At 41.5% G+C, this 115,933-nt stretch overlaps 3 protein-coding genes across 3 annotated transcripts; all 3 read left to right on the forward strand.

Moving 5' to 3' along the window:
• The first annotated feature begins 11,835 nt into the window (after positions 1-11,835).
• Positions 11,836-12,825, forward strand: MAS1 (MAS1 proto-oncogene, G protein-coupled receptor). Its single transcript, XM_005518382.2, has one exon. The coding sequence runs from the start codon at positions 11,836-11,838 to the stop codon at positions 12,823-12,825; it is 990 nt and encodes a 329-aa protein (XP_005518439.1).
• Positions 12,826-24,883: 12,058 nt separating this feature from the next.
• Positions 24,884-83,066, forward strand: IGF2R (insulin like growth factor 2 receptor). Its single transcript, XM_005518638.3, has 48 exons — positions 24,884-25,021; positions 32,665-32,798; positions 38,050-38,174; positions 39,831-39,929; positions 40,312-40,441; positions 41,459-41,579; positions 43,532-43,649; positions 45,155-45,317; positions 45,471-45,651; positions 46,366-46,469; positions 46,836-47,000; positions 47,692-47,832; positions 48,180-48,332; positions 49,232-49,363; positions 49,780-49,927; positions 51,312-51,489; positions 52,017-52,132; positions 52,519-52,681; positions 54,202-54,381; positions 55,418-55,519; positions 56,377-56,478; positions 57,149-57,323; positions 58,620-58,787; positions 59,348-59,491; positions 60,754-60,932; positions 61,293-61,380; positions 62,833-63,039; positions 63,384-63,514; positions 64,211-64,308; positions 65,127-65,263; positions 65,879-66,069; positions 66,633-66,759; positions 67,118-67,240; positions 68,240-68,502; positions 70,138-70,350; positions 71,256-71,405; positions 72,424-72,585; positions 73,070-73,271; positions 73,661-73,807; positions 73,924-74,158; positions 75,117-75,253; positions 76,211-76,325; positions 77,675-77,821; positions 78,295-78,479; positions 78,881-79,067; positions 80,086-80,250; positions 80,851-80,920; positions 81,390-83,066. Exons 1-48 carry the CDS (start codon positions 24,918-24,920, stop codon positions 81,789-81,791), a joined length of 7,407 nt encoding a protein of 2,468 aa, XP_005518695.3. The 5' UTR covers positions 24,884-24,917; the 3' UTR covers positions 81,792-83,066.
• A 1,974-nt stretch (positions 83,067-85,040) lies between these two features.
• Positions 85,041-95,984, forward strand: LOC102104504 (solute carrier family 22 member 2-like). Its single transcript, XM_005518381.3, has 11 exons — positions 85,041-86,016; positions 88,209-88,312; positions 89,307-89,461; positions 91,528-91,696; positions 92,660-92,774; positions 92,879-92,985; positions 93,102-93,316; positions 93,580-93,688; positions 94,055-94,167; positions 95,225-95,324; positions 95,836-95,984. The coding sequence occupies exons 1-11, from the start codon at positions 85,606-85,608 to the stop codon at positions 95,900-95,902; spliced, it is 1,665 nt and encodes a 554-aa protein (XP_005518438.2). The 5' UTR covers positions 85,041-85,605; the 3' UTR covers positions 95,903-95,984.
• Positions 95,985-115,933: the final 19,949 nt, after the last annotated feature.

The raw sequence follows: 115,933 nt of genomic DNA on the forward strand, positions 1-115,933 counted from the left end.
AAAAGAGCAGGGCAGGTGCCCAAAAATGAAATGCTTTCCCTCCTTTCCCCAGAAGTGTTTCCAAATCCTCATCTGAGCTTGGCTTTGGTATATGAGAAATAAATTATCCTAGAAGAGAGGAGCCACCTGTGCCTATTCCAGAAGAATTTTGACTCTTACGCAATACTTTCTATGTATTTTTGAAGTGCACAAACACATAATATGCCTTGAGGTGCTACAACAGCCATGTCCGAGAGCGATACAAGGGGGTGATGTGCTTGTGACATAATGGTGTATTTGGGATGTGTGAGGAACAAGCGAGAATATGAGTGTTGCCAGTTACAGATCGTGCCAGTTACTGCAGTGGGGAAGTGCTCTTGGCTGTGAATTAGGGCAGAGACTGTATCTCCTCTTGCATTAACACAAAGCCTGTTCTTGGAAGCCAGAAGGGATAATTAAGCTTAACCAATTGCGTTTCCCACCAGGGGAGTCTGTTTCACCACTGACACAAGGAGATGAATGCTTGAAAAGCTTGGCCTTGTTTTGCCTGGCACGATGTTCCTTCAGGAATCACACACCTACAGTTTAATGATCGTTCCGAGAAACATTTATATTTGCAGTTATGGAACAGGCAGTACCACCCCTCAGCTGTTTCTTCCCAGCTGATGAAAATGTGAAGACTGAAGAATTTAAGCCTTGGTTGAATAAAGTGCCTGAACACAAGCTGGAATTCAGGTGGCATTTAAGACATGTTGTCATGCCATCCTGACATAAGCTTGACCTTCAGAACAGTTTGTGGTTTATGTACCGTACAAAGCCTTTGTATTCAGAGCCTGCACCCATATCCCATCCTGAGGTGCAGATAGCAGCTTGCTTAAGTAGCTGAGAGGATGCAAGAAACCCCTGTAAAATGAGTTAGCTGGGATCAGGAAGCAGCTGGGCTCTTTCCCTGGTTTTGGGCCCACATAGTCTGTATTGTAGTTTAACTCTGCCAAAACAGAATTAGTAGATGCCCACTGAGACTATCACAGGTGACAGGAAAAAAAAATGCCCCATGTTAACAGATTGTAGCCAGCATCTACTCGTATTGCCTCCCCTGACCCAGCAGAGTCATCAAACCAACAGCCATGGTGCAAGAGACATGGACTCCAGTGACTCATCTGCCACGTGAGGGATGAGCCCCACTGCCGTGCCATCCTCACGTGGTGCTGCATGAGGCTCTGCTACAGCACTCTGACACTGGAGTTACCTTCCAGGTCTGAATGCTGGCACTCCATCTCTGTTCAGTGTCAAAAGACAGCTCTGATTCTGGTCTTCAGTCTCCATAACTTTCCAGTGAAAAAAAGAGATAGAGATCATCAGGTTATTTCACAAATCTCTTAATCTTCTTTTTCCCTTCTGACTCATATGGCTTCTACACAACCAACTGTATTCTAGTCTCTTGCTGATTCTTCCTTCCCCCATCTCTGTCCCTCAAAAAAATACCCCAATGCCAGAAACCAAGCCTTTCCTCCCCTGGAAGAGCAACAAGTTTAATTTTGGTAAGATATGTGAATAAATATTATGCATATTATATGCCATACAGTCATCTGGGTGGTTGGTACACTTGGCCTGATGAGGAGGAGCTGTATAGCTCTGTGACTGACACTTCTATATTTCCTTCCATTGATCCATAGTTGGAGGATGACTAAGAAATAGCTTTGCTGAGACTATGTCTCAGATTAGAGTCTGATCTCTTTGTACTACAGCAGAACAGTCCACATAACAACACAGTTGCAGAAAACTTATTAAGTGTATTTAAGTGTGCCCTGAGTCATGCTTGTAAACTCTGCTCCTCCACCTCACTGAAAATGTGTATTTGTCAGTGGGAAAGTGGGTGCATGTAAACCACAACAAGGTATTAAAAGATTAAGCCAGGATCAGGGAGAGAAAAAATAAGATAATGAGAGAGAGAAATAGGATAGATGATACACAGCCACCAGCCTTCAGTCTTTTGCACGTAGGTGCCTTGTGAGCAGTGAAAGAACTGTGTTGCCAAGGCTACATCCTGTGGGACTGTGTTGGCCTGGGGGCTGGAGGTAACCTGAACATTTCTGCTCTGCACAGCCATCTCAGGCCCACTCCATCCCACCATGGGTGCACAAGCTGCCCACCTGGGACATGCCCTGGAGCCCTACCTGCATCAGCCTCTGCTGTGATCAGCAGCACTTACGGCATGGCCGAGAGCCACACAGAGATGCTGCTGTGTTGCTCATAGGGCAAGGAAAATCATGTGTCCTTATCATCAAAAGATAAAGGCAAAGTATGACAGGTAATAAAAAATGTAGTCCTGGGAAATGTGTTCAGCAGGAAATAGAGGCAGTAGTAGTCCCTGGAACATATAAATTCAAGGAAAATATTTTCTATTAAATAAAGACTGAATCTTCAATTGTCTCTGAACATATTTTAGTCCTTGGAAGTCCCTGTTAAGGAGAGGGAGAAAGCAATGGTGTCTTTAACCTCTCCAGCTTGGAGGAAGAAGGAAACTTACATTTTGATCCAGGAAGAAGAAGTGGAATTCCTAAAAACCACAGAATTGCAGGTTCTTTATCTCCAGCTGCAATTTGGTTGGTTGTTGTCCACTACACAGCTTATTTAGTGTTATCTCAACTCTGCAGGGCACATACTTCGTTACCAAATCAAACCATGAACAGAAGAGGACAAGTCAATACTGTTTCTGAAAGCAAACTGATGACGCAGCCAATACAGATGTTTATGCTGGAGCTTTGGCAAGATGTACCACTGCATCACTGTAGAAGACAGAAATCCTGAACTTGAAATCCTCAAGAACAGCCAAGATGTGCAGGGACTGAATTATTACCTGGTTTAATGACATGGATTTCCATGTGACGATTACCACAGCTTAGCATCTTGTCCCATTTCTGTTGAAGACATAAAGGAAAACCTGAAAAAGGTGGAAATATATAAATAAAAAGCCAAGACACACTGTTTTTCCTGTCATAGAATCAAACTAATTTCTTATTGTTTTTGTGAGGTTGAAGCAGTAGGTAAATTCCTTGTATTTTTAGTATTTACATTACTATATTAGATAAGTGTCTCACAGATTTGAAGTTGGCCTCCCAGTGCTCCCATGCTACATCCATTTTGCAGAGGAGGAATTTTGATGATGTTGAGGCAGTCTGAAACAGAAAACCCAGGCCTCATGACTTATACCCTCAGAGTCATTGTCCTGTACTCTTGCTACACTTTAACAATTCAATTTTTCAGAAAAATATAATGGCCTTTTTTATATTTTAGGACTCTAGATCCACTCCATATATATATATATATATATATATATATATATACATCTGACAGAAGAGTTCAGTGTTTTCACTCAGTGACCTTCTGACTTCATGCAGTAAACCCACTGCATGAGCTTGTTTTGCACTTGTGTTCAAGATGCATCACCTTGAAAAATAAAAATTATCTCTGAGTCTATGTTTTGTCTTTGGAAAGAGACGGGGATTAGAAGCAATTTGGAAATAACAGAAGAATCTTACTCAAAGGAAAATGTTTAGCCACTTGAGAATCTTCATGTAAAATTTCAGCATTTGGGAAAAATCCTAAAGCAGGAGGAAGGATTTCCCTTCTGCAATGATATTTTGATGCACTGTGCTCTGGTTCTCCTCTATCAGTCATGCTCGCAGCTGGACAACAAGAGAAAAGAAGATTGTAATACAAAGTCATATTCCATGGTGCACTGTGGGAGGTTCTGCTCAAAAAGGAGAACTGAGACATGAGAAAACTGGGCTACAGTTTCCCTGCAGAACCACAGTGTGATATACACAGACCCATCACAACACTGAAATTTCGATTTTTAAAATATTGAATTAATTCATGGACCTTCAGACCACTTTTAAGTTCTGATGGAAATTCCTTCTTTAAACCCCAGCAACACATCATAATACACATCTCATTCAGGCGAAGCATTATAAAGCTCTTGTTGTTTACTGCTTATTATCTAACCACAGTCATACACAGTAGTTCCATTTTCAGCATGTCATTAGATGACTTGTAAAGATGTTGCCCTAAGGAGTCACAGACCTATCCTGGCTGATTCCAAAGAGTGTCCAGAAAGGGCTGTTAACAATTCCTGTGTCATCTGTATCAATTTTTTTAAAAAACTCCTGGTGCCTCCATATACCAGTTATCATATTTTTAAACAAAGTTCCAGAAAAGGAATCCTCAGCAGTATAGCTATTTCTCTTGTGCAGAGGATGGAGAGACAGGTGAGCCACCAGACTTTGGGTGAAAAATCCTGAGTGTTCAGTGAACTGGACGAAAGAGATTCAGGTTTCACAGTAACATGCATCACTTACTTAACCACCTATTCCTGCAGTACAGAGGGCAAATAAAGAATAACGGCTAATTTATGTGATAGGTTGGAAACGCATGCAAAAGATAAATATGTGATACAGATTAAAAGTAAACAGGGGTAAAATACAGATTAGTACAATCAAGAGTAAAAATTACTTCAGGGCCATCTTTCTTACTAGGGCAGGCACTTGACAGACATATCTTAGTCTGACGAGCAGCACTGTTTCAAGAAGGATTTGGACATATGTTGATGGAAACATCCAGGAATAACGTGGGTTGAAAGAGAGAGCACCATGGTATCAGACTCTTCTTTCATTATCAGTAATACAGAATGTCTTACTCTATGTGCACTGCTGGCTAATCGGCATTCAGAGCTTTCCTTCCAACATTTCATCATGGGAAGCTCTGACTCATCTCTATCATGCCTCAGTCACATTTCCTGATGTGCAACTTCTGCTTTGCACAACTCAAGCTAAAGTGGTTTAAACCGCCTGTACTAATCAAATATGCCAAGTTATTGCTGCCATTCTTACCCCATTGTCTCCCCAGTGGTTTCCTGTATTGTTTTATACATATAAATTGAAAAGGTAGAGAGAAAACACTGTTTCCTGTATTGTCTGACATTACATAACAGTGGTGGCCCTAACGCTTGGCTGCTGTTGGGGCTCACAGCAGACAGGTGCAGTCTACTTTCTCTTTTGATGTGTGACAATGCTGGGTTTGGTGCAAACATTTGTGCCATCACTAATCAGACCAAGAGGGAAATAAGACTGAGAATGGTTTTAGCAAGGATAGATTTCTACTGGGGACAGACTCCACTGTCCTCAGGGTAAGAACAACCACCTGCTGTGTATGTTGTGACTGAAGGTAGGTCTGCAGACAGCTGGGGAGTCTCTGAAACCCAAGGATATGAGGGATGAAGATGGGCATTAGGAAACCTTGTTATTTTATATTCATTTTCCCCAGCTCACAGCAACACTAAGAGCTCCTCACTTGCTGATACTCTCTCTGATTTGGGAAACTCCCTGCATTTTACTCTGGCTGCTTCTTCACCAGCTGTGGCGTGACACAGAGGTATGAGCTCAGACCCAGAACACAACCTATGCTGCCACCCAGGTGGGTAAACACGGACATCTGGTATTGTGTGAATATTGTGTGAAGTCTGTACAGCTTCTATAGACAAACTGGCCGATTTCCCCTCTGGCTGTGGGGAGTGGAGCCAGCTGTGTCCCCCCAAAACCCAGCAGACACCTGGGTGAGCAGCACACGCCCCGAGGCTGCTGAGCTGGAGCTCTGCTCTGGCTGCTGCTGGCATCACCCCCAACTGCTGAGCCCTGGCTTGCCATGAAGAGCTGTGCAGGTCAGAAAAATGAAGGTGTGACTCAAGTCAGCAGCAGGAACATCTCCAAATCCTCCCTTGCTCACTAGACAGTCAGTCAATAAAGTTAACACGTAACCAAATCCTCTAACCTTCCACCAGCTTGGGCAATACCATCAGAGTAATGGACCAGACACCTCACTGCTTCCAGAGATCTGTACACTTGCTTGGGGCTCACCTGGCCCTATCTTTTATCTGCTATTAATTACCCTTTTCTCATTAGTATTTTCAGAGCAGAAACTAAAATTCATGAATCATTCAAAAATATCTCTGACAAAGAATAGAAAAGTAATCAGAAAACAGCTGTGCCAAACTATTTTAGGAGCCTGTATGGTCCCAACACCAACCATAAACTGCCCTCTCTCTCACTATATGCCTTATTCTTTCCTCAGGTAAGGTTTTTCCATGTTTCCTGCAGTACATTTGGCTCCCAGGCTCTAAATCCACTTTCATAAACAAAATGTGGTGGGTCTTAACCACCCACAAAATAATATGATTAATTCACCTCTACCAACTTTAGCTGTCAAAATTTCTCAGTAGGATTACAGGATTAAGCAGTAATCCTTGATTTAGAGCCTACTATTCCATACTGTTCTCATGAAAACACAATCCTACGATTGCCACTAATAGGATTTTACAACTGGCCTTAGAGCAACTGAGCAGCCACCAAGGAGTTTTCAGCCTTACACCAATTATCTTTATTTTATCTTATGTTTTCTAGGATTTTAACTCCTACTATAACCTTACTTTTGGCTATTAACAGATGACCCATGCTGGCTTCAAAACTTGCTGGTGGCATATATTTTCACTTTGTTTTGCAGAAACCAGCAATAAAGCCAGCTTTCACGCCTTTTGCCTATAAAACACAATCCATCAGCTACCACCTTTTAGGGAACTGGTATGTGCTAGGATCATGGCTGGTACAAGTAGGATAAAAGATGTCGAGCAACTTCTGTGGTGAGTTTTGGGTTAGGGTAACCTTAATTTGCCTCACACCTAGCTCCTACTTTAATGACACACTCATATCACCTACTGAGGAGTATCCATAAGTCATCATGGCTCTTCCAGTCCCTGTGAGGGTAAGGGGTCTTAAGACCCTTAGGATTCATGCATTTTGTAGAGTCACAGGATGGTTTGTGTTGGAAGGGATCTTAAACATCATCCAGTTACAACCTCTCTGCCATGGGCAGGGACACCTTCCACTAGATCAGGTTGCTCAGAGCCCCAACCAACCTGACTTGGAGCAGTTCCAGGCATGATGCATCCATGGCTTCTCTGGGAAACTCATTCCAGTGCCTCACCATCATCACAGCAAAGAACGTTTTCCTAATGTCTGATCTAAACCCACTCTCTTCCAGTTCAAAGCCATTTCCCTTTGTCCTACCACTACATGCCCTTGTAAGGAGTCCCTCTCCAGCTCATTCTCTGTGTGTCCCACACACACCCTAAAGCTTTCTGTTTAGTCTGGTCCTCTTACGACCTCTGTTTCTCAGTGTGTCCTTCAGCCCTCTGTTTGTGGTTTGCACCCAGATCTTCAGTTCATACTCTGAAACCTAAGCCCAACTCCCAACCTTTGTTAGAGCTGAATAATTAAGGAATTAATTTCAGCTGGAAAGTGGTAATGACTGAATGACCATCAGGAAAAATTGCACTTCCTGAAAGTTTTACCAATAGCTCATCCCTGAGGGGTTTTGGTTATGGCTCGTGTAAGTATTTAGTGGGAGATCTGGGTACACCGAGGCTATTTTATACACTGGCACCTGTATTAACCACATAAACCCCTATATTATATTTAATAATTAATATTATTTAATATTAATATTATAACATCAATATAATATTATAATATTAATATTCATCGTATGATATTATTTAATATTAATATATAATATTAATATTATATTGTAGTATTAATTTTAATATTATTTTAATTTGTAAATCCTGGCTTGTTGGGTTGTGTTTAATGAATGAATCGGAAGTTCTTTACAGGTTGCCTTCTGCTTCCAGATTTGGAATTTGAGATGGGAGAACATGAAATTAGTCAAATACTCTAAAAAAAATGATATGAGGTAATGCTACTAGGTTCCTACATACAGGATACTTGCAAGTGTTAGTCCATTCAGTTTACATCTACTGCAAAGCTGCTCTGTCCCACCAAGTTGGAGTTAGAGAGAAATATTTTAGGATAAATTATCATTCATGTGACATCTTGCTGTATATTCAGTTTAAATAAAAATTAAAAGAGTTTCCATATTACCCATCATGTCTTTACTGTCAGTACTAATTTCTAGTCCCAAGATCTGCTCCACAAGTCTGTTCTGTTCAAGTTCCACATTTTGCTACTGTAGCAAATTATGTAGTTCATATCTGAACCCTTAAACTGATTCAGAAATAACTCCAACTCTTGGTAGCATCTGATATAAAGACCACTATTCAACCTTCCTCTTAATCCCCAGATCAGCAAGGGTAAGGTGTATTTGTGATCTATTCCCCTCAAGACCAGGTTTCACTCTGGTGCCCTGGCTGCGTAGATGGTGATTGATAGAGGTGCTGCGGGGATCAGTCATGAAGGAGGTGCTGTGTGCCTGAGGTAGGCCTCACAAACCAATTGCCTCTTCGAGACTGGGAAGCTAGGGCATTTCCAATTCTGGATTGCAGTGGGCTGCAAACACAAGTACCTGGTCAATCTTGACATGTTAACATACTCCTATAATGACTCTCTCATGGCTTGTATGCATATTTCCTTTTTGGGGAAAGGAGTGTGTTGTTTCCTTTTCCAGAGGTAGCTTGAAATTTTTGGTCCCATAGGTGTTGAATGTAAGGTAGATTACAACTTAAACTAAAAAAAACAGTTAGAAGTTGTTTTATTTCACTCTGTTCCTTTCCTAATTTTATTCTGACCCTCCCTTCGGGGTCATTTATTTCTCACATTAGTTAGTTGCTCTTCCCGTTTGGGGATTTGGTAGTTTTAGTGAAACATTTACAGGAGAAGACCAAGCAAACTCTCTCCTTATTTGGCTAAGAATGTTTGTTCTGCTAATATCTGAATATAAAAACAACCTAATACTTGGGGTAAAAGCAGGGGGCATCCTCAGGAGACTTTTCAAGCTCCTAGTCTTGTTTGAACTTTCCAGGGGAGATTGTTTGAATCTCATTAAAAGGTTTTTGGGTTTGGGATTTTTGGGGGTTTTTCTTTTTGGGTTTTTTTGGTAGAATAATCTCAAGATACAGATTTTACCTAGAGGAATGGATGTATGAGACTAACACAGTGATGGGCTACTTTCTTTGCTCTGTGACTTCTTTTTCTTTCTTTCTTTTTCTTTCTTTCTCTTTCTTTCTTTCTTTCTTTCTTTCTTTCTTTCTTTCTTTCTTTCTTTCTTTCTTTCTTTCTTTCTTTCTTTCTTTCTTTCTTTCTTTCTTTCTTTCTTTCTTTCTTTCTTTCTTTCTTTCTTTCTTTCTTTCTTTCTTTCTTTCTCTCTTTCTCTCTTTCTCTCTTTCTCTCTTTCTCTCTTTCTCTCTTTCTCTCTTTCTCTTTCTCTCTTTCTCTCTTTCTCTCTTTCTCTCTTTCTCTCTCTCTCTCTCTTTCTCTCTTTCTCTCTCTCTCTCTCTCTCTCTCTCTCTTTCTCTCTTTCTCTCTTTCTCTCTTTCTCTCTTTCTCTCTTTCTCTCTTTCTCTCTTTCTCTCTTTCTTTTTCTTCTCACCTTCTATCTTTTTTCTATTTCTTTTTCATTCTCTCTTTGTCCTTCTCTCTTTCTTGTTTTCTCATATCAAAAAATATAAAACAAATTTGTGAATTGACTTTCTTTTAAGATGGCATGTGGTGGCACAGCTCTAAATTGAGATTTTTTTCTTTGGATCTTAATATCCCCAAATAGATTTTTCTACTCCCTTCATGTTTGTTTGTTTAAACTAGGTCTCTTGGTATTGTAGCAGCTCAGGATAACTTTCCATATACTGCCCTTCAGTTCCCACAAGAGTTAAATCCCAGGCTTTCAACTAGATGAGTTGCCAGCTACTGAGTGATGCCATTTGAAGCTCAGTCTCAAATGATGAGCCTGGGACCCTTTATTTAACATGCCTCAGACTTTTGAAGCAATGAGAAGACTGCACACTTCTTTTTGAGTCATGGTCAGAGTCACTGTTTGCTTCCCCTCTTATCAAAGGCAAATGGTTGGAGAAGGTAAACTTCAGCTTCTTCAAGACAGTTCTTCAACAGCCTCAGGAAAATCTGAACAAACCATGGATGTATCTGGAAGAAGAGGATTCTTTCCATCCTCATCTCTGAATGCTGTCATGTGGGAATGACCTTTGTAAGTCGACAACTTTTTCTTCTTTGTTTTACTCTCCAGAGAGAAAGCTCCTTTCCTACAGTGATACAAATCAAGAACTTTCTTCAATATTTTCATACTCTTTCTTTTTTTCTTCATACCTTCATACTTGAGTCTTTTTATGCTCTTTTTCATTTCCTATTTGTTTTAACTCTTGAAGTAGATCGTTTCTCCTCTCTTTTTTTTTCTGTGAACCTTTACTGTACTTCCAGCAGCACACTGAACACCTTCCCTCTGCAGTTTTTGCAGAACACTGCTTTTGGGAGGCTTGCCACTCGTACTGGTCACTGCATTTACTTGTTGCATTCACACTCCCCTACCACATCTCCAGCTATGTTGTTTGCTGCCTTCAACTGTCTCAGATGCTGGCATGGTCAGCACACAGGTGGGAACATCATTAACATTTTTGCACAGGTTTAAATGCCAGCAAGGCCTGAGGCTTCCCAGGTTGTAAGAATGCTCATTCTTAGACTGTGATATCCTGTCTTAAGGAGCTGTTTTGAAACGAGGAAATGCAAGGCTCATGAGAGAAAATCTGTGACTGGAGTGAATGGCTCTCTATAAATACTCATTGCAGAAGTTGCCCCAGTAAAACTTCTTTACCTTGCATTTGATGTTCTTAACTATTTGACAGTACGGGTAAAATCTCATTATGACATGTTAATGAACAAGGTAACTTATGTGGATGAACCAAGTCAGCTAGGTAAGCTTATTGTCAACAATTAGTCCTTGTTAACATCAATAAATCCAAAAGTGTCCTGAATGTGACTGTGTATCATCACAGGGCAGCTGGGAAGTTAACAAGGAATGGGGTATGAAATATATGTATGAAAATCAGAAGAAGCCAATGCTACTAATTCTAATACTAATGAGATAAAAGGAGACAATCAAAAGGAAAAGTTACCCCATAACTCAGCAAAACAACAGTTAAAACTATTATAACAATGGCAGGGAACCTGTAGAGCTTGTGGTGATGATGATGATGATGAACATGATGTAATGAACAACATCTCCTTGTGATGGGTTAGATTTATAATGTTTGCAAGATACCTGCAGTCATCTTAAGTGCTCAGAGTGTGTGAACATGTTTAAATTATGTTATGCTGTGATAAATGGCCCTTAAAGCAGGTAAGAAATTGCTCTCTCAAAACAGTGCCATTTTGCCTTCCCTCCACCTCTGTACTTGGAGGGAATACAATGATGAGTAACTACTTATTATTTTTACTTAATTAAACCCCTTTCTGGAAAACTGATGTTGGTATCAATGTTTTTTTTAAGCCAAAAAACCTATGAGCCAAGTTCACTTGAAATGCATATGTTTAACTTAAAATTAATGCCATTAACTTCAATAGGAACTGAAGAGACCTGTCTGGGAACAATCTAGGGCTCTTACAAGAGCTACCAATGCCATTTGTCACAACTATATAATGAAACTGTGCAATGTGATGGAGACATTGTTTGTCCAAGAGCTCTTTAAGAGAATCTCTTTAGCTGTGGTTTAGCACCCACAGGCTGAGCCCCTTAGAGAAGCCAGCTCAGGATTTCTGCTAGCATGATGGGCTTAGTGATCTTTAACATTGCCAAGAGCAGCTCCAACTGGGTTTTAGTTAGCATCAGTATATCAAAGCTGATGTTCCTTTTGCCAAGGATGTATGGTCTGTATGACCAGAAATTGAGGGTCCACAAAACAGAAGGAAAAGGGGGGAGGGGAGGAGCACACAATGCTCACAGTATATTTTTATACATATTTACAGAAGGAAGAGCTGTGCTATCCAAACTTGAGCTTTCCCCATGGATGAGTCAAACTTAACGTTTCATCCCAGCGAAGGCACAGAGAACATCTCAATGCACAGAAACATTTCTACACAGGAAAGGGTCTGGGAGATATTGACCCCACTTTGGGTAATTATGATCATCTCCTTCCTGGGTTTTTGTGAAAATGGAATTGTCCTCTGGTGCCTCTGCTTCCAGATCAAAAGAAACCCATTCACTGCGTACATCACACACTTGTCCATTGCTGATATCTCCTTACTGCTTTGTACGTTTATTCTGTCAATTGAGTACATTGCTGGTTTTGGATTTGCATATGGTTTTTACTATTATGTAACCACCACACTATCTATTGTCTTCCTTCTTGGCTATAATACTGGTCTCTATCTCCTGACAGCCATCAGTATTGAGAGGTGTCTGTCTATTGTTTACCCCATCTGGTACCGATGCCACCGGTCACAGCACCAATCAGCAATTGTGTGTGCAGTTCTGTGGACTCTGTCTTTTTTCATGACAGTAGCCGAATATTTAACATGCAAAGATGATTCAACCAAGGAACAATTCGACGATGGCAACCATTGCCAAGCACTGCTCATCTTCACATGGATCCTGACTTTCATGATCTTCATTCCTCTAATGATTCTGTCCAGCCTGATCTTGGTTATCAGGATTCACCGTAACTCCCTGAGACCTCATTCGTCAAAGCTCTACATCATCATTGTGGCCACAGTCATTGTCTTCCTCATCTTTGCCATGCCTATGAGGCTGTTGTATCTTCTGAATTACCACCACTGGTCATCTTTGCTCAGCCAGCAGAACCACGTCACCATTGTTCTCTCCACCGTTAACAGTAGCATCAACCCCCTGGTTTACTTCTTTGTAGGAAGCAGCAAGAACAAGAGGTTCAAGGAGAGCCTCAAAGTGGTTCTTAGCAGAGCTCTCACTGATGGCTTGCGGCCAAGAAGCCAGGAAGTTGGCATGAGTTTGGATATAGCCGAAACAATTTTCTAAAGCTTAGTGGGGAAACTCTGGGGGCAAATAATTGGATGTGGAACATTTGATAAACCACTGCAAAACTAAAAGTGTTTGTCATAGAATGTAAAAAGCAGTGGTGAAATGGTATTGCTATCTTTGTGGTTGAGCAATGGAAAAACATGGACTAGAATAAAGATAACTTTTATTTTTTTTTTTAATTTGTATTTTCTTGATTATTCAAACACATGCTACATCCTGATGTGACTATGCCAATCAAAGATACCACAGTGAAAAAGAGATAGACCAACAGAGAATATAAAAAAAGGACACAGACATATGTTATAAATAGTGTGACATTTATAAAAGCACCGAGCACCCATAAATGCTATTGAAGTCATCAGGGCCTGTGTGCGTTCGCATTTTTAGAAGTCGAACCCACTAAATGCAGGATTCACATTACATACTGGGATTTAGTTTCAACTGTTTCCAGCTCATTTAAGTGCGTAAAAGAGCTGCTCCCTGGGGGAAACAGAGGAAGAAATCCACGTATGACAGTAAGTCGTCATACATAGCCAAGCACATACAGTGTCACTTTGATCTAGCAAGACATTTAAGTATATATTAAATGGCCTAATTCATCTGTTGCTAAACTTCAAATTTTGTTTTCAAAGTATATGTTGCATAATTTCCACAGACATCGACATGTCTCTGATCCTTGGATAATTCGGTATTTGACACATAGGAGTGAGTATCTGGCAACACAGGGATGTTGCCAACTCACAGCAGGCTTTTTGCACTAATTATCAAGGGTGGGGCTGGCTTATCCCCAAAATGTCAGCATTCCTGTAGGTTTAGATATTCAAGGAGTCTATGAGAAAGTCAGTCCCAACACTTGCTGTCCCTGCCACATACTTAGTATTTATCTCTTCTTTGGAGAATATATATTCCCTGTGTGGCCTCCCTGTTTTATAACAACCAGTTTTGGAAAAACAGAAAAAAGGAAGGTGCCTCACACAATGAATGACTGAAGCTACACACCAGCCACACTGTTCCAGGTGCCTGCCTCCCTCTGTCGTATGCCAGGGTACTGGGGCTGGTATTTTGTGGCGCTTAATTCCCAGGGCCATTTGCCCAATGACAGCTAAGCTGCAGAGTGCAGAGTACAACAGGAAAGAGAGGATGGGGCCAGATGAGCTTTATCATACAGAGCATGGGAGATCTTGGCAGTCAGAGCACTGTGGCACTTACAGAAACATGCATTTGCTTCTGGCCTCCATGGAGCTCCAAATTCAGCAGGAACTGAGACCTCCCCTCACAAGCAAGAGCAGCATCTTCAGCTTCCCGCCAAGTTTCCATTGGCACACTTAATAACTAACTGGGAAAAGAAAAATACAACCCACCCCTCCTTTATTGCCAGTCCTGGAATAAGGAAGACTGTAGGTTTAGACAGAGGATTGGATGGGAATTCATGGAGAGAAGAGATCTCAGAAAGATAAATGTTTTCTATCCTTCCTCCTTATGTTAAAGCGTTGCAATGTGCCATTGTAGAAAAGACTTGGGAGAAGGAAGAGGTTATTCCTACATCTTCCTGAGTCCCTCACTCCATCTATGACAGGCCGTCCACTAGTCCCAGTTTTTTAATTTGAAACCCTAGTTGCAGGCTTGTCACCTCTACTGGTTCGGGCGGTAGATGAGCGGAGTTCTCTCTTAAGACACAGATCTACTGTGCTGCTGGAATGACACACCAGTTGAGCTACACCCCATTGTCAATGGGAAGTGCAGGATAGGACAGTAGGTCTGTGGACACCTTGTGAGGGAGGGCCAGGGGGAAAAGCGAGTGTGATGTCCACATACACGTGTTGAGTGTGTGTGCAGCTGCTGAGGGCTGAGGGACTGTCGGGAAATTTGTCAACCCTGATGAATGCCATAAACTTAAATACTAGTGTAGATCTAGCCCCCACCAAAACTCCCCCAGGCTTTCCTTTAAAGCTGTTCCCTACCCTTACCTCAAGACCCTTTACAATAATCACTCAGAGAACCAGAGAGAGGGGCAACACTGCAGGAAGCCTCTTCAAGACATGCTGCTGCTGTAACCATACATGTAACCCAGCTCTCTCAGAGTGATTCAGGTGGGGTAAGGCATATGAATTACAGTGCTTAAACATATCCAGGTTATTACAACAGGCTTGGGTTAAGGATCACTATGCATGCAGCCAGGGCAGTAGATCTGAAGAGGCAATAAATATGCAGCAGGGTAATTGGGATGCTTGTGAGCTGAATAGGTGTTCTAGGACTTTTAGCTTTTTACCCCTTTTCACCTGGCCATGCCTTTGAATGTTTTGGATTTTGGACAATGGTCCATAGATCAGTTCAGAGAGCAACAAAAATTAACACTCAGCATGAGATGAACATCCAGAAGGACAAATAAGAATAAACACCTAAGAGTTGAAAAATTATTTATGTTTCCCTGTGGATAGATAAAAACAACTTAGGGATGTTCTGTCCTCTATCATAGCACCTGGTGACTGTTCTCCATGCAGACAGGCTGCAGTACATGGGGAACTGATAAGCACATGATTCCATGTTGAAAAGAAACAAAAACAAAAACAAAAACCAAAACAAGACAGGAAAAATGTGACAATTTGTTGCACAACAAGGATGTGATTCTCTACCAGGTTGCATCTTTAAAAATTATTTGCAACTGTGGGACAGATTGAAATACCACTTTGTAGAACATGTGCAGAACAGGAAACGTTGTCTTGTGGGTCAAGTACTAGCTATGGAGTTTAGAGATGTGGGTTCTGTTTTAATGCAGTATTGGCATCTAATTTTTCTGTGCCACTCTTTCCTGCCTATAAAATGAGAGTTATATTATTTTGCCTTTGGTGTTGTGCTTTCACATTTGCACTATAGGCACTTCAGAACAGCAACTATCTCTTGGTTATCTCTTGTAATGTCTGAGGCAATAAGGATGTAATTTTGCTGTGCAGTCAAGACAAGGAATTATTCAGGAAAGTAACGACCTGTATAGAGCTTGCTTTGTTAAAACTCTCTTTACCAGGCTTTTGATCAACTGGATACTAAGAAATGTTGTGGGATGTAAAAGTATGACTAGAAAGGAGAGAAGTCACTTCCCTAGGCACAGAAGAGTTTTTGCTCTTGTAGCTACATCCTGGGCGGAGAGCATGATATGGGGCAGGCTGCTGTTTCAGGCCCAAAATGATGTGATGAGTTTATGTAGCAGCTTTCCTCTATAACTCACATTTTGTGAGCAGTTCTTGTGACAACAAGGGCAGAGAGGTAAGGAACAAGATACTGCCCAATTTACTTCTAGCCTGGAGCATACCCTGGGAAATCCTCTAAGGGAAGCTGAAATGCTTCCCACTTGTACTGGTTGCCGCAAACAACAAACCTCCCTTTCCTAGCATGAGAAGTATCCACAAGTCCACAGCATTCCCTGGCAAAATGCCTGAGGTCACTTTGTGGAGTGAGGGTAAGAGGAACAGTTCATTTGCAGGGTCCTCCAAAAAGCCCTAGATAGATTGTCTGGCTCCATATGCACCTCAGAGAGATTCTTCCTCAAGCCTTCCTGCTGTGCCAGTCTCAGGGAGAGCATGATCCACATAATGGGTTTTATGAGCAGATGCTGTTGCAGTGATGATACTGGCCAGAAGAAGATATTCTCAGATGGTACCAGGTCAAGGGAAAGCAGAAAATCAGCTTGTGTCTAGCTCACACCATACAATGCTGCCTGCCATTTGGTACCTGCTGCTTCTCTTCCCAACCCTATGCAGAAATGATTCATTGAAATCCACTACACAGGGCTTCTAGCTACCCATCCAACCAGAAAACCAGTTTCTTTGCTTTCTACTCAGTTGCCCAGGCACTTGTGTGATGTCCATGTGGAATTATTTTCTTTTCCATTTGGCTCACACAAGCCTAAAAGATGAAGCATCAGGATCCACATTCAAACAGAAGTATTATAGGTGCAAAATTTTGAATTCAAAGAAGAGATACTGAGAAAGCCTGCTTGATTCTATACTTGCATATAACCATTCCATTTTTAATTATATGATTGTAACCTATTTTTCTTTCTCCAAACTGAACTCTCACCTCATTACATACTGCTGCTGGACCTGCTGCTGGTTTAGTTAAGTATTTCTAGACTCCTTGCTTCAGTTGTTTCAGAAATATGAAGGGTAGGGAAAGGGGAGTGGCTGTAACCATCTGGTTCCAAATCCTGTCTCCAGCACTGTTCACAAGCAGATGCCTACAGAGGAGAAGGAACAGAGCAAATACATATCATGCTTCTTTCTCATCCTCTCCAAGCCTTCAACAGTGATCAGCTCAGAAACACTTTGGTCTAGAAACCTTTACACTCGGTAACTTTCAATGGATTTCTCTTCAACAAAAACATCTGACCTCCATAGAAGGCGTACGAGTGTTTTACTTCCTCAACCCTTTCACAGAAGTATTTCGTGGTTATTCTGAAGGACTGTCCTCAGGAATAGAAGAACAAAATTCTTACTTGGATTCCATTATTCAAACACCACTAAGCAAGATGCAATACAAAGCAACTATTTTTTTTCTCTTAGAGCTAGACACAAAGCACATCTGGAATTGGACTAACTTTTAATTATTTATTTCTCCTGTTAAGAATTTGCTTTATAAAAAATGTGGCTCTTGAAAATTGGACTTTATAGCAAATAAATAGCAATATTAAAAATAAAAGTTCACAGATTTTTGAGGTAAAGAATAAATTAAAATATTTATAGAATCGGTATTTCTAGGTATAGTCTACAAAGAGATGTAAAATTTAGCAGCTGCGTGTAGAGTATGGAACAAACACCTGGGTGTCACTGTTCTATCTTAGAACAAAAACCCCATTTGATTAAACGCATGCTTTATGTTTTATATTGTCTTTGGTCTATCTGGATTTATTTTTTAACTCAAAGAGTGACATATGTGTTTCAGATATAACTTTTTAATATTATTTATAGGGAAAAAAGTTCTCTTTCTTACAAGTCAAGTATTTCAGATGAACACATACGCTAAGCTCAATGACTGTACTCAATTATATACTACAGCAAAATGTAATTTTTTGTGAAAATAAATGTATACAACCAGTAATTTTTGTTTTGGGTAATTTTGACTTTTTTTTTTCTTTTTTTTTTTTTTTCCTGGGCTTGGCCTGGAATGGATCTGCCCTTAGCCAGGGGACAGGCTGAGCCTGTCAGACCAGTGTCTGAACAGTAAACATCTCCACTGTTAACCTTGGCCTGGCTGAGGTCCTCTGTAAATATAGCTCTGCTCACTAACTATATTCTTTATATTATCACCTCTGTTTTGGTTCATTTATCTGTTAGCATATATAACATGTCAGTACAACACTAGCCTCTGTTTCTTAGCAGCATTCAGTGTGGAGAACCTTTTCTCTGTACTTTTCTGTGTCTGGATTTGATGTCACCTCCCAAAGCACCATTCAGCCACTGCATGTGCCATCCTGTGGGTTCTCCCTTGTTTAATCCCTGTGGGCAGAAGACTTCAAGCCAAGAGCATGGCTATTTTAACTCCTTGGGCAGACACAGTGAAATATTTGCCATGCATCTCTCAGCTTTCTATGCATCCTGAGTTTCCTACTGTATATTCCACTCATACTTCTCTTCAGTTTCATCATTTGCATAAGGCTTGTAAAATTGTGCAGAGATTTGATGCCTCCTGTCCTGTCTACTCAGAGTCACTGCAGCCATCATGTTCTTCTCTTGGCCATGCTCATGACATCATGTCCCCCCTGTAGCACTGGGATAACAAAACACTGCCAAAAGGACTGAGCAAGCTTTCAGCACCACTGCCCATCATCAAACACTGTCAGTCTCCTCATTATTGCTTTGTGTGGAGCGGCAAGAAAAAAAAGACTGAAAATCCCTCCAAGTAGTTTTATTGAAGGCTTCAAAAACAAATTACTGCTGGCTCATGAGAAAGTTCCAACACCTGTTTCAGAGAACATTAGAACATTGAGAAGGTAAAAGTAAAGACAAATAATATGCAGAGAAAGCCGTTTTCTCTCTTGTGTGGGACAAATCTTCTATCCTATTTTGGATGAGAAAATACATGTTCTCATCCAAATATTACTTTATTTATAATCCTAATATTACTTTATTTCAGCTGCTAAGGCAGTAACTGTCTGATAATATCAGTATTTTTTACTAGCAGCTTTTCCACCAGTGTTTATTCACTTCAGCAAGGGTGAACTGTAAGATTTTATTCCCCACTATAACATCCATCATATTTTTAAATGTCATGTCAGTACATGAAAAAATGCCAGAAAACTCTTCAAGACAGTTGTCATTCCATGTCTTTCTGATGCATATTTCTTAGCACATTCACTATCATATTTATACACTTTCTGCTCATTTTACTCTGGCTCTGACTGAAAAGAGGCAAGGAAAAATCTGGATTACTGCACTGATTCAGATGGCAATATTACAGATCCAAAACTGTGGAGTATGGAGATCTCTTTCTTGTCTTGTGATCCACATGTGCAACTGGTTTTTATGATTTAATGTAAATCTCTAATTGAACCATTTATTCAATACTGTAATGACTTACCTTCCATTAAGGTAAGCCTTCATGTACACACTGATACTTACTTTTCTCTACCCTATCTCCTTCTGCAACTTGTGAATATAAAACAGCCAGGGCAATGTGGTATCTATTATTAAAAAAAACCAGACTGTTACTTTTCTTCTAAGTAATTTACTATGTAAACTTCTTTCTTTTACTTTAGATATCTTAAAACGTTTTAAAGACAAATGTAATGGAAATAAAATGCATGTCTAGAAGAAGTTTAATACTGGCCTAAACATATTTATGAATGTGGCTATAAAAACAAATATATATGCATGGACAGAATATATAAATGTATCATCAGAATATATCAATAAATTCTGGCAAGGCAGGGTGACAGAAGAATCACCTGAATAAAGTGTATCACATATTTTAATCCTTCACAAATAGCACATTATGCAAGAAATTTCTTGCTCAGTTGCTTTCCCCTGAGAGGACTAGGAAGAAAGAAAATGTAGATTGAGTCTTGATGCTTTAAACAAAACAAATCTGGTCATTTCTTTGCAGTGTATGAAGTTTGTTAATTTTTAAGTGTGATGCTGAAAATAGCATTTTGATTTTAGTGCCCTTCAGCTACATGGGAAAGAAGAAATTCTTTTTGTCTGTGATTTCTCATTACAAAGGACCAAGAAAAATACAGCAAACCAGAAATTTATTAGTTACCTTGCAACAATCAAGAAGGAACAGATGACAGTGTATTTCCTTACACAATACTACTGAATTAGGTGAAATAACTAGTGAATTAGAAAAAGCAATGTTGCTTATTGTCTTACAATAAAAATACAACATGAGCAGTAAGACCTCCAGATGATTCATTTTTTCACTTTAGCTCTGCACGAGGGACCTGGAGGTTTTTGCCATTGTGAAAAAGTGATCTTTACATATCTTGTACCAGCATGTACTTCTTCCAGCCAAGGATCCACAGCTGTTTTCAGCTACTCTAGGTTAGTGTTGTAGTTTAGACCCAGCTGGCAGCCAAGCCCCATAAGCTACTTGCTCACTTCCCTCCAGGGGGATGCAGGAGAGAACTGGAAGGGTAAAAGTGAGAAAACTTGTAGGCTGAGATAAAGACAATTTAATAGGAAAAGCACAAGCCAGCCACAAGCAAAGCAAACAAGGCATGCATTCACTGCTGCCCATAGGCAGGCAGAGGTTCAGCCATTCCCGGGAAAGCTGGGCTTCATCATGAGCAACAGTGACTTGGGAAGACAAACACTGTCACCCCAAACATCCCCCCCTTCCTCCTCCTTCTCCCAGCTCTACACATGAGCATGATGCTGTATGGTGTGGGATATCCCTGTGGTCAGTTGGGGTTGGCTGTTCCAGCTGTGTCCCCTCCCTTGGGCACCCCCACCCTCTCAGTGGTGAAGGGGTGAGAGGCAGAAAAGACCTTGATGCTGTGTAAGCTCGGCTCAGCAACAACCAAAACATCTCTTTATTATCAACAGTAACCTTCTAAGCCACAGCACTAAACAGTGCCCTTTTCAGTGCAAACACTGAGTACAGCACGTAAGGACTTGACCAACAAGACAAAGATTTCACATAAAGTCAAAGTGTTCAGACAAAGTTGATGTTCTTTTACAGTATCATTGAACAGTACCATCTAGATTAGGAAATGTCATTCATTATCTCCCTAACTGCATTGGGAAGCCTAAACCTAAGTCTGCAAAACAAGGTCATCAGGGACTGTTTTCCTCAACAGAAACTGTTATAAAGCAGGATAACTCATCACAACACATCAGACGGTAGCTCCTATCAAGAGTTTGCCCCTACAAATGCTAAGGAGAGTAGAAGTAGAACAGAGAGAAGTAGAAAGCATTAGAGAAAAGGTGAAAGACTGAGCATGCAGCAAAAATAAAGAGCATTCAGAAGTAATGGCAATGGGAGTAATGTTAGGAAGACTGAAGTATAGTACAGCAAACAAGAGAACAGGAAAGAAAAAGAAATTACCCAGTGAGTGCCACATCTGTGCCTTCTGAAAAACTGCGCAGCTCCATGGAAGAGCCTTATGAAGTTTCCATGAAATATAAGAGTAATTACTTTAACATAATGTAGCTTACAGACAAATAGAAATCAACTATCCAGACCTCACTGGAGAAGGAATTACCCACAATCAAATGTAAAAACAACTCTGGATGCTGAAAATATTTTTGTTACTATCACTGAAAAAAATACAGAGCTCAGATGTTACTGTTAAAGGGAACTGAGACAGTAACAGTAAAAGAGGCTGCCTCTCAGGGAGCCTGACCTGCACAGCTGATGGTGACCACATGAAGCAAGACTCTGAGCCAGAAGAAAAAGAAATTATGCGACATTTGACACCTGGCAAGATGAAAAGAAGAATCCTGGAGGACCTGTGTATCCATCACTTATTCACAACACTGTGCCTACTGAAAACCACCCATAACACGGAAATTGCAGCATGACTTTCAGGTACACTGGGATTTACTCCATATAACTAGCAGCCATTGTGCTGAACTTCTCCCAAGGGAAAGGAAAAGGTAAGATTAAGACAATTACATAATTTCAGAATATTTCAACACTCTGACATGGTACATGGTTAGCTGAGATGCTAGTATGATTAAGCATGGGAGGTAAATATTTATTTATTATTTATAAATGATACTCAGAATGGCATATTCCTATGGGCTATGTGAAAAACGTAATTTAGGATACAAAATTGACTGACACATAGCTCCTGACAATTTCTGTTGCATGTAGCTAGCTTTAAGCATGGCAGAAAATCCATGAATCTTGAGAGAACTGCTGCATCCACCAGATTATAAAGGTTAAGGAAAATACGTAGTAACAGGAAACAGTCACATGATTTGAATTTGCAAAATTTTACTTCATTTTAAAGGCATTTGCACTTACATTGTGTATTTCAGTGTTTCTGCAGCACCCTTACTGTGTTGCAACATTGGTTCATTGTCATGTATTATTAGCACAGAGAATTTCTGGTCTGTTCCTTTTCCTTTCTAACTGGGATTTTTCCCCCAATTTCTTTCCTCCTTGCTAGGTAGCTGTTCACATACTTTTCTCTGTATGCAAAGAAACTGCTCTGAAGCCTTGTGCAAATACAGAGGCCTAAGCATTCACAGCAGTACAAAGAGCGAAAAATGCCACTCTAAACTTCTTCATTCTTTTGTCAGCAAATAACTTTGAGTTAGCTCTTACCAGATAACTGAAATTAACTGTTTCTGCACTGCCAGGCCCTGACGCTGCAATATTTGTATGTATTCTTAACATTACCAAGGTGAGCTGTCACATTGCCTTCAGTGGAGTCACCCAGGTACTTAAAGCTACACAAAGAAAATTTCAGGGATAAAGCCTTATTTGCAGAAACCTGTGTAGCTGATAAGATCAGCAGCTGCAGAATGTCTGCCTGCTCTGCTGTTTGCAGTGAATTTCCTGGTTGATACATTTTTAATTCAAGTTGGTAAGCAGAGACAGGATTTCCACCACGTCTTTTCTATTTGCACTGCTCTGTGTAGAGTGATGCCAGTCCTGCCAGCAGAGCAGCAGTTTTAGAAACATAACCACAGAAATAACAGACTTGGTATTCTTTTTGTCAACTGCTTTTGTTGCTTTGAGCCTTTGAGTTGGTGTCATCGAGCTTCTCTTTAAACTATACAGGCTGGAGTCTTAAAAGCAGACAACAGGGATTCTTGGGTAATCAGATTTGAAACTCCCAGGAATCCACTGAAGTTTAAAACAGAAGACAAAGAATTTACAATAATCCATTATATTGTAGTAGAAAACTGAGGACAATAGCATTTACTCAGTCCCTTTCATTAATTCTTTTTCGGAAGTTCCTCTCCCCCTTCTGGAGCTGGTGGTGGCGTTTGTGCAGACATGCAGTGAGCCTAGTAAGTCAGGTGACAGGTACAGCTGCAAACCTGCACAAAACAGTCAGAACAGAATGTCAGCTTTCAGCCAGAGCAGCATCTTTAGCCAGCTGACTGCCCTGCTGCAGAACTAATGCTACACCATAAAGGTGGGTTGTATCTGAGAGAAAAGAGTGGAAAAGGAGATCATGACAGCCTGGAATCAGGCTGAACTGCCAGAGAGGCAGGACTTCAGTGCTGTCTCATTCTCATGGATGCTAGGGAATGGGGCAAGAAAAACTATTTCAGTCTATTTCAGTTGTAGGCCTTTTTTGGGGCAAATGGTTTTTGGAAAGCATAATTAGAGAACAGGATTTCTTCACACAAGACTGCTGTCTGTTTAATGAGTGTAATTTTCAGTTTTCTTTCTCTCTCCCACCCTTATGCCTCTTACCACTCTTAAAGGTGCTTTTCTTCTTCACTACTTTCATAAAAACTTATTGCTAATTAATCTTTTGAATCTTTACGTTGCAGTTAAAATTTGCTAAATCCTGGAAATAATTATGCAAGCGCCAGGCTGGATCACTTTTCTCTGTAGGCCAGGAGGCAGTGGAGGTAGGACAGCGTGTGTTCCACATCCTCCTGACAATGCTGCTACCTTGTGCAAGCCTCCCCTCCTGCACTCTGTTTCAAGTGGGGGTAATTTCTACACCACACCAGCTTCCCTGCTGCAGTAATAATTCTTGCAGCCAGACAACCAACCATGCCACTGTCATTGCTTCCTTAAGTCTTCATCCCTAATGGGTTTAGTTTCCTGATCTCTCACAAGATTTCACTGCACATTTCAAATAACTTTTTTTAAACCCCACTTAATGTTTTCCAAACAGCATTTCTTTGACTCAACCACGAAGCCACACAATCACAGAATCGGTCAGGTCGGAAGGGACCTCAAGTGGGTGATCTGGTCCGACCTCCCTGCTCAGGCAGGGTCCTCCCACAGCACATGGCACAGGATTGTGTCCAGATCATTCCTGAGTATCTCCAGTGAAGGACACTCCACATCCTCTCTGGACAACCTGTTCCAATGCTCTGTCACCCACACAGTAAATAAGTTCTTCCTCATGTTCAGCTGGAACTTCCTGTGCATCAGTTTCTGCCCACTGCCTCTTGTCCCACTGCTGGGCACCACCAAGAAGAGCCTGGAAACATCCTCTTGGCACTCCCCATTAAGATACTTGTACAAGTTGACGAGATCTCTTCTGCAGGCCCAGCTCCCTCAACCTGTCCTAGTTAAGAGCTGCTCCGCTCCCTTAATCTTTGTTGCCCTCCGCAGGACACGCTCCAGGACTCTCCAACCCACTGGCAGTGCGCCCCACGGCCCGAGCCCCCGCGCACCTCAACCGGCCGGACAGCAGCCGCGGGGCAGGGGCGCGGCGGGTGCCCGGGTGGCGGTGTGGAAGGCGCCCGGGTGGCGGTGTGGCGGGTGCCCGGGTGGCGGTGGCGATGTGCCGGTGTCGCGGCGGTGCCACCGCCCGGGCCGCGGGGGGATGTGAGGCGGCGATCACGTGGCCGCGGTGCCCGCGCATGGCGGAGGTCACGTGACCGGGGCGGGGGCGCGCGGCGGTCACATGACGCGTCGCCGGCGCCGCCTGACGTCCCGGGGCAGCCCGGCCCATGGCGCCCATGGCCTCGCTGCTCCTCGGCGCCCTCCTGGCGCTCCTCCCGCCCTCCGGGGCGGCTGCCGCGGCGCTCCCCGACTCCTACCAGGACTTGTGCAGGTGGGCGGCCGCTAGGACGCGATGGGGCGGCTGGAGAAGGGCTGTACCGGGGGGTACGGGGAAGGGAGGGGGGGTGTCTCTTGGTGCCCGTGCCGCTCCTGCCCTCCGCGGAGCGCAGCACCGGGACTCGGCAGCGCGGGCCCGGTCGCCCGTTCCGGGAAGGGTCAGGCCGGGCATCTCCGGGGGAAGCGGCGGCCGTGTCCCCGGGCGTAAGGCCGGGGCTGGTCCATGGCGATCCTGCAGCGGGACTGGGAGCCTGGAGGGGTGGCTGAGGGACCGGTGCCCTCCGGGACCTCTCTGCAGATACAGGAAAGCTGCGGGTGACAGGATGGGTATGCTCGCTCTGTGCAAGCCGCCTGTGGTCGGTCTAGTCCGAAAGACACCAAGTGGTGTTGGTTTGGAAGGGCTGTCACTTGAGAGTTGGCTTCTTGCTAAGGATATCACCGTGTGCCATTCAGTTACTTACAGGTGAGTTAAGAAAGCTTTGGGAAACTTAGCACCATTATTCATGTCTTGACATTTTTCTACTCCAATTTCAGCTGTGAATTTAATCCAGCACCAATATCTTGCCAGTCTTAATTTCTTAATTATGTAGTGAGAATATTCAGGGTACATACAAGAACACTTTATTTTAATAAATGTCACTGTGAAGGCACCAGTGTAGCAGTGTGAATGTAGCACTAAGAGCAGAGGTTTGATCCCTGGAGGGAATGGGCTGTTCACCTGGCAGAATCTGGGATGTGATACTGTTAAATGATGAAAAAGGGGAAAAAAAAATCGGTTGGCTTTCAAGAATAACCCATGAGGGAGGCAAAAATTGGTTTTGTGGATTTATCAGATGACCACCCTCATGGCAGAAATGAGAAGCTATCTTGTAGCTTCTGGAGGGAATTTAGGTACTCTGATGAGTGATTTTTGTTGGTGGTGTGTTTCTTTTGTTTTTTGGTTTTTTTATTATTTTTTTTAAAAAAAACCCCTCACCCTAAATTATTTGACTGTCAAGCAGTTCCTACTCTGTGAGTAATGTTAAGTCCTGTCCTGGTAAGTCTGTCTTGGCTTTGTTGTGTGTCTGTGATTAGAGGAATATTTGAGAGTGCTGTGGAAAGACATGCAGTCTCATTTTGGATGCAAATTACTTAAGCTGGTTTCATTTTGTTACTGGCAAGTGAAAATAATTTGCATGTAGATAGCACAATCAGCAGGTTTCCTTTTAAGACAGACTGCTTCAAAAACATGTATTTGATGTTGTGCCATAGTGGGGGAAAAACTGCCTTTAAGAACTTGTGTCCAGTAATCCATAATGGGTTAAAAAAAAAGGACTTGTGTCTGATAGGTGGGAAATCCTCATGGTGTTCAGTGGTGAAGTTTATTCTTGGGTATAGTTGCCAAAAACTGTACCAAGTGAGGAATGATGCAGGCAGTGCAAACACACTGCTGGTGGATTTCTCAGCCAAAAGTTACAATATCGGTGTGCAGGATAAGTCTCTGACCAGTCTGTATTTCTACTGGCTTAAATCAAGGTTTTTATTTGTTTTACAGCTGTTAAGAGAACGTCCTGGGTTTTGTGTGCTATAATAGAGCTGGTGAAGCTGTAGCAGCTGTTGTGTCTGGTGTGTGAATGTCAAAAGGTGGGCAAAGAAGGAAATTGCTGGGGATTAGAAGAGGCACTGGCTCTCCTTTGAGTAAGAGTAGGAAAGCTGTTTCGCAAGGAGGAGGAAAGGTGTCAAAACCATTTTGCGCAAGAACTGTGGCATGAGGCTACTTAAATTTCAGTTGGAGGTTTTCATTATTTTGTGTAGCCTTACTGCTAGTATGCTTGGATGGTCTGGGGAAAGAAGAAAAGCTTTCATTCTCTGAAACTTTGTCTAATGGCATGGCTTCAGTCAGTGATTTTGTTATGCTTTCTCCTTTGTTCTTGTGTGCTCCAACAGCTGACTGTGGCTGTCATGTGACTTGCACTTGGAATTCTTTTTTTATCTTCTGTGTAGAGGTTTCTCCGGGATTGCTGCAGTATGAGTACCAGGGAAAGAATACAGGGAACTGGTTGGATATAGGAAGTTACTGACCAGTTTGATCTTTCCCAGTTTTTCTTCTTCTCCTTATATCTTTTATGTTATGATGCAGGAAAAATTCTGGAATTGCAGTTAATTTTGTGACACGTTATTTAAGTCCATCTACTTACAAAGAAATCTTGACAGGTTGTATTCACCTTCCACATAACCCTGCAAAAGTTGCTGTGTAACTTTCCTTTCTTTCTAAAAAAATGCAGAATATATTTTGAGTGTGATGGTAGAGCAGCAAATACAAACTGCCTCCTCTATGGACTGCTTTGCCTGAAAATCTGTACTGGATAAGAGGTAATTTAATGACTGGTGATATTCTTGCCCCCCTGCAAGGATAGGTGCTGGTACATAACTTCAACAATTTTTAGACTGGTGGAAATAAGGGAATCTCAAACTGCTGTACAACACAGGCTTGCTAATAGACAGACTTCAAGTTTTGGGGTTGTAAGTCAATTCTCTTTTATGTTAAATGTGTAGTTTTTAATAACACAACTCCTACAGCTGGCTGTACCTAAACTTCTGTTCATTCAAAATACCATCTTTTCAGCTTTTGTTGTGAAACCACAACTGTGCTCATCTGTGCTGCTTGAAACCCTTGAAACCCCAAGCGTTCTGCTTGGCCTTGGTGAAGAGGCACATGCTGAGTACAGAGAGGTGACCTATGGGTGCACTCAGTCAGCTCTATTAAGTGCTTTGACATATTTAAATGGGAGATGTCATAAATAAGATATTACTGGACTTCTTATACTGATGTGAATTGTTGTGACACGTGCCTGGGAAGTTGCCATTGTAATGTCTGAATGTGATTTCTCAGCATATGAGCCACCTTGCGTACTTAAACTTGAGATTGCTACCCCTTTTCTTAAGCATTCTGTAAAATGGCATAGTAGATATGGTTTAGAGTGCAGCATGAAAGATCAAATGTCTTCTGGATGCAAAAAGCAGAAGAGCTTGTGGTGTAGCTGTAAGGCTGTCATGCATGATGCACAGACATGAAAACTTGCCTGAAGATACACAGTGTGCGTGGTTGTTGGAAAAGGGGATGGGTGAGCTAGAGCAGAATTAAGCATGGGTAGGGATGCATTAGAAAGCTCTTGAGGCGTAGTGATGGCTGTACTTTGTGCTGTTCAAGCTCTCATTTTCTGTACGGAGAGCCTGTTTTGACATAGAGATTTCTTTCCCATACACATTAGTATGCAAATGGTAGACTCATCTAATAGTGATTTCAGTGGCAAGTGATGTGCAAGCTTCAAATTTACAATGGCCATCCTGGAAGTTGTTTCTGATTTTGTCTGCTTGAGATTGTGCTGGCTGAAACTGCTGGTAAAGAGGTTTGGATGCTCGTTTAATCTCTGCAGTGTTCTGATAGCTGAGAAGCATCTGGGCACAAAATCGTGTGGATGCATAATCACATGTGGATCTGCTTTCCAACTCTGCTGCTGTAGGCTGCCTTGTCTCTCTGCCAGGTCGTCTGTATAACACCCCCTCATCAAAATAAGCTATTTCAGTGCATTCCCTGGAGAGGAAACACATGATTCTTTGCGACTCTGCTTTACAGCTGTTTGGAGCAGGGTGCACTGTTCTTCCCAGCAGTCATTCTTTGGGTAACAGTTTGAGAAAAAAGCTTGAACTATTGTTGGAGACTGGTGGCAGTAGTCTCTGGTGCTCTGCTGATGTGAAGTGGTTCCCTAGTGCTCAGACCTCAAAGTGGCTTTGGTGTTGGGATCCACTTGCTGTGACAGGAGTTAGCCTTTTGCACCTTGCTTGACTTCAGCGCCTTAGCTTCTCAACACAAAGTAAACTAGGCTTGCTTTTCCCTTTCTCATGCTATTTTTTTCGTATTGCTTCTTAGATTTGTTAAAAAAAGCAGAACTTTCATTTGATGTTGCAGCTTGCTGAAAAGTAGATTAACTTTTTTTTTCATGTGATTGCTTCAGTGTCTCAAAAACAATGTTAGGTAGCTGGAAAGGCTGACCTGCAGGCAGGGTTATTCCCAATGACCCGTTTGGACCTTGCTTGCACAGCTGCTTTTGACAGTGGTCTGAGCTGGCCCTACCTCCTTCTGTACCTCCCACTGCTGGTGCTTGGCCAGAAAACACCATAGGCCAGACAGGGAACTGGCCAGGCTCAGTCCCCCCTCCATGCACATGCACCTGTTGTTTTTGCTGAGTTAATTTTGAGAGAGGACAGTCCCTGGACTCAGCTTGTGTCAGGTGCTTGGGCCAGCAACACCAGCAGGAGACAGGAGAGCCTGCCCTGGGGGGATTGGTGTAGGTATGTTTCATCCCTCTAATTGTGGGGTAGTTCACAGTTGGGTTTGTCAGAAAACAAGTGCCATGTTGTGGTTTCAGCAAAAATAACTGTTTGACAGTTTTATTCAGGGCAGGTGGCGTGTTTGAGCCCTGACTTTGAACTGCTCCAGAAATGGCTGTTTGCATGGTTGAATCTGTGAGGCAGCATCTGTACTGAGCCCCCTGGATCAGAGGATGCATCACACCCCACCCCACGATCATGGCTGTTGCTTTTTAAAGGTGCTGATATAATAGCTCCCTAAACTAGTTCAACTGCATTGAAGCAGGATAGCTTAAGCCCTTCAAACAAGATAACTTCGTCTGGCCCTGGCAAAGAGGTGATTACATTAGGCATCACCAGTGGTGGAGGTGAGTGCTGAGCAAGCTGGAGGAAGCCTGTCCATGTGACTCACATGATCAGCATGGGCAATGTGATTGCCAACAGATTGTTTCCATTATGGATTGCAGCAGAGAGGTCAGTTTGTATTTTACTGGAAAGTAGAGCACATAGAGCACATGCAACTTGACACTATTCCCAGGTACTGATTTAATGTCAGGAATCTAACTTGTGTAAGAAATAATTCTTGCTTTTGCTTTGAAAATACTTTTGCATCTCTCTGAGGCCAGCTGCTTAGGCTGCATCCAGGTTGCTGGTACTCACAGTGAATAAATCCCACCTTGCTCCTTTCACACGTTATAAAAAAAAGAAGGTTTTGTAACATCCATGAAAGTAATACTATTCTGAAACTGCACTAGATTTTCACTTCTCTGTGCCCCTGAAGTTGTGGTTTGGAACATGATTGAACATTAGATTTCATATTTCTTTTGTGCAGACTGTTTTGAAGGATTCTTCAACCTTCCCTGTCCCGGGGCCTATGACAGGGCAGAGGGAAGGTCTGGCCTCAGTGGGTGCTTTGTTTCTGTTCTGTAAGCTGCTCATCTTGTTTCTCCTGTGCATTTGGCCTGTGGGTAAACTGACTTGAAGATGCCGATTTCCTCTATTTTGTAACACAGAACTGGGAAAGCAAAACCTTATCTCTGAGTGATAATTCTGCTGTGTGAAGGACGTAAATTCTTGTTCCATTCACAAACAGATTTCAAGTTGCAAGGTCTCTATAAAAACCAACAGCACACTGAAGAACACCCAATCAAAAGCTTTGTGCCTTAGTATTATATGTTACCTTTTTGTCATCTTCCAAAACCAGTCAAAAAAAAAGCCTTTGAGAAATTTTCAGTTCTCAATTTGAGAAATGCTAACTTTTTGGGGCTTCATTTTGAAGAAATTTGGTTTGGATTGAAATGCATTTTCTCCTTGATGTAAAGCCAGCTTTGGTTTTAATCTCTTACTCTTTTCAGAGCCCCTTAAAGATAGGTTCTTCTAATTTATTTTTTTTTGTGTATTGAGAAGCTTTATTCCATTGCTGAACTCTGGTTAATCTGTATTGTCATGAAAATCTTATCTTATCTTGTCCTGCATCAATATTGCCTTTATCCACTTCAGAAATGCAACAGACTAGCTGAGAGAACTAATCAGTGTGATTGTAAAAGGTCAGGTCTGCCTGCTTATGAGGAAGCAGTAATGGCAAGTGTTTGTCTAAGATAGAGACACAGTCCTTGAATACATACTTTTATGGTGTATTTTTTGGTGTTTTGTGTATGACTCAATACCTGGCAAATTGTTTGCACTCTTATAATAGGATATAAAGCCTCAAATATAGTAATATACTAATTTATAAAGATTTTCTTTGCTTTTTCAGTTCACAGAGAATGCTCTTCTAATTGTCCCTAACTTGTTCCAGCCATTAGCAATCTGAAATGAACACAGCTGTGGTAGTACAGGGAATCAAAGCGCCCTGTTGTCAGTAATTAAAATGGAAAAGTATGTGATATCTTAATTATTGCTCTTTGATTAGATATGGGATGCACTGGGTTTGAGAGGGTTTCTCAGAAGATTTAAAATTTAAGATAAAGTAGCTGAATTGTTATTGACCCTTTCTCATCCAAGGAGTGGAGTTCAGAGCTGAACAGGAATGGTTTCTACTCCTGGGGGGATCTGGAGTATGATAATGCTGAGTGATGCAACACATATGACCTAGAGATTAAGGCAAACAAACCTGATGGGTGAAGCTTCTTATCAACTGAGATTTGTACATTAAGACACATGCTTCTGTGGGTGAGATAGGTGCACTAAATTTTGTGTCAATTCTAAATAAGAGGAATGCCTAATAAGTCACTGTGGCATCCTCAGTTTTCTGATCTGTTGATGAGTCTGTATTAATCCTACTAAAGTTTCCGCTTAGAATAGAAAGGAAGCTGGGGAATCTGTTACGTTGCAGAAGTGTCCAGAGGATGTGGGCTGCTGCCAGTGCCAGAAGAGGGGTAGCTGAGCCAAGGTGACAGCAAACATTTATTGAGTTAATGCTTTTTTTGAAAGAGCTTGGCCAGGGCACCCTGATAGTAAGCCAGGCTGTCTGAAGAGCTCCTGGCTCTAAACTAAGTGACCTGGCCCTGCCTCAAAACTGAGCAGTGCTGTGTCATGCAACTGACCACATTTCACTGCAGTCATACTGCCTGCTCTGGGGGGAAGGAATCCTTGTTCTACTTCTGAACTGTGCTGCATTTGATTTTTTTCAGCTGTTACTTGGATTTATTTCCTGGTTATATTTAACCTGAGCTTCATGTTCCTTTTCCAGGTTTTAGACAGCTGGCTTTCTGATATGCCTGTAGCTAGGTAGTGTGATCTCTCACTGAGTGTCTTGAGTATAGCTATGCTTGGTTTCCAGCTTTTGACATATATATAATGCTTAAAGGTGCACCTAGGCCCCAAAAAGCACTGTTAGCATCTTTGGTCTGAATACTGTAAGACTCTCAACCCCAGTTTTGACCCTGAAGTTGAGTGGCTCTACTGGTCTAGTCCACTTGGTCTTAGCACTTCTGTCACTGTTATTGGGCAGAACACTAAGGTGCAGTAGTGTCCAGCCTGCCAAGATATCTGAATTTATCAGGCTGTCAAGGATAACATATCACAGGTGATGATCCTTAGTCAGTGTGGCCTTCACAGAGGTTTGATGGGGAAGAATGTTACATTCCACAAGTAGTTAAATCTGTTTTGCTCTTATTCTCAACAAAATAACAATTATTTCTGGTATTTACAAATATAGAACATGAATAGGAATTTAAGTTAATGGTGCTCTTAGCCTTAAACTTGGTTATTTCAGGGTCTGGTATCCAGATGATACGCAATTCAGACAACTTGAATATCAACTGACAGGCATTTTTGTCTTTTCAGTTACACTTGGGAAGCAATTGATGCAGACAAAGAGGTACTTTATAAAATAAATTTCTGTTCTGGTGTTGAAGACTGTGGAAGGACAAGTGCAGTCTGTGCATATAACATCAAGAAGAATGCCCATCAGTCTGTAGGTAAGTAAACAAGTGTCTTGTAGGTAGTTCAGAGCCATGTGAATGGATGGTCTTATAACTATTGCAAAGTTTGATGTGTAAGCAGAGATTCCCCCCTTCCCCCTTGGAACTGTGTAAAACTTTGTTTTGTTGCAGATCTACTGGGGAGATTTGGTAAAACATGATCTGATTGTAGATAATGACTTTATGGGACAGTGAAATGTATCTTATGCTCTAGTTAACTGTAATTTGGTGTGAAAGCATGCAAGGCTACCTCTGGTAGAGTAAGTGCATCTGCCTGTAGCAGGATATGGGCTGTGCACAGCTTTGTAAATACTGAACACAGGATAGAGCTTGAGTTACAGCTCTAAAGTATACTCAACTTAGGCTGATATAATGTCAGGTCTTTGCTCAGAGGCAGGTTACTTTCTGTAATGCAGCCTTGGGAGCATTGCTAAGTGTCTGGGGTGTTGTCTTCAAGTTGTTCCACACAGAAAGGAAGTTAATTACTTGCAGCTCTCTGATTGTGGTTACGCTTGTCAAATCTGGTGATGGCTTCAGTAGTTCACAGATGTAGTTCACAGATGTCCTTGGTATTCTGAGGAGAGGCAGGCTTGTGCATGCTGATCTAAATATTAAACTGGTGTATTCCTTTACACATACATGTGCTTTCATCAGTTAGAAGCACTTTATGCTCTGAACAGTATTTTTTCATGAGTTCATATTATTTATTTTCATGGATGTTTGTCACTTTCAAGGTTGCTTTTGTGTATTGGCTGACAAAACAATAATATATAAGTACTGTTCAAGAGGCTTTCTCATAGCTGACTGTAACTTCTAATAGAATAAAGTAACAGCATTCAAAGAGCAGTATCTCTTCAGACTGCTTCATAGTATCTGCAGAACTGAAGTCTGATTTAGCATGCTTGCCAGTCTTGCCAGCCATTGGCAGACAGCTCTTGAGAGAAGCTATGAGTCTTCATTGAATTGCTTGAGCTTGAACTGCCAGAATATGGTGAGGAGGAAGGTATTTCTCATCTGTATGCCAATGGATGGCAGCTAGTCAGCTTCCTTTCTCCGCACACCTCTCTATTAAAGATAGAGAAACCAAAGTAGGTATACTTTGGTTTCAGTCTATGGTCAATCAGTGATTTTCAAACAAATTGTTAATGTTGTGACCCAGGCTTACATAATCACTGAATGCATGAATAAAGGCATATTCAGGCTCCAGAGTTCTCTGGGATGACTGGTTAGGTTGCATTTGTATTCAAACTGCAACTGCATGAAGTGTAGAATCTTCTCTGAGGAGTGTGAGCACGTGATGCTATTATTCTTGTTGAACATTTTAGGAATGAAACACATTTTTACTTCCTGCTGATGGGGGTCTCAGCTCATATGCTGTTGAGGCTTCAGTTGCCTGTGGATTAGAAAAGAAAGCAGCATCTGAGTGTCTGTTTTAACACGCTGCTTTGGTTGAGACTGGAATGTGGCAGGTGGAGTGAGATTGAGGAAGTCTGTTCTCCCCCAGGAAGTGTGAGAACTAAAGGCTTGTGTAGGTTTTGTTCCACACTTCTTGTGGAGAGAGGAAGGGAGAACAGAGCTGGGTGATGACTGAGCAGTATCAAATATTCCTCTGTATGCAAACCTTGAGTTCCTGAGTGCCTCAGTGCTACTGAGTGGAAGAGGGCTTAGCAACAGATATACTGTGGTCTTGCCGAGGCAGTTTGAAATGACTTTCAAAGGTTAGTTCATGAATCTTGTTCAAGTGGGATACATTTTTAACTGCCCTGCAATAAAATGAGAAATCAAGGTGAGCAGTTAATATGGTCATTGTCATTTGCTTTGTTCTATTGGTCAAATTGTCCAAGTTTTGTTCTTGCTCATTCCTCTAGATGCCTTGGAGCTTCATCACCATCACACTTAGTTTAGATCATGCCAGTGGGTTATCAAGCTTCTTTGTTAAAAAATGAAAAAAATCACCGCTAGTGAGAAAAGAGAAATATTTCTGATCCAGGTCTAGGCAGGTGTAGACTCCCAGTTATGTAAACCAGCTAAACCACATACTCGTCTTCAAGCAATCCAGATGACATGAGGTTACCTGTATGCGGGAAGATGAAGGACTTTTGTCTGGGAGAAGGGCAATTTGTCAACTGACAAATTTTGATAAGTTGTAAACTTTCTTCAAATATGGGCTTAATCAGTTCTCTTCTTCATTCCTTCAGAGAAAAAAAAATAAAAATCAGTGCAATTGTTTTGATTTTTAAATATTAGCTGTGCAAGGGATGACAGCTGTAGGACTGTTTGTTGCTCCCAGCTTTGTGGAGTGTTAAGGCCGTATGCTCTGTGGCAGTAATCAGTCTGTATCCCAGAGAAGACTTATGGCTAATCTTAACTGTGTGTCAGTGATGTACCAGGGTTTGCATGGAGACCCCAAAGGCCTCTCCTTTGCACTTTTATTGATTAATCTTAGAAGTTTTCCAAGGTAGGCAAACGTTTAGTTCATGAACATCAGTGCGAATGGAAATGACACGGTAGTTATTTAACTTTTTAACTTTACCATGATAGCTGGTGACTCATGTGCCACGTACTTGAAGTGCTCCTAGAAAATGGAGATATTACTTGAAGTATCTGTTAATGTGAAATGTGCAGTTTGTCCAGCTGCTGTAGGATAAGTGGACATGAAATGATAGCTTCCACCTAAATGCCACTTTCTTCTGGACTACTGATTTGATATCTTCCATGACTGCCTTTTTCCTGCTAAGTAGCTAAACAGATGGAGTCAAGGAGCAGAAGGTGTTGTGTGCAGTGCCTTTGATACTGATTTAGCATAACTGTGTATTATCAAGTATTAGGTGCTAATTTTTATGAACAGTACTAGCTGATTTGTAGTGTGTTGTTTTGTGGAAGCAACATCTCTGAAGTTGTTCATGAAGAAACATGAGTGATGATTGTAGAGGGAGCTTGATGTTACAGTAAAAGTGGTTGCAACTCTGGAAGGAAGCTAATCATGTGAGGGGTTGATATTCCTTGCTCCATGAGCAAGGGTGCAATGAGGCATGTGCCACTGAAGAGACTCTTCCTAAAACTTCTAGCAAGTTCCCAAACTAATTGTAAGCATGCAAGGGAGAAGAGAGCATATGTGTTGTGTGGGCCTGTAGTGAACAAGATATACTGGCTGAGCTTGTTTTTTCTTGAATATTACTTTAACTGAGAAGACTGGAATCAGCTTGGATTGGAATCAAGTACCTTTAGTGCAGTGTACTATGTTTTTAGTGCAGAGAGAAGCTAGTGCTTACAGAGCACTAAGTCCTCAGATGGTGCTGCCGTAAGTTCCCTGCTAAATGGGGGCTTGTAGCTGTATACATTTATAACTAGAGGTTTTAAATCATGTGTATATTGTTACTATGTACATCTCTTGCCTAGAAAGTTGTGTTGGCTTCCTTCTGCTGATCTCTGGAAGAAAAGAGGACACCTTGACGGTATCTTCTAAGCAGTCATATCATAAGTAACATTCTTGCTTCCAAAACAGTGTGTAGCCCTTATGTTCAAGAGAGCTGCTTGGCATTTTGGCTAGCATCAGTGCTGGTAGCTCTAGAACCTGAAGAGGGTCTTTTGATAACACAGGGAATGAAAAAGGCACAAACCACATGTATCAGTTTTTTTGACTTCTGCTCCTCTTCTGTTCTCTAGGCTATATTACATGGGTGCAGTTTTGCTTGCCTTGAGTAAGGAGGTAACAGGCTGGGCAAAGTTCCTACAAGTGTGTTTTTTAAAATGAAGCGACATTTGGCCTAGGTACAAAGCTGCTATCTGCAATGATTCCAGATTTGCCTTGCTTTCTCCCTAGTGTAGACATAAACTGAAATGGAAAGGGGGAAGCTGATCCATGCTCACAGTTGATAGCATTTTCTGTAGTTCAATCCTAACTCGTTGCAGAATTAAAATCTACTTCTCAAAAAAACCCCCCAAAAAAACCAGGCTGGAGTTAGCTTGTAAGATCTAAAACCAGTTGGTGTTTAATATTAACCAAAATGGGTTTGAGCAGGAGCATTTCAGTGGCCTGAGCTGGAGCTCATCATGACTTGAAATATGCTCCACCTTTCACCTTCACATCAAGTGCTGGGGAGAACAGCATAGTGACAAAGCACTGACCCTACTCTTCATGTAGCATGTGAGCTGTGCTAAAGGGGATGGGACATGCTGGCAGTGGGTCTGTGCTGGGTTTGTCTGCAGACAGTGCCAGTGCACGGGCACCAGTGTGTTCTTCATTAAGTAGATTAAAGATTAAGTGGATCCAGCAATGTGCACCTGCAGCCCAGAAAGCCAGCTGTATCAAAAGCAATGTGGCCAGCAGTTTGAGGAAGGTGCTTCTGCCCCTCCTTTTCCCTCTGGTGAGACCACACCTGGATTACTGTATCCGGTTTTGGGGTCCTCAGCACGGGAAGGACATGGACCTGTTGGAGCAATTCCAGAGGAGGGTCACAAAAATACTCACAGGGCTGAAGCACCTCTCCTATTAAGGCAGAGTGAGAGAGTTGAAGTTGGTTAGCTTGGGGAAGACTCCAGGGAGACCTCATTGCAGCATTCCAGTGCTTATAGGAAGCTTGTAAGAAAAAGGAGGACAGACTTAGCAGGGCCTGTAGATATAAGAGGGTAGATTCAGACTAGATATAAGGAATAAACTTCTTTATGGTGATGGTGGTGGTGCACTGGAACGAGTTGTTCAGAGAGGTTGCAGATGCCCCATCCTGAAAATGTTCAAGGTCAGGCTGATCAGGGCTCTGAACAGCTGATCTAGTTGAAGATGTCCCTGCTTATTGCAGAGGAGTTCGTTGTAAGCAAAACCATTTTGTGATAAACTCTCTCTCATCTTGTGCTGATGCTATTATTATAAATGGTATAAAGGCTGAGAAACTAATAAATAGAAGCTAGTAGGAGGAAGGAGTGAATTGAGATTGAAACTAGTTGGTAACAGCTTTCCTTCTTAAGGAGGTGACTAGTTTGTAGTAGCACCTGCTGTTGTACTTTTATTTTAAAAACTGTTTGCTAAAAACCTTTAAGAAAGTAGAAGTGTGATTAGAGATGTCAAACACTATGTTAATTTGGATCTGATCTTCCAGATCAGAAAATCCACAAAGATCTTCAGTTGTACTGTCTTCAGATGGACTGGTGTGTCTTGTGCTGCTCTGCGGTTGAAACTAGACCCTATCAAGCTTCTATGCAGATGTTGTATTATAACACCCTTCCCCCTGCCTCTTATTTTAAACCCTAGGTGACTTATCCTTGCGAAAAGTTTCTGAAAGTCTTCTGGAGCTAAACACTACACATAGCTGCTTGCAGCAAGGCAGTAAACACCAAATTCAAAGCAGTATTAACTTCCTGTGTGGGAAAACACTGGTAAGTCTAAATAATTTGCTATTATCGTCAGTGGAAATGACAAGTAGTTCTGACTTGCTTTTTAAGGAGACTTGTACTTCTGGATGTACTGATTACTGTGCTTTATAGCTTAAAGAAGAGGCAGTTACGTTTTACTGTTAAGGTCAGGATTTATTGTGGCTTTCAAAATTCAGTCCTGGTAGAAAGTTGTTGCAGGTCTGCAGCTTAGCTCTGGTTATGTGCTCTTCTTTGTCTTTAATGTTTTTACATGGTTGGCACTGTGGTATTTTATTAGCTTAATACGGAGGAATGAGTCAACAAAGCACAGGGTGCCATAACAGTGTGAGCTCTTGTTTAATTGTTGGCTGTGCCTTAGCTGTGGACCTGGCATGACTGTTTAATAGAACAGTATTGAAGAAAATGACTGACCTCTGTTAAGGGGCAGCATAGTTGACAACAGTAAGCCTTAGGCTTGGTCTGCACATTACTGAGCTAACAGTGCTTATACAGCCAGCAGGGCTTCTGAGGAAATAGTTGTTTGTGAGAATGTGTTTGAAGTGGGATTGGAGATCCTCAAAAAGTTTCTAGGGGCCTGTGTGCATGCAGTTCACTTCAAAGTGCTTTTGGAGTTACACCCTCCGCACACTTCACAGATATGAGAGCTCAATGCAGACTGTGATTGGTTCACACATTTTTGTATCTGGGAGAAATATTTATTGGTGCTGCTGTTGGCACTGACAATGCTATTGCACATTAGAAATCCCTCTTAGAAATCCAGCCAATTCAAACAAAGTGCCAGAGCAGCAGAGACTTAAATGCTTCTTGTTCTGTTTCAGCAGATGACTCTTTAAACCAAATTAAAAATTATTGCTCAATTTCAACTGTAGCACCAGATCATACTGATCAGGCAACTTCTGGTTAGCTCAGTTCTAGTACCTGTTTGTCTCATGACATAGTAAAAGGATTTTGTAATAGTGTCTGGAACAACTTGTTTTGTCCCCTTTTATGGCAGGGTTAAATGAGAGAGGGAGTCAGTTTAAGTATGCTAAACTACTTCTAGCTGAGGTGATGGAGGGCAAAGAGAAAAATTGTGTTTTCACTGGGAGGCATTGAGTTGAACATCCAGTTCTGAACCATGGTAGAACCCCCATTTTTAAATATATACAAATGTGTATAATATGAGCCCATAAAAAGAGGCAGCTGAGGTCAGGGATTTTCTTTTTGTGTAGCAGAAAAGGCTGCTAATCAGTTGTTTCTGTAGGATAAAAAGGAACTGATAAACCATGCATTGCCTCACTGCGTTAACCTATTTATACGCATTTCTATTGGTATCTTCCTTTCTAGTAAGTAGATATCACTGGTGTTTCTGTCATTGTCAGTTGGCGTAGTGAGCACTTCTAAAAGATGGAATACAGTTACTACATATTAGACTGGCACATTTTGAATATTGGTGCATATGCAGACTAAAGATTTGGCATCCTGCATCTTCCCAAGTTGCCCAACAAGCTGTTATATAACAATCCTGCAGTTAACAAGTGCCATTAAGAAACTGTATGCCCTTGTTCTGTGATGTGCTGTATTCTGTTTTTCTTACTCTCTGGAATAAACTTCTTAATGTCTACAGATATAAAATAAAACCAGTCTGTTTTTCAAAACATTGTTTTCTTTCTTAAATAGGGTACCCCTGAATTTGTAACAGCAACAGAATGTGTGCACTATTTTGAATGGAGGACCTTTGTGGCTTGCAAGAAAGACTTGTTTAAACCTGTGAAAGAGGTACTCTATATACTATCCATGCAGCAGTTACTCTTCACATACATGACAATTTTACTCTAATTACCTGCCCCCACCGCAAATTAATCTGAACAATCTCCATGAACCTATGTTTTTCATAGGTATGTAAAGCATAAATGTTGGAGGTTGGTGGAGCTGAGAATTTTAAACAACTCTTGAAACTTTTCTGTGCATTAGCTATTTGTAGTAAAACCCTTCTAAAAGCTGGAGCAAGAGTGTAACTTCAGATGCCTCATTTTAATCAGCATGTCTAGCTTTGAGCTTCCAGAAGTAAAAAATCTTTTCCACATACTAACATATGCTTGTTGATAGCTTCCCCCTACTTGTGTAGCATGGTTTGCATGTAATTTTTGTGTTGTTCTAGGTCCCTTGCTATGTGTTTGATGGAGATCTGAAGAAATATGACTTGAATCCTCTCATCCAAGTTTCGGGACATTACTTGGTGGATGATTCTGATGATGATTCCTTGTTCATAAATGTCTGCAGAGACATAGGTTTGAATGATTGCTTGTGTCATCCGTCAGTGTGTGAATTTCTTGTAGTGTGGGTCTTTGCTACTGTCTCCATTAAAGTTGTCCTATGTCCGAAGATCAGTATTTCAAGACTTGGATAATTATTTCAAACTCCCTACCCACCAAGCATTGAGGTGTTCAAAGATATGCTCTTCTGGATGTGCAAGTACTGTTAGTACAGTTTGTCGCTTTTTCTAGGTGGGAGAGTGCAGCGTGTCTTGTATCTGTCCTATTTGTTTGCTGCCAAATAGGACCAACATTGTTCACAGGCCTTCATGTGCTCTAAATTTATTCCTTTGGACTCCAGGTTGTTTCCCAGTTCCTGATGAATATCCTGAGGTGCATCTAAAATACTGTTTAGGTGCTTTCCTAAGTACTGGTGCATAGCTAGCACTTTCCTCTCAGCTGAGACCTATATGTATAAAGAATTAAACCATCAAAAACATGTATTTGAAGCTTGCTGAAAAGGTTAGTTTAGCTGTATACTTGCACTGCAATTTTTACTTTGCAGTTAAATAGGTATTTTGTGCCCCTGTTACAGGTTTAATACTTCTAGTTTTAGTGAGAGGTCTGTTCTTTTAGACATCTCACTAGTATGAATTTTTTTGCTGACAGCTTTGAATTAGATGGTTAGTAAGAAAATAAGAAGGGGATAAAGCCTTCCCTATAAGAAGGAGTTACCTTTTACTTGGTTGTGGGGGAAAAAAAGGAAATACTTGGCACACTTTGGGAAGTTTTCAAAGCCCTGTATATCCAGCAGCTCTACTAGCAACTAGCTGCAGCTACTTTGTCAGGAAGGATGAATTTGCTGTCCCCAACCAGGGCAGCACAAATTACCACAAGCACTCCAGGTTTTGTCTTATCAGTTTCACATTTTAATGTAGCTTGTTCTTTAGAGCTAGTTTTAGAAGAACCCACAGATAAAATGGCAAGATACTTCAGGTGGAGCAGGGCTTCAAAGCACAGTCCTATAACTTCTTTTCTATGTGCTATAACCAGGAAGTTCAAGGGGAGAGACCAGAAAGTGCCCTGCTGGCAGTGCTGCTTGCTTGTTACACGATGGTGTGGCATATGATGTTGGCCGTCCAAAGGAGCAGCTGAAGCTTCAAGACAAAGACAGGTATGCAATTTTTGTGGTAATACTTCTGTGGACACTTCAGTCTTCTGCCCTGGAAACAACACACTTGGTAACAGATGAGTCTCCTAAAGCTTAATGTTAAAACCTCTTCAGTGTTGAAGCATTAGCAAAGACTATTAAAAAATACCGTCAGAGCAGTCTCTCAGGTGTTCTGTGGTACTGCCATAACAGATCAAATTTTCTCCTTTGTTGTGAGAGACTCCTTTTTACAGAATTGCACTCGGCCCACAAGCAGTAGAGTAAGTTTTGGTCCTGTCTGCCTACTGTCTGAGGGCCCACAGGGTAAGTGTTCACTGGGAGTTTGTGCACTGCTTTTGGCTCACTCTATTCCCCAGAAGTACTTTAAAAGTTGAGAATAGGACCAGATGTTGCCTCTGTGGGTTTTTTTTTTCTTTTTCAATAATGAACTCCTAACAGAAGAAATAGATAAGCAATGCAAGACGTAGTGTTCCTTGTGGTGGTTAGAGCTGGAATTACAATAAATGCTTCTTGATGATGCTCCTGTTTACTGCCTTTTGTGTTGTAAGTGTAGCTTGACATAAAAATACCCAAACCAACAAAAAAGAAAAAAAACCTTAAAATAAATTTAAAAAAAATGAACCAGCCAAAAGCCCCCTAAAAACCACCCCACCACAAAAAAACTCCACCAACAACCAAAGAAAACTGTAAACAAACGAGCATGATAAAACACCACCTAAATGAAGTTATGTAGCTCAGGGAACTTAACATGCTGGTATTTCTGAGCTTCAGATCATCTGAGCCTGCTTGCCTTGTCTGTAGCATCATTAGTACCCATGTTGATTTCTGCAGTACTCTATTTAAGACGCCTGCTGAAGAAAACAAGCAGAATAAATTAATAACAGGGAGAATATCACCTGTCTGTGGTGAAGTTGAGGGTTTTATTTTGGTTTGCAAATGAAATTGTTAGTCCTTTTTCCAGGAAGAGAGGACTTTTCCTCCAGCAGGGCTTTTTTGCAGCATGAAACAAGTGACTGAGGTGTTCTGTGCCAAGGCAGTAGCTTACATTTCAGGAAGCACAAGCTTATTCTCATACTGAAGTGCAATTAGTGCTCTAGAACAGTACTAGCAAGCTTACTCCTGCTAAGATTGAAGAGCTGTTTGGTGCTTCAGGAATATTCACTGTATGTGTTCTATCAGACTAGGGTGGCCTGGGAAGGAGTAAGGTGATTGGAAATCTGTGTCCGGAGGGGCCAGCTGGAGGTGTGGCTTATATGAAGCCAGAGTGTCACTGCTCTGGGAGCTGTTGTCTTCTGCCTGTTAAACTGCATAGAATAATAATGCATAGCTGGGAAGTTGTGGTAATCTTCCTTTTCTCTCATCCAAGTCATCTTGCTATTTGTCTCTCCCTGTCAGATAATTACTGTGTTTTATTCTCCCATTCCTGCTTCATCTGATCTGACCTGGTTGCCTTGCTCCTGTCAATTTGCTGATGAGTTCATTTTGCTGTTAATTCTGGGGGCAGAATGGAAAGAATTTATATGTAGAAAGATGATAAAGTACAGGAATGTGGCAAAACACTAAGTGGGTATTGCTTTCAAAAATTGCAAGAACATTTGCCGTATCTGCTCTCCAGCAGTAGTTTTGAGAGGAAAACTGCGATTATTCTGTGTTCCTGTGATTATCAGCTAAATTCTTGCTACAATGTGAATCGCAAGGCATTCAGTGTAGTCTTAAATAGGGCACCAGAAGATACTGTATTAAGTAATTTTGCTGGGACTATTTTAATTTTTATTTTTAATTAACTCTTATGATTAAAGGAATGAGGATCTCTGTAAAAGTTGTTTCCAGGAGCAGGGCTACGTTGGTATATTGTGCCTGTATGTCTAGCGAAGACTGAGTGTTTCAAGAATATCCTTATTCTGTACAGTGTGGTATCTTAATTGTCTTTTTGGTTTGTTGTTTTCTATTTCTAGGCTTGTATTGAGTTACGAGAGACAATACCAGGATGATGAAGAAAGGCCAGGCTTCTGCCTAGGCCACAATCCAGCAGTGACAATCACTTTTGTTTGCCCATCAAAGAGGGGAGAAGAGGTAACTTCAATGTTTTACTTTGTGTTAACTGGTTGGTCTTTAAGTTTTGTGTGCATTATCTTTCATTTTTATTCAGAGCTGAAGAGAGCTTAAGTATTCCTGGCTTGTAGCTTGTGGAGAGTGTGAGATTCTAGATATACTCTTAAAGTCTTCTAGAACTTAAGAAATAGCAAGAACTTGAATAAAATTTCCCCAGGAGTGTGTTGTCTCTTGTGTCAGTGAATTTGGTTGTCCCTTTACAGGTTCCAGGCTTTCCTGTAAGCATTGGGATGGGCTTAGTGTAGAGTTAATCCCGGGTACATTGTGACACAAAGCTTTGCTTACTAATAATGAGAGCTCTTCCTCTTCAGTCAGGCTGGGTATGCTTATAGCTGTTGCCTGTTTCTTGGTTTCTTTATTAATCTCTTATTCCTCAGGGAAAAGAAGGTAGCTAGCAAGTGTCATTGCATGGCTAGAGTCTGTCACTTACTAAGTAGGCTCATGAGTTCTTTTTAAGTAAAATCAGTAGCTTTCAGCAGCAATTCAGTTTATGCTGGACAGCGTTTCAGCCTAACTTGAATGCAGTGTGACAGTCACTTCAGTATGATGCTGGGTAATGTGAGCAGCCTGCACTCCTTGAATTGGGCAATTGCTAATGCTCTGCCATTTCAAATAGTGATGCTTTTTGTTGAAGGTTATTGAAGAGGGAATCCTCGTCTGGCTAATGGTTTAATGTTTAGTCCTGCATCTGATAGGTACCGCACTTCACTCTTGTTGCTGCAGAAATAAACACAGCTCGTCTACTGTCACTTATGCACTGTTGTAGTATGAGTAATATTACTGATGATACTTGTGCCTGTAACTTACCTGATACCTGTGTATCTATCAGTTGTTCCACTGGATGGCAGAAATGCAGATTTGTGAAACAATTTGAATTTCTAATGTTTCATTTGAAAGTGAGGAAAAGCGAGACTACTGCTTCATTCAAAAATGTATCACTACAGAAAACTCATCTGACAGAAGTGTTGGCTAAAGAGTTCTCAAATGTCTATATGATGATTTGGACCGAGGGAACCAACGTTGCTAAAACACCAGTGTCTGAAAGTCTGCTTTGCCTTCGGACAATGTTTGACTTCTATTCCCTGCACTGAGGACTTCTCTGAGGCAAACACAATCCAAGCTTAGGCCATTTGGGCTCACATCTCTGCTTTTTCTGACACATTAAGGAAAAGTACTTTTAGAAGTACTGTTACTTCTGCTGTCCTTCTGCCGATGTCTGGTCCTGCTAATGTCTGATGCTTTACTTCTGCTTAGATTTGTAATAGTTCACCACATAATTTATAAGAGCTGTTTTATTTCTTTTCAACACCTATTTCTGAGAGGCTAGAAACAATGTTTGCACATTTTAAGTAATTTAGAGGTGAAGTAGTTGTTACTGATCTTAAAGGAATGTGATACTATTGCTTTAAAGATTACATTTCAAGTAAGTCAACTTATAATTTAAATTCTCTTCACTTCTGTTTTAGAGTGCAGGTCCCAAACTTACAGCAAAAACAAATTGCCGGTATGAAATTGAGTGGGTTACTGAATATGCCTGTCACAGGGATTATCTGGAGAGTAAGAGCTGTCGTCTGACTAATGAGCAACATGATATCTCCATTGATTTAAGTCCACTTAATCTATTTTCAGGTAAGCTCAATATTTTTATTTTGTTTTTGTGGTTTTTACTAGCCAGTTTTGCATTCTTATTTACGGGCAGAAAAAATGTCTTCTGTTGATATTTGGAGTTTCATGTCTGTCCTGATGTGTGCTAAAAACACATTTTGTCTTTTATTCATTCAGAATATGTCACACCATATACAGCCAAAGATGACAAAGAGGAGTATTACTACTACTTGAATGTATGTGGGAAAACCGCTGCAGGTAACTGCAAGGATGATACAGGATACGTTTCGTCTTGCCAAGTAAAACTTTCAAATTACCAGCAAAAAGTGGCAGGAAGATTTGCGAACCAAACCCTAAGGTGTGTAAATGCTCCTTAGCCCTGCTAACTGGTCTGATTGGTCTTTGTTGCCTGCTTTGATGCTTACTTGTCACATAATCAACAATTGATGCAAAATGCAAGCGTTTTTGCTCACTTATTTGTTAGAAAAATGCAGGATAGCATTAGCAAGCAGAGGAGCCAGTGAGGTTGGCAGAGGCCATTGTCTAGACAGGAAGACATCCACTGACTTGGTTGTCCCAATTGCAGATTGTGCTGCACTGTCTGTTGTCCTTCTTCTTACATGTAAAGCAGTATCAGAAGAAGCTGGTTCCCAAGTGGCATTTAGGGACAATAGTTTGCATGAGATTGTGAAGCAGAGATTAATTAATGTATCTATGATCTTCCATTTTGTTTGTGACAGGTTTGTTGCAGTGATCTTCCAGGAAGCATGACTTCCTTCTCTTGCAGAAACAGACACACAATAAACTAGTGGGACTAGATATCCCACCATACCTAGAAGAGATTTAGAGCATTTTTTAATCTCTACAGAAATTAATGAAAAGTGATCAGAAAAATCAGTGGATGCTGTAGAACTGTCAGTAATGATGTTGAACTAGCATTTGTTTTCCCTTGGAGTGAGACAATTAATAAATGAACAAGAATGTGACTTCTGTTATTTGAAGAACACTGATTTCTGTGATTGTGGTGATTGTCTGACCCCTCATTTCTATCTAAAACTGACTTCTTACTCAGATACTCTGATGGGGATCTCACTTTAATTTATCCGAATGGGGATGCATGTAGTTCCGGCTTTCAGAGAATGACTGTCATAAACTTCGAGTGCAATGAAACAGCAGGTGAGTTTAGCAAGCTGTGATAGCTCTGCTCAAAGTTTGCTCCCATGCTTGCAAGCAGACCTTATGTTCAAATGAATGCTTGCTTTGAGCCACAAGAAATAAATATTATTACATTAAGCAATAATTTTGATGACTGGCAGGATGTGCTGTGTAGTAGCACTGCTAGTCTAAATTTACACTGATGATTGAGAAGATGGAAGTAAAAAAGAGCCTTTTTTCTTACGCAGTGTTAAACAGAAATGCAAGTTCTCTGCAGCAAAAGGACTTTTTGTCTTCCTTGCTCATTGCTAGTCCTCAAGTCTCCTTGCTTTTCTCCCCTTCCCCCACTAGAAACCTTATATCTGTTCATCTGTTTTCTGTGTTAAGGTAATGATGGTAGAGGAACTCCAGTATTCACCGGTGAAGTTGACTGCACCTATTTTTTTACTTGGGATACAAAATATGCATGTGTTAAAGAGAAAAAAGATATCCTTTGCAGAGTTACTGATCAGAGAAAACACTATGACTTGTCACCTCTTATCCGCAGTTCAGGTATGGCAGTAAAAACTAGCTTTCAGTTACTTTTACAGTCCTGAGTTTACATGACATCTCCAGTGCAATTCTTCAGCTGAATATTAGTCAGCTTTTGTTGTTCTTAGTGAATTTCTGGGATGCTAGTGTTTGCTTTCCTCTTTCCAAACAGACTGAGAGACTTATGAAAGTAGCCATGTCCATAACCTTGGCAGCCTTGGTTGCTGCCATCGTAAGTGGTTTTAAGTCACAGAATCACAGTTTGACTTGGAAGGGACCATTAAAGATCGTGTGGCCCGACTCCTCTGTCGGGGGCAGTCACACCTTCCACTAGACTAGGGTTCAAAGCCCCATCCAGCCTGGCTTTGAACACTTCCAGGGAGGGGGCATCCACCATCTGTCTGGGCAACCTGTACCAGTCAGGAACCACATGGGTCAGCAGCTTCCACCCAGTGTCTTGTGCAAAGGGGATACCTTTGGGCTCATCCAGAAATGGTAGGATTTGGCAGCTGTGGCTTCATGAGACTGATGCAGGTGATAATCTGAGCTGGTGGAGGAATAGAGCTAAAATCAGGGCTTCTGTATGCTGGGGGATGCTCCGAAGGAGAGGTCATCACACAATGGGGTACTTTATAATAAAAGGCATTTTGGCATGGAGATGCTGGAATAATTTAGCCAGATGACTTGCTCTTAACGACCCTCTATATTTCAGAGTCAGCCCAGAACTGGGAAGCTGTGGACAGTAGCTTTTCAGAGGTAGGAAGGAAACATTACTACATCAATATCTGCCATAAAGTGTGGAAGAAAGGAGGGGCTTTCAGCTGTTCAGATGGTGCTGCTGTTTGCTCTGTAGGTGAGTCAGGGGCTTTTGTTGGTGGTGTTTATGGAATTTTTTTGGTTCATTGTTTTTTTAAGCCTCTGAAGGCTTGGCACCTCCTGTCCAAATGGGGTTGGTTGTTCTGAGTGCCTTCGTTTATTTGAGGAAACAGAAGTTAGGAGCATGTTTCCCTTGCTGAAGAAGGAATGTAAGCAGCTCTTTCTAACTAAAGAGCCATAGGCTTTGTAGCATGGTTTGACAAGGTAAAATCAAATTCCTAATGATGTCTTCTTGTTAACTTGACAAGTGGAAAGTCTTAGTATCTAACAGAAGCTTCGCTTCTTTTCAGAGAAACAAAAGTTCTGTATTTACTGTCTTTACAGATAAGCAAAACAACAGTAAGAATCTTGGAACATTTGTATCTTCTCCAAAAAAGGTTGGAGAAAATATTCAACTTATCTATTCAAATGGAGACAGCTGTCCTTCTAAAGAAAAAGAAAAAATCCAAACGGTCATCACTCTAATATGCAGACCAGGTGAGATTATCCACATCCTGTTCATTGATCCAGTTAAAAACTGAAGGTCATCTAATAAGCCCAGACATGAGTGCTAAGTGTTAGTATGTGCTCTTATCTTCTATCTCTTTCTATGCAAAACCTTGAACCATCGGCTTCAAGGATGATGAAAATGTAACTGCAGGTATTTAGTTCTGTTTACCTTTTATGCAAGCAGTCTTTAAAAACTCCTGAAATAAGTCTCTTGAAATAAGAATCTTCGTGATTAAAACATGATTAAAGTATGCTTAAGTGTTTAAAAGTCCACAAATATCTGGAAGCTATATGAAACACTTTATTTCTCTAGATTGTCTTGATGGGAAGGAGTAATTCTGAACTGAGATCAGATACTTTAGCCATCTTTTCCAAAAAATATGGATTGTATCTAAACTGCTGGTAGTTTATGAAAGGCAGAAACATTTGCAGAAGTTAATATTGTTAGTGTTGATTATAATAGCCCACTAGTTAACTGTCTCTCAGGAAAATAGAAAACCTGTGTTCCTCTACCTCAGCCTGAGGAAGTTGAAACTTGCAAGTGTGCTGGCTATGAGGATAAGATTTTGCACTGTTTACTAATACAGCTATTGCTTTGTAGTAAACATCAGTTTTGTTTATCAAAGTAGACATTTTTTCAAATACTGTGATAGTTCTCAGGAGCAGATTGAGCCCTCCACCTTTACTTCTGGGGTAAGCTTTTATTTTGGGGAGGATGGATGTAAAGACTTAGTGAAAAATAATTTTGGTTCCATTTCCAAAGAGCAGGTACTTTGACAGTTCTTTGTCTGCTTTTGAAGATAAATTAGCTTCTTAGGGGTAGATTCCTAGTTCCTGTTGGCAGCCTGGCTGGCTGTATGTGTAACACGTTGCTCTTGTGATACCAGGTGATCTAGAAAGTGCTCCAATCTTGATGGCCGAGCGTGAGTGTTCATATGCATTTGACTGGTATACTGCTGCTGCATGTGTCCTGTCTAAAGCTGAAGGAGATGACTGTCAGGTGTCTGATCCTCAGGCAGGTATGTATTTCTGTTCAGCAAATCAAAAGGTCATTAGTGATAGAACTTAGACCACAACAAGTAAGTCCTTATGATACTCAAAAGCAAAGTGATTAGCAGCCCTAATGCTTAGCACCCCCATGTTTTAAGTACATGCATATGGAAGATCAGAACAACATGAACTTAATACTCCCCTAGTGAATGTAGGAAAATAGATGTATTTTACTAAAGTAAATCTCTCTATAAGAAGAATAATAAGAAACAATGTATAAGAAACAATGCTTTTAGTTTGTCCATTTTGTTTCTGGAATAGCAATTACATAGAAGGAGACTTATTCAGGGGGAGATGAACTAGCCTGACTAGACTGACTGAAACAAAACTTGTGAGAGATATCAGGACAAAATTGAACTGATAAAGTTTATTCCTTCCTGATTAGGCTTCTCTTTTGATTTATCACCTCTGGCCAAGGCAAAACCTTTCTATACAGTTAATACTGTGGAGTACTTTTTTCACATAAGCGTCTGTGGCAGTCTGCCTGATGACCTTTGTCACACAAAATCAGCAGCTTGCCAAGTAACACAAAGGTGAGTAACTAATTCTGTCATCTGTAGGAGAAGATCCCTTGTTGCATGATGTGTTGTTGATGTGCAACAATGAACAATTTGTATGTAAAGTAATTACTGGGTTACCTGTAATAGATTCAGGTAATTAGCATATAATTTGCAGTAATTACACTGCCAGCTGTTTCAAGCTGAGTGCACATATATGTAATCTTGCTTACAGCTAACTTGTGAGATGGAATGTGCCTGTTGCTCTCCCTTTTGTTATCCATAGGGACTGTAAACTCTAGATTAACTGCTGCAGCTGTATTAAGGCAACCTGCAATCCAGAGTTGGAGGGTCAGCTGTGTTCTAAGAGCTTGCCTAAACAATGTGAGCTTGCTTTGCCTGGGATAAGTAGGGGCTGCCTTAGGTAGAGGTGAAGCCCAGAGCTTGGATGTTGTACCATATGGCCTCTGGCTGTTCCAGTGGAGGTTTAGATTAGATAGTAGGAAAAGTTGCTTCATGGAAAGGCCTGCAATGGAGCAGGTTGCCCAAGGGAATGGTGGAATTGCCATCCCTGGAAGTGTTCAAAAAATGTGTGGACTTGAGGACATGGTTCAGTGGTAAAAATATGGTGGTGGTGCTAAGTTGATGATTGGACTTGATGATCTGGGAGGTCTTTTCCAACCTTAACAATTTTGTGGTCTCCCTCACTAAATGGGCTGTTGCAGACATGGTCCCAGTGTGTACTGCTGCTCTGACAGCATCATTGCTTTTGCCTCCTACAGACTATGTCTGAGGCAGTATCTGTTAATTTCAGGTTCCAGGTCAGCCTGCTGCCAGAGATGGGGTACAGTGCAAACGCCTGCAGCTGTACTTGAGCTGGCTCCGAGTTACTCTCCAGCCAAGGACAGTTCACTGCAGACCCTAAAAATGTTCTTCAGAGCAAGATAATCAATCTAGGTCTGATAGAGTCAAAGTTAAGTCAGAGTGAAGAAACACTCCTGAACCAAAGCCGATACCTAGCAGAGAGCTGTTGTGCAGTGCTAGGTCTTCACTGCCTATATGTAATCGGATGAGGCCAGTTTGACCCCAAGATGACTCCAAGTCTGCAGTTTGACTTCTGCTTTGGAGAATGAGAACTTGATGTTATTGTCACCCTTTTAGAGAAGGGGGTATTAAAGTTTTCTAGGTATCTAAGCAATATGTAACTTCCTTTCCTTTTCAAGGGAGAACATCTGTTAAGTTTCCTTTTGGCTGTGTTCTTTTTATTCCAGCTCACTGAGGTCTAATCAACCTTATTTAATTATTATACCATCTTATGGTGTCTTGTATAAATGTACATGGTTACTATTTGTAAGACTTCTCTTAGAGACAATTAATTTTGTACTCTGTTCACTCTCAAAACTCAATTTTTCTTCTCTAGTAAGGATCAGTTTTGGAGTCTTGGACTGCCCAGTTCCAAACTTTCCTATTACGATGGCCTGATTCAGTTGACCTACAAAAATGGTACAGCATACAACAATGAGAATAAAACACAGCGCTCTACCCTTATAACTTTCCTGTGTGACCGTGATGCTGGAATAGGTCAGCCTGAGTATCAGGTAAGAAGTTCTGCATAAAGAAAGGAAGGATCTCCATCCTAAAATATTGACAATAGCTATTAGGTCAATATAAGCAAAGTGTTATGTGTGGAAATATCCAGTATCTATAAAGTAGACTAAAAGAGATAGTTCTCTTGGTATACTTGACTCTTGTTGTAACCATAAAGCTTTCCTTCACCAGTGAACAGTAAGCCTCCTTTAATCCCTGGACCCTGTAATTATTAGTGCTTTTGACCATCTTGTGTTTCTAGCTGGCAAAACTCAAACTGGCTGACAAGTAACAAATGGTAGAACTGTGTAAACAGCTGACAGCAGTTTGACAGAACCAGAGGAGGTTTTGTTGGCAAGAGCATTTTTGGTGACACAGGGAATGACAAGATCTATAACAGGACAGACCAACACAAGTCAGTCTGAGAAGGTATATCCCAAAACCAAGGGGAGATAGCAAGCTTGACATATAAAGAAGTAGCTGTGAGTCACAAAATTATCAGTGTGGAAAGCCTCTGACCTATTCTGCTCATTTGTAGAAAGAAGATAACTATACCTACAACTTCAGGTGGTACACTGAGCATGCTTGTCCAGATATTCCGCTGGAATGTGTTGTGACAGATCGCAACACCATGGACCAATATGACTTGTCAAGGTAGGAAAGTGACACATGCATTGTAACTTAGCTATTCTAGTTTGGTGTTCTGGCTGAGGTTGGTTTGCTGTGCAGACAGCACCAGAAGTTTTAACTGTTGTGACGGTCTTGACTGCAAGTATGTTGAAATCCCTCTAATATGTTGACTTGCCTCCTCCCAGGATGTAAATTGACTTTTTGGGATGGTTTTGCTTATAAAAGCATGTTACCTTGTTAGCTGTGCTCTGTATCCCAGGAGTATTCTTTCTAATTGTAGCACTTAAAAATGAAGGGGAAAAGTTAGTGGGGAATGCCTTAGGGTTGCTTTGTTTCTCAAGACTGAGAAAGCTAGAGGAAGTCTATGAAGAATGTGTGTTCTTAGAGCAGAACTTTCTCTTTCTGCTCAGATTAGCAAAATCTGAGAAGAGAGGTGAAAACTGGTATGCCATGGATAATTCAAGACCAAGTGAGTACAAGAAGTACTACATAAATGTCTGTCGACCCCTGATTGCTGTCCCAGGATGTGACCGGCGAGCGTCTGTCTGTCAGATGGCGTATAGGCATACTTCTGTAAGTACCCTTTCCATCCCAACTCAGAGCTGGGTTGCCACATGAGTGAGATTGAAACAGACATGGGTGAGATTAAGACAGCCATGTGAATTCTGACTCCTTGTGCAAAGGGATATTCTGTGTACCGTAATGGTTGCATAACTATAGCAAAATGGTAGAGCTCCTGTCAGCCTCTTCAAAGAACAAGGCTTTAATTTTTACAAGTGTAGCAATGTCATGTTTGAAACTCATGATTTTTTGCCCTGTATTTCAGAGGCAGACAAACTGCATCTCGTCTGTATGAATTGCTGGAGTTTCAGATACTAGGAATACACATTTCTTTTGGAACAGGCAATCCTCCTGGATACTTTGTCATGCTTCTGGCTTGTTTTTGATTGAGCTGTGGAAAAATTTGTTTCAAGATTCTCTGTTGTGCTTCTGCCCTCCCTGAGCTTTCTTTGGATCTGAGGGTTAGATCAGGCAGATGTTTCCAAGTAAATTAAAAAAAAAAAAAAAGGGCTGGTGGGTGTTCTGGGCTTCTACTTCTGTATTGCTCCGAAGTATAACAATGTATCATAGAAGTGATAACAGCTGACAGGCTGAATCAACCCAATTGCCCACTGCCTGACTTCATTGCTACTCAGAGCTGGAAAGAGGGGAAGCTGAACTAGAGACTCACCAAGCCATCCTAATTCCTTCTATAAAACAGAGAGAACACCTTCCCTCCTTACTGTTAAAGGGGGTGTGTTAGAGACTGAAGCCAGTCACGTACTGCACTTGAGAGATGATTATTACTCCTTCCCTATGCTTGCAATAGTCCTTGTTGTGCAAGGCTGCTTACTTTACATGTAGATACACTTTAGGGCTTTGTTACTTTACTGCTTGTGATGGTGGAGTGAAAAGTGAGCACATTGTGTCAATCTAAATGCAAAGTTGTTACAAAAAATTTAAAAGGGCAGAAGTCTGTGGACAGCAGTTTTGGAGGTATATTCTTCAGTTTGTTGCTGCTATAAAGTAGTTTCTTAAAATTTGGAACCAGCAGTTATGTTGAAGTGATAATGACTGTATACTTTGGTATACCTACTGTCTTCCTGGTTTCAGTTTCTGTTAGTGATTTTTAGCCTTCGCTAAGCATGGCAGATCCCTAAAATTGATGCTGAGAGCATCTGGAGGCTTCCACACATGGTTTTAAAGAGCTCTACAATAAATTCTGCCTGCTGCAGAAGACCTAGGCCTTACTAAATTGCTAAGCTACGTAGCCCAGGAGCTGCAGATAGGTGTTCTAAGGTACTATAAGCACCCTATTGTATTAAAAATAAAAACAACAAAAATGAAACCATACCTGGTTGTGGAAGCTGTCCGTTAAATATGTGAAACTTGAATACAGAATGGGAGAGAGTTGTAGAGGTATCTCTATACCTTTGTTATAGTCAAAACTCTCAACCCTGTGTACAAAAGTATTGTAGTATGTATCTTCTTTTTGGTTGTATCTGTTTTTTTAAAAGTTGTTGACATGCTTTTATGCTTTTCTTTATTTCTAGGCTTCTTATTCTGAATTCACCTCTATTAGTAATCTTGGTGTTGCCAGCAAAGAACTAGTAATTGAAAGACCTGGGCATGTTTCTCTAACCTATGCAAATGGCTCCGTGTGCATCAATGCTGATGGAAAGACAACTACTTATACCACCACCATCCACTTTGTCTGTTCCAGGGGCACTCTTGTAAGGACAAATGATCTTTCAGTTGTTATTTCATCATAGTAGGTTTCTTATCCTGGAACATGAAGCCACATGAAGATGTGTAGTGTATAGCAGATTCATGGCAAGGGAGACTTCTTGAGGGTTTAAAATAGAGATGTAAAAACGAGGCTGACTTAGATGCTAGAGAAGCACGTGTCTGAGTATTTTATCATAAACAAGAACTAGATAAAAACTAACAGCCTTGATGAACTATAATATTTCAGGCTAGTCTAATTAGCATGAAAAATACATGAGTACTTAAAACTGCAAACATTGTGGACACTCTTAAGTGGAAAAATATTGTAATGTGTATTCTCTGGCTTAGGTTCTGCATTCTCTGTAGATTGTTGATTCTAGAATTCTTAAATCTATAGAGCTTTTGGGGATTCAATTCCACATACTGAAGTTTAGACTGATGGGATTATTAGACTTAAGCTTCTGTAGACTTGTTCTTCCTGGTTTTGTGAATCTGCAGGTCTTACTCTCCCCTCACCCACATGATCTTTAGCCAAGAGGTGTGGTGAAAAATCTGTGACAGGGAGCAGTTATGAACTGCTTTGCATTTGTCTGAAAATACTGACATGAAGTGTATATAATTAATATTCCTGTTACCTTGTTACCTCACCTAACAGACTTCTGTTGCTTTACTTTTGTTTTTTTGTTTGTTTTTTTTTTTATTATGGACTATGTATTACACCCCAAAATTCCTCAAAGCTTAGACAGAGACAAGATCTAGTTATACATGTCTAGATTAAATACTGAATTTAATCTCAGTATTTGGATGTCAGAAGCAGTTCTTTGCTAATGCGTGGTGACATGGTAAGCGTTTAACTAGACAAAATTTTTAGTGATGACCTTCAAAAAAAAATTGGGGGAGAGGGAAGTGGGGTAGGAATTGTGTGCCTTTGTAGTGAAGTCTTTTAGAAGAACCTTGCAGTTTCTCCTAAGGTGGAATCTCAAACATGACAGAGTGTTAGCTCTTACGCTTACTCTGGTCTTCCTCTACAACTATTTCCAGAGCAGCAGCCCACGGTTTATTGCTATTCTGGATTGTGTGGCCACTTTTTTATGGGAAACTGAGGCTGCTTGCCCAATCAAGGAAACAAAAGATGATTCTCAGGTAAGAAAGGAGAATGTAAATTGTTTTTGTATTCTCAAAGTCCAATTTTTTTTTTTTCTAGAACTCCTGATTTCTGTGTTTAAATGGCTCTTGAAGAAAACTAACTAAAGTGAAGTCTTAAGTTGGTCATGATGTAATCTTGTGATATCTTACTGCTTTATTTTTTATTGTTTCTGAAATGTCGAACTTCTGACCAAAATATTCAGGTGCTATCTCTTGAGAGCAGTTTATTTGCTGTTGAATGCTTCATTTAATATTTCATCCCCTTGGTATGTTGCTAGTAAAACTGAATTTATATGTAAGGAAATGTATTGTCCTTGTTTTGTGGAGCTCATCAGATGAGACATCTCTTTTTTCACACTAGAACCTGAGATTAGCTCAGCTGGTTGGAGCATGGTGCTAATAATACAAGGTTGAGGGTTTGATCTCTGTTCAATCCCCATATGAGCCATACATTAAAGAGTTGGACTCAAAAATCTTCGTGGGTCCCTTCCAATGCAGAATATTCTGTGAAATCTACTCAGTTGCTTCTACTTTATAGATCTCAACATAAACACATTAGTGTGAAGACAGCCCTCAGTAAAAATTTCTGTGCTCTTAGCTAATATGATCGATGCCATCTGTTAAATTCCACTTTGATATGTTGGTGTGGCTGATAGAGGAAAAAAAGAATTGAACCAACATACAAAATAATTGAAGGAAGTTACTGCCAGAACTGTTTTCTGGTATTCTGGTATGCAGTTTAGGAATATGTCTAAATCACTGCTTTGGTTCTTGAAACATGTTAGGGGTAAAATCTAAACAGAAGAAATGCATAAGGAGAAATTTTTTTATTTAATTTTTTTTTTTCTTTCCAGTCCTGCTCTGTGCGAGATCCAGACACTGGCTTCCTGTTCAACCTGCAGCCACTGGCTTCTGAGGAGGGCTATACAGTTACTGGCAACGGGAAGACTTTCTCGGTAAGGATTTTGGCTGTACAATCTGCTGTTCATGAGTGCTGTTGCTGAATTTTTTTGTCTTGCTTAGTGATCTAGTGGAGCTTTCACTCAGTCCTCTTAAGAAGCATGAGTTGGCAGGAAAGCACTGTGGTTGAGGGAAGGAAAGAAAGATAATTTCATCTTAGATGGTCTTAAAAGCATTAAACTTCGGGTCCTTGGCGAACACAGGGTAGCCACACTTTTGAGTCTGCCTTTTTGGGGCGATTTTTCTCCTTATGGACTCTGTTGTATACTACCAATTTATCTGCTAATTCTGAAGAAATTGACAGGGAAAGCCTAGAAAGGGATTTTGTCTGTCCATATCAGTGTTTTTAATGTAATCTGTATGTGCCAGCAATCCTGGGCTGTCACAGATAATACCGTAATGGTATCTTTAGGCCAAGAATAAACTTGCTGAACCACATCCTATATTTCTAGTGGGGAGAATTTGTGGACCCTGTAATCTGAAGATTGAGGATACTCTTACTTTATTATAGCTGAATTCTAGTTTGTCTTTTCCAAACTGCAAGAGAACTGTGTTGTTTGAAATAGTTCTCGACAAGGGTTTTAATGATGTAGAAATGGCTATGTGGACCTTGTTTTTTTAATGCAGTTAATGCTATGTGCATCTACATGTTTTCAAAACTTCTAGCTAAACATTTGTGGACACTTGCCGTATTGTGGTAAAATCAATGGCAAAACAGCTGCTGGTTGTGAAAGAGAAAATCAGACACCTGTGAGGCCACTGGAATTGGACAAAACCCTTTACCTATCCAGTGAAGGGTTTCTAACTCTTACCTACAGAGGTCCTCTTCGTGTGGAATCAGGTGAGTTCAGGAAATACACAGTGTATTGTAAAAACTTAGTGTGAGTGGTCTTCATTCCTTCTTTTGCTCATGTAATGAGGTCTGTTTGGCTTGGTATTAATTACTTAAATGAGCAGGCTCATATGGAAATTTTAGGAAGAAATAAAGTTATGCAGAAGGTAGTGACTCAGTTTTCAGTAGTATGTGTGCTCTGGGAAAGTGACTCTATGCAGTCTAGAGTTTTTTCCTTAGCAGATGAAAAATACTGGTCCTTGCATGGAGAAATGGATGGTCAAATTGGGAAAACAAAATTAACTTAGGTTCTTTTTCTAAGTGAATTAATAGCTTTTAGTTTCAGTTTCATGGATAACGCTCTCTAAAGTTGTTTCATATCTGAAAGTCAGTTTTCAGAAAGCTTTATAGTCTCTTGTATGGAATTTTTTGAATTACTGCTCTAATACTTCATATATACCTACTTCATGAATTTTAAGTCTCTTTTGCAGATAAAGTGAATGAAAAATATATATCTAATTTTTTGATATTAGATGCTCCCCAATTACACTGAAACTGAGCTTCATAGAAAGGAATATGATATCTTAACAAAAAAAGACTTGGGAAAACTGGGTTTTGGATTCAGGAACTTCAAATGCTTCAGTATGCTTGTCCTCTGTACAAATTTCTGGGGTGCTATCTCTTATTTTCTCACTTGTGACATTTTTATACATAAAATGTAACAGTGATTAAGCTCTTACATATTTTGCTTTGAGAGGTTCTATAATTTTTAGAAAACTTTTTGATTTTGATGATAAATACTACTCCCTGACATAATTCTGTCACTTCTTAACATATACTACCTTGATAGGATTAGTATTATTTGTTTTGCAATCATTACACTGGACTTCTTACAAACAAACAGAACTCCCAAACCCAAAACTTTGAGTGATGTAATTTAAAAGTTGCAGTTACCACTGGTGATATTTCTGGTTTCTGTTTCTTCATATATGTCAAAGAACATAGGGAACAGAGGTCAGTGAAGATAATTATGTTATTGAAATGTGTCAAGGTATTTTGGTCTCTTATTTGTAGATGTAGTGGTGGCTGACAGGCAATTTTTCATAGCTCTCTAAAGAAGGCTTGCATATTTACAGCTAAAACCCCATAAGCAGTAGGTAGTGTTATCCTCAAAGCAGTTAGTAACAAGAAACCGTTAGAAAACTTTGAAGTCAAGTATTAGCTCAAACTTAAATTCAAATTCTGTTCCAAATAGAACCATCAGTAGATAAATTTGTTTTATATATATATTTGTTTGTTTTACAGGAACATCAGACATGTTCAGAGTGACTTTCATTTGTAATGATTCATATCCCGGAGAGCTTAAGTTTGTGCGTGAGGAGATAAACAGCGTGCTGCACATCCATGATACATTTTTTGAGTTTCACACAGCTCTGGCTTGTGCTCCTGCTCCTGTAGATTGTCAGGTTACAGGTAAGTACCTGGATTTTTAGGTGGGTTGTGTGCCATGTTGGAAGGATTAACTGGACAGCAAACTGCTCAGTGGAGGGCTTTAAGAATACTAATTGTGAAGACACTTGTAAGACTTTAAATCTGTGTAGAAGTTGTAGGGTGGGAGAAGAGGTAAGTTGTTTGAAGCAGGCTTAACTTACAAAAACAGGGAAAGAAGCTAATTTAAAACATTGTGGTATACCCAAGAAAGCTGCTAATTAATTTGAAAACATTTAATCATTTTTGTGACTGATGCTGCTTCAGCCCATCTCTGAAGGAAAAGAGTTAATTTAGTATTGACATCTGTAAAAATGCACCTGTGAATTGTGGAGAAGTTATATTTGGCAAGTAACTGTCAGAGGAACTATGTTCTGCATTTGGTAAGGGGAGGTTTCTGTGGCAACAGTGCATTCTCTTAATACATATCTAATGTGATTCTGAAAATTATTTTGAATTGTGTATTTGTCAGTGAAACTGGCATAATTTCAAATCAAATTCTGCTGCAAGTATTAAGTTCTCTCAGCTTACTGCATTTCTTCCAGATGCTGCTGGCAATGAGTATGACCTAAGTGACTTGAGCAAAGAGGGTGAGCCATGGGTTGCTATAGACACTTCAAAGGAAGCAAAAAAGCGAACATTTTTCTTGAATGTCTGCAAGCCCTTGCCCTACGTGACTGGATGTCCTGGTAAGCCAAGTAACAAGCACTTCTTGTGTCTTCTGATGCAAGATCTTATAGTCAGAATGATGTCCCTGGGTATTTTAATAAGATTTATTGACTCCTGTCCATTTAATTGTGGAAGTGGCACAGACCTAGGTGACATAAGTTGGGAGTATTAATAAACAGACTTTGGCAAACGGAGAGCAGTCTTAATGCTTATCAAGACTCTTGCATTGAGATGTATATTAATGCATTTGGGAAAATTGCATTGAGGGCAGTATTTGCCAGGTGATGTTATCATTTTTTAAATGATAGGAAAGTGTCATAATTTAACCCCAGCCAGCAATCAGCCCCATGCAGCTACTTGCTCACTTCCCCACCAGCAGAACTGGGGAGAAAATCAGAAGGGTGAAGGTGAGAACTTGTGGTTTCAGGCAAAGACTTTTTGTGGGTAAAGCACAAGCTGGGCATACAAGCAAAGCAAAACAAGGCATTAATCCTCTGCTTCTCATGGGCAATCAGCTATCCATAGCATGTTCAGCTTCTCCAGGAGGGCAGGGCTGCATGACATGAAACAGTGACTTGGGAGTACAAACACCATCATTCCAAATGTCCCTTCTTCCTCCTTCTTCCCCCACTTTATATACTGAACATGATGTCAGATGGTGTGGAATATCCTTTGGGCAATTTGGGTCACCTGCTCCTGCCTTGTCTCCTCCCAGCCTCCTGTGCACCCCCAACTTCCCTTGCGATGTGACAGTAGGAAAAGCAGAAAAAGCCTTGGCTCTGTGTAAGCCTTGCTCAGCAATAACAAAAAAAAATCTCTATATTGTCAACCCTGTGTTCAGCGCAAATCCAAAACACAGCCCCATACTCACCACTGTGAAAAAAATTAACTCTACCCAGCTGAAACTACTACAGAGAGTCAAATGTTGAAGCCTCCTAACTGAATGAGGCCAGAATGAGAAGCTTATGCCATGTCTTTCTGCATTTCTAGCCAGTTTAATATATTTAACTGTACTGTAGTCGTCTATGAGTCTGTGGAGCCAGGTAAATTAGTGCAGTTTGAAAGATTTCAGTATGCAGGAGTAACTTGTTTTATTCCTCAAAAGCTTTAGGTACACAGTGTCTCTTAACTGTGTTGATGAATATGTGTGTTGTGTTCTGCTTCGGGAGTTTGAGACAGTTTACTTCAAATCTCTCTTAAAGCTACCCTGTACTATTATTCTACAGTCAATTTAACTGTAGTTATCAAAGCCTTGAACTAAAACCCAGTTCTTTTCCTGTAGGTGGTGCCATAGGATCTTGTGTGAAATACACTGATGGGAGCAAGAACCTTGGAGTCATTCAGATAAACCCCCAGGCTGCTACTGATGGGTCATTAAGCATTATTTACTTGAATGGTGACACCTGCAAAGATAATCAGCGTTATTCTACACGTATAATCTTCCAGTGCGATCAAACAACGGTAATTTTCTGTTCTACTTGCTATTAATGAGGATTTTAGTGCTTGTACCAAAATAGACCATGTTTACTCCTCTTAAAATGGAGAGCGTGGTTCTAAAAGTAAAAGCTTACATACTGGGTTTTTCCTTGTCTCTTCTTAATAAAGCTGTGTCTGTTTTACTGAACCTGTAGAACACAAAAGTGAACTATCATGGAATCCATGGAGCCACCAAAAGCAGCACTTTGCTGAACATGAATATTAAAGTTTGATAGTGGAGACTTTAAACTGTGCAACTGTAGTAAAAAAAAAGCTATGCATGTATGTTTTGAGACTTGCAATGAAATTATTAGTAAGCTTCCTTCATATGGATCTTTTCTGTAGGGATCACCAGTGTTGGAGCAAGAGAATGACTGTGAGTTTGTTTTTGTTTGGAGGACCTTGGCAGCATGTCCAGTTCACAAAGCAGAAGGTAAGTGTAGTTATTTGAGCTTTAAAATATCAATCAGACTGTACAAGTAATAAATACTTGAATGAAACTATGTTGGTTTCTTGTCCTGTCAGTCTTTCTGTAACAAGTGTTGGCTTGTGGAGGAATATCCATTCTGAGCTTTAAACTAACTACAAATCCTATCTAATGTTAAAAATACAAGTTAGGATGACAGGCAAATGTACTTGCCTGTCTAGGGAAAGAAGATGGCGTGTATGGAATGCTTTTGAGAAAGCATTGTAGTAACCTTGTTAAATCACAGAGACTGTAAATATTAAAACATCAGGTTTTATGAGAACAGTTGATTCTGTGCCCTGTCAAGTTATTCCCTGTCCCTCACTAAAGACTTGAAGCAAGACTAAATTTGATCCTAGTTAGACAGTGGGGGAGAGGCAAGTGGGGGGAGTTTCAGTTTGTATTTGATTCTAGAATGTGCAATAAGAAATCACTAGTTCTAGTTCTGGTACTTGATTGTCTCTTAGATGGGAGATGGAGTGTGTAGGAGTGTCTTCTCTGCCTTCGCAGGCTTTGTTTTGCAGCTTGCAGGTAATTCCTTATAAAACATCTGGACTTCCTGTAAAGGATCTATCCCAATGGTCCTAGATATTATTGAAGCTGCCAGTGACCTGACATGGCATGAGGAATGTTCACAAACTACTGCTCTGTAGCACATAATCACTGGGCAGGACACTGGTGACTGAATTGTGGTTTTAAGGGAGGAAAACTGATGTCTTTAGCTTGGTACCAACTTGCATGATCGAGAAAAGCATAATATTCAAGTGATACAGTCTGATGATTTTTTAAAAAGCTTCACAGTGTTGAGCAAAGGGTCGCTTTGAAACTGAGGACTTGATCAACAGCATAGTCCTGGACATATATATCAGCTAATGAGACTCACGTAACTATAATTTTCCTAAACCTTCTTTTATATGCATCTTTGTAGATTTGTAAGCTGGAGTAAATATTTATTATGACGCATTAGTTTCTTAACTCAGCAAACTTCAGAGCTGTTAAAAGAAGATACAAGGCACCTTTTGCTTTGATCTTGTGACCTTGCTGTTCTTTCCAGATAATTAAGTAAATTCTGGCCTTAGGGTCTCTGATTCTCTACTTAACCTTCAGCACAGCTGAAGGAAGAACTCGAGACCACTCTGAGGCAGTTTTTGAACTACAGTGTGACTTTTGCATCTTGTTTTTTAGTGGCAGTTATAAAAGAAATGTGCCATTTATGTATTGTCACGTAGTTCTGGATATTAGTGATTTCTCAAAAGGAGTTGCTTAGCTGAACTAAGATGGTTCTTCAGTGTCACTGCTCTAAAGTAGCTACTCATTTTCGTGGTCTTATTTGTCCAGTAAGCCTTAATTGTCCCCAGTGTATTTGGCAAGGCTAATAGATCTTAAGTTGTATTTTAAATTCTTAACTTTTCTTTAAAGGAAATGATTGCCAGGTGAAAGATCCAAGGTATGGTCATGTTTTTAACCTGAAGCCACTTTCTGATAAAGACATCAAAGTGAGTACAGATGAGTATGACTACTACTTCAGAGTTTGTGGAGAAATAACAGAAGCTTGTGGTGCAGGGCGTCACAGTGTTGCATCGTGTCAAGTGAAGAAGATGGGCCCTACTTTCAAAAAAGTAGCAGGTACTGCACTTACCTAAACAAGCCTAGGGAACAGGAAAATCAACCAGGGTGTAATAGAAGAAGGGTTCTTGCTAATCTAGTGCATCTAATGAGATAAAGCACCTCAATGCTTTTGCTCAATGTGCAGATAAAATGTCATATGTGTAGTTACCTTGACACTCAGTTATGAATGAGCTCAGCCTTTACAGTGCTGGAGTAGTAGTCCCTTTTGACTGGACTTTTAGAGGAAGGTTGAGATCTGTCTATATTCTTTAATTGTGCATTTTATTGCTGTTTATGTGACCCTGTTACTGTGGTTGTGTGTTTACTGTAGCTGCTGACTTTTCTCAACTCTTTGCTTCTAGGCTTACGTACAGACAAACTGACCTTCAAAAATGGTTTAATCATGATTAACTATACCAGTGGAGAAAAATGTCATAAAATATATGAGCGATCAACTGCTATATTATTCTATTGTGACAAGACTACATCTGAGGTTAGTTTCAAAACATGTTTCCTGTACGTATTCCAGAGCTGTCCTCTTTATTAAAGTATGGAAGGTTAGGGTGAAGAACGTGAACATGCCTTATTATTTACAGATTAGACAGGCGATTCAAAGGTCCTGTGATGGGACAAAAAATGAAGAATGTTTTGAATCTCCTGTTTATGGATGGTACCTTTATCATTTCCTAGGAAGATTGGTGCATGTTGTTCCTTTAAGGGACATCTATCATTACCAAAGCTCTTGGAGATGTTGGGAAGGGATGTTCTTCCAGAAGTGACAGCAGTTTCTTTGTAAGAAATAAAAGGTAGAAGGTTGAATGTGCAGGAAAGCAGGTATTACATGGCCAGACCTAAAATAAGCTGGTAACTTGCTTTTAGTATTTGTATGTATTTGTGCTTCCCTTACTGTTCTTAAACAATGGTGTCTATAATTATTTTTGCTCTTCTTATTTCATGGGGGAGGCAGCAATTCCTAATGGCTGCTCATCTATCAGAAGTGTGCATGTGGATAAACTCATGGGATAGACTCAAGGGTTGGGAGAAACCATGATTTTTAGCTGGTCAGAGGCATATTGTGGCTCTAAGATAATGTGTGTTCCTGGATCTTCCTGAAGCATGGCTGACACATTTCATAGTTTCAATGTGTGTAAATGAGAAAGCAAATTCATTTTGTACTGTGTTCTTTCAGCCTGTATTTTTGAAGGAAACTCCAGACTGCACCTACATGTTTGAATGGCATACTCAGTATGCTTGCCCACCTGTTAAATCTACTGAGTGTTCCTACAAGTAAGTTGTTTCCACAAAATTAAAATGAAGCTGTATGTTGAGAGAGACATATACAGCCTTCTTGCAATTCAGTGCAACACTGCCCCTTTAGCTAACGTGTTTTGACCAGCTAATGTAGCATTCAATGACAGTGCATAATATTTTAAATAACTTTTGCAATTTGTGCTTCTGAAAACTAATATCATTGAAAAAAAACAAAACAAACCAACAACTTTGAGATTCTTCTGAGAAGTAATGAAAGGGAACTGTTCAATATGTGTTTATTGATGGTTGAATGCTGAGTATGTTAGGTTGTTGCAAGTGTCTAGTTGTTATTTAACAATAGCTAATTTAAATAAGACTACAACTGTCTGTTTGGAACTTCCACCAAACAATGCTTCTGGAAAAATGTCATTTATATCTGTCACAACCAAGTATTAGCTCATTAAGATTGGATGTGGGGTCAAATGTGGCTAATATTTGGCCCAGAATTTGAACATCTCTCCTCATTATAGGTCTCTACCCTGAGGTAAAACAGTGCACTGTAACTGTATGTATGTTTGCCATGCCCTGAAAGGCAACATGCTTTAATTAGAAGTTGGAATTACTCTTGCATTGGCTGAGGTGTGTGCATGTGGACCGTTTCTGTGGTGATAGCTGGTGAGGTCATATATCCTTCTACTGAATTTGAAGTTTTTAGGGACCACTGCTTCTGGTGCAAACTTCTTTTCCAGTGTAATAGTCTGCTTTGAGTTATCAGGTTAAAATTACTGTAGTAACTTAAGGATTGCAACTTTAAAATGCTTAATTATTTTACATGTCTTTAATCTTTTGTACAGGGATGATGAAGGAAACTTCTATGACTTTTCATCCCTGTCACGACACAGAGAGAACTGGGAGGCCATTGCTATATCTGCTACTACCCAGAAATACTATATTAATGTCTGCAAGCCCTTAGTACCATATAGTGCTACACGTAAGTGCAAAATACAAATATATTCCTCCTATAGCTAGGGAAGGCAAGTGGTAGGACAGTACTGGTGGTGACTATTCTGAGTGAAATAAATCACAAAGCAAAGGATGCGGAGACAGTGGTGTGATTTGTCGCACCAGAGGGAAAGGTAGACTGTGAGCCTGATTTCCATCTGCTTAGGGGGTGAGAGTGACTAGCAGCTCTTCTCTTGATAACTTTGGCACTCTAGCTCTTTTGGTCCTTATCCAAAGTTTGCTATAGCTCTTAAAGTTTAAAATAATTAGAATTTCCCTATGGCATCTTTTGACTGACTTCACATTTTGTGCAGTGCAAGGCCAGACTGTAGCCTACCCCTAATAGTAGTCCACTTCCCTTGTGGTAGCTGCCACTACTTTTTCATGACCTTAAGTGAAGTGAGACAATTGCTGCTAGTTGTGATTTTTGGGGAAAACACATCCCAATAAATATGGTTTGGACAATGGCTTTTAGGTAGATCAGCCATGATATAACTGAAAGTAGGGTAGTGGACTTTTATTCCAGGCAAGTACATTTACTTAGTTACTAACATTTACTTAGTAACATTTGGAGTAATAATGCAGCTTTTGTTTATGTGTATAGGTTCCTGCCCCTCTGATGCTGCTGCCTCCCTCATTGAGGGTACAAAATGTACCAGTCTTGGGGAAGTGGCTGATGGTCCTCGTTGGGAGAATGTCACTTTTATCCTGAAATACATTAATGGAGATCAGTGTCCAGATAAAATTCGGAAGAAGACAACAATATTGCGCCTCAAGTGTGATGAAAACAGAATTGTAAGTGGGTTCCTTCTGCTGGGATTTTGTGTTTGTGCAAGCAGAAGGACTTACATGTACTTGCATTTCAGATACTGAGCAATTTTTAAGAGATTGTTTTGTATACTCTGTTAGCACAATTTTTGTCATCTGTAATAGCTTCAGATCATCTGCTTACATCTTGAAGATGAATGTAGTGCAGGTTGGGAAGTGTTTTAAGTAGTAAATAATGCTATTGCCTGTGTAGCTCTCAATTCTTGCACATCTGTATGCCTTGCCATTAAGTACTCTACCATTTGATGAGATTTGAATTGCCTTTTGGATTGTCCTTTGACCTAGGCTACCTTTAGCTCTCCTCGCATTAATTTTATTTCTCCTGATAATGATTCTGTACTGTTGTGTATTTTAAATAATCACAGTTAAATACTCTATCCTTGGATTAATTAATTGGACCATGATGATCAGGTTTTAGGACTGGTGTTTGAACTGAGGTCAGTTACAGGCTGCAGGGATAGACCTGTTGGCATGGAATCTCAAACTATCACTCTATAGAGATGTCACTCTCTCCACTATTTTGTGTTTAGGAATCAAAGCCAGAACTTATCACTGCCATTGAAGATTGTGAATATACTTTCTTATGGTTCACTGCTGCTGCATGTCCTCTTAAAAGCAATGTGCAAAATGACTGTCGGGTAACCAATCCTGCAACAGGTAAGGAGGAGGCCTCAGGATTTTGTATGTGGAAGAGGCTGCTGGAAGCAGCACTACTGTCTTTGTGTTCTCGAGGGACTTTGTTAGAAAAGTGCAGTGTGGCACATCCTCTGGATAGTGACTAAAATGCTTATGGATGGTAGAAATATCTTGTACTGCAATGTCCCTTGGAATATAAATAGATGATAGTTTGAAACTTGTGTTTCTTCTGTTAATGTGAGTAACTGCCTTTCTAAGCTGGCAGGCAAAGAGGGTCTGGTTAGCCTTCCTACTAAGTTCCTGAAAGCTTATAGTACAGAGAAATGTCTTGATTTTGAATCTGAAAAAGAGATGAAATTGTTCCCTGATCTCTCTATAGGCCACCTCTTTGATTTGACACCATTAAAGCGAGAGTCTGGCTATACCATCAGTGGTTCACACAACAGAATAATTGAGTTGAATGTTTGTGCTGAAGCTAAAAGTTCATGTGCTAATGGAGCTGGTAAGCAAGTTATCCTCTGTGGTACTGTAATCACTGACTATAGGGTAACCAGAAGAAATACTTATGCTCAAGTTTACTGTAAAGTGTCATGTTTTGCTGCAAATGCAGAAAGGGTGATGGGAACAGCTGGTGGCTGTACTGACTAGGAAGAAAACCAAACTGTTTTAGGAAATGAGGCCATACATTTTTACCCAACAGCATTCACATGGGCTCACTTCAAGTCCCAGTCCCTTTAGTTTCTAATGAATGGGTATTTTTTTGCACATGAGGGCAGGAATGTAGGTGCTTCTACTGCCTGTCTTTAATACTGTGGAAACAGAGACATTACAATCTTCCAGCTAGAGTGAACACAGTAGTGATGCATCGCTGTAATGCATCTGCACTGGGCTTTGTGTCTGCACTTCAAACCTTTGCCAGTCCTCTTTCTAGCTTTCTGTTCTGGTGCTTCTGAAACATCAGTAGAAGTCAACTTTTTGCTTAATTAACTGGTTTTAAAGCTGCTTAATTGCAGGTTGAATTACTAGCTCTTCTGTCAAATTGAATATGAAATAATACTTAAGCATCTTAGATGCTAAAATAGGAGTATTGCTTGTTGCAAAAATTATTTTTGTGCAGTTAGAAGAAACTATTAGATTGATTTGCTTTTTAAGAGGCATCTTAATAAAATTATATATAATCTGTTTGACATTTTTTGTTAATTACTTAGTTTTCAGAGAAGTGATAACCAAACACTGCTCTGTGGCTGCTTAAGCATGTATAGGTGCAGTACATTGAGCTGGTTGATGAAGTAATAAAGGCAATACTTGGTCTTTGTATCAGTGCAGTTCAGCTCAGTTTAATGGCAGCTCTGAATGGTGTGGCAAAGCCATTCTTTCTTAGAAAAATTAAAGTGACGCTAAAATCTCCAGTTTCCTGCTGTATATGTTGTATGGTGCAGTTTTTCAGGGCAGTTGCATCAAACTTGATCTGTTTTCTTAATTTTTCTTTTTTTCTCTTTAGCTGTCTGCATCAGAGGTGGCCAAAAACCAGTTAATGCTGGAAAACAGAGTAAAACTTTAAGTTATGAGGATCAGGTGCTGAAGCTTGTCTATGAAGATGGAGATCCTTGCCCTGCAGACCCTGCACTGAAGCATAAGAGCTATTTTAGCTTTGTGTGCAAATCTGATGCTGGAGATGAGAGCCGACCTGTTTTTGTGTCTTTTGATGAGCAAACATGCACTAGTTACTTCTCTTGGCATACTTCCTTGGCTTGTGAAGAAGAGGTAAGAATTACTTTTGCAGAAAACACGGGACTTAGAGTTTCTGAGGTGGGTTAGATATAATAGCAGTACATTTTAAATTCCTTGAGGGAAGGGTTTCTTCCTTAGTACAGAGCCAAAATTCATATAGGAGTTCTTGAATGCTTTCTCTACTGACATTTGCAACAGGGGTGAGCAGTCCTTGATAAACTCCTGCTTCACATGTTGAGCCAAGTTAAAACTTCTAACGCTTGAGAAAAACCCCTTTGTGGAACCTATTTGGCTGCTTTCCTGTGCAGCTCAAATGGAAGCCATCGGGTGTCACGTTGGGAAGTGATGGCGAAGATCCTCCAGTGCAGCAGGCCTGCAGAGCTGAGGCTGACTTGAGGATGGATAGCATCTCTGGGCATGGGGATAGTCTTTGTTTCTAGGCAGGTGGCTAGAGGCCAGGCAAGTGCATGATGAGTTTGCTCAGTGCAAACCAAATAAACCTTTATTGAATTATTGAATGAGTTTAGAATCTGCTTCTGATGTGCCATATGTGCTGTAACAGCATAATGTGGTCAGTTTAGTCAAAGTGGTGCTCCAGAGAGTGCTTTGAGTTAGTCTTTAGTTAAGTTTAGCTACATTAGCTACTAGTCATTAAAAATAGATGGTGGGTGCATGGAGTAAAAGGCAGTACTAGGAATAGAAGGCTAAATGAACTATTGGATAAATTTAGATGTTTTCTTAATACCTGAGTATTTTCTTTTATGAAACTGCCTAATCATTCTTTTTGCTGCTTTGATTACCTCTAGTGTGACCATCATTCTCTGCAACAAGTTGTTTTTCCTCCTCATCACTGTTTCTACAATACCTCTCACTTCCATTTCCCAATGAAATAAAATTCCTATTTTTCTTTCCCCAACAGGAATTGTCACATCCTCTCCTTCAGCTACACACAGTTCTGGTTTCCCCTTCAGTAATATGTACCATGCTGCAATACAAATCAACAATACCCAACCCCACTGTCTTTTCTAGCCTGATAATTCCATTTGGTGGTCCTTAGTGCACTTCTGATCCCTTTTTTCACAGTGACCCAAGCTATTTCAATGTGATGATATCTCAATAGCAACAATGATTATTTGTCTTGAAATTTAATGCTAATTTTGTTAGTTGCTCCATTTCCTATCTAAACAAGAGTAGATTTCTCAAATTCCTCATAGACTCTCAGTAGGGTTATGCACATTAAGAATGAGTGAAATCGGTTCTGAGGAAACTTAGTACTCAAGCCATAAACTTTGCAATACACTCACTTTACATTGTTATAATGTTGTTATAACCAAGCTTGTTTGTTGGAGGAGAGGAGGGCATGGGGCCTGATCTTACAAAGTCATAGTGACTATGTATGCTGGAGTATGTGTGCCACATCTTTGTCTTGGTATTGCTCTGATAGGGATTCCATTCCATAAGAATGTTCATGTGAATGTGATCAAGGGTTTTCATATGCTGCTTGTAAATGCTTAGTATCTATAGACAAGCAAATATTATAACAAATGCTGCTTTACTTAGATTTGAAACTTTTAAATGTGGCCATGCTTCTTGCCTCAAGAAGGATGTTTGTCAATTACTCAAAGCAAGTAATAAAAGAATAAAAGCAATAAATGTACCTTCTTGTAGGTGAAGTGCTCAGTAATGAATGATAGTTCCATTATTGACCTGTCTCCTCTGATCCATCGTACTGGGTATTATGAGGCATTTGTGGATGAAGATATTACAGATGTTTCTCCAGACTTCTACATCAACATTTGTGAGCCTCTCAATCCTATCAAAGATGTCAGTTGCCCACCTGGAGCAGCTGTTTGCATGGTTCCTGTTAATGAATCGCCAATAGTAAGTACTATGCCAGGAATCACTGAAATGTGCATTTCCTTAATAGTTTAATATAGTATTCCTGCCTAGAGACCCAATTTGAACCAGAGGCTTGACAGTGGATTAAAGAAATGGAATGCAGAATTTAAATCTCCTCTGCAAAGTTCCGTTTTATTGCTTTTCCCTGAGAAATATTTTCCTATACTGAACCCCAGTGATCTTTTTGGATGTCAGAAGATTCAATACAGTGATAAATATAAAAATTGCTACAGAGAATTTTTTTCATGTACTGAAGAAAATTTGTGTGCCAAATAGGGACACTGGGAAGTAGAATGTCGTAGTCATTATGTGGCTTAATTGATCTTGTGATAGCCCGTTGCAATTGGAAGCAGTCTAGGTACTAGTATGCTCTGAAGTGCACTTAGGTCTTTCATGTGAGAACTTGACAGCTGCATAAATAGGAAGCCTGTTACAGAGGATTGACTAACTTGTCTGTGTCATTCCCTTGAGGGATCCAGGCTCTTGCTTTTCAGGACTTGTGTGGAAGCTTTAGAAGACAGATATAAAAAGCTGTGATTGTTTTCCACAACTTTCGGTATTCATCTAGGGACCTTACGCCATTGTTAATGCTATTTTTAAGTTATGTGTTGGTAATTTGGCACATTGATGTAGAGAAGAATCTACCTCTAAGAGGCAGACACTCCCTGGGTTTTGTCAAACATAGTCAAAAACTGTTTTGAGTTACTTGTGTTTTGTTAGGATTGAAATGTAATGGCTGTTCTTTGAGTATTGAATGCAGTTTTCGAGAGTGCAATAGTTGTGCACCCATGTAGACCAAACAGATGAATTCTGATCTGAATCTCTGGGCTGATCTGGAATCTAGGTATGTCCTGTAATTCTATTAATACATATTTTTGCTTGTATAGGATATTGGTCGTGTTACTGAACCTCCCCAGTTCAATAAGGCAGCAAATGAAGTTTACATCACTTACAACAGCACTACTCCTTGTCAGATTAACAATGGATTGAACTATACTTCTGTTATTGTATTTCACTGCAGCCAAGGAACTAGTCTGGTGAGACATCTATTCAACTTACATTGCTTTTGGAGTGTAATGGAAAGTGGGTAGTAACCAGTGTTAGCTTTGTTTAAAAATAAGTCAAGGATTTGTTTCTATAATGTATGGATGGACTCACTTCAAGAAGTGTCATATTTGTGTCCTTGACTGGCGAAAATTTTGAGTGTATGAACTTTAAGCTTGAGAGTAACTGGTTCTGATGATTTCAAGCATCAGATTCCACAGAAGTAATGTAATGATAACTTATTGCTGACATTAAACTTAATTTTGTGTTGCACCTTGTTTAGATCCTAAAGTTTGTACTTGTACCTCAAGCTAACACAAGAACCAGTGTAACTGTACAGATATTACTATAAGTGTTCCCCCTGTGCTGTAACCTTTTCCATAATTGTACACAACTTCAAAATTGGCACTTAGTTACTTATGTTTTTGTTCTGTGTCAACACCCGAACACTAAATTCAGTTTGCATGGTAATGTGAATGTAACATTTATTGAATTTTTTTAATGCTTCAACAAACTGTAGAGAAGCACTTAGATGTGTTTGTCAAACAAGAGTTTGCTAAAGATCATGAAAACCTTTTCTGTCAACACAGGGCATGACATGAAACTTGAGGCAGTTCTGAATATTACATAGGCCATACTAATACTTTAGTTTAAAACAAGATAGAGTAAACAATGTTCTCTAAAAACCTTAACTGTGAAATTTCGTAATGCTATTGAGAAGCACAGCTCTCACACTTTTGTTGCTTGCAACTGAGCTGAACATGAAAATCTCAACCCTAATTAAGAAGAAAGCTTGTGTTACCTTGATTGATTGTTTTCTGGAGCTAGGTAGAATGCACTTCCCTTTAATTTTTTTTTTTGGTACTAGTTACAATATGGTGTTTGTCCTACAATCAGTGAAGTCTAGCCATGGTAGTAACTGAGGTTGACTACTGGGGAAAGGGGAAAGTGCAGAGACAACAACAAACTGTCCAAAAATGAAATGTGACTTCCTGTGTTCTTTGGTAACAGGGTAAGCCAAAGATGATAAGGAAGGTTGACTGCACATTTGTTTTTGAGTGGGAAACTCCACTTGTGTGTCCTGATAAAGTGAAAACTTTAGGCTGCTCTGTGATTGATGAACAGTTACACTATACATTTAACCTGACCAGCCTTTCTGGAAGATCATTTGAGGTAATGCCTTCTTGTGTTGTAACATTTATTTATTTAATTTATGTATAATTGCCTATTGCTAAAAACATTTTAAAACTGCAGGAAGGGTTTCTTTTAAGCATTCTGTGTGAGAAGAGGCTGAAATGTCCTGTAGTCAGTATCGATACTTGTTTGGCTTCTGACAGATAGAATGATGTTAGAGGCTATAACATTTTAATGTTTTTGAGAGTGAAGTTAATGAATACAGAAATGGGTAAAGGAATGAGAAATCTTCACCTCTGACAGAATCTTGAATGAGACAGCAGGTCTGCTGAACATAGTTTGTCTGTGTGCTTTATCATATTTATCAGTTTTGTCATATTAATGAAAGCCAGACTTGCAAAATCAGTTATCTTTTCCTCCTGCATTATGCAACTGCTGCCTCAGGCTTGGTTTATGAAGCATTTGTGTGATTTTGTAAGTATTGACTCTAGACTTGCTGTGATGCTTCTGATTGTCTACACAGGTATTTTCTGGACCCAACAATTACCATGTTGGTGTGTGCAGTGTAGGCTTGCCCCAGGGAAAATGCAGAGATGGGGCAGTGTGTCTGACATCTAAAAGTGGAGTGTCATCTTTTGGAAACATAAAGGAAATGAGAATGGACTATAGCCACCAGGATGAAACAGTCATCTTGCAGTATACAGGAGGCGATCGGTGCCCTCCAGGTGAGATTGGAGCAGACCCATTCTTTATGTTCAAAACTAGGAAATTTTCCCCTTAAAGTGTGAGAATTTGTTGTGCCAGGAGAAAGCAACATAGATTTTACATACAGCAATGGAAACGTCCTTTTGCTAAATCACAAGCTTCATTCTAATCTGCAATGTCAACATGTATCTCCCTGGAAGAGACACTGCAACTTTTCTATAGGGATGATTGTAGCTAATTGTATGGTACGTCTGGTTTTCTAATTGGGTTTAAATTCATTGTTCCAGTATTTCTGTTGTCTGCCACTGACCTTCCTTTAGTACTGAAGTACAGGATCTGAATGAGGCTCTGAATACGGATACACCTATTCTACTGTGTGTAGTTATGAGATTATACCTTTCCTTCTCAGTGACTGAAAAGGGAGAACTCTGTGTGTTCCCCTTCAAGTACAAAGGGAAGACCTATGAGGAATGTATTACAGAAGGGAAGAATAGGCCATGGTGTGCTACAACTGAAAACTACCAGGGAGATGAAAAGTGGGGATTCTGTAGCAGCAGTAAGTACTTCCTATACTTTATGTACAAGGGTCTTAGCTAACACAGGGATCCATACATGCATGCAAGCCTTGTGTAAAATACGTTTTTTCTTTTTTTGCAACCTTTCTCCTTATAGCAACTGCAAGAAAGCAATCTACCATTATCTTTACGTGTGATGAAAATGCTGGTGTTGGGAGCCCATACCTTCTCAGTGAGACTCTTGGTTGTGCTGTGACATTTGAATGGAAGACTCAAGCTGTTTGTCCTCCCAAGAAAATGGAGTGCAAGTTTGTCCAAAAACACAGAACATATGACTTGAGAATGCTCTCTTCCCTGACAGGATCATGGATCTTTTTCCACAATGGGAACTCGTGAGTAATAAGCAGCTCACAGGGAACAGCTTGCTTATCAGTACAGTTGTAACGTGGCATAGTATTTCTATAGTTTATTCCCTGCTCAGTGTCTTGAAACTGTTATTGCTTAACACTTCACATAAGTTAAAGAAAGCTGAGAAAGGAACCCATGTCTCTGAATGGACAGAGTAATCACATTCTTCATTTACCCTTTCTCTCTATTGGTGATCCTTTTTAAAGGATAAATATTCACCTCTGAACGAAAAGCTATTTAAAAGCTTTATATTCAAACTGCTGCCTTAAAAATGTAATTTTGTTGTTTAAATGCTATTCTTTTTTGGATTCTTAGTCTTGTTGAAGAAGAGTCTTAATTACTTAGTTGCTTTCTTTTGACTTAAGTGTATAACTTATTTTCTGACATTCAACTGGGGCTTTTCACTCACATTCCTCGATGTATTAGCATAGTGGAAAATATGGATGTCAGGAAGTCATCAACCTCTCCAGCCTCCCTCCTCCAGTTAGGAAAGAGAAATGAACTGGCAAGGATGACAGCATCTGATTCTAAACTTATGATAAACTGTGGGGTAACAAAATAGTTCATTCACCACTTTGCTAGCAATTCTCTGCTCTAACATATCTGAGCTGGTATAACTCTGAGGAGATAATGAACTTAGGGTAGTATTATAACTTTTATAAATGAAAAATCTTTAGGATATTTCTTGAGTCTCTTCCAATTTTTAGTTTGGACCTAGGTCAAAATTAATTAGTGACCTAATCTGGTGGTAATTAATTTTTTTTCCAGTCTTGAAAATGATTATTAGAAGTAATCTGCCAAACCTTAGTACATGTTTTAGTCTGTCAACTCATTTGAGATTTAGTTTCTTGCAACCTGTCTAGTGTTCCATGAAGATCCTAAGATTATTCAGTTTAGCCTAAATGAATTTTAAAGAAGTTTTGTCTACCATGTTCTGTGTAGGTACTATGTGAACCTCTGTCAGAGGGTACATGAGGGACCCACAGGCTGCCCTGAAAGAGCCAGTATTTGCAGGAAAAGCTACAATGGAGATGTTCAAGTTCTTGGACTTGTTCATACACAGAAGCTGAATGTGACAGGTAGAGTTACTTTTTGTTCCTGTGGAGAGCTAGAGATTAAAGGTTTAAATCTTACAGCCTAACTGTAGCAGTTCTTAAATTATGCTGAAGCCTTTATTTTGAAATATTTTTATCAATGAATCTCCTGTTTAAAAATGAAAACATAATATGACATTTAAGCCATGAGAAAACATTGAAGCAAATTAACAGTGCTGTCATTAAAGCTGTAAGAAATGAATTATCTATCTGAACATCAAGAAACCCTTTTATTACAGTGAGGATACCCAAACACTGGCACAAGTTGTCTAAGGAGGTTGTAGAGTTCCTACCTTGGAGGTATGCAAAGGCTGTCTGGACATAGTCGTGGACAGCTGGCTCCAAGTGACTCTCTTGAGCAGGGGGTTTGGACCAGATGACCTCCAGGGGTCCCTTCCTACTCCAGCCAATCTGTGATTCTGTAGTTGTGAGAGGGTCTCGTTCATCCTATTTGAAAAGACTTATTCTGCATCTACTAACTTCTTCAATTAAAGCAGCATGTGAAGGATGATTAATTGGCTTCACTCTTACAAAAATGAATGAAAACCAGTAATCTCAACTTTACTCAAGCTTCTAGTTTAAGGAATATTTTTCAAATTGGTGGTCAGGGAAATTTTCCATCCATTTACAAAAGTACTGACATGTATTGCCTGTATTTATTGTCTGAGTTAATTTGTAATTGGGTATCTTCATTTACTCTTACGTTTAAAAAAATTACATTTAAGTGTAAACATTTGTTATGGCCATACTGGTGATCTGAACACAGGGTACAATGTAAAGACAAAGAGTGATTTTTAAATGATTGCAAGTGAGAATGCCTCAAATTACCGAAATACTACAATTGATATATGGTCAATGCAGAGGAAAAGAATGCTGGAAGTAAGGAAGTCTAGAAGAGAAATTTCTGACAGCTGCTTATAAAAACGTTTTTTTTTCTTCTAGGTGATACAGTGTATATTAGTTATTCCAGTGGGCAAGAATGTAGGAAAAATAAGAAAGTAACAACAATTATAGAACTGAAATGTGCAAGAACGGTTGGCATGCCCATGCTGCAGAGGTAATAAATTTACATACCGCTGATCTTCATGGCTGATTCTTTTGTATCTCTCTAGTAAACCCTTAAATCCCAGGACAAAGACTCTCTGCTCTGTTGGACAGTCGATAAAGTAATCCTTGGTCTGCACTTGCAAGGCATAGCGTCTTCTGGAGTTTGCACAATTGTTCATTTTCATAAACATTGTATTTATCTTAAAACTTCTGGGAAAAAAAATAGCCATTCTGCTTCCAAATTAGATCTGACAATGGCCTGGATGCAGTTGTTTCCAGTGTCAGTAGCCAATGTCATTGTACAACCACTCTTAACTCTGTTCAAAATCTGTTTATTAAAGAACATTTTCTGTAGGTAAGTGATAGAGCTAATAAAGCATGGTTTATTTCTGCCTCAATACAGTGTATTTAACCAGAAGCTCTCTAAAATAAGGTATATATACATGATCACAAATACTAAGAAAGCTTGAGGGCTTTTTGTTTAGTCTTGATATTATTAACTCTGCATTACTTGTAGAATTGGAAAACTGGACAAAATGTTCTGTGACAGCCAAAGAACAAGGCAGAAAAGTGACTAGCTGTCATGGTTTCGGGATGGTACTCTCTAATTCAGTTGTCCCACTGAAACTACATGCAGGTTGTTCCCTCCCCTTCCGAGGGCTGGAGAGGAGAAATGGAGGCACAAAAGGCAAAGGTCATGGGTTGAGATAATAACAATTTACTGGAAAGAGAAATAAGAAAAGAAACAGTAACAGCAACAATACCAAAGACAGAGGGTACAAGAAGGAGCTGAATGATTTGAACAAGACATTGATATGTGACCTGGGTCCCTCTGCCATGCTGTGTTGGCCCAGGAGGGACCCCTTCTCCCTAGAAAAGATGCCCTTCCCCTTGTCCCTATCAATGATGTGAGCTGCTATAGAATAACCTCTGGGTCCTGGCCATGGCCCTTCCTGGCTACTGCAAAAATATTATCCTGTCAAGGCCAGAACCAGGACACTAGCTTATACCTCTTGTTCTGCTTAAATAAAAGGCAGGTTTAACATGCTGCAAAAAAGCAGCCTGATATGTTTGCTAGCTAAAATATATCAATAAAACCCTTTGATACACTGTGGGAATTCTGTAATTTTCAGCTGGAAGTTCAGGTGCAGCCAGGTCTTCTAAAACTGCAGAAAAAATCCAATGTAATTCTTCAGGTAGCTTTTATTTTTAGTGCAACTTGACTATTTTAGCTTATTCTAGGTATGATGCTTAGGCAGGACATTGTCACATGTGGGTTAGCAGTTGTCTTTTCCTTTTCTCAAGTCTAAAAACTTGTTACTCTTTCCGGGAATCATCAGCTCTATTCTTATTTGGTAGGTTTGATGAAGAAAACTGTGCTTACTACATCACATGGGACACACGTGCAGCTTGTGCTGTGAAGCAGCAGGAGGTAGAGGTGGTGAATGGAACAGTCATTAATCCTGCAACTGGGAAAAACTTTTCTTTAGGAGATGTTTATTCCAAGTGAGTAAAAAAAAAAAACCCAAACAAACCCCAAAACAACAAAATGGTTCTACCCTTAGTTATCTTTCTGGAGAAGATTGCTAAACCATGCTGTTCATTCATCATAGCTGTAGAGCACACCATATGGTTCTCAGAGTCAGTAGTGTGTATGAGCCACTGAATCATGCTTTTGTCTTCATATTATCTTAAACCTTTGGAGGTATTTGGATGTTCAGTCACACATTGAGGGCAGTATAGCTGGAAAAATCTGCTTTCTGTGCTTGCTAAGGATTATATTTATGCTAAATATAATCCTTATTTCTACTTCAGGGAGGAAGCCACATTCCTACATCTTTTCTAGCTGCTGAATTGATCACTCAGCTTGCTCTGGAATCAACCAGTGATAGACTGGCAACAGTGGTAGATGCTATGTCTTGGGCATAACCCCAACCTGTGAGTTTAGACTTAATAGATTTTTTCCTCTGTTTCCTCAGGTTGTACACAGCTTCTGGTGATGAACGGACAAATGGCGATAAATACGTGTATCAAATTCAACTTTCTGGTATAATAAATTCAAGTTTCCCAGAGTGTTTTGGAGCAAACATCTGCCAGGTGAAAACTAATGAACAGCGCATTCGGAGAGTTGGTTCTGCCAGAAATGCCAAATATTACGTTGATGGTAAGTACATGCTCACCAGACAGAATTGCTTGATGCTCTGTGAACTGCTTCAACCAGAAATGGTCCTTGGTTCACAACATCTGTGCTAATCCATTTCTATAAAGCTATCCAGAGTGTGTCTAGCATAATTTAGATATTTTTAATTTTTTTTGCTGTGTAAGCTGTTGCAAATATGGCTTTAATGGGGGTTAGGGATTGATACTTGAAGACTGCAAGACTTGAAGTTGAGAGACTGTGGTAAAAACCGTGTAAGATAGAAGACTTTCATCTCCTGTTTTCATCTGTGCTTGTGCTGTATAAGCAATGATTTCCCTTAGTTAACTACTTTTTTTCCCAGGGTCTAGTGTTTACAGAGTGTTCTCAGGAAAGTAGTAAACTGCAACTTTTTCTTCTCATTGTAGATGATGATTTGGATGTCATATTTTCATCTGACTCCAGATGTGGTAAAGATAAATCAAAGTTTGTGTCTTCAACCATTTTCTTCCACTGCAATGCAGAAGCAAAGGAAGGCATCCCTGAATTCCTTCATGAGACAGCAGATTGCCAGTATTTATTTACCTGGTACACATCTGCTGTGTGTCCATTAATGTGAGTAGATAACCATTTTCTGAAAGCAGTTTTTGTCAACACTTCTCAGCGAAAGGCTTTTTTGTATTTATTTGTCACAGTAATTGGAAAAAGGGGAAAAGCTGAAAAAGCAGTAGACTTACAGATAAATTGATCATCATGTGTGCAGTGTTTGGTACATAGCTACTAAATTTAAGCTTCTGTACCTGAAGCTGGAGAGGTACAGTGGAATTCTTATTGTTTTCACTGAGTAAAACTGACTAGCTGAGAGAAGAAGCTGTTTCATGTTACTGAGAAGGAGCAAACAGTTTGTGGGTGAGGTGTTTGGTTCCCCTTGCCTTACTGTCTGAAAAACTTTGAAGCTGTGACAAAGACTGGCCTTCCCCTCTATCTGCTCACTTCTTTAGCCTGGAATGGAAAATCATTACAGGTCTTCAAGGAACAATGAAGTATTTCTGCAATTAAATATGGTCAGCTAAACTACTGATTAGTGAGGGGACAGTGTTAAAAGTAGAGTGTCTGTATCTAGGTGCTTACAATGTTCTTAATGGTAGGCAGCCTCACTGTGAAAAATGGAGTGACTACTTTCTGGGAGTGTTTACTCTCCGGCTGCTAGCTTGAAAGCACAGGCAAACTCTTGATTCTGATTTAAACCTATTGAGGGAGGTTGGTATGTGTAGTGCCATAGTCAGATGAATTTCTGTAGCTGTTGCAGCTTGCTCAAGTGCAGCTTTGGTTCTAAAACAGTATCTTTGTGTGGATAACTACTCCTGTATAAGCTCTGGAGTACTTAATTGTGCTCTGCAGACTTGACTGTATTTTCATGCACTATTTGATAACGTACTAGGATGTAGGCACAGTACATATATTTGTGTTTTTCAAGTTGTTTTTACTTAGATGAAATCCCCTAAATTCAGTTCATACAGCTGTTATGTTGGAATGACAAGATGGTGCGGCATGTCTTCTTCTAATCTGCTGTTTCTAATCCAGTTTAACAAAATTTACCAATAGATCTTATCTTTTCAATTTACATTGCTAGATCAACCAGTGATCCAGGAAACAATCAGCACCAGACAGATGAGGAGACCCAAATACATAAAGGTCTTTCAAGGAGAAGCCAGGCTGTTGGTGCTGTGCTTAGTGTCCTCCTGGTTGTTCTCACTGCATGTCTCATAATCTTGCTGTTCTACAAAAAAGAGAGGAGGTAAGAAATTATTAAGAGGCTTTAGAAGTTTCTTTGTCAGGATTTGGTTTTCTGCCAGAAATGAAAGGGGAATAGTAAACTTCATAGATTTGGGTTTTTCAGTTGGCAGCATCAACTGTCCAACTGCTGGTTCCTTCAAATTCTCCATTGCTGTCTGAAGGCCCATGTAGAGAAGGCTGGGGTGTACAACTGAGTTGGTCTAGCCTGTCTTGTGAGCAACTGGTAATTTAAGGAGCATGAAACAGTATCCACACTATTAATATTTGATATCCCTCTGCTTTCATGGAGTCAGGCTAGATCCATACAACAGTGTCAAGGAAAAAGTGCAAGTTCTGCTGTTCCTCTGCTTTTCAGACAACTTTTGGTTGTTTTTCCCTTAAATATGAAGGGAATCAGAGGCGTTTCGGAACAGTCAGCTTGAAGCTGTACCAAGGGGCAAGATGTACATCATCCCAGACTGGATTTTGATTGAGTGGTTCAAGATCAATGTGATAGTTTGCAGCTCATTTGTTGACATGCTTTATGTTGATGGTAAAAATCTAGTGAAGAAAAGTGAGGGCTAAAAAGTGTTCCTAATGTAGTGTTCTTTCCTTTGTTTAGGGAAATTGTAATAAACAAGATAACAAACTGCTGCAGAAGATCATCTGCTGTTTCCTACAAATACACAAAGGTAATTTGACAATCAAATTTGTTTCTTATTGAATTTTCTTAATATGAAGCTTTTGTTAATAAATAAATAACCCCTTTAATTCCTAGTTCCTTTTGTGCGTGGAAACCATATGGTGTGGCATCAGGAAAGCCACATAGCTTTTATAGATATATATATATATATATATATACATATACATACATATATATATATATATATATACATATTTATATATATTTATACTGTGAAATGGGAAAGGAAGATAGAGTTGAGGAAACGAAGAGCAGTCCATAAATTGCCAAATAGCATGTGAATGTACAAGAAGAGAACGAAGTCTGTTTCACCACAGTGAAAAATGGTGCTCTTGCAGTATTTACTCTCTCACAGCTACCTTAAACCAAGGCTGTGCATGCTGTGGGGTCTGATGACTGGAGGGATCAGTGTGTGTGTCAGTCTAGAGTGGCAGATGCAGTCTCTTCTTTTCTTGCAGATAAACAGTGAAGAAGAAGCTAATGAGAATGAGACAGAGTGGCTTATGGAGGAAGTCGCAGCACCAAATCCAAGAACAGCAAAAGGAGGGCAGGAGAATGGTCACATTGCTACCAAGTCTGTTACATCTGAAGCCCTTACCTCTCTCCGTGTAGATGACCTGGACAGTGAGGATGAAGTGTTAACCATTCCAGATGTAAAGATTCAAACAGGAAGAGGACTAGACAGGAGCAAGCACCCACAAAAGAAGCCACACAATTTTGGCAGTGATAACAAATCTTATTTACTGAACGGAGGAAAGGAAAGGAAAGCAATAGCTAAGCCAGGCCAGCAGCAGGCACAGAACTCTTCAAATACAGCATCGTTTCATGATGATAGTGATGAGGACTTGTTGAATATTTAATAACCCCTCTTGTGCCTAATCAAATATATATAGAGAGATTATATATAATGGGACAACATTTCCAACCAAATACGAGGACTTCAGCCTGAAAGATTTTTCTGAATTTTGCCTTTAACAAGAAACCATTTGAAAGGGAAGAGAAAGATTTCTTGGTTGTTTGCAATGATCTGTTCAGTAATGACTGTATTTCTGACATCCAGTTGGCTGAGTTAGTTGACTCTCTCTAGCCAGGGCACTTTTTTTTTTTTTTTAAAGTCTCAGCATAGATGTTAAATACTTGCTTAAAAAAGAGAAACCTTTGAAAAGAAAGGATTAAGGCTCAATGAAGCCCCTGGCTTCTGAGACTCAAGTTATCTGACTACTATTGTTTTAACTCCTTGTATTTATTGAGCCTCACTACTCAGGTTTGCTTAATAGTAACGTGTTCTTCCTGCCGGCAGGGTATTCTTCTATGGGCTCACCCATTGTGAGACAAGGAAAAGTATAACTTCAGTGTGTTGAGATGATTTGATGTAAATTTTGGAGCTGGTCTAATTTATCCTGTAAATTTGAATATCCATAATAATTTAAGCAGATCATTGGTTCAAAGGTGTGGACTGAAAGGTACAATTCTGTATAGCTTTAGCCTGAAATGGTTGCTGTTCTTCGCATGGTTTTTGTTTTTTTTTTTGATACTGGTCATATGACTGACTTCATCAGTATTTGCCTAAGCAGCTGACAAGCACCCAAAGATTTTTTTTTTTCCTTGATTATGGCTGGACTGGGCCAACTGCACAGAGAACCAGAGTTTTCAAGGACATAGAGGCAAGGTTCCTATAATACAATCTGCGCTATCCAGTTTGTCATCACCAAGGACTAGAGGATTCCTAGTCTGTATAAAGCCTCTCTCTGGTATTAATTTCAAGAAAATAGATTTGGGGCAATATTTTCTGATAGCCTAATTTCTAGTCTGTATGCTATGATCCTGGCCATGGTCATTGATTAGAAATGTTGCTGGAAATAAATGAAACTCAGTTTTTCTCTAGCAGTCTTGCTCCTCTCCAGGTGTTTCCTGAATAAAATTATGGACAAAGATAGGGTTTCAAAGCATTGTACAAGAACATGCATTGGTCAGAATTTTTTGAAACTTTTTGTTGTTCCTTTTGGCTGGCTTATTCAGTTTCAAGAATGGTTTCTTTTTATAAAACTCCATTTTGAATCAAAATAGTGTAATATAAAATATTCAGCAATTTCAATAAAAGATATGAAGTGGGTATTCCAAATCCCACATCTCAAGTCTGGAATCTTTCTTACACTATTCTGCATGCTGCTCACCAGCCTAGTGTGACCCTTTCCTGCTGTGATGGTTAATGCCTCAATCATTATGAGATTATGATCTCTCACTCAAAATGAGAAACAAATGTTTGATTACAAAGATCAGAGTATATAGGTAGGACTGATGGTGTATTCTTTCTTTAATCAGACTTCAGCTTTGTTCCTCTTGTATTGTTACCAGTGGAGCCGTAAGTCAGTCTGGCTTAAGCTGCATGTTTTCAAACTTAAACCAGCATTTTTCATATTTATAATTAGGAGAGCTTGGAGAAGTGAAAGGCTTGATGGTGTATTCTTAATATTATCTGTTATCATTATAACAGTTCTCTCCAATGCATGTTAGAGTGTTCTGCTTCCCTTCCCCAAGTTATCAAGGCCAGCATTTTGGAGTTGTTTGATCTATGAACCAACTGCATGAAATTATTTCTCCTGTGTAAAATCCCATGGTCTCTTTGTTTGGGCTGTGCCTAGCAAGGCTTAGGTAGAACACAGCTGTTCTGTCTGGAGGTGCTTATCTGACCAATATCAATGATATAATTTGCATCTGACAGCAGTGAGTGACTTCAGTGCCTGGTCTTGGAACTACTGCCCACTTTTTACCTAGGTAGGCATTTGTATGTAGGCTGGCTGAATCTTGCCTCACAGACAGCTGGATGCATAACCAGCTTCACCAGACTGTTTTTTACAGAATACTCAACTCCATGGAAGGGAAGGGTTATGACAGTAGCAGGGCCCAGGTGAGTATGCACAAATGGCTGGACCAGGAGCAGAAGCTTTGCCAGTCAGCAGTACAACTCCTTGGGAACTGTCCCTAAGAAACCCACCGGCCAGGCAGAGTCCCACACAGCCCCCTCTGGGCTGGCTGCAGAGAGAAGGGTGGGAAATGAGGAAAAGTGGCCCAGTCTGGATTGAGCTTCTGTAGTTCAAGGGAAACTTTTGCACACCATTACCAACTGTTTAAATAAAACTGTTGCAAAAGAAGTGATGTGAAGGGTTTTTAATGTTTTTAAGATGTGGCCTAATGCCTTAGCTTCACCCACTTCCCGGGCAGGCTTTGACTTCAGTTCCCTTGGCCCCAGCTGCCTGCATACATCCTCCTGCTGAGGAGGGTTTGCAGGGGCTGGCTCTGAGCATGGTGGCTGCTGTGCACTTTTTGTGTCCTGTTCCCCTCCCCAGCTCCATGTGGAACTCCTGAAGCTGGAGAGGCAAGGCTCTGGTGTGGGGTGGTGCTGTGTTTGGCTGAGGGTGACACAGCTGTGAGTGGCCAGGAGAGGACTTCTTGTTAACTTGTAGATGTTCCTGATGGAGAAGAGGAGGAAGCACATCTGTGTGATGTGGGGAATGATCTTGAAGTATTGGCCTGCAAAGCAGCTTTCACAACTGCTTAGGCCACTCTTGGTCTGTATCTGATGAGCAGTGAGACCAAGTTCTGTTTCAATGCCTGGGCCAGAATGGCCTTCTGAGTTGGTTTATCTTTTTTCAGAGTGTATTGTGTCTTTAATTTTTTTTCCCCATTACCTAAGCTATTCCAATTGCTTTCCAGACAATTTTTCACTTTTTAAAAATGTCTTTTAAATGTTACCTTGACTTACGCTTTTATTTCTGGTGGAAAGCTGCTGTTGTCAGCTAAAGATATGGGAGTAGCTGGTCTCTATCCATAGGGAGGACAATGTACCACTGGAGCCTAATATAATTGCATTTATTTGAGATGCCTGCACTGATGTCTCCCTAAAGTCCTATAGGTCTTCTGTGGTAAAAAAAAATAGCTGTTTTGGCCATAGATACTGTATATTGTGGCTTTCCACAGCTATTCCCAGTGCATGATTCTGTACTGAATGCTTTTAATCTTTTGTATCTCTGCAAAGATACTGTCAAGTAAAACTGTGTTCCCTGATACGGGTGGGGAGAGGTTTTCCTTGGGAATGGAAAAGTGTGGAGGGTGAGGGGTGAGACACACATGATACAGGAGTTTTCAGGAAAGCTATTCCTTTACTGCTATTATGGCTCAATGTATAGACACTTCTTTTTCAGAGTGTACCGACCTATTTTTTACAGATCTTTTTAGAGAAGCTTTGCTCACGTGGTGCCCAGCCATTCTGCCCTAAACCCATGCATTGCTTGTGTGTTGGTTGAATTTTCTATCTATGTTTTCTCCTTAAAATTGCCCATTATTTGAGGAGCTGACTTGCCTAATTAAAAAAATAACCCCAAAGCCCCCAAGAAAAACTGAAGGGCTGTGGCCCATAGGGTCTTTTCCAGAGAACAGGAATGTGTAAGTGCTCTGATTAGGGGTTAAAGGCAAATTCTCCCTGGGTGAATTAAGGTCTGATTTCAAATGAAACCTAAAAAATAGAGCTTGCAACATGTAGTTTAATAATTTATAGAGTTAGTCTTGACTTTTGGTCAAATATCTTTGTTACTTAAGTAGCTTTGCTGCCAACTAAATATATCAGTGCTGCAGAGGGGACCTAGTTGAGGTTTTTGAGGTGGTTTTGATGCCAAAATGCCAACCCTCGATGAGATTTTAGAACACATTGGAGAATTTGACAGGTTCCAGAAGCAAACCTTTTTTGTCCTATGTTTGTTATCTGTTTGCTTCACCCCAGTGTACGTGGGGGTCGTCTTCTTTGCGTTCACCCCTGAGCATCGCTGCTCCAGCCCCGGGGTGGCTGAGCTGAGCCAGCGGTGCGGCTGGAGCCTGGAGGAGCAGCTGAATCACACAGTTCCCGAGTGGGATGGCCACGGGGCCAGCTTCAGCAGCCGCTGCAGGAGGTACGAGGTGGACTGGAACACGACAGGCATCAGCTGCACCGACCCCCTGGGCAGCCTGGTGGGCAGTGGGAGCAGCGTGCCCCTCGGTCCCTGCCGGGATGGCTGGGTCTACGACTCCCCAGGGAGCTCTCTCGTGACAGAGGTAAAAACAACCCCCTTTGCCCTGTCCCCTCTGTTACAGACAAGGTGAGGGTTGGGGGGTGAGGGTCGGTGGAGCCTTGGCTGTGTTAAAATATTCCCTGCTTACCTGGAGAAGGGATTGTCTCTTACTGTGAACTTGCACTTGGGGGTTTACAAGTCATCTTCCCTCTGTCCTTGCTGTGAAGTGCTGCCTTGGCTGCTCAGGAGGCTTATATCTCTAGCTGGGGAGCAAAGCATATTTCAGCAAATAAATCCCCTGGTAGATAAAGTCCAGTTCTGAATGAAATACCTGTCACATGAGAGGTCCAATTGGTGAAGGTGTATAAACAGCACAGCTAGCTGGGCTGCAAACAAAACTGGCCAATGCAAAGGTCTTCTTTTCCCCACCCCCTTATTTTTTTTTTCTTTCTCTTTTTTTCCCTTTTTTTTTTTTTTTTTTTTTTTTTTTAATGAAGAGAGTCTTTTAAAGTTGGTTTTAAATAAAAATGAATGGCAGTCAGTGTGGGGAAAGGTACTGCCTCCCACAATTAAACAGCTTAAGTTAGGAATAAACTGTAGAAAAGCCAGTGACTTTTGTGTTCTCAGGAGTGTGAATAAGCTGAAAGTGGTACTTAAGCTACTTGCTGTACTTCAGCAGTTTAGGTGCTTTAAGAACAAACCAGTAACTGGGATGACAAGTTTGGTCTCATCATAGAAACTTCCACCAAATGTTTAGAAATGGTCAGGATTTTTTCCCCCGGATGTTTAACACAGGAGCAGTTAAAGTCTGTGCTCTAGCAACTTCAGCATTCAGTTTTGTAAGAGGTTGGCCCTAGGTGTAAGGGGGTGCACTCTAAGGGTACTTCTTTCAGCAAGTTACAGGTTGTGAGATCTGAAATTGAGGAAGTGAGGCACCTCAAATGCAGGGTGACCCAGGCCCTCTATGCAGCAGCAGCTCAGCAGGCATGTCTCACTGGAAAAGGCTGCAGCAGATCCTGTGGTCCAGATGCCCCCACCATCATCTCCTGAAGTTGTGGGAAGCTGAGCACTTGCAGTCTGTGTGGGCTCATGCAGTATGCTCTGACATCAGTTTTCTCCCCTTTCCTGCTGAAGGGGATGCAAGGCCAGGCCCACAGGCCACTTCCTTCATGGGATGACCAGCTATGTCACATAATTCTGCATTTTGTCAATGACTTCCTGGTTTTGACTGTTTCTGTGAAACTTCTCAGGCTCTGTTATGTTGTCCCCTGCTCTGATAGCTAAGAAAAGGAAGGGATAATGCAGTGAAAACCATGTTATTCCAAAGGAAAAGTTTACATATGGAAAACTTTTTACATATGGAAAACGTCCTCATGGAAAATCCCATAGAGCATCAGAAAAAATACTTGTTTTTGTCTTAATTATGGATGCATAGATTCAATTAAAGCTAGCTACCAGGACTAAGGGAAAGGATTCTCAGTCATATTGAGGAAAGGTTTTTGCAATAACTTTTTCTCCAGTAGCTTTTATGCATTTCTACAAGTAAGATAGGATAAGACTAAGTGGCAAATATATGTGAGTACCCATGTGGTATAAAGCTTGGCCACAGATAAAAAATATCTGTTCTCCAGACACATACAACAAGTCGTTGAGCTAAAGATCAGAGTAGAGAGAAAATGCTGTGAGCTCAGGGCAGATGCAGATACTTCCACCCTCCTCCAGGAGGCCAGTGCCCCATGGGATATGGGACAAGGCAGGCTCCTGAAGGCATCCAAAAAGCCTTTTAGTAAGGGCATCACACTTAGTCCTGAGTGGTCTGTGGGGACTATTCTGCCATGCCAGGGTTTAAGGCAACAAGAACTGCTTAGAAATGTTCACCATCAGCCATAAAAAAAAAAGCTGTTTAAAAAAATAAGGGTGATCGCCAGATCCATGCTGATTTGATCAATGAGTGCTGACAATTTCAGGTGCCAGTTTTGACATAATAACTCACTTATGTTCCTTCCAAAAAAGAGAGATGAGACATGAATGAGAAATGCCAGTAAACTGCTCAAGGGCTTCATCCAATTTTTAATGTTGGACAATTAGTTAAGTTAGTAGGATTTCTGTGTGCTGATACAACAGGCATTGACCCAGAATACAAGCTTAAATCTTTAACTTAAGTGAAGGAGAGTTGTGGACGTGAGCCAGCTCCTCATTTCACTCTTTTGTGTCTGACTGTGGTTGCTCCTTTAGTTTGACCTGGTGTGTGAGGACTCCTGGAAGTTGGATCTCTTTCAGTCTTCTGTGAACGCTGGGTTTTTTCTTGGCTCCATAAAGATTGGCTACATTGCAGACAGGTACGTGTGAGCTGGCAGAAAAACCCTCTGACCTCCCTTATCAATGTTCAGCAGCCAAGCTTAGATGAAGGTTGTGCAACTGATATCACCTCTGCTCTTCTGAAAAAAAGGTCATCCCCCTGGGAGTTCAGCCACAGCATGAGCCAGTATCTTTCCTACCTTTTAGCTTGTATATGGTGGTTAGCACAGATCTGCTCAGTGAGCCCTGCAGAGCCCACGAGGAGGATTTTAGAACTGTATACACCCCAACCTTCTGTGCCACGTCAGAGCCCTTGGGTGTTAACCAAAGCCAGGAAATGCTGCTGGTTTGGATCTCCCACTTAATCTGTCACAGTCTGTGCAGCTGCAGCTTGGAAATGATTTGCTTCTTTTGGAGAAGCTTAGAATTAATTGGCACAGATTGCCAGATGTGTACAGCAGCACTCACTGGGAAAAAAGCAGATAATCCCTGCACCTCCCTGTTCAGAGAAGCAGAGTCAGGCTCCCTTGCTCAGTCACCTGGGGTTAAAGAGAAACAAATGCCAGTACTGGAGGGCCCATTTTCCCCTTTGTTCCCCCTCTGCCTAGGACTATTAGTACAGCAGGCTCTGAGTTGCTCCAGCTGTGAAATGCAGCCCATTCATAAGTAGATCATTCATAGTGTTTCAAAGGTTAAGATTTCGGAAAATAAATCCCTTTTAAATCTGGTGCATGTGGAAGTATCAGAATTACAATATTAATGCATACTTATTTTTCAGTCCCAATGTAATATATTTAAATATGGGATTATTCTTTATTTCCTGAAAGTTTTGTGGAATTGATGAGCAACTGGCACAGTAACTTTTTGTGGCACAGAAAAGGAGATGAGTAGTGGATGAAGAAAAAAAAGCACGTCTCTATTTTGCATAGCAAGATTGGATTTTTTTTCCCCTGAACATACACAAACCTCTTACTAGTTTAAAATGCTTCCATGACTAGTGGTTTACTTCATTTTGCCTATCATTTTCCAACCCAGGTTTGGCCGTAAATTTTGCCTTTTAACAACAATTGTTGTAAATATTGTGTGTGGAATCCTTCTGGTCTTCGTGCCCACCTACCTGTGGATAGTCATCATCCGGTTCTTGCAAGGGCTGGTCAGCAAGGGCTGCTGGACTGCAGGCTACATCCTGGGTGAGTGCAGGACCTTCTCCCAGGAGCAAGACTAGCTGCAGAAGATGAAGGGACAAAACTCAACTCCAAAAACCATGAAAAAAAGTGCCATTTAAAAAATGTGTTTTATTAAGGGGTTTTGTCCTTCTTTGACTTCTCAGGATGTTTTCAAACACAGTCTTTAGGGAAGAAACAACAGTAGCCTTCAAAGCTCAAGCAAGCGATGGTATATTAGGGCTCTTACCTCAAGATAGGCTTTCCCCTATGGCACAGCTCACTTTAGCAGATCTGTCTGGGCCCCATGGCTCTTCTTTCTTCCATCAGGCTCTGGCTGGGGAAGGTGACCAGGCAGACACAGCCCCTCTGGCCTGGCCACAGACAGGATGATGACAGAGGAGGCCATTAAAGAAGCAGGCAGAGGGTGGGGAAAACTTGAAACATTTTTATGACACAAAGGGCATTAAAGGGCAAACAGTGGCTTCAGAACCTAAAAATAACCAAAGAACAGCATGAACTTGCTGATAAAAAGACAAGGTGTTTGTGTACCTGTGTGTATCCACTGGGCTGAGGGGAGGCCAAGCCATGGAGGAGCCAGCACTGTGGTGAGGCACAGCTCTGCGGCCAGGCTGGGTCTGGGGCCATCTCAGGACTGCTTTCTGGTTCAGGGTAGAGCTGCCTGGGTTCTCTGATTTTAATGGAGTGGAGTTCAGTCTTGTGTTCAAAATTCCCAACTGCGAGCAATCACTGAAGCAGCAGATTAACTATTTTAAAAGCTGATCAATGGAACCTTAACTGTGTTAAGGTGGCAGGTGGCTCTACTAAGTATCTCTGAGAGATGCAGTTCATTGTGATAGTGGTAAAAATGTAAAAGTCAGTGGCCTAAACTTCCATTAAGCCTTCAGTGTGGTCATCTTGCTAATTCAGTTCTCCATATGTCTGATATTAATAAAATAAAATGCCTATCCTGCAGTTCAGACTGTCTTCTGCTAAGACATGATTATTCCTTCCTGTGCATTTCTGGATGCTTGCTTGGCCTCTTAGATCCTTTCCTGGCACATGTAAAATCTCCATCCCCTCTTCTGGTGAGCTTTAAGCCATTTTAGAGCACTAGGTCCTTTTCAGGATAATGATTTGCCCCATCCTGATATTTTCTCTCTGTTACATCTTCTTATTCCTGGATTCTCTCAAAATTCTCTCATGAAAAAGATCCTGAACCAACCCCAAAGCTCCCTTAAATTCGTGTCTTCTCCTTAAGGGCGGCCAATACTGAATGTCCAGGGAAGGATACAAGGACAGAACAACCTTGTTGTCCTGCTCTGCTGGGGCACTTTTCTAACCTTCAGCTGCTTCTGGCTCAGTCCTCCTGAGCCTGAGGAGATGTCTTTGTGCATCATTTGGCTGAGCAGCATTAGCCAATTTGTGGTTCCAAAACTCAGCAGTTCATTTGGCTGCTAATTAGTTCCTTACTGCTCTTTTTCTAATGAGTTTGCCTTCTTGAAGTTACACAGCTGGATGCAAAATGTTGAGTGTGCGTGTGCCTGCCTGCTGGAATAGTTACTTTTAACTCTGTATCAACAAGACTTAATGTGTGGATCTGTGCTGTGGAGTTGCAAAGTGCAGACGAACAGCGATCCCAGCCTGGCCTGGGAGCTCTGTGCCATCCTGTGACACAGGTTTTCCTTCTGCACTTGGAGTGAGATGCAGGCCAAAAGCCTCTACTTTAGAAACAAAATATTCAGCCTTCTTGTTGGGCTGGAGGCATTACCTATGTTGGCATTAGATTTCACAGCAAAATCCACCTGTGTGCCTTGAGGAGTGCTTGGTTTACTCTGAGATCTCCGCGGCAGAGCACATTCCTGGATGTCTTAGGCCAGTGCACGGCCAGCAGCAGTGTTTTCTTCTCTGCTGGGGTTTGGGTGCCAGAAAGGCGAATCGGGGGTTTTGTCTGGGGGCATTATGCCGGGTAGCCCATCATTACCAAGGTTTCTCCAAGGCATTACCGTAGTGTTGGTCCTCCAGCATCCCCCAGCTGGTTTCTGCCGTGTGGGGCAGCCACGGCACTCACCTGTCCCTGTGCACGTCCCCAGTGACAGAAGTGGTGGGCCCGGATTACCGGAGGACCGTGGGGATCCTCTACCAGGCGGCTTTCTCCGTCGGGCTCCTGCTCTTCGATGCCATCGCTTACGCCATCCCTCACTGGCGGTGGCTGCAGCTGACGGTCACCCTGCCGACCTGCTTCCTCCTGCTCTACTACTGGTGGGTGCCCTTTTGTTGGACCTCTGCCCATGACCCAAAAAACCCAACTTCTCCTGCTTCCCAGGGCTTGATGCTGAGAGACCTCCTTTCTGGCATGCACACCTCTTGGTTGCAAAGAGAAGGTTCCCAGCAAAAAGGAGAGGGAAAATAGGACCCCTCAACAACTGATATCTTGTTGAATCCTAGCCTGTGCACCTCACCTGACCTTGTGTTTAAAAAACAGACCACTTGGGGGAAAATCGGACTAGTATAATTTATTATTTTCTTAAAGCAATTCATAAATGAAAATAGGTGCCTTGACATAACTTAGTTGGTCTTGCACTGAAAATATTGACAGATCATCTAATGCTAATGTAACTGTAACAGGTTGTTAGCATGTTCTTTTAAGTCAGAAAAGCTGCAGTTTTTTGTGGTCCAACCAGAAAAAAGTACTTGGACACTCCTTCATTTGAATTTCTCTCCTCTATCTTTTAATCAATATTTTTTGGTTTGAGTGGCTTGGATTTGAGAAATTGTCTGCATGGGTCAAGTGGTTAGGAATAGTAGAAAGAAATTTGTTGCCTTCCTTCTTCCATTGTTTTGAATTAGCAAGCCAGTTCTAGCTTAATTAGTACTTCTTAAGCTGTATTGGCAGAAGTGAAAAATGGCCCCCTAAGAGGAGCTGGTTTGTGGTGAATGGGCTAGATAAGATGAGAGCCCTACTCACCCTCAAAGCTTCTCCCTGATGTATCTTTAGTAAACTCCTCTTTGACTAAAGCCACTACCTCAACTGTTCCTCTTCCAATCTCAGCCAGGGAATATACTACTTTCCCTCACTGGGGGAGTGGGACGTAGCACACAAAACCCACCCAACCAAAAAAACCAAAAATCCATCTACCTCTGTTTAACCCCTCCAAAGTCTCCACTCACGGGAGAATAGGTAGGCTTTGCTTCGTTGTATAATGGCATCCACTCGCATTGTAGGTGCCTCCCAGAGTCTCCCAGGTGGCTGATATCTCAAGGAAAAAATGACAAAGCCATGAAAATTGTCAGCGATATAGCTAAAAAAAATCGGAAAAAGATGCCTTCCCATTTTAAGGTGAGCTCAGGGTTTGCTTGTGTATGTAAGTAAGCATCATGACAGTACCTTGCATCAGTTCTTCCCAGAGAAATTTTATGTACTATGTACTGGCTCATCCATAGGATATTAAATTTGAAGAGGAAGATTGTGGAAAGCAGAATCCCTCACTGATGGACCTCTTCAGGACACCACAGATAAGAAGAAACACGCTCATTTTGATGTACAACTGGTAAGAATATGATGATAGAGAGCTGGTTTTGGAGTTCTGGATTTGAAAACTCCATCAGGACACGGATGTCTGTTCTGTTACTATCTAACAAATCCAGGATGCTCTTCTCTGCCCAGGTTCACGAGCTCCATCCTCTACCAGGGGCTCATCATGCACATGGGAATGGCTGCTGAGAACATTTATCTGGATTTTCTCTATTCCGCACTTGTTGAGTTCCCAGCTGCCTTCATCATCATCATCACTATTGACCGTGTCGGGCGGCGCTACCCCTGGGCCGTGTCAAACCTGGTGGCTGGGGCCGCCTGCCTTGCCACAGCCCTCATCCCAGAGGGTAAGTCACCTGAATGAAGCCCTGTGGGGGCTTCCCACCCTGTCCTCTGGAACCTCCATGCTGCTTTGTGAGGGTGCCTTTGCCGCTGCTCACTGCTGGTCCTCACTGCTCCTGTTCCCTCACTCACACGGGTGAAACGAGGTCCCTTAAAAACATCAACTGAAGTGAGATCAGAGGTCCCACAAAATAACCCTGTTGTATTAGCTGACAGCTGCTAAATCACTGGGATGCTTTTAAATGTGTTGAATGTATTTTCTCTGCAGACATGCATTGGTTAAAAGTGATAACTGCTTGCATTGGGAGAATGGGAATTACTATGGCTTTTGAAATGGTTTGCTTTGTAAACACAGAACTGTATCCAACTTATATCAGGTAGGTGCATCCTCTCCCCAGCTGGCATTTGGCCTGGAAACAAATAGTTGGGGCTGATGTGTATCTTATGTTTTACGCTAAATTAAGTTATCCTCAAATGTGTCAGAACTACACAGGTACTGTTGAACATAACGTAGGTGAAGCACAATTAAAATGCTTTAAAAAGTTAGCTTAATAAAGAAATGTACTTTTAGGCAAGGGAAAAAAATCACATGACCGAAATAAAGGGAAAATTCAGGAGAACTGGGGTGGGTGAAGGATCTGAAGTTCCACAGAATGCCTGGATCTGTCCTGTGCAAGTTGTGATCCATCCCCTTCCATCTGCAATGCTCTGACACTAACATGATCCCTTTGCTGCCAAACCAGGAATCTCGGGGTGATGGTTTGCTCCTCTTTGTGTGATATTGGTGGAGTCATCGTCCCCTTCATTGTCTACAGACTGGTGGAGATCTGGCACAATCTGCCACTGATTGTCTTCAGTAAGTGCCACCTTACCTCCTTGCTGGCCCCTTGCGGGGTGCAGTGGGGCACCCAAGTTCCAAAGGGAGGGAAAAGCCACCAAGGGAGCTGCTTGAATTCAGCAGAATCCCCTTGCTCTCTACAAGGCCTTAGCCTTCAGTTTATGACAAGCTGGAACTTGTTTATTCGCTCATGTCTCCCCTGCCCCTGAGATTTCTCCTTGCATTTTAAAGGAAGTTAGAGTCAAATACACGTTTGACAGGTGGCAAAGAGCTCAGGAAATTTTTGATTAATAGCTTAATATTTGATAGCTTTAAAGCTGACTTACTGCTCTTTTGTGAGTTATATTGTCTCTGTCCAGCAGTTAAAACCTAGAATTTAAGGTAATTGCCTATTTAATGGAGTACAAGTGTGGCTGTTATGCTTCAGCTTTTCTAACACTTAGTTAACTGTCTCTTCATCTGTTTGGAAAGTGGCTGGTAAATAAATACAAGATAAGTTTTGCAGACTAGTGACCTGAACTCTCAGGTCAAGGCCTGAAACACTTTTGTAACTCTTTAGGTCAGCACATTATTTATAGAAAAATACCTTGAATGGCAATATGCAGATTTTAATAGACAGGACATCTAGAAGGGCGCTTAGTAGATTTAAAATACATGCCAAACATGTACAAACTGGATAAAAAAACTTATCAGAGGAGAATTTGGTCATATTGCGTAGAAGATAATGCATTGTATGCATTTTCTAATCTTATGGGAATAGCATAAAGATGGAATGTGTTTTCTGGCATGCTTTAGCACTAAAAAGAGTTCTTTCCTCTATAAAGGAAGGATCTGTCCAGTTTGAGGTGTCCTAGTTCATGCATAACTCAGAAGACAACTTGTCTTGGTGCTGTCTCCACAGGGCAGCCACATCCTTTCATTTTAGCACCAGCTAAAATATAGTTTTGCATATAGAGACTTGAGGTGTACATCTTGTATGAAGAACAAAATAAAATGCCATTGACAAGTCTGTTCTGTCTGGCAGTAGCAAGTGGTTGATAAATGCTTACAAGCTCTTTGTGCCTCTGTTTTGAAGCTGTGCTTGGTTTGATTGCGGGTGGATTGGTGCTCCTTCTGCCTGAAACTAAAGGAAGAGTTTTGCCCGAGACTGTGGAGGATGTTGAAAACTTTCACAGGTGAGTCATGATGATGAATTTGTAGCAGTTTTCACTTTAAACTGGGAAAAATCCCTGTCCAGAGGTAATCCAGGGATTACTTGGTTGCCTTGTTTGTTTCCAAGAAGTTGCTGGGTAATTTCCAGACTCTCACTGGACAGATTCAGGACTTCTTTTATCCCATGTCTACCTAGGCATCTTGAAAACAAGTAGCCTAGGCCTTTACTGGCCTGTGAATAGCTGCACTAGTCTCTCAAATGTGCTGCAACACCATTATAAATGGTATTTATAATATTAATTAATAATTATTAACAATTGAACAGCAAAAGGGCAGTCTTGATAGCAGCTTCACATGAAGTGAAGCACCGGTATCTGCTGAGGAGCAGACTAGGTTTGCTGAGGAGCAAACCTAGGGAAATATATATCTGATCATTTTCCTGGGGCAAAGGCAGAGCAGGTGAAGAACTTGAAGTTAGGTGCTCCCTGAACGATTTCATTCCTGGTTGATGTTCATGTCTTATTACTCTTGCAGGCAAAGTGCTCCAAAGACCAAAAATATCTATCTCCATGTCCAAGGATCAGAAGCAGGACGTGGCTGAAGAAGGCATAACTCTTACTGGGTAGAGTGCTTTAGGGCAGTAGCGTGGAAATGCCACTTAGAATAAATACCCTCTCAAAAATCTTGCCTCTCTTATTTCAATTTCTAAGCATATCCTTTATTTACAGTGTTTAGGATTTTCTGATGGGATTGTCCCTACTGCTGCATAGCTGCTTCCCCCTCTGTACACTAAGAGAAACATACTTTAGGGCTGGGAAATTTTTGTATCAGCTGTGTGGATTTCAATGTGGACTTCAAGAGGTCTAACTTGAGTATGGTGGGATCCATACCAACAAAGCTTTGTAAGTCTCCATAAAGTCTGACTTTGTTTGCTTTTTTTAAGAAGAAGCAGCATAATATAAGAGATTTATCTCCATTGTAGAAACAAGGTAACTACAAACCTGGTTCAATCGTGTGACAACTCACACAGAGTTTTTAAAAATTTGATTTTAGTTTCTCCTATTTTATTGGCTACTCACGAGGATGGGCAAGTGGCAACTCCAGAGCAAAAGAGTGCATAGGAGAAACACTTATAATCCTTCATAAGGTAATGGCATTATACATGTGCCCTGCAGGGGCATTCCTTTGGAGTGAACTGGGATCAGGCTTTTGGGGACTTGCAGGACCCTTGGTCAGGGTCTGGTGCATCAAGGAGAGTCAGGAACAGCACTGGGTCTTCCAGGAAATACCCAGCACCTTCAGAAATTTCCTAGTCCATCCTGTTGAGCAACTGCAACAGGCCTGTGGTTGCAGGGCAAAACAGGGACAGTGGTTCTGTGGCTCCCCTTCCCTGTGTTGCTGTTCCCTATCTGCTGGAAAACACTGGCTTTCCATAAGGATACCGTGAGCATGGTACAAGATACCTCTGCCCTTTGATAATCAGCTGCAGGGAGAGAACTCCCAGCTGAGCAAGACACTGCTGGACTCGAGCAGGCAGGGTGAAATTCCCACAGGATTGGATCCCAGTGACCTTGCACCTGCTTTCAACTGACCTGAGGCTCAGTTAATGTTCAGTGTTGCTGTGGGGGCCTCCAAGGCAGGGAAGCGTGTTGTGCAGTGAGGCAGGGCCATGGCAAGGTTGCCCTGAAAAGATTAGGGACAGATCAGGAATGACATGACTTTGGCCCAGACAGTTGCAAAATTAACATTTGCTTCAGGATCAGAGGGGCATAAACTTGTCCTTAGAGGGCAGGAGGAACTGTGGAGGTGTAATTATGTGTCTGGTAGAGCTGGTGTCCTGCTGTTTGAAGTCATGTCTCTGCTCTGCACTAAAAGATATATGTCAGAATTTCTGACTTAGAGTTCTTTGATATAAAACCTGTTGCAGATAGAAAATGGGGGCAGTGGCAACAAGTCAAGCAAAACAGAAGCTGAGACGAATAAATGAATAACTACAACAGCTGAGTCCCAAGCCCCTTGCCCATCACACTGGTATTTATTCCCACAAGCACTGCTGCTGGCACAGCAGGAGCTACAGAGGTGGCAGGCTCTGGCTCACCCTTTGCTTTGCGGTCACCTACATGTGATAGTGGCATCTGCTTCTGGTGGCTGCTTAATAAGCCCAAGGGCAAATGTCCTTCCTTCATTTCTTTGCTGGTGACCTTTTCCCCATTCATGGATTGCTTCCATGGAGCTGGGAAGTCAAAGAAATGTAAAAGCTGGTCCAGCTGCATGTGGCTGTTCTCAAAATGGGGAGCAGCAGCATTGTGTCCTGGGGGGTGGCAGGAGTGTGTCACCCCCAGGCTATGAGTGGTGCTCATATCCTGCCTCAGGGAACACACTTTGACAGTGACACAGCTTCCCTTCCCCTCAAGACTAGCTGAAGCCTGTCTGCTCCTGTGGCTGCTGGAGCATAACCAGGGCCAGGGCTGTCCCTGGAGCTTGGGAAGGAGCACTTCAGGACCAAGCACCATCTGACTCTGGTAAGAAACCTGGGAGCAAGTAAACAGACCCCTTAAGAAGACTCTGCCCCTCACCTAATTACTTAAACCTGGACATTATATCAACTATGCCTGAAGAGAACATAAAATCTCCATGTTTTGGGATACCCACCAGCTTTCACCAACTGGGTTTTGGCAAACAGCTTTAATTTTACAAATTTCCTGGTGTTCTCCATGGCATTATCTGATGGGCAGATGATCTTGTGGCCAAGGGCAGCACCTTTCTATGCACTGTTCTTGTCCTCTGCTGTTGCTGTCAGCACCCAAATCCAAATGCCAACATGCAAGCATGGCTGTTGTTTGGACACTTCTGTGTTCCTATCCCATCCCTACTCTACAGCACTACATCCTTAATATTTTAAAATATTAAGAAATTGGGCAGTCTTGCACATCTAGAGCTGGTCAGGAGACAAATTCAAATCCAGAGAATAAATATAAGTTGATGAATATGATGTTAATCACAGCTTCCCAAGAGCTGTGGAGAGGGCTCTTCAGCCTTCAAAAGCACTACAGCAGTGATTTTTCCACCATGGTATGGAGGGAGAACTACTTTAAAAGCCATATATTTTTTTGGCTTAACTTTTCCCCTGCCTCAGTACTTATTTCTGACAGATGTTTGGGAGTTTAGCCATGTAAATAATCAATCTCAGTCGATTATGCATGAATGTTTTCCTAAACACAAACTTTCATGTGCTTCAATATGCAGGGCAGAGTGTCCTTGTTACTGTTTGTGCTGGTCCCAGGGGTGGCTGTGATGGGGCTTTCTGCCCCTTCCCCATCACTCTTGATGCACTTGTATGCAGCCCAACACGTCCTGAGGATTCACTGCCTCCAACTCCTCACTGCCTTTTATTTTTCATTTTCCAGCTTGCCTAATATCTCGTCAAATTCTGGAATGCGAAACCTTAAAAGCCAGCCTGGGCTTAAAGATGCTTATTTTTAGTACATATTTCTCTGGAAGAAGAGGAGGAAAACTAGGAGGGAAAAGGATGCCCCAGGCTCCTACAGTGGCAATGCTCATTGGTGGGTGGTGGGAGCTGAATTATCAACCAGCCAACAGCACCAAGATTTTAAGGGAGGTAGAGAGAATTGTGACAGTAAATCAGACACTGCCTCTATGTTACTTTTGTGCAGAGTCAGCTGTAGCTTGGAGGAAGAGTTGGGCTATGACTGCACTCCTTGCTACAGAAATGAGCTGAGTGAAGAGCCCAAAGAGATTTCTGGTTTTATAAGAAGCAAAAGAAAATGTTCATTAATTTCCCACTCCTGCCACATGAGTTGCTGATGTCAGATGCCCTGGGACACCAGAAACATGAATGTGTTTAGGAGGCAAATAGAAAAAAATTTGCAGGATGGTCAATGAGGGAGTGAAGCAAAAACATTTCTGGCTCAGGAAGTCTGCTCTTATTACACACAGTGCTTTGACAATCAGATGGCTTCAGTGGGGGTCAGCCCTGCTGCTAAACAGTGGTCCCTGGCCAGAAGCTGCAACTACAAACTGCATAACTGAGGACAGAGCCTGTGAGCCAGCCTCCCTTGCTGACCTGGATCAGGCAGGATGTCACCATCCAGGTGTAGCTCAGTGCAAAGACCAGCAGAGCTCCTGAAACTGCATTGAGGAGGACTGTGACCAGAAGGCAGAGTTTGTGCCCAAAGCTGTGGAGGGAAAAAAAAGAGAAGAGGCTCAGCTCCTGGAAGTGTAGGAGGTAAACCAAAGGGTTGGAAGAGGTTGGAGAGGGTGTCAGTTTTGAATAGCAGTCTATATCTGCTCTTCCCTTTGCATCATTAACCATCTCTATGGAATTTCAGGAATCTCCCCGTCTTGTGTTTCCAGGTCATTGCTCACTTTCGGTTAATGACTTGGCCAATGAATTCAAGATTGCTCTGATATGGCTTTCCAGCCCATCTTTCAAAGCTGCCATAGCTTTATAACGGGGTTTTGTTTGCTAACTGTGATCTTTCCATATTTTCTTATCGACCCTGGCTGACTACTGTCATTTGTCATTCCCTTTATCACCATGAGTCACTGATAGTCATAAAGAGAGGGTTTCCAAAAGAAACAAGCTGTCTGGAACACTGGAAAAGCATTTGATCTCTAGCTGACAGAGATACATATTCAGTTAGAAGTATGAATTATAAAAGCCATTTAATTAGTCAACATCCACTAACAAGAATACCACGATAATAGGTCCCAGCCAAAATAAGTGGCTTTTGTTTTCCACAGTAACAGCCGCACATCCCATCATTCAATCTTCATCTTCTCATGAGCCTGACATACAGACACTTTTGACTTGCCCTAAAGTTCAGCCCATGAGAGCCTCATCAGATCACTTTTAAGACTTGTGGTTTTGTTTTCCCCCTGAGTGCAATACATCCTGGTTATGGTACCTTGTGTTGCTCTTGGGTGCTCTCAGTGCAGGAGCAGCATGAGCTGGGACAGGGTGGTATGAGCAGAGTGGAGACCCCTTAACACTCTGACATGGACATGTTTTATCTTAGGAGGAATTATTTCTTACTCCCTCATGTCTTTTCATACCCCTGCTTCAGAAAAAGGCTTTGTGAAAAGATCCTTTAGTATTTTGACAGAGAGAGTGACAGAAGAGCATTTCAGCTATAATGACTATGAATTTGGAAGCTCTGGTTTCTGTTGGCTCTCACCATCATATGGTGGCAAGAAATGCCTTTGCCATGGAACATGATTGCTTGGAAAGGTGATCTGAAGAGTGGTGCTTCTGACAATCATGGAATCTGCCCTCTGCTATTTCATGGCCTGTTATGCCTGGATGAGGGTGCACCACCACCCAAGCCTCACTTCTGGGAAAAAGGATGGAATGCTTTCAAGTTTACTAGGAGATTAGTCAGAAAACAAGAACTTGGATTTAAGGGAATGAGAAGACGAGGGAGGTGACAAATGTTTCTGATTAAAAAAAAAAGATCTTCCAAAATGCATGTGAAAGAAAGCTGAAATTGTCATGTCTGTCCACTTCTGTCCTGGAAATCAGACACAGGACTCCATCCCAGGATGGAAGACTGTATCTAGGATTTTAGTGGTATTGCTGTAGCCATTTGATGTCTTTCACCTGAGAATTTCTTTTGTCAAAAGTGTAGACACAAGATGTAGCCACAAAGAGTTACTTCAATAAATCACTATCTACTGATGAAAAATTCCATTTAAGCAGAAGCTTATAAAAAAGCTGGTCTGGCCCACTGGAAGTATGGTAACAACTTGATGAAGATGGGAAAGCAAGTTGTCCATCTGTGCATGGATGAGCTTCTTCACAAGCAGATTTGTCTGCACAACCTAACTGATGCTGTGTCTGCCTGCACTGAAGCTAGGCAGCAGGGACCAGTGAGACAAACACAGTCTCATCCTAATTTTGTGACACTGCAGAAGTATTACAGGGAATGACTATGCCCCTTCCCATAGGAGGAGTGGGACAGTGAAAGAAAGGGAACAATAGCAATATCTATTCAACAGAGACAATATTGGGGGAGTCTTGGGAAGAAAAGGCTATTGAGAATACAGAGTAAAAAAAAACCAACCAACCAAACAAAAATAAACCCAAAACAACCACAACTCAAGATAGACTGGATCTCCAGAAGGATTGTTCACTGCCTGCTACCTGAATTTCTTGAAATTCCAGTCTCATCCTCACTTGTTATTTTACTGAAAAATTTGGTAAATATGTAGAGGCAGATCAGCTACAAAGCACTAAATCTGTTCAGAGTCTAACCTAAAAAAGAAATCCACTGGGTAGATATATATGGCACAATGATAACTGTGATGGAAAAGAGGAAATGAGGGACAATAATATCTAGAACTGGCTAAATACAGACTCAGCTGAGAAAAAGGAGGATCAAATAAAATTTGGGGAGAAATAACTGCTTCTATTTCTTTGTCCGAGAAAAACTCCCTTATTTTGAAACAAATTTATGGCCATCTGGATTCTGTTAAAATTAATGTGAAACAAATTTATCGCAAAGATGAGCAAATGGCTCTTGGTGCAAGAGTTAAGATTTCATCTTGGACTCTGAGCTTGCATTGCACTTTGCACCTGTGAGAGAAAACAAAGTCTCTTCATTTGTGTGAATTCCTCAGGGCTGTAAAAGTGGAGTGATACCTTGGCATTTTTGTGGATTCTTGGGTCACAACAGCCTTTGAAAGCAGGACCTTAGAAACCAACACACATCTCCATTTAAAGTGACACACAGGCCTTTTCAATCAGGTTTTGATTGCATTTACTTTCTTTCTGATTTGTGAATGCTGTTCAACAACATCAGAAAGCAAATAACCAGAAGAAAGAGTTCATCTCATACCTGTCCACACACCACGCACCTGTCTGGTATGGAACCAATAAAAAAACCCAGCATTCACACATGACTTGAAGAGGTCCAGCTTCCAGGAGTCCTCACACTCCAGATTAAACTGTAAGGGCAAACAGTTCCAAGTTCTGGGGCATTCCCCACAAACCATGGCTGTTTGAGGAGGAAGGAAAACAATGGCATCAACTAGAAAACAGAGGGTAAGAAACCCTCTATCCTCTTAGCTGACATTGGCAATACATCTTGTTCAGATTTTCCTCAACCTTGTGAAAGTTACACTCCAGAAAATGGTTGCACAATGACACATAAGGAGAGTGAGAAAGGAAGGAAAACTCTGAAAGAACAAATAAAAAAAGTTCAGAAAAATCTCATCCTCTTGTCATCACCCATTGCCTTGAAATTTGGAGGAGACTTGGAGCATTGTCTCCTTCCCAGATGCCAAGATCTGTCTCAAATCATGTATTTCCTTGCTGCAAAATCAGTGTCAGATGAGAGAGATGGAGGTGCTGCCATGAGCCCTGCTGGGGTGGAGCCAGGGGCTGGGGTGTCCCTCACCTCATTAACACTGGCAAAAGGCCCAGGATTAGGCTGTCTTTTCTTTGAAGGGAACGGGTGTTTGGGAACTTGCTTTTGATTTACGATTAACAGGTTGTCAGGACGCACCCAACAAAAGGAGGAGGGCAAATTGGTAATAACTTCTCTACAGCTGGAAATATTCCTTCAAGTGTAATTAGCCTTCAGCCCAGAAAGAAGCATGGATGCATTTGGCTGCTTATTTAATCTTTTTCTAACCAAGATGAGTTTGCTGGGGCCATACCAAAGAGCTCAACCCATTTCCCTGGTGTGGAGGACAGCTGGAATGCTCTTCCCTGCCCTAGCCCATCTGTCCCAAGGGAAAATGAGATAGACTTGCTTTGTAACAATGATGATAGTGAAGCAAGGAAATATGGATACCCTACCCATGGAAACTGTGAAGTATCCAGCAATGCACTTTTTTAAGATCGAGTGACAGAAACATCTGCTAGGCACAGTTTAGGTATAGCTAATACAGATTTGGCAGTGGAGGGGAAGGAGAAGAGATCTGTTTGGAGGTCATTCCTACACTTCAGGTCTCTACATGGCTTTAAGGCTATTAGTACTTTTACATTGGTTTTCATATTCTAGATTATCTGGTTTAGATACTTTAAGTTGAGATAAAGGAGCACTGCTGTTGCTAAAGCATTATGTGAGAAATGTAGTCCTATACTTTGCCTCTTGTTCATTATGGATGGTATTTGGATTATCATCCAAAGGTGCAGTTCCTCAGTTTGGGCTATGGGGTGCTACCCTCAGTTTGGTGATGGAAATAATAATTATGAGAATAGCCATTGATGACAAGATTGCAGTATTATGCTGCTGGGAAAAGCAATAATTTCCCCTTGTTTATGCATATGAACCTTTGCCCTAGGTGCCTAGCAGGTTCTGATATTGAGTGTTTATTAGCAGTCACACTCAGACTGTACACCAAAAGCAACCTTTACTAATCCAGCATATTCAATCTTTAAGCTGTGCAGGCAGGAGTGATTTTTCTGGACAAGCTATGCCTTACCTCTGTCACGAGAGAGCTCCCTGGGGAGTCGTAGACCCAGCCATCCCGGCAGGGACCGAGGGGCACGCTGCTCCCACTGCCCACCAGGCTGCCCAGGGGGTCGGTGCAGCTGATGCCTGTCGTGTTCCAGTCCACCTCGTACCTCCTGCAGCGGCTGCTGAAGCTGGCCCCGTGGCCATCCCACTCGGGAACTGTGTGATTCAGCTGCTCCTCCAGGCTCCAGCCGCACCGCTGGCTCAGCTCAGCCACCCCGGGGCTGGAGCAGCAATGCTCAGGGGTGAACCCGGGAAAGAAATCCACGCATAAATGGGAGCAAGAGTAGCAGAAAGCAGGCATTAGACAAAGAAGGGTCTCTTCTGAAAGAAGTCAAATTCTCCAATGTACTCTAAAATGTCATCTAGGGTTGGCATCTTTGTGTGTCACAAATCATGGAAACTCACAAACATATAATTAGTTAACTTTGTCAATTGTCAAGTCTCACATTGCAACCTTGTTAAAAGCCGTTTCTAAACACACCTTGGCTCTTCATTTTGGCTTCTGTTGTTATTTTCTTTAATATATGACACACTTGAAATGCAAGATCTGGAGTCTTAGCTTATGGCCATTTCAGTCTGTCACTAAGAACCTGCACAGTATGGGACACGTGACAATTACTCTGTCCAGTATTTTCAGAGGCCATAAATACTACTAAAGAAATATGATCCTTTTCCTCATGTGCATATACAGCTGGAGAATTACAGTGGACATAGATGACTGCTTGTACGCTCTTTTGAGGGAATAAGAGAAAACAATACAGCAAAACCACAACAGGGCAGATTTCTTTTAGCTACTTAGTGGTTAAAGAATAGTGTTCCTGAAATGGGAAGCAGACCCGTCACTGCAGTATGAACTGGGGCCTCTGAGTCAAAGGTGACCAAACTGAACTTGCAGGGGTTCACATGCAGCTGACCCACACTCAGGGAGCCCACTGAGAGTGGCCCTGAAATTGGTCACCAGCCCTTGCATGCCCACCCTGCTCTCTGCCTCCTGCCCTGCCCTGCACCCTGGGGAGGCAGAGGGTGGAGAGGCTGCTGCAAGATACAGCCCCATCTCACAAACAGTTTGAAGCTATTTAATGATAATTTATTAGACAATGCTAATGTGTAAATGTGTGATTAAGCAGTGGAGATATCCTCAGCCTCCTCTGCTTGAGAGGGTGATTAATGTCATGCTCCCATGGCCATGATTGCACAAGGTTTTTTCATGCTGTTCCCCATTTCCTCCAATGAGGACTGGAAGAGGTTCAGTGCAGCTGAACATCAAAAGTGTGGATTTGGACAAAAAACATCTATATCTGCCTGAAAAATTTCTGCCATCTTTCTGTCTTCTGCAAATCTTTCTAAGCCAGACAAAGATTCTGTAGCTTGGTTAGTGCTTCTGAAGGGAACCTCTGAGCAGGCTGCTGTCCCTGAGTTAATTTTCCCCTGAGGAGCATTCAGTGACCTCTCTGAGTTTCATGGAGCACAAAACTAAATAATGAGGAAAACAAAGGTGATAAGTAATATATACTTAAAAGAGCCATTAAAAAAATCCCCAGTAAAAATCCCCATTAAAAAGAAGACCCACAAACAGGACTGCTCCTTTGCAATAAACATCTTTTGCAGCTAAGGAAAGCCCAGACCTTTGACTGCTTACAGCTGAAGAGTTTACCTATCTCTGTTCAGTCGGTTTCATTAGAAGCAGAGAAGGAACTATTCCCTCTGTTAATGCTCAAGGAGCTCACTGCACCAGCAGCTTTTAAACCTTGTACCCTCCTGCACACAGACTACTCAGCAGAGCACATCTTTGATGCAGTGGTTAACAGCTAAAGCCTGTCCCAGCCAAAACTGAATTAAGTACAGCAAGAAGTGCTTAAACTCTAGAAATCTGCTCTACTCCCTTTCCTGATTTTGCCTACTATAGTTCCATGCTGGAGAAAACAAGAAGAGAGCTGCTAGTGTGGTGTTCAAATGCCAGTTATGCTGGCAGAAGGTTGTATCTTTGATTATGATTAATGTTTTTCCTTCTGAAAAACCTTCACTGAGTATTCTCTTTATCACCAGGAAGCAAAGCATTATCCTTCAGTGGGAATGACCATGAGTAGCTTTACGTATTTCAGGATGTCCAGAGGTTTTGGCTACTGTCATCCAAGCTGCCCTTGAATAATCCTGACCAGACTCCCTCATGTGTATTGTCTCACCAGTCTTTGGGGAACTGAGTGGTCCATCCCACCAGTATAAAGGCACGTGACTCTTGTCACCTGGATATCTTATCAGTATGATGTCTTTAAGATGTTTTTAGTGTGGTTTTTTTCCACTTTGCTGGGGACAGAGCAGGCAGTGAGCATGCATGCATTTCTGGTGGTGGATCTGAGTGCATGTGAATGGAGGTAGCATGAGAGCTTGCCAGGGTGACATCTGAGTTGAAAAACTAAACACCTTTACCACCCTTCCCAGTACTGTTTTGCCTGATTCCTGTTAGCACCTCACAACACCCAGGCAGGTCTGGGGAGGTGATGTCAGGCAGGCTGTTTCTGGTAGTCAGGAGGGAAAAGATCACCCTGACAGGGGATGGTGCACACAGAGGTGAGCCATTGCCTCCAGCCTCCCCATTTATTAGCACAGATGCAGCAGAACATTAATCAGCACACAGCAGGTAATTCAGCCAGATGAGAAAAGGGAAGAAAGCCAAAGCAGCTCTGTTAGCAGAGGGCATCTGTGCCTCTGACAGAAGTTCCATGTCACTCTGCAGTGGCAGGTTCATGTAACACTGTCACGTGTGACAGGTTTGCTGGCTGTAATCAGTAATCCCTTCAGTCTGCAGTAGTGAAGCATTACCATGACTGCTTTAAAACACATCAGCCTTCAAAAACTGGGGTAAATGTTCCTGTACTCTGACCTTCCTGAGTTTTAGATGTAGGCTTGAAGGGCTGGTGAAATGTGAACAAAGCCAAGCCTACCATGCTCCTGTAAAATATTACAGATGAAAGGCATACTGATAATGATTGTATAAATAGCTGTTGGCTGCCAAACAATAGCCCCAATTCAAAGACCTGACAGCATCTTCTCATGAAGTCACTCATGAAGACTGAGAAACTGAGGCAGGGGGTTCTAGCAGGTTAGCTTTTCAGAGAAACTGGTTTTCAGGTCTTTGAGAATTTAGGCTAAAACAGTTTGCTAGAGGTGCCTTACACAGACTTTCCCATTCAGACCTTCCCACCAGGAGCATGCTGACATGTTGTCCCACAAACCTTCTTGTGTGAGTAAACACTTCTGCACCAATTTCCTTCTAAGTGAATCACTCTTTCATCCTTGCCACTTAGGGATGGTTTTGGTTCAGTACTTGCCTGTGCTTTTGGATCTTATCATAGCCCTGTTTCCTGTGAATATATCAAGAACACAGACTTTTAACAGGGAGCTCTGAGCATGCTGTCTGCCATAATCACATGCTACTATGTACCTGAGCAGGACATGCTTGCTTCGGAGGGATGTGACGGAGAATCACTGGAAACATCCATGCAAACAGCAAATCATGCATCCACTGAGATGCACTGCCTGTGCATTGGGGTGCAGGTACTTCAGCCAGGCTGAGCCAGTCTGGTTGCTTGGTGCAAAGGCTCCATCCCCTTTTCTACAGCCTACAGGAGCTTGGGTCATGGCATCTCAGCTCTTCAGATCAGCACTGAGAGCTAGGTACCTAAAAACTGACTGTAGAGGGAGCCTATGCACCTTGTTTTTAGGCTTCTCAAGTTATTTCAAAAGGCTCATGTTTGCACTTGGTATTTATTTGCACCATGGGAACTTATTTTATAACTGAGAGAAACAAAGTGTACTTTATGGTTGGCTCATATACTACTAATACATTTTTCTCAGATGATAATCACACTATATTTGGCAAAACCCTCTAGCTTAAGATTATTTGCATCTAGATCCAAAAGTCACAGCTTGAGCTCATTTCTTCCTTGCACATTAATTACCACTTAGTATTGTGCAACCTGGTAATATCTCCCTTGGTGACAAAGACAGCTCAGTTCTTACTCCTCAGTTCTTACCCCTCAGCTTTTGCCATGGCACAGGGCATGACGTGTTCATGGAGTTTGTTCTCTGAAGGTTTCATTTCTGCAGTCATGAGGTGGCATGGCTTTTGCCAAGACCAGGAGCATGCTGAGCTGCATTTGTACCACTGGCATTTGGCCTCATGGGCTGCTGGAGTGCTGTGTGAGCACTCTTTGGGCCAGGATGAGGATGCTTGCAATGCCCAGGGAGAGGGAAGTGGCCCTGGGGCAGCTTGGCTTGTTGAGAACCTGTGCCATGGTCTGTAGGGTCCTGTTGTTCTGACTTCCCAAGGAGATGGCAAGGTCACCCCACAGTGCGCTTGGGGTTTGTAGAGCCGCTCTTATCAAAGGGTGCACTGATAACAGGTTACCAAAGTGAGCAAAGGCGTCCAGGCAGCCCTGTAACTCCTGGCACAGAGCCTGGAGGGTGTGCTAGGCACTTCAGGAAAAACACATAGGTTGTTTTAAATGCTGATCAGAGAGTTTTCCTGAACCCACCCACCCATCCACTTCACAAAAGCCCTCCTGTGGGAACTGACAATGGTCAAATAAGAGATTTTTAGGCTTCAGACATTAGCTTGAGCCTGTGTGAAACTAAGTCTTACTCTGGCCTGAGAAATCATAAGGAGGAATCCAAACAGTCCTTAGAGAAGGAAAACAACCTTTGCAGGTGTTGTTGCCTCTGTTTATTTGCAAGAAACAGTCAAGGGGTGTTGTTCCTAATTGTCCAATGATGGTGATGTGTTGGTTTCATGACCAGTGAGAGTTTTATCCCTCAGAACTGTCTATAAAAGAAGATCTGGAAGAATAAAACTTGCTCTCTTTTGCAACCAGGCTAAGAGAGTCTGTGTCGTACTTTCGCCATTCCTAATGTAGTGTGTCACTCCTCCAAGAGCTGTCTGGAAGGGGTAACTACATCTATCAGCAGAGCCAAGGATGGAGCTGGGCAAACCAGTCTTCCCAGCTCTGGGATGTCACAGCACAGGTACAGCACACAACATCCATGGTTATCCCTGTGTGACACCACAGCCACCCATGGCTCCCAGGGCTTCAGCTTCCTGTTGAGGAGCCCAGTGTGACTGCAGAGAACAAGCCCCATCCTCACAGGGCTTGCAGTCTAAGCCATAGGTTTGTTACTTCTTTGGCATAGTTGAACTGCTGATACCTGCTGTAGAGGTAGCAGGACCTACCTGAGACAAGCAGTGCAAATAGTATGGGTACTACAAGGCTATAGATCCTGCTTGGAGGGCTTGATAAACAACAGAGGCTGGGGTGAGCTGGGGACTGGGGGTTTATCACAACATACATTTCTGCTGGTGGAGAAGGTAGGCTTTGCTGTCATGATGGGTAACTGCACACAAAGCTACCTGTCAGGTGATGAGGTGGTGCCTGTTTCACTCTTCTCAGCCTGGACACAGTCACTCCTGAGCTGGTTTAAACTCATTGACTCCTTCTCTCCCATGTATAGAAGCTTCTTTTGGACCACCAGCTTTGCAGATGTGGGAGCTGCTTCATGCTTGGAGAAGAAGGAGGAGGCAAGTTGAGTAGGTGTCATGTGAAGCGCAGCTCAAAGAGGGCTTGTGAATTCAAAAGGGAAGAAAGAAAGAAGGAAAATAAATATGAGAAAGCAAACTGGCAACTAGCAAGCAGGTTTGCAGTTTGGAACTGGCCGTTTTCCAAGACTTTAAAATGTAGTTAATTAAAAGCATTTAATTTTGCAGTCAGGTCTTGGGAGTGTGAGTGCTCAAGAGGTTCCTAGATGACACATATCAATCTCATACTTACTGCTGTGCTCAGACAGGGTATCGCAGCTGCACAGCACAAGGTGAGGCGTGGGGCCATCCCTGGCACCCCACCAGGCTCAGAGCAGGACCAAGAATGGAGGCAGGGGTTGAGGCTGTCCTGCAGGGATCAGAGCAGGGGTGTCCTGTTCCCACTTCTGCAGGTCTCTGCTCCCCGTGCTGCTGCTCTGAGCAGTGGAGGAGTGAAGGTGACAAGGGAGCAGCACATCTTATTACTGTTTCATCATCAGGGGGCTCCAGATTCCTGCTTTCTGGAGCTCTGGCCTGGCCTGAGCCTTTCTCCACCTCCAGAGTGGGAATGGCATCTATGCAGAGGTGCCACAATGGGAGGGGGAGAAGGGGGTGTTCTCTGAGGGGTGGCTGGCTGGCTGAAGAGGATGGTGACTCTCTGTCTCGTCAGACTGGTCTGGAGCAAAGTGTCCTGGCCATGGGAAGATGGACAGGAACAGGGGGCATGAGGAGAGACTGCTCTTCTTTGAGACCAATTGCTCACTGCCAAAGTTCCTTAACTCACCTCTCTGCCCTGCCTCAATGTGAGACAGTCCCCTTTGATTCCTCCTGCTGCCCCTGGTTTTGGCCCAGCCCCTTCACAAATCCTGTTTGATCCTTGAGACAGCAAAATGCCATTAACCAGAGGACTGGGTTGTCTAAACCAGGATAAAATAGAATAAAGGGTGGTATGACACTATGAGAACTGATTTTTCTGAATTTCTGACAGCCATGCTCCTTGCATATCATTGTGCAGCTGTTAGGATCACTGGTGTGGATGTGGTCTAATGAGAGGCAGGCAATTATAGAATTCCCTCTATATCTTCTGGCACCATAAATTGCTCTTTAAATGGCAGAAAGCCTGTAATCAGACACAAAACCCTGAACAATAAAGCAGTTAATACTAATCTAGGAAAATTGTAATTGGGGATCAACCCAAATTAAGCAGAAGGTTTAAGAAAAGACTTCTTTACTCTGGGTTTGAATATTTCTTTTTCCAAATGCAAAAGGAGTTCAAATGTATTTCGCAAGGTTGAATCTTCGGGGAGTTAAGTATCATAAGCACACAGCTGTGATGCAGTTTGTCAGTGTTTGTTTACACAATTGTTATTAGACTGGACATTTATGTTTCTAAAAGACCTTTCTGCTCAGCAGGAAATGAAGCTATTTCTTCTGCACAAATTGCTCTAAAAAACAGTCCTTTTGTAGCTGAGAAATGGCACATTGGCCTGTGAGGTTTCGTGTTTAAGCCTGATGCCTCTGACATCCAAGGTGTTTGGAAGTGATGTGCTGCCCCAGGAGAGGAGGAAGTATCCAACACTACTTGTCATGGCAGGTGCTCCAAAGTCTTCCCTTCAGGACAAGCTAAGAGCTCTTGCTCTGAACTTTTATTTTCATTTCTTAGCCTGTGTTGTAAGTGTTTGGGTTTTGGTATCGTAATTTGGTTTGGTGAACATTTTTGTGTCTGTCTACACTTCTGAGAGGTAATGAAATACACTGATGACACAAATCCATTTGCAGCTACAAGTGAGGTAATATAGACACAGTGAATACAGTTTTTCAGAGTTTTCAAGGGTAAAGAAAACCACCAAAGAGCAATGGCAAGATGGTGTCAGTAGTTGAAGTCCAAAGGGAACATACAGACCCAACGTTTGTAGAGAGGCAATCAACCTTTGGTAGAGAATTTGGACTGAACTCTACCAGCCCATCATGAATGCAGACAGCCCTGCTTCACTTTAGCCCCAGGACTGCTGACATTTCAGTGGGACTAACTAGAAGTACACTAAGAGAGGCTGGTCAGGGAAGTGAATGAGTCAAGCACAAGGACTCGAGCTAGCAGGCAAATTTGAATCCAAATGCATACCACATGAAATAAGATATAGAGAGCAATGTTTTCTGCTTGAGTCTTCCCATGCTAATTGATTGTCTGTGCTGCCCAGTGGGCTTTGGTGTTTCCCTTCCTACTGCAACAAATGCCTTCATAGAGGCCTCCAGGGTAAGAAATGAGGCAGTGGGAGGACATTAGTGGTGGAAGAAGCAATGAGACAGTCACCACCAGATATCCTGTTTGGAGCAGCGGTAGGTGAGAAGAAGCTGCCCACATGCTTCAGTGAGATGTGATTCTTGAGCACCATAGGCCTGGACAGCTCTTCAACAAGCATCTTTTGAAGTGAAATATCCATGGGAAAACTGAGCCACTTTACAGCTAAGGGAGTGGGTGGAATGAGATCACTGAACTTGGCACTTTGTACGTTTGAAAGATAAACCCAGCACGGGGACTCTGCTGAGCTGGAGCAGGTCCACTTTTGACTCGAGAGGATTTGGCTGAGTGAAGGCAGGGGAGCTCCATGTGGAAGAGCCTCAGTGGACTGAAACTAAGGCATGAATTCAAGCAAGTGACTGTCAAAAAGAATCAGATCAAGACAAAAATAAGGACAAAGTGTAGGCAGCATTCACAGAAGGAGTTGCAGTGGAGCAGCAGCATGTCCCTGTGTGTGTGCAGGGTGGGTTTGCAGGTGGTGGCCAAGGGCCAGCCATGCCCACAGCAATGGTCCCTCTCTGCTTTCCTGAGACTGAGGCTGCAGAGCTGGCAGCACAGGCAGTTTTACAATGCACAGGCAGTTCTCAAAGGAACGATTTTGGACTGAGTGACCTTGTAAAATGTATGTCCTGACTCTTCTATGGAGCAATCTGCCCATTCAGTACAAGAGATTACTGATAACTTCTGAATTGCTGGGCTGCTCCCATAAATACGAGAGTAAGTGAACTATGAGCGTATAAGGAAATTGTGAGCCTAAATTGTCATTAAATTGTCTCTCTCAGTCCCTAAGGTTGAAAGTGGGTGGGCAGGGTGGCTAGTCATACCTGTGGAGACCACCCAGGTGAATGTCTATTCTTAGACACACGTGTAGCAAGGTATGTAAAACACTAAGTATGTGATACACTTACATAACACACAATAATGTATGTAACACTGTTGGGCCAGGTCATAGCTATATCACAGCAATGTTAATATTTAACTGCATCTGCCCCTTGGTTAGAGCAGAAGACACTGTGATCTCAGCTTTCCCTCCTAAATTCAAGGTGTGTTTCCTTTGAGACCTGCAGTAGAATTGTCCCATACCAGTGACACCAGTGCTGGTTCCCGGTTCAGACAGCATTCAAAACTGGCCTGGAGCCCAACTCACATTTCTGTCGAATGAGTACACAGCACAGGATCTATGCCAGCTCTGCTTTTACATCAGTTTTAAGGCCAGCCCCAGCACTACAGGTTATACCCAACCCACAGGTAGAGAGGGATCTCAGCCATCACAGACACTGTTAGGACCCCTCAATACTTTCTGGTTAAACCATAATCAGCTGAGCATGTTTATGCATCCTTTTTTACCCAGCTCTAGAAGCCTTACAGCCATGCTGACCAGAGACTCTGCCTGATATTGCTGCTGGTAGTGCACAGACACTCCCGTGCATCAGGCACTTCTGGTGTGTGGGATATGGGTGGCTTCACTTCTTGTTTTCTTGAATGCCACTGGCCAAAGGGAGTAGCAGATAGAAATACAGCCATCAAGGACAATACCTGTGGGAAGCAGTAAAAGTAAGAAGACTTTCAGAAGCTGTGAAAATGGGTGTCAGAAAAGAAAAAGCAGAGAGCTTAGAGCTAGCTGCAGCTGCAAAGCCTGAAAGTAAAGAAGATACAATAACACAACATGCAAGGACATAAAACAATAGCTGAGTTTTTAGGCTTGGCCAAGATAGACCTTAAGACTGAAGAAAAATATGCTTTCCAAGAGAGTAGAAAGTTTTAAGTTTAAAAACAGAGTATTGTGTACTGTTAATAGAAAGCAAATAAGCCAGCATTGTTTGAAAAAGGTGTACGTGTGTTTTGAGTGATTGGCTAGAACAATTGTCTGTAAGCTTTAGCAATATGCTATTGGCTGAAAAACTTATAAAATGTTCTGTAACAAAGAGATTTGGAAGCTGCTTGTGGTAGACGTGAGCTTGTGCCGTCTGCTGTGTCTGTAGCCGAGACTGGTGCCCAAAACCAAAGCTCATGACACATCACCCTGGCAGTCCTGCCCCATTTGTGAGAAAATGAACCTCCAACAAATACCCAGCAGGAGTTTCAGTGAGTTTGGCACAGTAGAGCACAGCAGAGATGCCTTTCTCAGGGTAGATGTACTGTGTGGTAGTTCACACACAGGTGCTCTGTGCTTCCAACAGACAGCAGAACCATCCCCTATGCAAAATGAATCTGACAGCTACTGAGCAGACTCCCAAATTCTGACCTTATCAAGAACATGCTATAACACTTATGTGTGCTCTGAGATAATTAAAGGTGGAAATGATTAAGAGAAAAGCTTTCAAGAAAGTCATACAATAGCACAAAAAACTTTATTTAAACTTCAGTTTCTACTGCGGTTTTCTTGGAGTTCCCAAGAACAGTGAAATCTATGAAAAAATAATCTTAAGAAATAGCTCCTAGGTCTGCTTAATGAAACTGCTGCATAGTGAGTGAGAAGCTGAAACCTGTCTGAAACTTCTCAGAAGCTCCAAAGGAATGAGCCAAGGTTTTCTAAGTGGGGACCAGGGGTGATCAGAGACAGTGGCTGAAGGAGAGGGTTGGGACAGGAATGCCATGTCCCTAGAGATGGCATATGGAGGTGGTGGCAGTATTAATTCTGCTGCAACAGTCAACAATGCTGAGTTTCAATTTTATTTATCTGTACTTGAAAGTGACAGCCACTAGATGAGCAATTGTGCTTCCCCTCACTTCTGTGACCTCCATAGCCCCTCCTGCTATTTGGCTGCTTATAGTTTGCTATATTTGGCAGTTCTGTACCTTTTTTTTTTGCACATACAAAGTATTTTCTGAAAAAAGCATAAGAAAGCACGGGTGAAGTCAGAGAAATCCAGCTTGCCTTTCCAGGGTAATGGCTTAGCACAGGTAACATGGACTGCTGTTGCTTGGAGCTCTGCATGGAAAAAGAAACAGCATCATCACAGATTGGTGGAGACTGAAAAGCACTTGTGAAGATCACCTGCTCCAGGCCCCCCTGCTCAAGCAGGGCCACCTAGAATAGGTTGCCCAGGATCACTCCCAGATGGCTTTTGACTATCTCCAAGCATGGAGACTCCACAATATCTCTGGGCCACTTGTTCCAGTGCTCAGTGACCCTCATGCTAGAAGGATATATCCTGGTGTTCAAAGAGAACATGCTGTGGTTCAGCCTGTGTCCATTGCCTCTTAAAACATGCTTCTTAAGAATGTGCTTTAATCCTCTCCTGGCAAAAATTCTGCTGTCTCTGCACACAGAAGTCTGGACACAGACTTGAATTCATGAATCTCCAGAAAATCTTGGCACAGTATGAATTACCAGGGATCACAGCTGGGATTGTGGTTTCAAGGCCTGAGGCCTCCTTATGTTGGTCACAGGGCTAGAGTTTCCTCCTGGATTGTTGGCTTTATGGAAAAGGAGAGCAATAGGAGGAGGAATTTCTCATATTGCACACAGAGGTTTTTCAAGTTTCTGGTTTTATCCAGGAGCAAACAGGACTTTCCTGAAAGGTTCATTCTCAGGGGAAGGAAAATGGAAGTGGAGCAGAATAATATAAGAACAAAACATTATGTGATGGGAAAATCAAGAGAGAAGCTCCCCTGGATATAGAAAAGTCAGTGAAGGATTGACTGGGAACATCTTAGACTTCCAGAAGATAAACAAGGATCTTCCTTGTGGAAAGTTGACAAATTGCTTAGCAGTGCCACCTGTCTGAGCAAAAGCTGTTACCAGGAAGAATGTGAATGAGGTATTCCTGGTACTTTAGTATAAATTCCCATTTTAATCATGCTTCTGAAAGGAAAGACGAATGATTTTGAAGTGGAAAGAGGCCGGTGAAGTTGCCTTTAAACTTCCCCCATGCTGGGATGAAGGCTGGGAGAGTGACAGTCAGCACCTGCCAAGCATGAGGTGTGTGACACTCAGCCTTCCTGCGCTGCACAAACTGCTCCAACATGTGTATCACCTTGCATCCCTGCTCTGCCACCCTGTGCTGGATGGGCAGTGAGTCTGGGATAGGCTCTGCTCCCCCCCACCCCATGGGAAGATGGTGAGGTCTGCAGTCCTGCTGCAGGTGAGGAGAGGATGAGGTCCATGCTGGTGCCTGATTGCTATGCAGGAAATGAATGTCTCCTTGGCTCCGCTGGCCCAGGAGCAGTGTGCTGCTGTAACACAACACTGGAGGAGGATAGTAGTTTGAAGGGTCAGGAGGGTGCCAGCTGCTGGACTGATGCATATATGGAAATTGTACAGTAACGTTGCTC

Source organism: Pseudopodoces humilis, chromosome 3, assembly GCF_049639895.1.
Source record: "Pseudopodoces humilis isolate 2021_Gansu_Grassland_sample_001 chromosome 3, ASM4963989v1, whole genome shotgun sequence".
In the NCBI taxonomy this organism is placed as follows: Eukaryota; Metazoa; Chordata; class Aves; order Passeriformes; family Paridae; genus Pseudopodoces; species Pseudopodoces humilis.

Coding starts and splice junctions, on each gene's coding strand:
- MAS1 (XM_005518382.2), top strand. CDS start 11,836: ATGGATGAGTCAAACTTAACGTTTCATCCCAGCGAAGGCACAGAGAAC.
- IGF2R (XM_005518638.3), top strand. CDS start 24,918: ATGGCGCCCATGGCCTCGCTGCTCCTCGGCGCCCTCCTGGCGCTCCTC. Junction 47,001..47,691: donor ACCTCTTATCCGCAGTTCAG/GTATGGCAGTAA, acceptor TCTATATTTCAG/AGTCAGCCCAGAACTGGGAA. Junction 66,760..67,117: donor GGTAACCAATCCTGCAACAG/GTAAGGAGGAGG, acceptor ATCTCTCTATAG/GCCACCTCTTTGATTTGACA.
- LOC102104504 (XM_005518381.3), top strand. CDS start 85,606: ATGCCAACCCTCGATGAGATTTTAGAACACATTGGAGAATTTGACAGG. Junction 88,313..89,306: donor ATTGGCTACATTGCAGACAG/GTACGTGTGAGC, acceptor TTTCCAACCCAG/GTTTGGCCGTAAATTTTGCC. Junction 89,462..91,527: donor GACTGCAGGCTACATCCTGG/GTGAGTGCAGGA, acceptor GCACGTCCCCAG/TGACAGAAGTGGTGGGCCCG.